We start from the raw sequence: 123,039 nt of genomic DNA, 5'->3' as shown, positions 1-123,039 counted from the left end.
TTTGTTAAAGTATTATTCAATAAATATATTTATGAAGGATTTTTGAATTGTTGTTATTGTTAGAATATATACAAAAAAAGAAATCTCACGTACCCCTTGGCATGACTTCAAGTACTCCCAGGGGTACTCGTACCCTCATTTGAGAACCACTGATGTGTCATGTGCGTTTCGAAATCAGTTGATTGTAACATTTAAATTAAATATCCATCAGTTGTTTATGTTTTCTAATTAAATGTCCAGCATTTATTTATGTTTTCTATCTGTAATTTATGCGCCGTATTTTTTTCAAAGTATTTTTTCTTTGGTGACTACTGTTGAACCACAGTTCCGCCACTAGATGTCGCCAAAGTTCATGGGGAAAATGAGTCAATTTGATTAGTAAGGTAACGTACGGATGAGGTGGCGACTTGTCAAGGGTGTACCCCTGCCTTCCGCCTGACTGTGGCTGAGATGGGCACCAGCGCCCCCAGCGACCCCAAAGGGAATAAGCGGTAGTAAATGGATGGATGGATCGTAAAGTACCAATGATTGTCACACACACACACACACGCCAGGTGTGGCGAAATTATTATTTATCCATTGACAGAAAGGACTAGAAGTGTCATTTTAAGTTAAAACTCCAAACCACACTCCTCTATCACACAAAACCACATAAAACGATAATTAGAAAAGATACACATATATGTACTCCACTTACAGTAGTGTCATGCAATGCAAAAGCACATTCAAAGTCCATCTGCACAATCTAAAAGCTAGCTAAAATAAATGTTGAACAATACGGTTGTTTGAATCACACTAGGAATGTGTTACACTACACCCCCTTCATTCCTCTAGCAGAAAACCCAGCATGGAACTCAACACAGATGTCATAACATCATCAAAGCTCACATTTATGCATTCACACACAGCTCCAACATGTGGGAACCTGGATAAGTAGATAGAAGAAAGGTAAATAAATAAGATATCAAATGTGGCAGATTCAGGCAAAGTTAGTTCTAAGTTTCACTTTTCATTGAACACAATTGCAATGCATTCAATGATTCCTAAAAAAATATATAAAATAATTGTTATTGTTTTCATTACTAAAATAATAACGTTATGTTATGATCATTTATAATAATCATGTATGATATGTAGGATTATCATAATAATCCCACATTTTATCCTTATCTCATCATGAACTAAAGGGAAATTTGACATATTTAAGTGAATAATGGCAGGTGTTACAGCAGTTTGTAGGATTATTAAAACTCACTTTATGCTAAATTTTTACATAATTGAACCAGCCCTGCATTTAATTATTGTGCTTGTATTTACGTTTGCAATGCTGTAGAACTGCAAAGCATCATATTCTGCCCCTCTAATATTGCTATGTAAGGTGTATAAACGATCATATCCCAGAAGTGAATTTTTGCACCGCTGCATTATATTTAGTGCATATATCAACAAATTAGGGCTGAGTCAGTCAAAAGTGGCATTTTTGATACAGCTTTTGTTAGAGATATTGGTGTATGACTAATAAATTACTACTGGTGAACCTATGTACAGTCATGGTCAAACGTCTACATACACTTGTAAAGAACATAATGTCATGGCTGTCTTGAGTTTCCAATCATTTCTAAAACAGTTTTTTTTTTTTTTGTGATAGAGTGATTGGAGCACACACTTGTTTGTCTCAAAAAACATTAATGAAGTTTGGGTCTTTTATGAATTTATTATGGGTCTACTGAAAATGTGACCAAATCTGCTGGGTCAGAAGTATACATACAGCAATATTAATATTGGGTTACATGTCCCTTGGCAAGTTTGACTGCAATAAGGCACTTTTGGTAGCCATCCACAAGCTTCTGGTTGAATTTTTGACCACTCCTCTTGACAAAATTTGTGCAGTTCAGCTAAACAGGTTGGTTTTCTGACATTGACTTGTTTCTTCAGCATTGTCCACACGATTAAATCAGGACTTTGGAAAGGCCATTCTAAAAGCTTAAGTCTAGCCTGATTAAGCCATTCCTTTACCACTTTTGACGTGTGTTTGGGGTCATTGTCCTGTTGAAACACCCACCTGCGCCCAAGACCCAACCCCTTGGGCTGATAATTTTATGTTGTCCTGAAGAATTTGGAGGTAATCCTGTTTTTTCATTGTCCCATTTACTCTCTGTAAAGCACCAGTTCCATTGGCAGCAAAACAGGCCCAGAGCATAAAAAGGCTTGGTGTTCCTGGGATTAAAGGCCTCACCTTTTCTCCTCCAAACATATTGCTGGGTATTGTGGCCAAACAGCTCAATTTTTGTTTCATCTGACCACATACTTTCCTCCAGAAGGTCTTATCTGTGTCCATGTGATGTCCATGTTCAGCTGAACTGCACCAATTTTTTTCAAGAGAAGTAGTCAAAAATTCAACCAGAAGCGTGTGGATGGCTACCAAAAGCGCTTTATTGCAGTGAAACTTGCCAAGGGACATGTAACCATATATCAACATTGGTGTATGTATACTTTTGACCCAGCAGATTGTTACATTTTCAGAAGACCCATAATAAATTCATAAAAGAACCAAACTTCATGAATGTTTTTTGTGACAAACAAGTATGTGCTCCAATCACTCCATCACAAAAATATAAGAGTTGTAGAAATTATTGGAAACTCAAGACAGCCATGACATTGTTGTTTACAAGTGTATATAAACTTTTGACCACAACTGTATACATGTATTACCCCTCAACAGTAGCAGCTCTTCCACTATGACGTTTCGGCTATTTTAACCCTGCACCGTTTTGCTTTAACACTCATTTCACTGCACCATGTCACAGTGAGTCACATCAATAAAACCGCTGCAGCTTAAGGCCGACCTTGCCATTGGGCTTGCAGGGAGTCCCGATAGACCATCCATCCCGAATGTCACAGTGCGTGGGTGTGGCTCTAGTTTGTGTCACTCTCTTTTCATTATTAGTCATCTGTCTGACTGCTTCTATCATTTTTTAAGACAATGACATGCACTGAAGGGGTAAAAAAGCAAAAAAGGCCGACACACTGCGGTTGGTATGACGTCAGGGAGGATAGAGGGATAGACTGGTGTGAAAGAAAAACATGGGAGGATGTGCAAGATCCTGTTTGTGTGCGAGGGTTGTTGTTAATGAGAACAATCAATGAAAAAACGGAGCAGCAGGTTTCGGAGAAACATCAAGTCAGAATGTGTTGCAAAGGTGCAGTTTTAGGAGGAGACAGAAGATAGTGCTGTTGCATTGCACGATGAGGACGTGTGCCTAGAAGCATAATGTACAGTTTCATCTGACATCACATAGACAAATGTAAGACCTTCTGGGGGTCAGATTAAACAAAAAAAAGGGCTGTTAGACCACAATATTCAGCAATGTGTTTAGAGGAGAAAAGGAGAGGCCTTTAATTTCAAGAACACCTTCCCTACCGTCAAGCATGGTGGTGGTAGTATTATGCTCTGGGCCCGTTTTGCTGCCAATGGAACTGGTGCTTTACAGAGAATAAATGGGACAATGAAAAAGGAGGATTACCTCCAAATTCTTTAGGACAAGCTAAAATCATCAGCCTGGAGGTTGGGTCTTGGGCGCAGTTGGGTGTTCAAACAGTACAATGATATGTCAGCACAGGTCAAAAGTGGTAAAGGAATGGCTAAATCAGGCTAAAATTAAGGTTATAGAATGGCCTTCCCAAAGTCCTGACTTAAACGGGTGGACAATGCTGAAGAAACAACTGCATGTCAGAAAACCAACACATTTAGCTGAACTGCACCCATTTTGTCAAGAGGAATGAGAATCAGCACCTCCAAGTCCGAGTCCATGGTTCTCGCCCGGAAAAGGGTGGAGTGCCATCTCCGGGTTGGGGAGGAGACCCTGCCCCAAGTGGAGGAGTTCAAGTACCTAGGAGTCTTGTTCACGAGTGAGGGAAGAGTGGATCGTGAGATCGACAGGCGGATCGGTGCGGCGTCTTCAGTAATGCGGACGTTGTACCGGTCCGTTGTGGTGAAGAAGGAGCTGAGCCGGAAGGTAAAGCTCTCAATTTACCGGTCGATCTACGTTCCCATCCTCACCTATGGTCATGAGCTTTGGGTCATGACCGAAAGGATAAGATCACGGGTACAAGCGGCCGAAATGAGTTTCCTCCGCCGTGTGGCGGGGCTCTCCTTAGAGATAGGGTGAGAAGCTCTGCCATCCGGGAGGAACTCAAAGTAAAGCCGCTGCTCCTTCACATCGAGAGGAGCCAGATGAGGTGGTTCGGGCATCTGGTCAGGATGCCACCCGAACGCCTCCCTAGGGAGGTGTTTAGGGCACGTCCAACCGGTAGGAGGCCACGGGGAAGACCCAGGACACGTTGGGAAGACTATGTCTCCCGGCTGGCCTGGGAACGCCTCGGGATCCCCCGGGAAGAGCTAGACGAAGTGGCTGGGGAGAGGGAAGTCTGGGCTTCCCTGCTTAGGCTGCTGCCCCCGCGACCCGACCTCGGATAAGCGGAAGATGATGGATGGATGGAATGGTTAAAAATTCAACCAGAAGCTTGCCAGAAGCTTGTGGATGGCTACCAAAAGCGCCTTATTGCAGTGAAACTTGCCAAGAGACATGCAACCAAATATTAACATTTTTGTATGTATACTTTTGACCCAGCAGATTTGGTCACATTTTCAGTAGACCCATAATAAATTCATTAAAGAACCAAACTTCATGAATGTTTTTTGTGATCAACAAGTATCATCATCGGCGGTCACTCGAACGAGTATGACAATCCTCCTGGTAGGGGGGTATCCCTTTATGGTGGATGCCTGTGCGTGACTTTGTTTTATGTGGGGAGACTGGTGCACGGACAGTCACCACACGATCCGTGACAGAATCGGGTCAGGGTCTCGTGGCATGAAGTCCTAGACGACTGGGGATCCTTTTCTGCTGCAGCCTTCTACTGCCATCACAGCTGTTGTGGTAATTCTTAAATCAACCGTCTTCCGCATGCTCCGCCGTTGAGGTCTTCACCGTATCCCTGGCTAGGGCGCAGTCAGGTACTAGACCTTTGCCAAGGGCCACCTGAGGTAACAGTAGTAAAGGGGTTAACCTCCTAGTGGCCCAAAACCTCATAGAGGAGCCTCCACTGCCGGATACACTTTAACGTCATGCCCAGGACTAACCAGGACCAAAAAGTATGTGCTCCATCACTCTATCAAAAAAAAATAAATAAGAGTTGTAGAAATAATTGGAAAATCAAGACATCCATGACATTATGTTATTTACAAGTGAATTTAAATTTTTGACCACGACTGCATGTAGGCTGCATGTAAAAGTGTGTGTGCTGTGCTGTTCAAAATGCATTAATCTCTTGAGTCCTCATTAAGGCTTCATTTTCATGAACATGTCTAAGCCGTGGAATGCTATATGTCCTGTCATGTCACAACTGCATCGGGCCCACAGGTTAATGTGACCTCAATGAATGCAGGCGCTTCCTTCGACGATCATTTGCATTATTCATAGGCAGAAAGTCAAGATAGGCCAAACCGGGCCTGGTCGCCTGGGTTGGATCACGGGGCTTTCACGCAGATGTTCCTCCAGTCTCGATGGTGCTCTCCTGTGATGAGAGGGAATGGAAGGTAAAGGGCATTGCTGGAAGGCGGGAGCTTTGTGATGGCAATGAGTTTCTCTTGGGTATGTGTGTGGGGGCGGCGGGACATGTTATTTGCATTTTAGCACCTTGCGCTCTCTCATGCGATATCTCCCTCACTAATACCTAACCTGAATTAAGGGTTAATCAACTCTTAAGTCGCCCTGCAAGTGTGTGTTAATGAAAGGTAATTGCCATTAATTTGTTTCATCATATAGAAGAAGGTTACCATACTTAACAGAGCGCACATGTCATTTACACACTTTGTTTTCCTCTTCTTTTCATTTTCTTTAAGGCTTATGTAGCGGGAAGTTAATTGCAAGATGACTATTTTAGTGTTTTCAATTATTTGATAAGTACAAGTTCCTGGAATTAATGAATGAGAAATCGAGTGAGAGAAAAGGGTTAATAATTCGGAGTGGGTATTGTTTTGTTTAGTTTTTTTAAATAAAGGACATGATCATCACCAGACCAGGTTGTCAATGAAATTAGATTGTTTAAAGCAGGGGTCACCAACGCGGTAGCCCGTAAGGACCAGATGAGTAGCCCGCTGGCCTGTTCTAAAAATAGCTCAAATAGCAGCACTTACCAGTGAGCTGCCTCTATTTTCTAAATTGTATTTATTTACTAGCAAGCTGGTCTCGCTTTGCTGCACATTTTTAATTCTAAGAGAGAAAAAACTCAAACAGAATTTCAAAATCCAAGAAAATATTTTAAAGACTTGGTCTTCACTTGTTTGAATAAATTCATTTATTTGTTTACTTTGCTTCTTATAACTTTCAGAAAGACAATTTTAGAGAAAAAATGCAACCTTAAGAAGGATTTTAGGATTTTAAACACATACACCTTTTTACCTTTTAAATTCCTTCCTCTTCTTTCCTGACAATTTAAATCAGTGTTCAAGTAAATTGATTTTTTTTTATTGGAAAGAATAATAGAACAATTTAAATTTAATTCTTCATTTTAGCTCCTGTTTTTTTGACGAAAAATATTTGTGAAATATTTCTTCAAACTTACTATGATTAAAATTCAAAAAAATTATTCTGGCAAATCTAGAAAATCTGTAGAATCAAATTTAAATTATTTCAAAGTCTTTTGAATTTAATTAGAAATTTTTTGCTCTGGAAAATCTAGAAGAAATAATGATTTGTCTTTGTTAGAAATATAGCTTGGCTCAATGTGTTATATATTATAACAAAGTGCAGATTGGATTTTAACCTATTTAAAACATGTCATCAAAATTCTAAAAGTAATCTTAATCAGGAAAAATTACTAATGATGTTTCATAAATTATTTTTTTTATTTTTTCAAATAGATTCGAATTAGCTAGTTTTTCCTCTGAATTTTTTTCGGTTGAATTTTGAATTTTAAAGAGTCGAAATTGAAGATAAACTATGTTTCAAAATTTAATCTTCATTTTTTTTGTGTTTTCTCCTCTTTTAAAAAGTTCAGTTGAGTGTTTTTTTCTTCATTTATTCCCTACAAAAAACCTTCCGTACAAGGAAAAAAAATGTACGACGCAATGACAGAAAGAAATACCAATTTTTTAAAATATGTATAGATTTATTTACTCCTCTCTGAGCTGCAACCTTATCGTGGTAGAGGAGTTTGCGTGTCCCAATGATCCTAGGAGCTATGTTGTCCGGGGGCATAAAGCCCCCTGGTAGGGTTTCCCAAGGCAAACAGGTTCTAGGTGAGGGATCAGACAAAGAGCAGCTCAAAGACCTTTATGAAGATGAAAAACCATGGACCCAGATTTCCCTCGCCCGGACGCGGGTCACCGGGGCCCCCCTCTGGAGCCAGGCCCGGAGGTGGGGCACGATGGCGAGCGCCTGGTGGCCGGGCCTGTTCCCATGGGGCCCGGCCGGGCACAGCCCGAAGAGGCAACGTGGGTCACCCCTCCAATGGGCTCACCACCCATAGCAGGGGCCATAGAGGTCGGGTGCATTGTGAGCTGGGCAACAGCCGAAGGCAGGGCACTTGGCAGTCCGATCCTCGGCTACAGAAGCTAGCTCTTGGGACGTGGAACGTCACGTCACTGGGGGGGAAAGAGCCTGAGCTAGTGCGCGAAGTCGAGAAATTCCGGCTGGATATAGTCGGACTCACTTCGACGCACAGCAAGGGCTCTGGAACCACTTCTCTCGAGAGGGATTGGACCCTCTTCCACTCTGGCGTTGCCGGCAGTGAGAGGCGACGGGCTGGGGTGGCAATTCTTGTTTCCCCCCGGCTCAAAGCCTGTACGTTGGAGTTCAACCCGGTGGACGAAAGGGTAGCCTCCCTCCGCCTTCGGGTGGGGGGACGGGTCCTGACTGTTGTTTGTGCTTATGCACCAAACAGCAGTTCAGAGTACCCACCCTTTTTGGGAACACTCGAGGGAGTACTGGAAAGTGCTCCCCCGGGTGATTCCCTTGTCCTACTGGGAGACTTCAACGCTCACGTTGACAACGACAGTGAAACCTGGAGAGGCGTGATTGGGAAGAATGGCCGCCCGGATCTGAACCCGAGTGGTGTTTTGTTATTGGACTTTTGTGCTCGTCACAGTTTGTCGATAACAAACACCATGTTCAAACATAAGGGTGTCCATATGTGCACTTGGCACCAGGACACCCTAGGCCGCAGTTCCATGATCGACTTTGTAGTTGTGTCATCGGATTTGCGGCCTCATGTTTTGGACACTCGGGTGAAGAGAGGGGCGGAGCTTTCTACCGATCACCACCTGGTGGTGAGTTGGCTGCGATGGTGGGGGAGGATGCCGGACAGACCTGGCAGGCCCAAGCGCATTGTGAGGGTCTGCTGGGAACGTCTGGCAGAGTCTCCTGTCAGACAAAGTTTCAATTCCCACCTCCGGAAGAACTTTGAACATGTCACGAGGGAGGTGCTGGACATTGAGTCCAAGTGGACCATGTTCCGCACCTCTATTGTCGAGGCGGCAGATCGGAGCTGTGGCCGCAAGGTAGTTGGTGCCTGTCGGGGCGGCAATCCTAAAACCCCTTGGTGGACACCAGCGGTGAGGGATGCCGTCAAGCTGAAGAAGGAGTCCTATCGGGTCCTTTTGGCTCATAGGACTCCGGAGGCAGTGGACAGTTACCGACAGGCCAAGCGGTGTGCAGCTTCAGCGGTCGCGGAGGGGAAGAGTTCGGGGAAGCCATGGAAAACGACTTCCGGACGGCTTCGAAGCGATTCTGGACCACCGTCCGCCGCCTCAGGAAGGGGAAGCAGTGCACTATCAACACCGTGTATGGTGCGGATGGTGTTCTGCTGACCTCGACTGCGGATGTTGTGGATAGGTGGAAGGAATACTTCGAAGACCTCCTCAATCCCACCAACACGTCTTCCTATGAGGAAGCAGTGCCTGGGGAATCTGTGGTGGACTCCTCTGTTTCTGGGGCTGAGGTCGCTGAGGTAGTTAAAAAGCTCCTCGGTGGCAAGGCCCCGGGGGTGGATGAGGTCCGCCCGGAGTTCCTTAAGGCTCTGGATGCTGTGGGGCTGTCTTGGTTGACAAGACTTTGCAGCATCGCGTGGACATCGGGGGCGGTACCTCTGGATTGGCAGACCGGGGTGGTGGTTCCTCTCTTTAAGAAGGGGGACCGGAGGGTGTGTTCCAACTATCGTGGGATCACACTCCTCAGCCTTCCCGGTAAGGTTTATTCAGGTGTACTGGAGAGGAGGCTACGTCGGATAGTCGAACCTCGGATTCAGGAGGAACAGTGTGGTTTTCGTCCTGGTCGTGGAACTGTGGACCAGCTCTATACTCTCGGCAGGGTTCTTGAGGGTGCATGGGAGTTTGCCCAACCAGTCTACATGTGCTTTGTGGACTTGGAGAAGGCATTCGACCGTGTCCCTCGGGAAGTCCTGTGGGGAGTGCTCAGAGAGTATGGGGTATCGGACTGTCTTATTGTGGCGGTCCGTTCCCTGTACGATCAGTGCCAGAGCTTGGTTCGCATTGCCGGCAGTAAGTCGAACACATTTCCAGTGAGGGTTGGACTCCGCCAAGGCTGTCCTTTGTCACCGATTCTGTTCATAACTTTTATGGACAGAATTTGTAGGCGCAGTCAAGGTGTTGAGGGTTTCCGGTTTGGTAACCGCAGGATTAGGTCTCTGCTTTTTGCAGATGATGTGGTCCTGATGGCTTCATCTGACCGGGATCTTCAGCTCTCGCTGGATCGGTTCGCAGCCGAGTGTGAAGCGACCGGAATGAGAATCAGCACCTCCAAGTCCAAGTCCATGGTTCTCGCCCGGAAAAGGGTGGAGTGCCATCTCCGGGTTGGGGAGGAGACCCTGCCCCAAGTGGAGGAGTTCAAATACCTAGGGGTCTTGTTCACGAGTGAGGGAAGAGTGGATCGTGAGATCGACAGGCGGATCGGTGCGGCGTCTTCAGTAATGCGGACGTTGTACCGATCCGTTGTGGTGAAGAAGGAGCTGAGCCGGAAGGCAAAGCTCTCAATTTACCGGTCGATCTACGTTCCCATCCTCACCTATGGTCATGAGCTTTGGGTCATGACCGAAACGATAAGATCACGGGTACAAGCGGCCAAAATGAGTTTCCTCCGCCGTGTGGCGGGTCTCTCCCTTAGAGATAGGGTGAGAAGCTCTGCCATCCGGGAGGGACTCAAAGTAAAGCCGCTGCTCCTCCACATCGAGAGGAGCCAGATGAGGTGGTTCGGGCATCTGGTCAGGACGCCACCCGAACGCCTCCCTAGGGAGGTGTTTAGGGCACGTCCAACCGGTAGGAGGCCACGGGGAAGACCCAGGACACGTTGGGAAGACTATGTCTCCCGGCTGGCCTGGGAACGCCTCGGGATCCCCCGGGAAGAGCTAGACGAAGTGGCTGGGGAGAGGGAAGTCTGGGTTTCCCTGCTTAGGCTGTTGCCCCCGCGACCCGACCTCGGATAAGCGGAAGATGATGGATGGATGGATGGATAGATTTATTTATTAAAGGTAAATTGAGCAAATTGGCTATTTCTGGCAATTCATCTAAATGTGTATCAAACTGGTAGCCCTTCGCAATAATCAGTACCCAAGAAGTAGCTCTTGGTTTCAAAAAGGTTGGTGACACCTGGTTTAAAGGATTCTTAAAACCAGGTCCAGTCAAGATTAAGTCCAGGTCAGGCTCAGCAAAACACACCTTCATTTATTTACCCTCGAATTAGGGAACACAAAATCAGAATGCATATAATCTATAAACAAAATTACATTTTCAAAATAAGCATTTGAGAACTTCCCATTTAATTTGATGTTTTTTGGCATCATAATCGGTTTCAACCATATAACCTTAAGTAAAAAAAAATGTTGAATGAATGTTTTAAAGAAAGTAGTACCAAGAGAATATCTATTTTTGGCCTTAAAAATAAACCTTTTACCGAGTACAATAATTATATTGATTAAAGTAACAGAAACCACATCAAGCTTCATAAACAAACCAATCCTTTAAACACATGTTTTCAACTTCCACCCAAAAGGAAGACACACTATGATAATACCAAAACAAATGCAGGGTGGATTCAGACTTCTGACAACAAAAGCAGCAATCATCTGACTCTGTCATATTTCATAGTTCTAAAATTTTTCCGGTGGGTAAGAAGTTTTAAATGATTTTAATTTAAAAATAACAATTTTGCAGATCGATAGTAGTTTTGTAGAATAATTTCAATATTGTATCCCACGACAAAGGGCAGTCAAAAAAGTCCTCCCATTTTCAATATGTGTTATATGGGGCAGCCTTCAGAGATTTCTTTATTATATAAAAAACATATACTTTTCTATTTATTTTAGTTCCTTTTTGCCATTAGAATTTCTTATTAGAGTTTAACAAACTAATTTAATTGAATTTGAATTGAATTGAAATATTTATTTCAAACCTGCACAGTACAACTAAACACAGTTTTTGTTTTTTTTACATGTTGGCAAAGATATTTATGCAAGGCTTGAAAAGGGGTTGGATGAAGCAGCTGCTTATAATAGCCCAACCCCTCTCACTAATTCCACATTTGACATAAACAATATAATACAAAAACAATACTCTATAAACAAAACAAGAAAAACTCCTGTACACTAACAATACCATGAGACGAGACAAAACACACACACACACACACACACACACACACGCACACACACACACACACACACACACACACACACACACACACACACGGGCCCAAACACTCTCCGACCATACACCTGTCTTCCATCGCTCGGTGCTGAGGGCATCACTCTCTTTCCTCATCGTACTTCTTCAGTACTTCTTTTTTAAACAGTGTTTTAAATTGAATCATGCTAGAACACGTTTTTAACTCGCCCCTTAAGTTGTTCCACAGACTGACTCCACGCACTGAAATGCACATTGATTTTAAAGTGGTTCTAAATTCAGGCAATTATAATTTGTTGTTTCCTCTTAAACTGTAACGATGGTGATCATCTCTGTCATGGAATAGGTTCTGTATATTGGATGGTAGAGAGTTTTGGGATGCCCTAAACATAATTTGAGCAGTTTTAAAATTGATCACATTGTTCAGTTTAAGTTGCTTTAAGTTCATAAATAGTGGATTTGAATGATGTCTGTAGTGAACATTGGAAACAATCCTGATGGCCTTTTTCTGTAGAGTGACTAAAGGTTGTAGATGTGATTTATAACAATTTCCCCAGACTTCAACACAATAGGTTAAATATGACATGATAAATGAATGATAAAATAACAGCAGAGCATTGGTGTTCAATAAATGACATGATCTCCTCATCATTCCAACATATTTAGCAACTTTTTTCCTCAGGTAACTTATGTGAGGCTTCCATGAGATATTTTCATCTATTACTACTCCTAAGAAATAATTTTGATGAACATATTCTATTGGTGTATCATCAATAACAATCCTGATCGGTATATTACTTTTGCGAATGCTAAAGAGCATTATTTTGGTCTTCTCTAAATTCAAAGACAATTTGTTCGCATTAAACTGAGTTTTTAACTTGATCATCTCAGTTACAGAAGTCAGAAGTTGCTTCATGTCGTCACCTGCACATGTAATTGTTGTATCATCAGCAAAAAGGATGAATTTCAGCAGCGTTGATACTTTACATATTTCATTAATGTATATTATAAAAAGTGTGGGTCCCAGTATCGAGCCCTGAGGAACTCCACAGGTTATGTTCATCAGTGTAGATTGATGTTGGTCCATCTGAACAATCTGCTGTCTCATTTAAGTAGCTCACTAGCCATTTCCCTGCCAATCCCCTTGTGCCATAGTTTTCCAGTTTATTTACCAAAATCTGGTGGTCAATGGTATCAAAAGCCTTTTGCAGGTCAATAAAAATTCCTATAACAAATGTATTCTTCTCGATACCATTAGTAATGTTCTCTAATAAATTAATTAAAGCTAATGAAGTTGATCTATTTTGTTGGAACCCATATTGACAATCAGATAATAAATTGTGCTTTTCAATGAAGCCGCGAAGTCTATTATCGAATATTTTTTCCAATATTTTTGATAACTGTGGCAGAAGGGAGATGGGCCAGTAATTAGTGAAGTGATGTTTGTCTCCAGATTAGAAGATGGGGATGACTTTCGATAGTTTCATTTGTGAAGGAAATTGTCCAAGTCGAAAAGATAAATTGCAGATGTGTGTGAAGTGTTTGATGATTTCTTCCGCTACGTTCCGGACTGTCCTCATGTCGAGGTCATAGATGTCACGTGATGTTTTGTTCTTGCTTTTCTGAATGACCTCCAAGACTTCCTTTTCGACAGTTGGAGTAAGGAACATCGAATAAGGATTTTTTTCAATAAATTCCATGGGCTGTTCATCATCAATTGGTATTTTTTTTGCCAGCTTAGGCCCAATATTAACAAAAAACATATTGAAGCCGTCAGCAATCATTTTCTTGTCAGTTATGATTAGGTCGTTCTCAACAAAAAACTCCGGATAACAAGGACTATTTGAACCACGCCCAATAATTGTATTTAATACCTTCCAAATTCCCTTTATATCATTTTTTCTTTTGGATGAATAGTTTGGTGGTGTATTCTTTCCTGCTTGCTCTTAATATGCTGGTTAATTTATTTTTATATGTTTTGTACTTTTGTTCTGTTTCTATGGTTTGTTGCTTAAAAAAAGTCCTATATAAATAATTTTTCTTTTTGCAAGCTTTCGCAAGCCCTTTGGTTATCCATGGAGTTTTTTTGGAGTTACTTATAGTGCATTTTTTGATGGGGCCGGGAGACAGTCTTCCCAACGTGTCCTGGGTCTTCCCCGTGGCCTCCTACAGGTTGGACGTGCCCTAAACACCTCCCTAGGGAGGCGTTCGGGTGGCATCCTGACCAGATGCCCGAACCACCTCATCTGGCTCCTCTCGATGTGAAGGAGCAGCGGCTTTACTTTGAGTTCTTCCCGGATGGCAGAGCTTCTCACCCTATCTCTAAGGGAGAGCCCCGCCACACGGCGGAGGAAACTCATTTCGGCCGCTTGTACCCGTGATCTTATCGTTTCGGTCATGACCCAAAGCTCATGACCATAGGTGAGGATGGGAACGTAGATCGACCGGTAAATTGAGAGCTTTGCCTTCCGGCTCAGCTCCTTCTTCACCACAAGGGATCGGTACAACGTCCGCATTACTGAAGACGCCGCACCGATCCGCCTGTCGATCTCACGATCCACTCTTCCCCCACTCGTGACCAAGACTCCTAGGTACTTGAACTCCTCCACTTGGGGCAGGGTCTCCTCCCCAACCCGGAGATGGCATTCCACCCTTTTCCGGGCAAGAACCATGGACTCGGACTTGGAGGTGCTGATTCTCATTCCGGTCGCTTCACACTCGGCTGCGAACCGATCCAGTGAGAGCTGAAGATCCCGGTCAAATGAAGCCATCAGGACCACATCATCTGCAAAAAGCAGAGACCTAATCCTGCGGTCACCAAACCGGAACCCCTCAACGCCTTGACTGCGCCTAGAAATTATGTCCATAAAAGTTATGAACAGAATCGGTGACAAAGGACAGCCTTGGTTTGAAAATCTGTTCGACTTACTGCCGGCATTGCGGACCAAGCTCTGGCACTGATCGTACAGGGAGCGGACCGCCACAATAAGACAGTCCGATACCCCATACTCTCTGAGCACTCCCCACAGGACTTCCCGAGGAACACGGTCGAATGCCTTCTCCAAATCCACGAAGCACATGTAAACTGGTTGGGCAAACTCCCATGCACCCTCAAGAACCCTGCGGAGAGTATAGAGCTGGTCCACAGTTCCACGACCAGGACGAAAACCACACTGTTCCTCCTGAATCCGAGGTTCGACTATCCGGCGTAGCCTCCTCTCCAGTACACCTGAATAAACCTTACCGGGATGGCTGAGGAGTGTGATCCCACGATAGTTGGAACACACCCTCCGGTCCCCCTTCTTAAAGAGAGGAACCACCACCCCGGTCTGCCAATCCAGAGGTACCGCCCCCGATGTCCACGCGATGCTGCAGAGTCTTGTCAACCAAGACAGCCCCACAGCATCCAGAGCCTTAAGGAACTCCGGGCGGACCTCATCCTCCCCTGGGGCCTTGCCACCGAGGAGCTTTTTAACTACCTCAGCGACCTCAGCCCCAGAAACAGAGGAGTCCACCACAGATTCCCCAGGCACTGCTTCCTCATAGGAAGACGTGTTGGTGGGATTGAGGAGGTCTTCGAAGTATTCCTTCCACCTATCCACAACATCTGCAGTCGAGGTCAGCAGAACACCATCCGCAACATACACGGTGTTGATAGTGCACTGCTTCCCCTTCCTGAGGCGGCGGACGGTGGTCCAGAATCGCTTCGAAGCCGTCCGGAAGTCGTTTTCCATGGCTTCCCCGAACTCCTCCCATGTCCGAGTTTTTGCCTCAGCGGCCGCTGAAGCTGCACACCGCTTGGCCCGTCGGTACCTGTCCACTGCCTCCGGAGTCCTATGAGCCAAAAGGACCCGATAGGACTCCTTCTTCAGCTTGACGGCATCCCTCACCGCTGGTGTCCACCAAGGGGTTTTAGGATTGCCGCCCCGACAAGCACAGACTACCTTGCGGCCACAGCTCCAATCAGCCGCCTCGACAATAGACCATTACCTCCGGATGAACATTGAACATGTCACGAGGGAGGTGCTGGACATTGAGTCCGAGTGGACCATGTTCTGCATTTATATCTGACGTTTGAAAAACAGAATCCCAGTTTTGTTTCGCTAAATCATTTTTAAGTGCTGTTAATGATTGTTCTGTTGTGGCTTTTTGATAATATTCACTATTTACAGGTTTGGATGTTTTGCAGTTATTATTGTACACCATGAACACCGGTAAATGATCACTGACGTCACTCACTAACAAGCCTCCAGTTACAGTCTGATCCACAATGTTACAGAATATGTTGTCAATAAGTGTGGTGCTGTGTGTTGTGATTCTTGTGGGTCGTGTAATCAGTGGGAATAAGCCCATGGAGAACATGGTGTCAACAAATTCTGCTGTGCATTTGTGTTTATTAGGATTCAAAAGGTTGATATTAAAGTCACCGCATACTATATATTTTTTGTTCCTCTTAAATAATTTTTCCATCCATTCAATAAATATTTTCAAGTCGGATCTTGGTGTTCTATAAATACAGGTTACAATAATGTGTTTCCTATTTGAAAATGATAATTCCACAGTGACGCATTCAAAGAGTTCCTCGACAGCTAAACACATATCATTTACAATACTACAGTTGATATTTTTGTCCACATACAGAGCCACACCTCCTCCTCTCTTGGTTTTACGGTTGGTGCAAAACATTTCATACCCATTTAATTCAAACTCATTGCATGTATTCTCATTCATCCATGTCTCTGAAATACCTATAATATTAAATGGAGATCTGAAATGACTCAAATAGTCCTGGATATCATCAAAATGAGAGTATAGACTCCTGCTATTAAAATGTACCAGTGATATATTATCATCTTGCATAAATGTTTTATCAAATGTAACATCAGTATAATATAAACCAGGGGTGGGCATTACGTCGATCGCGATCGACTGGTCGATCTCGGAGGGTGTGTCAGTCGATCTCAAGCCAGGCGTTAAAAAATATACATAAAAATGAGCAATCATCAATCATACCAAGACTTCACTTTCGTCAGTTGTTTGACATTCTCGGCACCCGAGGATCTTGTGAGATGACGCTGGCTGCTGCAAGCTCATATTTAAGAAAAAAATCACTAACAGGGCGGACGCAGAGAAACACATTTTATTTCTAGAGACTCCGTACCTACTGTCAAAACTCTAAAGACCGACTGCACAGTTCCTGTCTTCACCATAAAAGACTTGTTTCATCCTGCCTGTGCTAACAAAATAAGAGTCTCAGAAAGCTAGCGTGCACAAGCTAGCAAGCTACGGAGTTTGATGCCAATGTATTTCTCCCCCGCCCTCAGCGACCGCTTTCTCACTTGCTTGCCCACCCAGACACTCACTGACGTCACTCACCTGCTGCCAGACATTAAAGGGCCACACACATATGCTACTCTCATAACAAAGTGTTTAAAAACGAGTATGCAAGTTGGACAAATGAGATGCCAAATCCAACCACTTTCATGTGGTATTGGACAAAAAGGAGGACTTTTTTTTTGCTCCATTTGAAAATGCGGACGTTATCAGCACCACTGTCTGATTCCAATCAATGCAAGTCATCAGAATCAACTACACCAACTTATATTCTTGTCTTCATGAAAGAAAGGAATCTATCCATCCATCATCTTCCGCTTATCCGAGGTCGGGTCGCGGGGGCAACAGCCTAAGCAGGGAAACCCAGACTTCCCTCTCCCCAGCCACTTCGTCTAGCTCTTCCCGGGGGATCCCGAGGCGTTCCCAGGCCAGCCGGGAGACATAGTCTTCCCAACGTGTCCTTGGTCTTCCCCGTGGCCCCCTACCGGTTGGACGTGCCCTAAACACCTCCCTAGGGAGGCGTTCGGGTGGCATCCTGACCAGATGCCCGAACCACCTCATCTGGCTCCTCTCGATGTGAAGGAGCAGCGGCTTTACTTTTAGTTCCTCCCGGATGGAAGAGCTTCTCACCCTATCTCTAAGGGAGAGCCCACACATAGAAAAGGAATCTCTGCGTGTTAAACATGCTTGTATTATCATTAAACACCATTAACTTGTTAACAAAAATGTCTCTTTCATAAATAAATAAATATAAATTATAAATAGGAATGAGGTAGATCTCCTCGACTTGGTCAATTGAAAAGTAGCTCACCTGCAGAAAAAGTGTGAGCGCCCCTGATATGAACAATCATTGTTGGTGTTTTGAGGAGCATTTCTATCTGGATCCAATCCGCTCATAAATCTTTGTGATTTGTAGTTGCTGTGATCTGAGAAATAGATTGATTCGAAATTTTGGGAGTTTATCAAATCTTCATTTTCCTCTATTTCAGAGGAGAATTCACTATCAGAACTATGCATATCGAGTTATCTCAGGGACATGAAAAAAGGAAGAGGGTGTGTGATCATGGTCAGATAAATGATTACTTTGTTCATGAAACATGAACAAGAGCATATGTTCAAGGACTGTGGGCCACAGACACACAACACAAACATGCACACAACAACTCGACCATTTAAACAAACACATAAACAATAGCTCATCCACACACACAGAAACATACGCTCACAAATTGCAGGGAATAAAATAAACATGGAAAAACAAAAAGCTCCCCCCAAGAGCTTCTAAATATCCGATCACAAAAGTAAAAAACCAAAGAAGTAATATTAACAAAATATATACATATATATATATATATATACATATACATACACACACATATGTATATACACACATATGTATGAGGTGTGGCAAGTATCACATATTTAATATGGAACAACTTCAAAATTCAAAAATAATTTCCTAAATAATTCCCATTCATCACACCATTTTCTCAGTGAGGTTCGGAAAAGAAAACAGAAAAAAAGAAAAAACAGTCACGTGGCAACATGACGCGACAACGACTCAGGAAGTAAACAGGTCCATGCCTGTCTCCAGCACAGATGCACAACGACGAAAAAGTCATAGATGCACGACGAAAAAGACTCACTGAAGAAAAAATCAAACAAAAATAGTCTTACCAAGTGTCATATGTCCATGTCTCTGTGTGGGTACCCCAACGTTTAGCGGAGTTTACGAGGCTGCGGAGATAAACTTTGCAGCATCTGCTGGATTGTCAAAAAAGTGTTGTTGGGAGCCTTTGGAGAGTTTGATAGTTGCTGGATATATGAGAAAAGCATCAAAGCCAGCTTTTCGAGCGCTGTACATCGTGGAGTAGCAGGGTCGTCTCAGTTTGGCTGTCGCGTCACTGTAGTCCGAGGCAAAGCGAACGGAGTTCCCGGAGAGCTGAAGAGGATGTTTCCTAGCCTCGTTCAGGATGCGATCCTTATCCGTGTACCGCAGACACCTCACTATCATCGTCCTGGGACGGGCAGATTGGCGCGGGGGGCCGATGCGATGGGCCCGCATGAGCTCCGGTGGATTAGCAGCCAGGGCAGGGAACCACTTGGGGATGTTGGCGGACAGATAAAACAGCGCGTTATTTCCTTCTTCGCCTTCCTTGATGTTAATGATTCTGATATTGTCCCTCCTGCTTCTGTCCCCGAGATCTGTCATTTTTTTCTCAATCTGCGTGAGCGTTTTGGAGAAATTGAGCATAGTTTCCTCATTGCTATGGACTCGTGATTTAATTGAAGACACCTCATTGCGGACAGTTTCAATGTCGGCAGCGTGCATGGCTAAAGTGTCATGAATTGAGCCAAGTTGTTCCTCCAATCGCTCGAATCGCTTTTGGGATCTATCCTCAGCCTCATTAAAACATTTCCTGAGACAGCCCTCGCAAAAATGACTAATGATCTATTGCTAACGATGGATTCTGATGCGTCATCTATGTTGCTGCTCCTCGATCTTAGCGCTGCTTTCGATACCGTCAATGATAATATTTTATTAGAACGTATCAAAACACGAATTGGTATGTCAGACTTAGCCCTGTCTTGGTTTAACTCTTATCTTACTGATAGGATGCAGTGCGTCTCCCATAACAATGTGACCTCGGACTACGTTAAGGTAACGTGTGGAGTTCCCCAGGGTTCGGTCCTTGGCCCTGCACTCTTCAGCATCTACATGCTGCCGCTAGGTGACATCATACGCAAATACGGTGTTAGCTTTCACTGTTATGCTAATGACACCCAACTCTACATGCCCCTGAAGCTGACCAACACGCCGGACTGTAGTCAGCTGGAGGTGTGTCTTAATGAAATGAAACGATGGATGTCCGCTAACTTTTTGCAACTCAACGCCAAAAAAACGGAAATGCTGATTATCGGTCCTGCTGGACACCGACCTCTATTTAATGATACAACTCTAACATTTGACAACCAAACAATTAAACAAGGCGACACAGTAAAGAATCTGGGTGTTATCTTTGACCCAACTCTCTCCTTTGAGTCACACATTAAAAGCGTTACTAAAACGGCCTTCTTTCATCTCCGTAATATCGCTAAAATTCACTCCATTCTGTCCACTAAAGACGCTGAGATCATTATCCATGCGTTTGTTACGTCTCGTCTCGATTACTGTAACGTATTATTTTCGGGTCCCCCCATGTCTAGCAGTAAAAGATTACAGTTGGTACAAAATGCGGCTGCTAGACTTTTGACAAGAACAAGAAAGTTTGATCACATTACGCCTGTACTGGCTCACCTGCACTGGCTTCCTGTGCACTTAAGATGTGACTTTAAGGTTTTACTACTTACGTATAAAATACTACACGGTCTAGCTCCATCCTATCCTGCCGATTGTATTGTACCATATGTCCCGGCAAGAAATCTGCGTTTAAAGGACTCCGGCTTATTAGTGATTCCCAAAGCCCCAAAAAAGTCTGCGGGCTATAGAGCGTTTTCATTTTGGGCTCCAGTACTCTGGAATGCCCTCCCGGTAAAAGTTCGAGATGCCACCTCAGTAGAAGCATTTAAGTCTCACCTTAAAACTCATTTGTATACTCTAGCCTTTAAGTAGACTCCCTTTTTCGACCAGTTGATCCACCGTTTCTTTTCTTTTCTCCTATGTCCCACTCTCCCTTGTGGAGGGGGTCCGGTCCGATCCGGTGGCCATGTACTGCTTGCCTGTGTATCGGCTGGGGACATCTCTGCGCTGCTGATCCGCCTCCGCTTGGGATGTTTTCCTGCTGGCTCCGCTGTGAACGGGACTCTCGCTGCTGTGTTGGATCCGCTTTGGACCGGACTCTCGCGACTGTGTTGGATCCATTATGGATTGAACTTTCACAGTATCATGTTAGACCCGCTCGACATCCATTGCTTTCCTCCTCTCCAAGGTTCTCATAGTCATCATTGTCACCGACGTCCCACTGGGTGTGAGTTTTCCTTGCCCTTATGTGGGCCTACCGAGGATGTCGTAGTGGTTTGTGCAGCCCTTTGAGACACTAGTGATTTAGGGCTATATAAGTAAACATTGATTGATTGATTGATAAAGTCTCAAGATAGGCCTCAGTGACGACAGGTGTTTGAGACGAGGACAATCCCGATTCCATTGTTGCCTTTTTCATTGAACTTGAACTTTTGTAGCGGGTGTGCGAAAAATGACAAAGCGTTGTTAATGAAAGACAAAAAGTTATGGCAGAAATCAAAGGAGCTTAGAGATTATTTTAGTTTTTCAGAGCATGCAGGGGAGCTTCAGTTTTCCGACATGCTCTACTCCGCCATCTACTAATAATTTAGTAGTTCCATAATTATTTGTTTCCATGTTTTCCCAAATACTAGATGGTTGATTAAATGTGAAGCTTGAACAAGCATCACCATACATAGTTCTAAATTCATCATACTCCATAATCTTACCATTCTCATTGATAATGTCATTGAGGAAAATTATTCCTCTTTCAAACATATTTTTCCAAAAGAAAATTTGTATTACAATATTAGAAGTTATCCATATTATCTGCTACAACATGTTATCTCTTTTTTCTGGCACATAAAATTGAAAACACCACCATGAGTGGATTGTTTCCTTTATGAACCCCGCAATGTGGTATTTTCCAAATAAGTGTTTGATGAGCATTCCTCAACTTTATCAGTATTTATTGCCACCTTTCCCAACTTCTTTGTCACATGTTGCTGGCATCAAATTCTAAAGTTAATGATCATTTGCAAAAAAAAAACGTTTATCAGTTCGACCATCAAATATGTTGTCTTTGTAGTATATTCTGTGATGCTTGGCTGGCATCGTGGTGTGGTTTTGTTCTCTCAATAGAGGCAGTCGGAATGGACACAGCGTGAAGGTAAGAACTGAGGATTTATTTTCACTACAAAAACGGACAAGGAACAGAAAACACTTGCACAAAGGCACTAAAGACAACGAACAGAAAGTGCTAGCATGTGAGCTAGGGACAAGCAACAGAATAGCGTGCAAGCTAAATTCTTTACCACAAGCGGGAATAGCGACGTCAGCTGCAGAATCAAAAAGCAATTTAGACTGCGAGGTTGAATCAACAGAAAAGGCAGGCTTAAATAAGGAGAATAATTACGAGGCAGGTGCGCGTCAAAAACATAACACCAGGTGACACTAATGTGCAGCTATGGAAACAGAACAAACAGGAAGTGCCACCAGGAACTAAGACAAACACTAACAAGATGTAATACAAAACGGAACCAAAACCACAAAATACGATATAAAAAATAAACAACAAACCCACATGCCTCAGCTGTCAATGGTACATATTGAGGGAGTCCTGTCAGGCTGTTGTTGTTATGGCTGCTGGCGAATCTCTACAGCAACATTGGAGTTGTGAGGGATGCTGTATCGGCGTGTTCAGGAGGTTCACATCAAAGTTTTAAACATAGCGTCTGACTCTGTGTGCTTCTGTCAGGACGTTACATTTTTTACAAGACGTTTTTTTTTTTTTACAAAAAGCCAGGTGGCTGAGGCCACATTTATTTAGCACCGAAAATGACACACCCATAGCTACAAAGCTATGTTTTTTTTTCGGTGTGGTTACTACCATTTACGTCGGCACAGGTACTACTATGAAACAGGGTTTCGGTGCCCATCCCTACAGGTAATACACTCTAAACTGAATTTCTTAGAATAGAATTACTAAATATATACAAAACCCAAAACCAGCTAAGTTGGCACGTTGTGTTAATCGTAAATAAAAACAGAAATCATTGATTTGCAAATCATTTTCAACCTATATGAAATTGAATAGACTGCAAAGACAAGATACTTTAAAGTTCTAACTGGAATTTTTTTGAATTTTTTGCACATATTAGTTCATTTGGAATTTGATGCCTGCAACATGTTTCAAAACAGCTGGCACAAGTGGTAAAAAAAGACAATAAAGTTGAGGAATGCTCATCAAACACTTATTTGGATCATCCCACAGGTGAGCAGGCTAATTTGGAACAGGTGGGTGTCATGATTGGGTATTAAAAGGAGCTTCCATGAAATTCACAGTCATTCACAAAAAAAGATGGGGCGAGGGTCACCACTTTGTCAACAAATGCGTGAGCAAATTGTCCAGCAGTTCAAGAACAACATTTCTCAACGAACTATTGCAATGAATTTAGGGATTTCACCATCTACGGTCTGCAATACCATCAACAGGTTCAGAGAATCTGGAGAAATTACTGCACGTAAGCAATGATATTACAGACCTTCGATCCCTCAGGCGGTACTGCATCAAAAAGTGACATCAGTGTCCAAAGGATATCACCACATGGGCTCAGGAAAACTTCAGAAAACCACTGTTAGTAACTACAGTTCATTGCTACATCTGTAAGTGCAAGTTAAAACTCTACAATGCAAAGCGAAAGCCATTTATCAACAACACCCAGAAACGCCACCGGCTTTGCTGGGTCTGAGCTCATCTAAGATGGACTGATGCAAAGTGTTATGTTGTCTGACTAGTCCACATTTCAAATTGTTTTTGGAAACTGTGGATGTCGTGTCCTCCGGAACAAAGAGTAAAAGAACCATCCGGATTGTTATAGCGCACATTTTAAAATCAGAATCAGACATACTAAAAGCCAGCATCTGTGATTGTATGGGGGTGTATTAGTGCCAAAGGCATGGGTAACTTACACATCTGTGAAGGCACCATTCATGCTGAAAGGTACACACACGTTTTGGAGCAACATATGTTGCCATCCAACCAACGTTATCATGGACACCCCTGCTTATTTCAGCAAGACAATGCCAAGCCACGTTTTACAAAACACTGACTTGCCTGTTGTCCAAACCTGTCTCACATTAAAAATGTGTGGCGCATTATGAAGCCTAAAATACCATAACAGAGACCCCGGACTGTTGAACAACTTAAGCTGTACATCAAGCAAGAATGAGAAATAATTATACTTGAAAAGCTTCAAAAATGTTTCTCCTCAGTTCCCAAATGTTTACTGAGTGTTGTTTAAATGAAAGGCCATGTAACACAGTGGTAAAAATGCCCGTGTCAACTTTTTTGCAATGTTTTGCGGCCATTAAATTCTAAATTAATGATTTGCAAAAAAAAAACCATGTGTCTCAGTTGGAACTTTAAATATGTTGTCTTTGCAGTATATTCAATTGAATATAAGTTGAAAAGGATTTGCAAATCATTGAATTCTGTTATTTACAAATTACACAACGTGCCAACTAAACTGGTTTTGGGTTTTGTATTTACATGTAAGTAAAACATGGGATATGCATTTAACTCAATCACATAGCAACTGAATATACTATGTATGCATTACTCCACACTGGAGCATTTGCATGTTGAAACAAAGCAATCTGTCAACACAACTGACAGATACACCCTGGACTGGCCGCCAGCCAATTGCAGTGCAAATTTTGACAACCATTCCCACTCACATAGCAAGTGTGCATTTAGTTCAGTTTGTCCTATTAGCATCAAAGGACAGAGAGCATCCAGATGACTGAAATTTCACGAAAAAGTTATTTTTATGTGTTGTTTGCTCCTGAAAAAAAATATGGCAATCATTTCTCATAACATATTAATTTGTTTTTGACTAATCAGTAGATCGGGTTCAACAACCCGCGGGTCTAAAGCCACATGCGGCTCTTTAGCGGCAGCCTGATGGCTCCATGGAACTTTTAAAAAAATGTACGGAAATGGAAAACAATGGGGTGAAAAACATGTTTTTTGTTTTATCATAATTTTTGTAGAAGGACAAAGCATGACACAAACCTTCCCAAATGTTATAGAGTCCACTGCTTAATGTTTGTCTTCATGCTTCACTGATGAGAGTATTTGGCGAGCGCCGTTTTGTCCCACTAATTTCAGTGGCCCTTGAACTCACTTTTGTGAGGACTGTGACTCAAAAGTTTGTTTAGATGTACAACTTTCTCCGACGCTGCCACAGAAAGATGTGTTTTACGCTACTCCTTCTTTGTCCCATTTTGTCCACCAAACGTTTTATACTCTGCTTGGATGCACAAAGGTGAGCTTTGTTAATGTTATTGCATATTTGGTCACTGCATTACTGCAAGTTCCATCCATCCATTTTCTACCGCTTATTCCCTTTTGGGGTCACGGGGGGCGCTGGCGCCTATCTCAGCTACAATCGGGCGGAAGGCGGGGTACACCCTTGTTATTTATTTAGCCTTTATTCAACCAGCTAAAATCCCATTGAGATCAAATATCTCTTTTTCAAGGGAGACCTGGCCATGTTAACATGCTATTTGGGCTAGCTGTATGTACGTATCGCATCATCATGCCGTATTTGTAGGTATTATTGAGCTCTTTTAATTTCCTTTACTTATGTCCTCTGTGTATTTAATTTATTTTTCCTTGTCTCATGACACATTATCTGTATGTAATATTGGCTGCATTTCTGTTAATGTAGCATGATGTTCCAGACCACAGCAAATGTTACCCAGTTTGCGACAATTGTAATAAATCCATTAGAAGAAGACAGCCTGCTGTTTCTTTTAACTTGGACACACACATCGATACCTTTGGCCATTCTAATTCCAGGATTTATCTCACCTTCTGAGAAGTTTCACTAATGTTTTCCAATGTTGTAAAAATGTGTAGAATAAATATAAAATTTCAACATTTCTGTCTACAAAGATTTGCGTCAGCCTGCGACACATAGTCATTGTGATAGTAGGCTAGTGTAGCTAATTAGCCACTGACATCATGTGTTGCCATCATTATAATGCTTAATTTTTTTGTATTTGTGGTCCAATAAGGCTCTTTCAACATTTTGGGTTGGCAACCCCGGCCTACCAAAGTCACCAGTGCGGCCCGCAAGATGTCACAAGTTCAACAAGAAGACTGGCCCACAACGTTTCTTTGCCTGTATTAAGTTCTCAGAATGAGTTGAAGCGAAGTTGTCGCCCTCTAGTGCATGAATCGAAGGGCAATGACTATGCATTGCAACCAGGCATGGGAAATTATTTAGGCTATGTCTAAAGTAAGCCGGAAATCCCCTTAAATTAATAAATATTTAGCCTAAGCATCGTGTCAGCCACGGTAAACAATCGTCTAAGGCAGGGGTCGGGAACCTTTTTGGCTGAGAGAGCCAAAAAAGCCAAATATTGTAAAATGTATTTCTGTAAGAGCCATATAATATATATTTTTAACACTGAACACAACTAAACACGTGCATTTTTAAGTAAGACCAACATTTCTAGAGTATAATAAGTCTCTTATTCTTTGGAATAAAATTGTTATTCTGATGCTAACTGTGGAGGGGACGTGGCCTGCGGGCCTGCAGTGAAGCAGGGTGTGCCAGGACCGGCCTCGAAATCAGCGACAGGTACGTAGATGGCCCATTTGGGCCTTGTTATCTAATCACCTGTCGCTCTGTTATAAGCAGCAGCCAGGAGGAGAGACGGGGTTGAAACTGGAGCCGGAGCGCGAGCGAGAACGAAAGAGAAAAAGACAATTGCTGGAAAGCAGCTGAGAGACTTATTAAAACATTAAACAATATTGTAACCCTGAAACAGGCTTTCATGTCGGTGCTTGGTGGTCTGAAGAATGCCCAGGAGGGCAAGCCCCACACTAACCAATAATAAATAGATTACTTCTTACCATTAACGCAACTTATTGAACATAAAAAAGCATTAGAATGTTTTATATTTTGAACGTTATTTTTAACAAGTGGAATTATTCATTACTTATCGTGTCAAGCGATGTCAGCTCAGATTTATCTGAAAGCCAGATGCAGTCATCAAAAGAGCCACATCTGGCTTGCGAGCCATAGGTTCCCTACCCCTGGTTTAAGGTAACCCTCCTTGGATTATTTTTCACACGGGTAAGTGGGCCGTGTATTTCTTGAATCTCCAGCTCTTAGCGTTGTATGAAGAATGCGCCACAGCCAGCTTCATAAAAACTGGAGCTAACCGCTGGAAAGATGGAGGCAAGTCATATTTTATCAACAACTCCTTAAAACAGCCCACTACCTATAATATGGGCTTTCTAAACATCAGATCTTTGTCTCCCAAAACGTTATTAGTCAATGAGGTCATTAGAGACAACAGCCTTAACGTCATCGGTCTTAGCGAAACCTGGCTTAAACCAGACGACTTTTTGCGATAAATGAGGCATCCCCTCCTAACTATACGAATGCGCATATTGCCCGTCACCTCAAAAGGGGAGGGGGTGTCGCACTAATATACAACGAAAACTTTAACTTTAGTCCTAACTTAAATAATAAATATAAATCGTTTGAGGTGCTATCTATGAAGTCTGCCACACCTCTGCCTCTGTGCCTGGCCGTTATCTACCGCCCCCCAGGGCCCTATTCGGACTTTATTAGTGAATTCTCAGAGTTTGTTGCTGATCTAGTGACGCACGCCGATAATATAATTATAATGGGGGACTTTAATATCCATATGAATACCCCATTGGACCCACCGTGCGTGGCGCTCCAGACTATAATTGATAGCTGTGGTCTTACACAAATAATAAATGAACCGACGCATCGCAGCGGTAATACGATAGACCTAGTGCTTGTCAGAGGTATCACCGTTTCCAAAGTTACGATACTCCCGTATACTAAAGTATTGTCCGATGATTACCTCATAAAATTCGAAGTTCAGACGCATGTTCGTCAAACTAATAATAATAATAACTGCTATAGCAGCCGCAACATTAATGCTGCCACAACGACGACTCTTGCGGACCTACTGCCCTCGGTAATGGCACCGTTCCCAAAGTATGTGGGCTCTATTGATAACCTCACTAACAACTTTAACAACGCCCTGCGCGAAACCATTGATAGTATAGCACCGCTGAAGTTAAAAAAAGGCTCCAAAAAGGCGTACGCCATGGTTTACTGAAGAAACTAGAGCTCAGAAATTATTATGTAGAAAGCTGGAACGCAAATGGCGCACGACTAAACTTGAGGTGCACCATCAAGCATGGAGTGATAGTTTAATAACTTATAAACGCATGCTTACCTTAGCTAAAACTAATTATTACTCAAATCTCATCCGCATTAATAAAAACGATCCAAAATTTTTGTTTAGTACAGTAGCATTGCTAACCCAACAAGGGACTCCTTCCAGTAGCTCCACCCATTCGGCAGATGACTTTATGAAGTTCTTTAATAAGAAAATTGAACTTATTAGAAAGGAGATTAAAGACAATGCGTCCCAGCTACAACTGGGTTAGAGTAACACAGATACGATTGTATATACGGCGGATACTGCAAATATCCAAAATAGTTTCTCTCGTTTTGATGAAATAACATTAGAAGGATTGTTACAACGTGTAAATGGAATAAAACAAACAACATGTTTACTTGACCCACTTCCTGGGAAACTTATTAAGGAGCTTTTTATATTATTAGGTCCATCAGTGCTAAATATTATAAACTTATCACTTTCCTCGGGCACTGTTCCCCTTGCATTCAAAAAAGCGGTTATTCATCCTCTCCTTAAAAGACCTAACCTCGATCCTGACCTCATGGTAAACTACCTACCGGTGTCTCACCTTCCCTTTATTTCGAAAATCCTCGAAAAAATTGTTGCAGAGCAGCTAAATGAACACTTAGCGTTTAACAATCTATGTGAAACCTTTCAATCCGGTTTCAGGGCAAATCACTCGACTGAGACAGCCCTCGCAAAATTGACTAATGATCTATTGCTAACGATGGACTCTGATGCGTCATCTATGTTGCTGCTCCTCGATCTTAGCGCTGCTTTCAATACCGTCGATCATAATATTTTATTAGAGCGTATCAAAACACGAATTGGTATGTCAGACTCAGCCCTCTCATGGTTTAACTCTTATCTTACTGATAGGATGCAGTGCGTCTCCCATAACAGTGTGACCTCGGACTATGTTAAGGTAACGTGTGGAGTTCCCCAGGGTTCGGTCCTTGGCCCTGTACTCTTCAGCATCTACATGCTGCCGCTGGGTGACGTCATACGCAAATACGGTATTAGCTTTCACTGTTATGCTGATGACACCCAACTCTACATGCCCCTAAAGCTGACCAACACGCCGGACTGTAGTCAGTTGGAAGCGTGTCTTAATGAAATTAAACAATGGATGTCCGCTAACTTTTTGCAACTTAATGCCAAAAAAACGGAAATGCTGATTATCGGTCCTGCTAGACACCGACCTCTATTTAATAATACAACTTTAACATTTGACAACCAAATAATAAAACAAGGTGACTCTGTAAAAAATCTGGGTATTATCTTCGACCCAACTCTCTCCTTTGAGTCACAAATTAAAAGCGTTACTAAAACGGCCTTCTTTCATCTCCGTAATATCGCTAAAATTCGCTCCATTTTGTCCACTAAAGACGCCGAGATCATTATCCATGCGTTTGTTACGTCTCGTCTCGATTACTGTAACGTATTATTTTCGGGTCTCCCCATGTCTAGCATTAAAAGATTACAGTTGGTACAAAATGCGGCTGCTAGACTTTTGACAATAACAAGAAAGTTTGATCACATTACGCCTGTACTGGCTCACCTGCACTGGCTTCCTGTGCACTTAAGATGTGACTTTAAGGTTTTACTACTTACGTATAAAATACTACACGGTCTAGCTCCAGCCTATTTTGCCGATTGTATGGTACTGTATGTCCCGGCAAGAAATCTGCGTTCAAAAGACTCAGGCTTATTAGTGATTCCTAGAGCCCAAAAAAAGTCTGCGGGCTATAGAGCGTTTTCCGTTCGGGCTCCAGTACTCTGGAATGCCCTCCCGGTAACAGTTCGCGATGCTACCTCAGTAGAAGCATTTAAGTCTCACCTTAAAACTCATCTGTATACTCTAGCCTTTAAATAGACCTCCTTTTTAGACCAGTTGATCTGCCGCTTCTTTTCTTTCTCCTATGTTCCCCCCTCCCTTGTGGAGGGGGTCCGGTCCGATGACCATGGATGAAGTACTGGCTGTCCAGAGTCGAGACCCAGAATGGACCGCTCGTCGGGACCCAGGATGGACCGCTCAACTGTATCGGTTGGGGACATCTCTACGCTGCTGATCCGCTTGAGATGGTTTCCTGTGGACGGGACTCTCGCTGCTGTCTTGGATCCGCTTGAACTGAACTCTCGCGGCTGTGTTGGAGCCACTATGGATTGAACTTTCACAGTATCATGTTAGACCCGCTTGACATCCATTGCTTTCGGTCCCCTAGAGAGGGGGGGTTGCCCACATCTGAGGTCCTCTCCAAGGTTTCTCATAGTCAGCATTGTCACTGGCGTCCCACTGGGTGTGAGTTTTCCTTGCCCTTTTCTGGGTTCTTCCGAGGATGTTGTAGTCGTAATGATTTGTGCAGTCCTTTGAGACATTTGTGATTTGGGGCTATATAAATAAACATTGATTGATTGATTGATTGATTGAGACATACCCGTGTTTCTCATTCTTCTACATGTACAGACGCTTGTGGAAATCACACATGAATACCCTAAGCCAGTGGTTCTCAACCTTTTTTCAGTGATGTACCCCCTGTGAACATTTTTTTAATTCAAGTACCCCCTAATCAGAAAAAAGCATCTTTGGTTGAAAAATAGAGATAAAAAAGTAAAATACAGCACTATGTCATCAGTTTCTGATTTATTTAATTGTATTACTTGAACTATTTAGGAACAAAAGGTATAAAAATAACTAAAAACTTGTTGAAAAATAAACTAGTGATTCACTTATAAATAAAGATTTCTACACATAGAAGTAATCATAAACTTAAAGTGCCCTCTTTGGGGATTGTAATAGAGATCAATCTGGATTCATCAACTTAATTCTAAACATTTTTTCCACAAAAAAAGAAATCTTTAACATCAGTATTTATGGAACATGTCCACAAAAAAATCTAACTGTCAACACTGTATTTTGCACTGTTGCATTTATTTTCACAGTTTATGAACTTAAATTCATAAGTATTTTTAGATAAATATATTTATAAAGTATTTTTGAATTGTTGCTATTTTTAGAATATAAAAAAAAAAAAATCTCACGTACCCCTTGGCTTCAAGTAGCCCCAGGGGTACGTGTACCCCCATTTGAGAACCACTGCCCTAAGCTAAGGAAAGATTGCAGCTATTTCGGACACTACACATCGCAGACGGCAAGAGAACTTATCAGTTGTGATTCTACTTACCGAAAAACTTTATCCATTTGTCGAAGTAGAGACACCGAGAATGCGGGGTCCCGTGGATGTGATAAAAAAGGTAGCGTGTGTTTTGTATTCCCTGGCCGTCGAGGGAAGACTACAGAAAACATCAAATGCATTTGGACTGGCAAAGCAGACTGTATCAGTTATTGTCCGCCATGTGTGTCCCGGTCCAGAGTATATAGAGTCACCAAAAACGAATGGGTAATGAAGGTGAAGGAAAAAGAGTGAGAAGTGTCCTGACCAGATATCTAGATCCCTCGATTGATCGATGTAAAATGTTCTTTATCCCATTGTTTACTTTCATGTGTCCTTTAAAGGTTTGATTAATTTATGATGGCTCAGGTGTGATTCACTACAATAGGGCCCCACAGAGCACTGGATTCCAGTTAATTGAAATACCACGACACTGAATATTGTTCAGATAAGTTAACTTTTATTTAAGAACTTGCACACAAAGCAACACTGGAGGTGACTGACGTGCGCATTTTCTGCGGATGAGCACTAGGTCGCGTTGCGCCGGCGGACGAAGGGGGGAGGGTGTCTTTAACCACCATTGTGTGTGTGTGGACAAGGATAAGGATAGGTGGGATTTACCCTGGATAACTTTAGCCGACTTAGTGTAGAAGGGGGCCTTAGACTCGGAGGCCCCATTTGGTCAATCGTTACACCCCAGTAATTAGCTTTAAATAGTAATCTCATGTAAACCAATCAGAGGTTGAACTAGTGCATTTATTTAGTATTTTCCTGTGAGCTTGTGCAGACTTGCAGATGGTCCTTTTTCGGAACTAAAGGATTGCAGCTTAATGCCTCTCGGCCGATAACGACAGGTTCCTCGTGAAGCATGCCGTTTGCAAAGTGATGCATCAGCTCGCCTCAGACATTAGCACACTAAACAAGCCATCTTTCCTCCGAGAAACGTCTGTTCCGTGCAACATTGCCAGACTACTATGTCTGCTCGGTGAAGCCAGGTTTAACTGAGGCAACAATTCCAAAAAAGAACCATGATTAAAAAGTACTTACTCACATGCTTGCATAACATTAGTATTTATTTTTCATGCACAGTGATGTTGTTGTTTGTAAACCACCATTGCCTCGTCATTGTGTCCATCTGCTGTTGCCATTTGGTGGGTGGGAGGTCACTCGTGATTTGTCTAAGTGAAAGACACGGATGAATGGATGTTGTAAAAACATAAATCCCTCTAACCTCCTCCCTCCCGTTTTATGTATCGTGTGTAAGCCTTTACTAGCCCCTGGTTTACGCTGCACATGTGTTGTTGGTATGTGTGTGTGTCTTTTCAGATTATTTTACAGAAGAATGAGGCGCATAATCCACAAATACACACAATTTTTAATCAACTCGATGTAAAAAAATTCAGTTTTTCAGTTACTTGTGCATTTGTCAACAAAATTGGAAGCGGTGCAGTTTATTTGTGCAGTTGTAAAAAAAAAAAAATATATATGTATAGCAGTATAAAAATTACTATAAAAAACACTGTAGTGCAGGGGTGTCAAAATCTACTCCCAAGTGGGCCAGACTGTTAAAATCACAGCACAATAACTTAAAAATAAAAAAACCTCAGAATGTTTTCTTTGTTTAAAAATAGAACAAGCATATTCTGAAAATGTACAAATCAGAATGTTGTTTAACACTTACATGTTGCGGTTAATAGTATTCTATCTTTATTTGTTATTATTTATACTTTCTGAATACATTATGTGATAATGTTCACCAGTCAACTCATTGGTGTTAATTATCACTCGATCACAATAAAAAAAATTATATCAAAATCAAATTACAGGATGTTATTTATGTAAGTTTGCTCATTTTCCTCGACTGGTGCACTAACATCACGTGGTTTATGTTTTTTTTTTTTTAAATATGTAGCATAATCTATGTCCTGTATTATTACGTATTTTACAATGTACTTTTATATTTCCTGTATTTTATATTTTCACTTTGAACTGTTTTATATTTAATATTTTTATCCTGTAAAGCGTCGTTGAGTATTCATAAAAGCGCTATACCAAATTGAAATGTATTATTGTTATTATTATTATTATTATTATTATTAATCTACAAAGTTACAAACAATTGCTATTGTGACATCTAGGAGACATTTAGAGTAGCAGTTTCCTTCATTCAAAAATGTTGGCTCATTTTTATACTTAGCCAACTCATCCCGCGGACCGGCTAAAACCTGTCTGCGGGCCTGATCCGGCCCTCGGGCCTTACGTTTGACACCCCTGTTGTAGAATATAATATAAAGGAAATAAAGCCAAACTACACTCTTCGACGAGTAACACTGACACCTAGCGGGATTCTAGAGGTACTGCTGGAATAAGTACTGTGATTGGGAAATAGGGAATTAAAGTACGTATTTTTAGGATACAAATAAAGACAAATTTACAACAAAAATGAAATTGTATCAGTGATCCTTCTATCTGGCAAAGTCTCTGACCGAATCATTACTTTAATGTCACTTTTCAGAACGCTGTAGTAAAATAAAAGCTAGTTAAATCAAGTAGAAATAATACATTATGTAATAAAACTTAACAAATATAAATGTTTATCAATTAACCATTAATGTATTATGAAATAAAGACATTGGTCATGAGATAAATATCTTTTTTACAAAAATATTTTCATATTGTTTCACAATTGAATGTATTAATAATCAGGGGCGTCATGATACATTTTTTTAACTTCCGATACTGATGTTGCAGCTTTGAGTATCGGCCGATACGGATATTAATTGGATACAATACTACCACAAATCATAGTACATAACTTTATTATTTTGTAGTGTGGAATGTTAGAAAAAGGTTTTATCAAGTGAAATTACTCGAGAACAGTTGGATGTAGGAAAAAGTAGGGGTGGCGAAAGTAGCAGTAGTAGTTTTATTCAGCGCGGCCAAATGGGTGTCTTTCCAAATTAAATACATATTCATACTGACCTTTTTTAATCTCACACAATCATTAATGGCATGCCGGTGAAGCTAAGTAGTTGCCATTTATTGAACGTGTTGCCTACTTTATATATAGCAGTATGAAGCTGAACTCTTACTCATGTTGCTGCTGCATGTATGCTGAAAATTGCTGTTTTTGGTCGTTTTCCCTTTGGCACATTTTCACTTTTGCTCATGGAGGCAAAACGTGGCAAGACTTATATAAATGATAAATGGGTTGTACTTGTATAGCGCTTTTCTACCTTCAAGGTACTCAAAGCGCTTTGACACTACTTCCACATTTACCCATTCACACACACATTCACACACTGATGGAGGGAGCTGCCATGCAAGGCGCCAACCAGCACCCATCAGGAGCAAGGGTGAAGTGTCTTGCTCAGGACACAACGGACGTGACGAGGTTGGTACTAGGTGGGAATTGAACCAGGGACGCTCGGGTTGCGCACGGCCACTCTCCCACTGCGCCACACCGTCCCTTCAACATAACATGGTAATTATTTTTTGGTAACATTTAGAGGCCACATTAATTCATTAAGTTATGCTTGTGACTCAGAAAATATAAAATGCGGACACATGTGTTACTGCATACTCTGTAATACGCTTCTGATTGGAGACTTTGTATCTTTAAGTAATATGCAACTATAAGTATTTCATATTATTTTGACAAATGTGTTTTAGACTGCAACGTTATTAATTAAGGACTCCTATTACATACTGTATGTCGAGCTTGAGTGCTATCATGTGCTTAGCTGTGGTGTAGCTGCTGGCCCCTAGTAGCATGTACCTATTATGTTTACCTTTTGTAAATGACTTCACTAAAATACCAGAAAAGACCAACTTTGTGTGCTGATTGCGGGACATTTATATGTAAACTGGCTGCCAAGCTTTGCACAAGAAAACCCAATATCGGACTCTTGGTATCGGAGCATATACAGTAGCATATACTAGCTGGTATCATCTGGTACTTTTTTTTTGTGTTTTTTTTGATGCACAAATTTCTTTTCCTAATCATACAACTTTTGTTCCACACATAATTTTTCTGTACCTGATGCTCACTTCAATGTGCTACGTTGTTTAAAAAACAATATTGTCACGGCCCGGGCAGCTGCATTCAATCATCAGCAATCAACGCACCTGTCACTGATGAGAGGACCTGCCTGAGCCAGAGCAACCTGCTATCCTGTGCCAGAACGTATCGACCTGTCCTGTACAGTAAGCCAAACATATCTAGCTCCAATCGATCTTTTCTCTCTCTGTGTTTTCTCACCCTACTTGTTGCCTTCCAGCAGCATACCCCAGTTCCCGCGTCACAAGCTGTGTGTCTCGCTCCCCGTATTCCTTCTGCTGTCCTGGCTGACTCTTGGATCTCGACCTTCCGCCTGGACACGGACTTTGACGCCTCTCTCTTCCCCTCGACCTCACGTCTCCTCATGGACCTCCGAGCAAGCCTTGCCCCTCTTAGATTTCTCCTTCATGCACAACATTATGGGTAACACATTTAGTTCGTACACATAGTCGCACACCATGCACCTTTGGATTAGTCACACTCCATTCCCTTGTTTATTATTATTATTTCTTATTTATATATATTGTTTAGACATATAAACAGAGTTAAAACAACTTCCCTCCTGTCTGTTCATTCTTCTTCCCCTGTACAACCGTAACAAGTATAAGGGATTTAAATGCCCTTGTTTTACAAGATGAGTCATTACAAAATCACTCATCCTAAAATTCTCTTCATGTTTAACTGAGCAATTGACAATTATCCCGACGATTTTATGCATTCCCTTCAACAGCTCTACTATCTCTCTCAGCCACACACACGGCCCACAATGCTCATCCTATATCTAGCGTACGTAGTGAAGGCATCCGGCAGCATTGCACATGAGGCTTGTCTGCGCCAATTAAAGTCTAGTTACTTCTGCGTAACTTAATAATTACCTGCTGCATAACTGCACTTTTATTGCCTTCTGCTTTATATGAGGTGAATATTAGTTCACTGGGATGTAAATTTACCTTCAGGTCTGTGCTGACTTGCAGGGAGAAGGCCATGTTTTTTTTTTCGTATAATCACTTCTAGCCTTGCCTAATGTCTGAAGTGCAGTGGCTAAGCTTGTTTGGACCTAATTATGTTGTTTTGCATTATTCAGAAAGGACTGCAAAACACACATTGCTGAGTCATATTGCTAATGAAGAGATTTTTTTTTACTCGAACTGAAACCACAGGAAGTTTATTTGTGTTGAATAAGACAGTCCTTCGGTTCTGTATGCTTTCATCCACTGGCCACTAATGGAGCCTGGCCTCTTCCAACTCCTTGTTGTAGACAGCATAGCAACAAATAAATAGGGAATAATAGCAAAAATAGCATTCATCTGAAGGATTAGGGGTGTCAAAAAATAAATAAAATGGTAAATGGATTATACTTGTATAGCGCTTTTCTACCTTCAAGGTACTCAAAGCACTTTGACACTATTTCCACATTCACCCATTCACACACACATTCACACACTGATGGCGGGAGCTGCCGTGCAAGGCGCTAACCCCGACCCATCAGGAGCAAGGGTGAAGTGTCTTGCTCAAGGACACAACGGACAAGACTAGGTTGGTAGAAGCTGGGGATTGAACCAGGAACCCTCAACTTGCTGGCACGACCACTCTCCAAACTACGCCACACCGTCCCCAAATGAGTCTCAATTCTTATTTAATCAATTAAATTATTATTATTATTTTTAAATCTTTCCTGTCCAGCCACTCAGGCAAATCATATTGTTCATGAAGATTCCCATATCTGCACTACAGATTTACTTAAGAAAAAGGAAGTGTGTGATATCTCTTGTTCCCTTATTTGTATTCGACATGATTAAATGTTTGGATATAATTTTATCAAACAAAACCAGTTTCATTTTAAGTAATATAGAAATGTATCAAAACTTTAATCTATTTTATGGAGGAATGTAGTTATTCATAGAATTGGCAACCGATGTTATTAAAAAAGTATTGATTTTGAATCGAGAAACATTTTGAATCGAGAATCGATTCGGAATCGAAGCGTTACCTCCAAGAATTGAATCGAATCGTGTGGTGCCGAAAGATTCACAGTCTTGCTAAGGATGAACACTTAGCGTGAGAAACAGTAATCGCACACAGAAGGAGTGGAGAAGTAACAGTTAACACTACTCTGCAATGCCGGGAGTGAGAAGCGTGAGTGGAGGCAAAGCAAAGGAAATGTACACCACTGATATGAACCATCAGTAATTTAATGGCGCAGAGTGAAGGGACTGGAGAGCTTAAAGGGGAACTGCACTTTTAAAAAAAAAAATTGCCTATCGTTCACAATTATGAGAGACAAGAAGACAGAAGTTTGTTTTTTTTGCTTTCTAACATATAAAAATTGGCTCATTGTAGGTGGTTTGCAATGCAACTAATGGGAGCAATCAATTCTACTTCTAAATCACTATAGAAATGCATTAAAAAAAACATCAGCAATACTTTATTGACGTGTCATAACCCGTATAATAGCCAAATTGTAGCAACATTGTTCTTGTAATAGCAAACACTGAGGAACTTAATTTCTAGAGTACAAACACATATGCATGCTTCGGTATTAGGCGTAAAAGCTAGTTACGGCAAGAGATAAGCTAGCTTCTATGTCAACACGAAACACGTTTGGGTTTTTAATGCACAACAATGCGATAGGACACCAATCTGTACTAACTGAAAAACATGAACAATTATATTACAGCATCTGTTCAGTATTTTCTCAAATTTCATGTTTTTTTTGTACACAGCAGCGTATGTACTGTAGTTGTGCAAAGCTACATGTATCATGATCGATATTAAAGTGACTCACTCAATGGACAGTTGTTCGTCTGGTCCAGTTGGCCGGGGAAGTTGCCCGTTGATTTGAGGTAAGCAATCCATTTATGTCGAAATAGCTTGGTTCCATGTTCCATATTTATAGTGTTACTATCCTTTCGGCTTCCATCTGCTCAAACGTGTCACTCTTCCTTCGTGCTTGCTTCTATAGGCAGCAGTATACATTTAGCTTCAAAAGTATGATGTTGTAAATCCTCATTTGTCCAAAAATAGTCATCTCTGTTGTTTGTTACCAAGTCTGCCATGATTAGAAAACACACCCGTGTTTGATTCGGGAGGTAAGAACACTTTTTTATTGCCAAAAGTCAGACCTGCGCTGCTATGGAAACAAAAATCAATGTGTGGAATAAATCAGTCCTGGAAATGATTAAAAGGATCAAAATACGGTAAATATTGAACATATTACATATTGTTATGAACTTGTCTGTTACTACATTATATATACAATTATACTGTGTGTATAAAACATTGGTGAAGAGTTTTGAAGTTGCTTTCGAGGGCTTTGAAAGTTACAACGGTGACTCCCATTACCCACATCTTTGAAGCGTGTTTTATCATCTTTAAAATCGTAAACAAAAACATTTAAAAAAGACAAGTGCTCTTGTCCCATGAATGACAGTGAACGATAGGCAAAATACCAAAAAAAGATGCAGTTCCCCTTTAAATAGTCGGAAGGAAATGAGTATCAGATATCGGTAGGTCGTGAGTTCCAACCACGGCTGAGTCATAACGAAGACTAAAAATGGCATCCATTACCCCACTGATTGGCACTCAGCATCAATGGTTGGAATTGGGGGTTGAATCATCAAAATGATTCTTGAGCGTGGCCACCACTGCTGCTCACTGCTCCCTTCACCTACCAGGGGGTGAACAAGGGGATGGGTCAAATGCAGAGGGTAATTTCACCACACTTAGTGTGTGTGTGTGTGTGACTATCAGTGGAACTTTAACGTTAAATTGATATCATGATGTATGTCGGCATACCGTATGTGGCTTATTCCTGTCACTTATTACTATCTAAAAGTAAGAGGTTAGCACTTTATTGCGCAATTTTTTTACTTCTAAAGAGAATGTGTGCACATTAACAATGGTGTATGTTTGCAATAAGAGCCTGCAAGGTGATTATGAAAATGAGAGGCAGGTGCAGTCAGTCACTAAAATGTAATCGAGGCTAGATTACTAAATGTTTCTGCGAGGGAGGCAACAAAGATTCAATCAAAAAAACAACAGCGTTATTCTTAAATGGAGCATTAACCCGAAAAAGATCCATGCATTTATCGTAAAACATCCGGTAATCAAATAAATACAGAATGCTTGGCTGTGCCTGAATGTAATGTGTTCAGTCCTAAAAACAATATTTAATCCTGAATGATTAAAAAATACCAATTTTATAATATATTGCAATATGTAGGTGAGGCAGAATGAACAACACAAACAAATAATGTAATAACTGTTTGGTGTGTTTCCTTTTAACTGTACAATAAATGTATTATATGTATGAGTACCAGAGCTGTCTTCATTTTACCATGAATTGATTAAAGGTGGACCCCGACTTAAACAAGTTGAAAAACTTATTCGGGTGTTACCATTTAGTGGTCAATTGTACGGAATATGTACTGTACTGTGCAATCTACTAATAAAAGTCTTAATCATTCGATTCAACTAAAGATTTTGCCTATAGTCAACCGATCAGTCGAGTTTATGGCATTTTCTTTAAAAAGATAAGTAACAAATGATGATGTGTAGTAGTGTATATTACACAATTAACTGACATGTTAGTTGCCTTATAAGTACAAGACAAAAATACTGACTGAAACAAAATCCAAATACTGTATTTTCCAGACCATAGGGCACACCGGATTATAAGGCACACTGCCGACGAATGGTCTATTTTGATTTATTTTCATATATAAGGTGCACCGGATTACAGGGCGCATTAAAGGAGTCATATTATTATTATTATTTTCAAAATTGAAAACACTTCCTTGTAGACAATTTGCTCACTCATTTGTTCACAAAGTTGTGACCCTCACCCCATCCTTGTTTGTGAATGACTGAGCATTTCATGGAAGCTGCTTTTATACCCAATCATGGCACCCACCTGTTCCAAATTAGCCTGTTGACCTGTGGAATGTTTCAAATAAGTGTTTGATGAGCATTCCTCAATTTCTCATGCTTTTTTGCCACTTCTGCCAGCTTTTTTGAAAAATGTTGCTGGCATCAAATTCCAAATGAGCTAATATTTGTAAAAAACAACAAAGTTTTCCAGTTCGAACATTAAATATATTGTCTCTGCAGTCTATTCATTTAAATATAAGTTGAAAAGGATTTGCAAAACATTGTTTTCTTTTTTTATTTTTGTGATTTACACAACCTGCCAACTTCACTGGTTTTGGGTTCTGTAGAAAGACTCAACTTTTAAAATTTTAGCCGACACATTAGGTATATTTGCACAAAGTATCGGATCAGTATCGTCGATCCCAGCCTAGAAAAATCTGTGGTATCGCACAGCACTAATACAACATGGCAGATGGTGATCATTGAAGTGGATCAGCTAAGAAATACGATGACTGCAATAAGATTTCACTAACATTAAAACATACTGTATTTTGCGGACCATAGTGCGCACCGGATTATAAGGTGCACTGCCGGTCTATTTTTGATCTATTTTTATATAATAGGGTGCATTAGAGGAGTCATATTGTTGTTGTTTTTTTTCCCAAATATAAAACACTTCCTTGTGGTCTACATAACATGTAATGGTGGTTCTTTGGTCAACATGTTGCATAGATTATGTTTCACTGATCATCTTCAAGCCACTTTCTGACAGTCGCTTAAGGATGCGCCAATTTTTAGACGGGCTTATTTACGTGGCCCACCTTTGGCAGCGTCTTCTCCCCGTCATCTTTGTTGTAGCGATGTAGCGTGCAAGGACGGGCGGGGAAGAAGTGTCAAAAGATGGCGCTAACTGTTTTAATGACATTCAGACTTTACTTAAATCAATAACGGAGCAGCATCTCCTCTTCTGGAAACAACCCAAACAGGAAATGTGTCCTGTGAAAAACAGTCCGACCGTAACTCTAATAATTAAAGTTCCTTGGGTGAATAATGGAAACTCACTACACCAGTATGTTTTGGTGCTTTCGTGGCGAGTTTACTGACATCTAGATATAAATAAGAACTTTCCACTTCTTTATATTAAAAATGGCAACAGTGGAGGATGAATGTCACATAAGAAGATAGAGGAAAAATAGAAGCTTATTGTGGAAGTCTCTGAGTGTGGGAGGGTTCTCCTGGTGCCGAAAGATCATTCGTGAGCCCGGTAGACAGGTGGGAGCAAGTCTTTTATTGCTCATACACAAGTATGATGTGCTTTCCAGTAATATATATTTAACACTTTTCAGTCTGGCGTGTCTCTGTTCGTGCTCTCTTTCTCTGTCTCCAATTTCAACTACGAGTCTCGGCCCGGCTGCTGCTAATAAGGGTAACAGGTGACTAGATAACCAGTCCCAGCTGGGCATTTCACTCACCTGCCGCTGGCTTCGAGGCCGGTCCTTACAAACCCCGCTCCGCGGCAGGCCTCCAGACCACGCCCCCCTCCACACTTATTGACTCGCTTGAATTTTTTCAAGAATTCTACAGATCCCAAATACAGATCAGCAGGTACCAGAAGGTAAGAAAAGTTGATTTTGCATAATATTGCGAAACAAAACGCCAGATAATATGTCAGCCTGCTGACATACTGCATACCAGTGTGGTACGCCAGCTGCACTAAAGCAGACAAACAGGTGATCCAGAAAGTCATAAAATCATCGGCGGCCCTCTCCCCTCCCTGAAGGATTTACATAACTCCCGTTGCCTCAAGAAAGCAAAAACCCTCACCAAAGACAGCACACACCCTGGCTACCACCTGTTCCACCTGCTACCATCGGGCAGGCGCTACCAGTGCATCAGAGCCAGGACAAACAGGCTGAGAGACAGCTTTTTTCCCAGAGCTGTCACCATGTTGAACTCTAACTTATAATAATAATAATTCACCCCGATACAATATCATGCCCTAATACCCTACTGTGCAATACTACCCTTGGAGTGCAATATGTCCGACACTGATAGTTATTTATTACTTCGGTACTCTTGTCTTGTTCTGTATATTGTACAGTATTTTGTATTTCTACAGTGTTTTGTATATTGTACAGGATTGCTTATTATTTTTTTTGGATAGTAGTCTGTTTATTTCAATTGTTAGGGTTTCCTTTATTACCTCTTGTGTTATTTATTTCACCCCATATTTGTTCCCACAACCGCACCTTAAATTGGAGTCTTTAATCTCGTTATATGCAAATACAATGACAATAAAGTCTATTCTATTCTATTCTTACCTCATACACACACCATAATAATACTCATATGTTTAATACGCCGACAATCCATCAAGCGGTGTGGCTTCTTAGCTTACCAAAGTGGTATCAAAACATTTTGATTGATTTTTTTCGCGGCGTGTTTAATGTTCTATATTATCAATGGAGCATTTAAAAAGTTGGTGTTTACTTGAGTCATATTGCAATCACAGTGCTGTCTACACTTTTATGGTTGACTGCCACTGGTCACACTTATTATACAATGTACCAAATAAAATAGTTTCGAGGTGGGTAAGCTCAACCAAACTTATTCCTTACATCAGGCGCACCGGGTTATAAGGCGCACTGTCGAGTTTTGAGAAAAAAAAAGATTTTAAGCGCGCCTTAGAGTCTGGAAAATACGGTATACTTAAATTCAACTTGTCGATGGGTGGGACAAGTTTGGAATACATCCAAGCACAGCTCTTTAACGGTATACTTAAGCAAGAGGGGCGGGCGCAATTTATGAAGGAGAGCCAAAAAAATGCTTTTCCTTTTAAAATGAGGAAGTCAAAAACAAAATAAGTGGATTTAACACATAGTACTCTAACGAAATATGTGTGCACCTAGGAGAAAGTGAAAAGGACACTTTTATATTTTACTGCTATGATGCCATTAGCAGGCGAGTCGTCGATCGTGACAGCTAAACAATTGTAAAAATTACTGTAAATCTATTCTTCCCGCTGCTGCATGAGCATGTCCACTCGCCAAATCTACACTGCTGGGGCTTTGTCTGCTCAAAACTGATTTCTACATGTGAAAAAATATATATATTTATAGTTATTGTTAGAATATGCGTTTGACATTAGTTAAGCCTTTAATGCAGGGGTGTCAAAAGTATGGCCCGAGGGCTGGATCAGCCCCACAAACAGGTTTTATTCAGCCCGCAGGATGAGTTTGCTAAGTATAAAAATTAACATGAAATTTCAGAATGAGAGAAACAGATATCAAAATAGCAATGTTTTGTATCTTTGTAGATGATGGTACATATTTCCAAAATAAACTACATGATATTGGTACATCAGTCAAGGAAAAAGAGCAAACTACATTAATAACATCCTGTAATTTGATTTTGAAATCATTTTTTTATCTTGATTGATTGAAAATTAACACCAATGAGTTGACTGAACATTATCACATCATTTTTATTCAGAAAATATAAACAATGACAAAGATAGAATACTATTAACCACAACATGTATGTAATGATTTGTACAATTTCAGAATGTGCTTGTCTTTATTTTTAAGTTTTTGTGCCGTGATTTTACCAGTCCGGCTCACATGGGAGTAGATTTTTCTCCATGTGGCCCCCAATCTAAAATGGGTTTGACACTCATGCTTTAATGTGTTGGAAAAGTTAAAGACTTGGCCATTTCTATAGTATTTATGACGTTGTTTAAAAGACTGTTGATGCTATGTTGATGTGCTGAATCTCTTTCTTGTTTAGAAGCTACATACAATAATAACTGTTCTTTGTTCACGCACAATACATATTAATAAAGTTTATTTTTATTTTTTAAAATCAATGTATTCTTGGTTGTCAACAAGTGATTCAAATGTATCTTAAACGATCCTTCTGTCTGAAGGGTCGCCATCTACAATGAATGGCTTTTGGTAAAAAACAAGCCCTAATATCCAATTAACGTACATGAAGTAATGATAGATAACCCAAGTAGGACTAAGTGAGGAAATGTGGAGCCTGATGGATACCTTGTGTGTTGCTCCACAGATAAGAATCGGGAGGAAGCCGTGTTAATCAGTGGTGTGGCACTGATAGAGAGACTGCAGCGCACCTTCTGTCAACACAGCGCCGTTGATAAACGCAGTCGGGCTCTGGGTGTTGTTGAGAGAAGACTCTCCAATATGGAAATCAATCCAACCTCCGGACTCACCCTTGATCTCCCTTCTTCATTTAAATATCAGGAGAACATTACCAATCTGTTTCAGTTCAAAGCTGCAGCTCGTAAAGCCCAGATTGAATGAAACAATATCGGAAAAAGGAAAGGCAACATCACATAATGTGATATTCGGGGTGCAATTTGGATGCGTAAACCCGCCGAAATGTGACCTTTGAGGCTTCATTAGAACATGTTTGGAATAAACTCATCTCGTGTTAATCTGACATAAAAAAGCAAGTGCGCCTTAAAGAATTTACTCATTAGCTCTGCTGAAAAACATCAGTGCAGTGGACCATCTAAGGTTGAACATAAACTTAGTTTTAACACTTTGCCTATGATAAGAAATATGGAAAATTGTTGATACTGTAATCAATTCCAACACCAAACTGTCGCCATCACAATAAATGAACAAAAGCGTAAGAATAACAAAGTGTCCCAATGCAACTTTCTCCACTTCTGCTCCGATACCGATGCCATATCAACACAAATTACATCTCTGTGCCATGTCGGTCGTAGCACCGCCGGTCAAATGTGCAGACACTCCGGCACATCCAATGGGGGTCTGGCGGCAGATTTCTTGCCACTTTTGCATCTTCGGTGCAACTTGAATCCCTCCCTGTTAGTGTTCTAACACCCTCCGACAACACACCGACGAGGCATGATGTCTCCAAGGTTCCAAAAAATAGTCGAAAAAACGGAAAATAACAGAGCTGAGACCAATTGTTTGAAATGTGTTGAAAATGAAAATGTATTACCTCGGTGACGTCACGTTCTGACGTCATCGCCACCAGAGCGATAAACAGAAAGGCGTTTAATTCGCCAAAATTCACCCATTTAGAGTTCGGAAATCGGTTAAAAAATATATGGTCTTTTTTCTGCAACATCAAGGTATATATTGACGCTTACATAGGTCTGGTGATAATGTTCCCCTTTAAACATTCCCCTCAGTCCAAACAAGCAATTCTTTCCTTTGGTTTTCTCACCAGTTGCGTCTTCAGAGTCCACACAGGAACTGTCTTCCTTCCTCTTAGCAGCATGTCAAAAAGGGGTGACTGACTGAAGCTCAAACATTTTGAGCATGTGCTCTGAGCAGGTGAACAGGTGAACTCAATCAAGCCAATCTGGTGGAAGCAGGTGGAGATGTTCAGCCCTCAGCTCTCACTGTTGCCCTTTGAGGTCTGGAGTGTGCTCTGCAAATCAGTGGTGGTTTTTCTGCTCTGTCTTTGACTTGACACTAACCTTATGACAGACTTATGTTTTTAAAGTGGAGTTGCACGTTTTTTTTTGCCGACTCCTAGTGTACACAATAAATCAGTTATTTAAGATTATGACACAGTACATGGAATGATGCGGACACATTTGTTACTGGATCGTGTGTAATACACTTCTGTGTTCTATACTTTGTACCAGTAAGTGATATGCAAATAAAAAAAAAAAAAGATACCTTTTTTTTAAGCATTGTTCAATAAAGGTCACATATGGATATCTATCTTATGTGCTATTGTGTGCTTAGCTGTTGTGTAGCTGATATTTCCTAGCAGCCTTTAACCTAGCATGTTTACCTCTTTGTAAATGACTTTGATATGTACGGGGGGAAGGAGACTACACAACGGCAGGAATCAGATCATGATATTGAATCTGATGATATGCTAGGGTGTGTATAGCTCGCTTGGTAGAGCGGACGTGCCTGCAACATGAGGGTTGCAGGTTCAATTCCCGCTTGTGCCATCCTAGTTACTGCCGTTGTGTCCTTGGGCAAGGCACTTTACCAACCTGCTCCCAGTGCCACCCACACTGGTTTAAATGCAACTTAGATATTGGGTGTCTCTATGTAAAGCGCTTTGAGTCACTTGAGAAAAGCGCTATATAAATATAATTCACTTCACTTCACTTCACACTTCACTTCACTATGCTACTATAAGAAAATGATGCAAGACAATGTGTAGTATTCGCAATGTAAATGTTACCAGCGGGTGTTGTACGTGCATGTAGGATGAATCCTTCAGAAGTACAGAGGGGCAAAAGACAGTCCGTGGGCAAGCGAGAGGTCCGGATCTGGAGAGAGGCGACAATGTCCGTGTCCAAGCGAGGGTCGAGGATCGAAGGAAGCAGTCCAAAGTCCGGAGGGGAGTCAAGGCGCACAGCTCGATCACAGGATAAGGGAGGGATCACTGCGGGGAACACAGAGGACATAAGACACGGGCAGAGGGAAAACACAGAGAGAGCAGGTACGAGGAGGGAAGCCAGAGACTATATGCTTACTACGGGCAGTGAACTACGTTCCGGCACAGGATCTTTGGGTCCGCTGGTCTTTATGCCGTCTGCCCTCATCAGATCCAGGTGCGCTGATCGATGATTGCCTGGAGCCTTGCAGGCGTGTGGCCGCGATGCGGGAAGAGCGAGCAGGGGCGTGTCCCGGCGCACTCCTAGCAAAGCTGCCGGCTGCACTTGCTGCAGATGGCCTGAAGGATTGCGCATGCGCCATGACTGAAAATATGAGGAAAGATCAAACTTGTGTGTTTATTGGAAGACATTTGTTTGCTTGTATCGGAGCTTATATCGGGCATCTACGATGAAAGCCGATATCATTCGAAACTGTTTTTTTTTTTTTTGGTGCTAATATTGGACCGATATCTGACATCAATCTAGATTGGGACGCCACTAAAAATTACTTTATAACCATAATTGATAGAACATCTAAGACAAAAAAACAGTCTTAAAGAAAATCACCTTCCAAGATTTCTCGTTGTTCACATTGGGTTGAGTTTTTTCTTGCCCTGATGTGGGGTCTGAGCTGAGAATGTCGTTGTGGCTTGTGCAGCCCTTTGAGACATTTGTGACTGAGACCATGTCTACATTAAGCCGGATAAGTCATTAAACTAATAATTATTTAGCCTAAGCCCTGTTTCAGTCACCCTGAATCATCGTTTAAGGGTCCCATCCTTGGATATTTTTTTTGACACAGGTAAGTACGCCGTCTATTTCTTGAAACTCCGGCTCTTAGCTTTGTATGGACTCAGTGAATGTTTACAAAACTGAGTTTGGAAAGGAAGTGACGCCAGAAAGACCGCGCCACAGCTAACTTCATAATAAAGTGTTTTCGTAACTCGGAGCTAACCACTGGAAATATGGAGGCAAGTCATCCAAACATGCCCGTGTTTCTCCTTCCGTACGTACAGACGCTTGTGGAGATCATACATGAATACCTTAAGAGAAAGCGATTTCAGCTATTTGGGATACAACACTTTTCAGACGGTATGAGAACTTTCGAATGTCCAGGTCAGCTGTGATTCTACTTACCGAAAAACCTTGTCCATTTGTCCAAGGAGGGACAGCGAGAATGCGGGCTCCCGTGGATGTGATACATGGTAGCATGTGCTCTGTATTACCTGGCTGTCAAAGGAAGACTACGAAAATCAACGAATGCTTTTGGACTGGCAAAGCAGACTGTATCAGTTATTGTCAGAATAATTGTATCTATGTTATCACAAAACTTTGTGTTACATTGAGTTCAGCTCGCCCTGCGAGAGGAAAAAAAGTTGTCTTTGATCCTACAAAGCAAAAGGCTTGTAAAACTCCACCATATAGGATGGGAAGTGACATGAAGGTGTCAGTTTCTTTGATGTATAGTAATCCACAGGAAGCTTTTGTCTTGACCCGAGATCTACAAATCAGAGAGGAAGCAGGACCTGACTCCACTCCAGGAACCTTATTTTGAACTGTTTTGTGACCAAAAGCAGCGGCTGTTTACGACCCCCTTCCTTTAGAAACAGCTGTTGCCATGTAGTCAGGGAAAGTCCAAATAAAGAGGAGGCTTACAATCTTTCGTCAGAGTGTGGAACGACACTGTACAAGGGTACAGTGTCTGCGGATTTCTCCTCAATTGAGCTAAGTTGGATTCTGTCTCTGTTTAATCACTTGCTTCTTGTCTTGTTTAATAGATGTCACCAGTGTTTGAACCTGACAGTTATTGTCCGGCATGTGAACTCAACGTCGAGGTACAGAGTATATAAAGTCACCAAAAAAGAATGGACAATGAAGGGGAAGGCAAAAGAGTGAGGAGTGTCCTGAGCAGATATCTAAATCCCTAGATTGATTGATGTAAAATGTTCTTCATCACATTGTTTACGTGTCCATTAAAGATTTGATTAATGGCTCAGGTGTGATTCACTACAATAGGGCCCCACAGCACACTGGATTCCAGTTAATTGAAATACCACAACACTGGATATTGTTCAGATAAGTTCAATTTAATTTAAGAATTCCACACAAAGCAACACTGGAGGTGACTATGAGGTGCGCATTTTCTGCACATGCGTAGTAGTTCGTGTTGTGCGGGCGAACGGACGTGGGTGAGGGGGTCTTAAACGACCATTGTCTGTGTGTGGAGAATGATAAGTTTAGGTGGGATTTACCCTGGATAACCTTAGTGTAGAAGGGGCCTAAGGGCTTTATGAGTAAACTTTGATTGATCGAAGATCAGTGGTATAGCAGATTTGATGAAAAATTGTACCGTTTACAGCAGGGGCGCTCACACTTTTTCTGCAGGTGAGCTACTTTTCAATTGACCAAGTCGAGGAGATCTACCTCATTCCTATTTATAATTTATATTTATTTATTTATGAAAGAGACATTTTTGTTAACAAGTTAATGGTGTTTAATGATAATACAAGCATGTTTAACACACATAGATTCCTTTCTTTCATGAAGACAAGAACATAAGTTGGTGTATTTGATTCTGATGACTTGCATTGATTGGAATTAGACAGTGGTGCTGATAACGTCCGCATTTTCAAATGGAGGAAAAAAAAAGTCCTCCTTTCTGTCCAATACCACATGAAAGTGGTTGGATTTGGCATCTCATTTGTCCAACTTGCATACTCGTTTTTAAACACTTTGTTATGAGAGTAGCATATGTGTGTGGCCCTTTAATGTCTGGCAGCAGGTGAGTGACGTCAGTGAGTGTGCGGGTGGGCAAGCAAGTGAGAAAGCAGTCGCTGAGGGCGGGGGAGAAATACATTGGCATCAAACTCCGTAGCTTGCTAGCTTGTGCACGCTAGCTTTCTGAGACTCTTATTTTGTTAGCACAGGCAGGATGAAACAGGTCTTTTATGGTGAAGACAGGAACTGTGCAGTCGGTCTTTAGAGTTTTGACAGTAGGTACGGAGTCTCTAGAAATAAAATGTGTTTCTCTGCGTCCGCCCTGTTAGTGATTATTTTCTTAAATATGAGCTTGCAGCAGCCAGCATCATCTCACAAGATCCTCGGGTGCCGAGAATGTCAAACAACTGACGAAAGTGAAGTCTTGGTATGGTTAATATTGCTCATTTTTATGTATATTTTTTAATGCCTGGCTTGAGATCGACTGACACACCCTCCGAGATCGACCAGTCGATCGCGATCGACGTAATGCCCACCCCTGGTTTACAGTGACATGGAAAAAATATGACACATGTCATAATGTCAGGACTATAACTTGGATTTGTTTTGCTTCTTCGACGCAGAGAGAATTTGGGACGAGCCAGGCGTGAATTAAGGTATATGTTTATTGATTAATAAACAAACAGACTAAAACAAAAAGGCAAACAAATGCCGCGCTTAAGGGCAGAAAACTTGGCTATGAAACAAAGGACTAGAACCGAGGGTATAACTATAAACTAGAAATCAAAACACTTGCTCGATGGCATGAATAATAATGAACTATAAACAAAAACAGCACAATGGCATGGCTATGATCAACTAAAACAAAACACTTACTGTGACCAAAAACAAGGGGCATGAACAGCAAAGTGCATGGCAGGTGATCGAGGGCATGAAGGATGTGCAGTATAGGTAGGCAAGTAGGTCAGCATAAGCAAAGTTCCCAGGCCGAGGAACAGAAAACAAATGACTTAAATAGTTACTATGATGATGAGAAACAGGTTTGGGGCTGAGGACAGGAGCGTGACTTGGAGACCAGGTGGAAACTAATGAGTAACTATGGAAACAAACAAAACCCGGAAGTGCAAAACGGGAAACAAGAGTCCAAAAACAAAACATAAACATGATCAAACATAAAACTGATTTACAGGCATGACATATATGGGGGAGAAAATCTGAAATAATCTACAATTTGAATGTAGCCCTTTTTTCCCCAATGGCACAATTTACTATTTTTGGACCAGCTTCTGGGTATTTCTTTCTTTAGTTGGTGAATCCTGTTGTTTGCTTCTGAGCTGAATCCTAAAACACTTGGTTTATTCAGCTGAAATCCCCTTTTTATATTTTAAGATCCAGGCCCTGCTGGAACAATGGTTTGAAGTTCAGGCCTTCTTTGAGATATTTGGACAGCGATCAGCGTCATCTCCAAGTCAAGTGAGTTACCTGCATTTGATCAAATATTTAAGGCACTTTCCCCCTCACCCCGCTTTTCCACGAAGCCTTAGCGCAGGAAATCAAATATTGAACGTCTATGTTTTAATAAATAAGTTTGGCATGCTGCACATCCTTGTAATTAAGAGGACAGACACTTGTGTGCTCGCAGGCAGTCATGCGTGTGCGACCGCAGGTCTGTGTCTTGTTTTTCCTCAACAAAAAGGTCAGCGCTCCAATTTGGGACTACACTCCACTATCTTCCATACTTCTGATAGTCAAACACACAGTAGGTATGGTGAAATTACCCTCTGGATTTGACCCATCCCCTTGTTCCACCCCCTGAGGGGAGCAGTGAGCAGCAGTGGTGCCGGTGCCCGGGAATCATTTTGTTGATTCAAACCCCAATTCCAACCCTTAATGCTGAGTGCCAAGCAGGGAGGTAATGGGTCACTTTTATAGTCTTTGGTATGACTCGGTCGGGATTTAAACTCACGACCAACCCATCTCAAGGCGGACACTCTAACCACAAGGCCACTGAGAAGGTTAAGGTACTGGCTATCATTTAAGTTACGAGCATCCCCGCTATTGGCGCATCAAATATCACAGAGAAAATTCATAAGATCCAAAAAAAAAACTTCTGGCTTTAAACGTTAGCATTAGCTAATGGCTAGAAGTCGACATAACTTCCTTTTCCAATCATTGGAACAAATGAAGTAAGTGTAAAGGACAGTGCTACCATGAATTGATTAACGTGGACCCCGACTTAAACAAGTTGAAAAACTTATTTGGGTGTTACCATTCAGTGGTCGATTGTACGGAATGTGTACTGTACTGTGCAATCTACAAATAAAATTGTCAATCAATCAATCAATGCTGAGAAGAAGAAATGGATGAAATCGTCAAAACCGGACAGAGTGTGGAGTCGAATTGACCGTTTGTTGGAACGTCGCACTGCTAGTCTGTACCATGCTGAAGCAGAATGAGTACCGTATTTTTCGGAGTATAAGTCGATCCGGAGTATAAGTCTCACCAGCCGAAAATGCATAATAAAGAAGGAAAAAAAGCATATGTAAGTTGTACTGGAGTATAAGTCGCATTTTTGGGGAGAAATTTATTTGATAAAACCCAACACCAATAATAGACATTTGAAAGGCAATTTAAAATAAAGAATAATGAACAACAGGCTGAATAAGTGTACGTTATATGATGCATAAATAACCAACTGAGAAGGTTCCTGGTATGTTAACGTAACATATTATGGTAAGAGTCATTCAAATAACTATAACATATAGAACATGCTGTGCATTTACCAAACAATCTGTCACTCCTAATTGCTAAATCCCATGAAATCTTACACGTCTAGTCTCTTACGTGAATGAGCTAAATAATATTAATTGATATTTTATGGTAATGTGTTGATAATTTCACACATAAGTCGCTCCTAAGTATAAGTCGCACCCCCGGCCAAACTATGAAAAAAACTGCCGCTTATAGTCTGAAAAATACGGTAAATAGAAATATTAATAGCCAAGGACCCTGAAATATTGTACTATCAAAACAGTGGACATTTATCCATGAAAATATGTAGAAGGTGGGCAGCACGGTGGACCATGGGTTGGTACATGTGCCTTACGATACGAAGAGAAATGCTGTATAATATTACAGCACTTCATAAAATTACTGTAGTTTTTCATACAAAATGTCTTATCTAGAAGGTTGTTTTTTTTGCTTTAAATAGCTCGTTACATGTTAAGATTGTGCTGTTTTGGTAGGGCCAAGCACAGATCAAATTGATTTTACTTAATTTCAATGGACAATGCTAATTCGTTTCAAGTCGTTTGAGTTAAGAGATCTATCACAGAAGCTTGTAAATTGAGGTACTACTGTAGTTCTATTAGTGTCTGATAATAGATACAATTTTGGTGAGGATTGACAAAGATGAAAAGCAAGTTCCTATTGTTAAAAAAGTGTGTAAAAAATTACAACCCTCTATCTGATTTGAAAGAATTGTATTGACAATATTGTTGCTCGATATATTGATGTGCGGAAAGCAAAAGAAATGAGTCACAATATACAGTATAATTCATAGAGAGGTGTAGATCAGGGGTGTCAAACATACAGGCCGGCAAACAGGTTTAATCCGGTTCGTTGCCCGCAAAAATGACTTTGCAAAGTATACAAATTAGCTGCTATATTTTTTATGAAAGAAACTGCTGTTCCAACTGTGTCAACTGGATGTCGCAATAGCAATTCCAGTGTAACCCAAATCACACCTCACACTGTTTAAAGATGATGTGTCAGCTGACTATTAGCACCCTCTGAATTGGCTGCCGCTACTCCTGGCTGTGGAGGTGCAAGCAATCAGCTGCTCCTGTCGTGGCTGGCCGCAGATGGCGGCAGACTGATGCAGTAGTGACACATACTACATTATTTTATTGTAAATTATCCACTCAACAGATAAAATAACAAAAAGGTATGATGCAAAGATTTAAGTCAACACGACCATCATCTTTCTCGTTAGAATTTGTTGACGGCACGATGTGCACTCTGAACTCTATTGTAAAAACGTGCGTTCTACATGTATTGTTTGTTCTATTTTATTTTACGCTCAAATATGCCATGTTAACATTGGTAAGGTTTATAATTATGTTTCCCTTAATTCTGCTATTATGGTATGATAAATGAATGTGTTGTGGCATTTGCTGATGTCGCCAATTTGGCGGTTTGAAGAAACACTTGGTTGCTTTTCCAAACACGTCTTCAATGAACTGCCATCATAGAAATGCTAAATAGGAAGTGCTTAAATGGTTAAATGGTTTTGTAAATACACTGAAACAAAGTATAAGTTCTTCATGGTGTTATTAAAATTGCACCAATTTTTTTTCTTAGAATTTGCAACTAACTTGAAGTGTTTTGCTGAGAGGATTATTTGTAATGTTAACATATTCAGAATGTGCTTGTTCTATTTTTGGCCAAAGTACGACAAATAAAACAATTTTGAAGTTGTCTTTATTTTTTAATTATTATGCCATGATTTTGTTATGTGTACCATGAGCTAAAATGAATTCGACACCCCTGGTCTAAATGTTTGGAACAAGTTGGCTTCAAAGTGACGGAAGGTAAAACATGTTTCCATTGGTTGGTAAGGTCCATCCATCCATCTATCCATCCATTTCCTACCGCTTGTCCCTTGTTGAAATACCAAAATATATCTAAAAATAAATATTAAATGTTGATGTAATGATACAGTACCGTAATACTAAGAAAATGCCAAACTATATCACCATACAAGCATTTTGTACCAGATACAATCTTTATTCGTAGAGGTGCATGCATTTAAAAGGAGACTGAGGGCAGCGAGAAAATGGGCTGATGTCGCAAAGTGAAGACAACAGAGTATAATCGAGCTAGGGCACAGAAAACTAATGTTTCAATCTGTGTTTATTTCTATCCTGAAACTGCACTCCTATGTAGAACCAACATGGTCGTCATTGGAGGTTTTCGCTTCAGAATATTTTTTGTAAAGAATATCTTTGCGGTTCTATTCACGTTTCTCAACATCCCTGCTCACCTGTCCGTTTTCTCGGCACAATAATTTGCTTGCCGTATAATAAGGAGCAGGCCAATTCTGCGCTTCCGTGGTTTACCTTCCTGCTATACAGCTAGAATGTGAATAACATGCAAAGAAGGGTGCACAAGAGTGAACCAGACTATATTTACAACACAATGTGGCTGCCATTGTAGCAGGACCTATATGTACATTTAAGGCCAACATGGTCACAAGCAGAACTTGACTTAGATGCTCCCCCCTTTTTAATGATTCGAAAATGCTAGTCGGTCATTACGCAAATTACATGTTTAAATCACGGTGTCATAAAATGGCAAAAACACTATTACCATCACACAACGAACTTATCACACATCAGGTCGCTGACACGAATGAAGGCGTTTTAATACTGATATTGGAGCCCCGAGTATTGGCCGATACAATATCAGCACAAATCCATTGTCAAAAGTATTTGGCCACCTGCCTTGACTCACATATGACCTTGAAGTGCCATCCGATTCCTAACCCTTAGGGTTCAATATGATGTCGGTCCACCTTTTGCAGCTATTACAGCATCAACTCTTCTGCCAATTCCATCCACAAGGTTGCGGAGTGAATTTATGGGAATTTTCCACCATTCTTCCAAAAGTGCGTTGGTGAGGTCACACACTGATTTTGTTCGACAAGGCCTGGCTCTCAGTCTCCGTTCTAATTCATCCTAAAGGTGTTCTATCAGGTTAAGGTCAGGACTCTGTGCAGGCCAGTCAAGTTCATCCACACCAGACTCAGTTATCCATGTCTTTATGGACCTTGCTTTGTGCAATGGTGCACAGTCATGTTGGAAGAGGAAGGGACCCGCTCCAAACTGTTCCCAAAAGGTTGGGAGCATGGAATTGTCCAAAATGTTTTGATATCCTGGAGCAGTCAAAGTTCCTTTCACTGGAACTAAGGGGCCAAGGCCAAATCCTGGAAAAACAACCCCACACCATAATTCCTCCTCCACCAAATTTCGCACTCGGCACAATGAAGTCCAAAATGTACCGTTCTCCTCGCAACCTCCGAACCCAAACTCGTCCATCAGATTGCCAGATGGAAAAGCGTGACTCATCAGTCCAGAGAAGGCATCGCCACTGCTCTAGAGTCCAGTGGCGACGTGCTTTACACCACTGCATCCGATGCTTTGCATTGGACTTGGTGATGTATGGTTTAGATGCAGCTGAACGGCCATGGAATTAATTCCATGAAGCACTTTGCGTACTGTACATGGGCTAATTTGAAGGTCACATGAAGTTTGGAGCTCTGTAGCAACTGCCTGTGCAGAAAGTCGGCAAACTCTTTGCACTATGAGCTTCACTAGCCGCTGACCCATCGCTGTTTTTACGTGGCCAACCACTTTGTTGCTGAGTTGCTGTTGTTCCCAAAATATTAAATTTTCTTATAATAAAGCCGACAGTTGACTTTGGAATATTTAGGAGCGAGGAAATTTCAGGACTGGATTTGTTGCATAGGTGGCATCCTATGACAGTTCCATGCTGGAAATCACTGAGAGCGGCCCATTCTTTCACAAATGTTTGTAGAAACAGTCTCCATGTCTAAGTGCTTGATTGTATACACCTGTGGCCGGGCCAAGTGATTAGGACAACTGATTCTCATCATCTGGATGGGTGGCCAAATATTTATGCCAATATAGTGTATGTTCCTGGACACATGAGGACTTTGAATATATTGGTATCGGGACAAAACTAATTGCTTGTATCGGAGATTTTACAGGCAAGCCATTCTGATACTTGTTTTTTTTATGGCTAATATCAGGCCGATATATGATATGACTATGAGATGGGGACACCCATAGACAAAACAAGGTATCGCAAAGGTATCGTACACGACATGTTATTACTGTTTACACGAAGAGCAACGACAACACCCGGATTTCCCACGGAGGGGATTGATAAAAGTATTTCCGATTCTGATTAAAATTCAGAAGTCCTGATTCAGGAAGTTGTTTCAAGCATATGACACGTATCTTCAAATGCATGAACTGATCCATCATATCGTAGCCTTGGATTGAGCATGTGTGTGTGTGTGCGCGTGTGTGTGTGTTCTGTTTGGTTTTTGGATTTTGTCAGTTCCTGTTTTTTCACTCCCTTCTTTGTTTCCATGACAACCCATTAGTTTTCACCTGATTCATTTGGACTCATGCACCTGTTGTCAATCACCACATCACCATTTAAGCCTGCAGTTGCCAGGCAGTCAGCCTGTCGACATCACCCTCTATACACCTTTGTTATTCATGCTGATGATCCATGCTGCTCATGTCCATGCTCTTTTCTCGTTCCAAGTAAGTTTTCTTTATTCATGCCATAGTTTGCAAGTTTTGTTTTATGTCCACAGTTCTGCCTATGTGCGAGTTTTTGTTTAGACCCTTTGTTTTTATAGTACTTTTAAGTGTTAAAATTATAAGATGTCATTACCTTCACGCCATGTCCGATCCAGTCGCTTCGCACCACAGTCCTAGTGACAGTGTGTGTTTGTGTGTGTGTGTGTGTGTGTGTGTGTGTGTGTGTGTGTGTGTGTGTGTGAAGTGAAGTGAAGTGAATTATATTATATAGCGCTTTTCTCTAGCGACTCAAAGCGCTTTACATAGTGAAACCCAATATCTAAGTTACATTTAAACCAGTGTGGGTGGCACTGGGAGCAGGTGGGTAAAGTGTCTTGCCCAAGGACACAACGGCAGTGACTAAGATGGCGGAAGCGGGAATCGAACCTGCAACCCTCAAGTTGCTGGCACGGTTGGTATGTGTGTGTCTGTGTCTGTGTGTGTGAGGTTTCATCTTTCGTCAGCCTCCGTTCTACTTAAAAACCCGGACACTTTCACCTTTGATCATTACTATTTAAATAGCGGAATCAGCAAGTAGGAAAAAAGTTTTTCGCGTGTCTGTCTAAAAGAAAAAAAAATGAAAAAATACTTAAGAGCATGAATGTTTAATGCTCACAGTTGACTGCTTCTCCAGCCAAAAAGCAGTTTTTTTTGTAATTGTTCAATGTCATGAGTATGTGGTTTTAATCAACATTTCCAGGGAAGTAAACCTCCATAAAGCGACTGTGTATTAAATTATTGCCCCTCACACACACATACACACACACACACACACACACACACACACACACACACACACACACACACACACACATGTTGTGATTCATCTATTATTACCACAAGTCCAAGGAGATGTATGCACCTAACATCAAGTAAAACAATTTAAGAACTGACTTTTACCAGCTACCTTTACTTTTGCTAGAAGTGCTGAAGCAGCAAGATAATGGTGTGATATACACCACAATTCATGGCATTACTTTATTCCGGTTCCTGTGAAATGGTTTGCATGGATCTTGTTTGCTTGGTTGCCTTTGCGGCATTCCAATAAAACGCATGTCGGCAAGTTGGAGTTATTCTTAATCACCCCGGTGGTAAAATTATGTTGAATTCATACTCCTCTACCGCACTGAAGTAGAATATAAGACAAGCAGAAAGGATAGCATTAAAGTCGCATTTAAAAAAAAACAACACAGCGCCGTAATTTTATTCCACCCTGGAGAACCTAGTTTCCAAATTATATAACACTATGTGCAGGGAAAAAAAATAGCTTGAGGTGCAATCCCTTCCAAGGGCTGAAACTGCATGTACTCGGGAGATAAAGGCACATTATTGTAATGCTTGTGCAGCCATTCTCACCTATAAAAACATCTTAATAAACAAATAACCTATATTTGCTCTCATTTTTTTTGCGGGGCAAATATGGCATAATTACCAAAGTTAACATGGTGGCAGTGGCACAGGCTGTAGATCTTATCGTACAGAAACTGGAGGTTGGTGTTTTGAACCCTGCTCTCTCCATCCCACCTTGCCTCCAGCCCACACCGGTGTAGGAATAGGGCAGGAGCGTATTAAAATAGAACATTTTTATTTTTTTTGGAATGTTGCCTATTGTTTATAATACTTATGAGAGGCAAGAAGACACTTTTTTTTTATCTTTATTTTTTTGCATTTTAAAATGTAAAAATGGGCTTGTTCAAAATGGCTAAAGATATCAATCAATTCTGTCTCCAAATCAGTGGTTCTTAACCTTGTTGGAGGTACCGAAACCCACCAGTTTCATATGCGCATTCACCGAACCGTCCTTCTGTTTACAAATTCCGAGACAAAGTTATATGTTTTTGTTAACACTTTTGTATGGGGAACATGTTCTAAGTAAGAAAGACTTAATTTGGAGTTATTTGGTTAGGGTTAGGGTTCGGGTTCAGGTTAGAGGGTTAGGGCTAGGGTTGGAGAGTCACGGTTATAATAAGCCCATGCCGAATAAGGCGTTAAAAGGTACTTAATAATGACTAGTAAAGAGCCAATGTGTTACTAATTTGAAAAAAGGTTGAATAAAGCATTAATTGTCTGTCTTGGCTTGCGCATAATAACTCTAGTGTGCAACTTGCAGTATTAGCTTTTTTAATGTACTTTCTGACTCGATCAGAGATTCTGCAGGTGTGGCTATTGTTGTGACCGGGTGAATCTGTAAAATGTTTATAACGTTTTTTACTACCATATCTGGAAAAATTAGCGGTGATGACGTCATCATAAATCTTTAAACAGTTTACATTTTTTAAAATAAGAATACATTTACGTTTGAAAAGGGTGGAGCATGGTTTCATTTGGAATCTTGGGATGCCTCCACAAATTAACATTTTGCAGACAGAATACATATTTTTTTTTCTAAAAGTGGCTGTGAAGCAAAATTTACGCACATTTTTTCTCCAAAGCATAACTGTGGAGAGACGGAGCCGACGGGCCGACGGCAGGGCGGGACATGCTTTGGCCCAGCTCAAGATGGCGGCCAGGAGGCGTAGTATGCAGCGGAACAAAGAAGCGGGGCGTGCCTGGAGCGATGCCGCCACAATCAAGATCAGGTGCGTGACACACACACCGGTTCTCAATCTGCCGATCTCCTCGCAGCGTTTAAGAGGGGAGAAGGAGGAAGGAGCGAGAGGAAGAGGTGGAGTGTCCACAGGAGAGCAGAAACTACAAAAGACAGAGTGAAGAATGAGCCCCGAGGGAAGACGACGTCACCGTCAGTCGAAAAGCCAGCCGAGACGAGCACCAGAGGAGGAAGCACTGAAAAGCAGCCCGATCGACTTTGACGCTTCAATATTTGAAAAAATAAAAGAGTCAAATCTGCTCGATGCGATGTCCTTCCTAGATGGTCCATGCAATCCACGCTACGACGGTCAGAGTCGTTCACAATAACCAATACAAATGATCCATGTCAGGCTTGTCACTGACAAGTAGGTTATGTTTTAGTTTTCCTTCTGTGTTTGTGTTTTATTTCTGCTGTTATTTTGGTTCAGTTTCCTGCTTGTCTCCCTGAGCGCTGTTTCCCCTCACCTGCAGCTGATTGGCAGCCTGGCACACCTGGTGTCAATCAGCCAGCTGCTATTTATGCCTGCCTCGCCCTCCAGTCAGTGCTGGAGTATTGTCAGATGTTTCCTGTTTCCAGTTTGCCTGGTTCCTGGTTCCTGATTCCTGTTGTCCTGCATTTTATTTTTGACATTAGAAGTCATGTTTTCCTGCATCAAGCCTGCCATCTCTGCATATTGGGGTTCGTCACCAATCCCCCCAGACAATCTAGGCCACAAAACCTTCTTTTAAACATATATTAATATCATAGGTCCCATTAAAGAATGTTATTTGCTTTTAAAGAGCAGAAATTAAGGCGGAAATACATTTTAAAAATACTTGTTTTAAATAGAATACAACTGTATTAATTGTTTTTTTTTATGAGATGTTTGGGGCCCATGGAATTCTCAGTGATCCAGGCAACTGCCTGCGTTTGTCTCATGGTAAGTCCACCCATGAAACAGGGGTTTCGTTAATTGCAATTTATTAATTAAACTCACATTTAGCGCATTGCAATGTATGCATTATCCATCCATCCATTTTCTACCGCTTATTCCCTTTCGGGGTCGCGGGGGGCGCTGGCGCCTATCTCAGCTACAATCGGGCGGAAGGCGGTGTACACCCTGGACAAGTCGCCACCTCATCGCAGGGCCAACACAGATAGACAGACAACATTCACACTCACATTCACACACTAGGCCCATTTTAGTGTTGCCAATCAACCTATCCCCAGGTGCATGTCTTTGGAAGTGGGAGGAAGCCGGAGTACCCGGAGGGAACCCACGCATTCACGGGGAGAACATGCAAATTCCACACAGAAAGATCCTCAGCCTGGAATTGAACCCAGGACTGCAGGACCTTCGTATTGTGAGGCAGACGCACTAACCCCTCTGCCACCGTGAAGCCCTGTATGCATTATTTATTGCATTATTCACATTTTTGTGTCCTCCCTTTTCTTGTGCTTGACTGACAGCATCAACACAACCACCATGTGGCACAACATAATATGTCACCACGGCGGAAAATAGGTCTTACTCTGTCACAAGATTGGCCGGTGACATTAGCTGCTTTAAATAGTGGGAATAGGATGAATTATATCTAATAAATAGTGTAAAATGTTTATTATAAACTTAAGTTTGTATCAGAAGTGTGTGTATTCAATCAATCAATCAATCAATGTTTATTTCTTCAGCTCTAAATCACAAGTGTCTCAAAGGGCTGCACAAGCCACAACGACATCCTCGGTTCAGAGCCCACATTGGTTGTATGGGTTTAAATCGTATTTTGTTTTTACAGAGGCATAGAGTAAAAAACGACAATTTACCTTGGACAAACTGTAATTAATACATACTGTACTTGTAAGTTAGACTGACAAGCGTAGTAAAACTAAATATAACAACCGGACTGTAATGACTGATTGGCATAGTAATGCCGTGTTTGTCCCTCCGTGGATGCGTCGACAAGAACACAGCAATAGTAAGTTTAAATGATTTATTAAACTTAACAAAAGCAGGCTACGAACACAAATACTGGCGCTAACAGACAAAATAAACCAAGGGCGCTAGCATAAAAGCTAGGAATAGAAAACATAAAAACTAAGACTGGCACAAAGGCACATAAAAAAGGAAAAACAATTCATCAGCGTGAGAGCTGGAATAAAACAAAGGTTTAGCGTGAAAAGCTAGCGAGAATATACTTACATGAAGTCAGTCAATACTGTTGCTAGAAGGCAAATTTATGGACCCAGACTGAACAAAGAAAAGAGGAAAGCTTATATAGGGAGAAATCAAGGAGAACCAGGTGTGTGTAGAAAACGAGGAGCAGGTGAAATCAATGTGTAACCATGGTAACGGACTAAACAGGAAGTAAGTGGGTCAGAAGAGAATGAAACTAAGATGGAAAAATAAACATGTGAAGATCTGAGTCACGGATCGCAACAGTATTCCCCCCCCAAAAAAGACAGATTCCAGATGTCTCAAAGAAAACAAAAACAAATAAGAAAAACTTGAACCCCCTCCCCAAAAACAGAGTCCACAAACGAAGGGAGGGTGGAGGGAGGCCACGGTGGAGGGTCGCCAAGTCGTGTGTCCCCGAATCCACCGAGGACAAGTCATGTGGCGGCGGCGGATGGAACGCCGCTGCTGAAAAAGTCTTGGCGGGCGACCTCGAAAAACACACATCAGTGGCTGCCTTGCAGGATGACGCTTAAGCACCATTGTCATAGCAGGCTTGGATGTAGCAGATGAGGGTGCGGGTGCTGCAGCCGAAGAAGGCGGCGCTGTGGAGGCAGGCGTAGTCGTCGCCGTCGTCGTGGAGGCAGGCGTAGTCGTCGCCGTCGTGGAGGCAGGTGTAGTCGTCGCCGTCGTGGAGGCCGGCGTAGTTGTCGCCGTCGTGGAGGCCAGCGTAGTCATCGCCGTCATGGAGGCAGGCGTAGTCGTCGTCACCGTCGTCGTGGAGGCAGGCGTAGTCGTCGCCGTCGTGGAGGCAGGTGTAGTCGTCGCCGTCGTGGAGGCCGGCGTAGTTGTCGCCGTCGTGGAAGCCAGCGTAGTCATCGCCGTCATGGAGCCCGGCGTAGTTGTCGCCATCGTGGAGGCCGCAGGAGCCAGCGGCGGCGTGGAAGCCGCAGTGGTCGTCGGCGGTGTGAAAACCGCTGTCGTCATGGCCGTGGAAGAAGGCGTAGTAGTTGGCGTGGAAGCCATAGTCATAAGCGGCGTGGAAGCCGCAGTCGTCGACGCAGGTGTTGGAGTGGGTTCCAACTTAGGAGCTGGTGTGGGCTCCAGCTTTGGAGCTGGTGCTGTTGTGGGCTCCAGCTCTGGAGCTGGTGCTGGAGTGGGCTTCTGCTCTGGAGCTGGTGCTGGAGTGGGCTCCAGCTCTGGAGCTGGTGCTGAAGTGGTCTCCAGCTTTGGAGCTAATGCTGGAGTGGGTTCCAGCTTTAGGGCTGGTGCTGGAGTGGGTTCCAGCTTTGGCGCAGGTGCTGGAGAGGGTTCCAGCTTAAGGGCCAGTGCTGAAGTGGGCTCCAGCCTAGGAGCAGGTGCTGGTGCGAGGACCAGGCAAGAGTCTATTGCTGGTGTGAGAATCAGACAAGGATTCGGTGCTGGTGTGTGAACCAGGCGAGAGACAGAAGCTGGTGTGGGAACCAGGTTGGAGATGGATGCTGGTAATATTTGTGGCTTAGCAGGTTGCAACTGTGCTACCTCCATAGTACAGCTACCAACCTGAGCCCCCCCTTCAAACAGCGGATACCAGACGCATTCCTTAATGTGTGAAGAGGTCTTTAAGGGTGGGCGGCGGGAGGTTAGGAGGAGGGCAGACTCCTCCCCACTAGAATCACCAGAAGAACCCTCAGAAAAAGGAGAAAAACCCAAAGATTTGGGCTGGGCTTGAGGACTTAGTGAATCAATATTGTCCAGAAAATTAAAGTCAATATCTTTGGAAAAAGAATGGGAATTATAGTCCCCAAAAATATTTTCAGTGACGTCACCGGAAGGCGTTACCGACATGACGTCACCGCTGCCGTCAGGCTTGTGAGGAGAATCCTGGGAGTGTTGAAGCTTGCTGTGTTCGCTGAAAAAATGTCGTGGAGTGGAAGCGTCACTGCTGCGGGCAGCGCGAGCAGATTCGGAAGGCACATCACCGTAATGGCGCATCTCCGCCTCCCGTGCACGAAGCTTTCTCCACCCACCTATATCAAAGGCGTTCTTTTTCCAGCTAGACGCGAAGGAATCTTTTGCTGGGTCCATACTGTAATGACTGATTGGCATAGTAATGCCGTGTTTGTCCCTCCGTGGATGCGTCGACAAGAACACAGCAATAGTAAGTTTAAATGATTTATTAAACTTAACAAAAGCAGGCTACGAACACAAATACTGGCGCTAACAGACAAAATAAACCAAGGGCGCTAGCATAAAAGCTAGGAATAGAAAACATAAAAACTAAGACTGGCACAAAGGCACATAAAAAAGGAAAAACAATTCATCAGCGTGAGAGCTGGAATAAAACAAAGGTTTAGCGTGAAAAGCTAGCGAGAATATACTTACATGAAGTCAGTCAATACTGTTGCTAGAAGGCAAATTTATGGACCCAGACTGAACAAAGAAAAGAGGAAAGCTTATATAGGGAGAAATCAAGGAGAACCAGGTGTGTGTAGAAAACGAGGAGCAGGTGAAATCAATGTGTAACCATGGTAACGGACTAAACAGGAAGTAAGTGGGTCAGAAGAGAATGAAACTAAGATGGAAAAATAAACATGTGAAGATCTGAGTCACGGATCGCAACACGGACAGCACAGATATCATTAAAGATTTTACCAGGGCTGTCGAACATTCGATAATTTAATTCAGAGGAGTCTGATTTGACGACACGCATGAAACTCCCCTCCTTCCCCAGGAAGAAATATTTTACTTATGGTGATGGGAGGATGTTTCTACAGGTGGGACGTAGGGCTCTGTTAGACACGGAGCTCGCCGTGGCACAACTCGCCTTGAGCTGGCCGAATTCCGCCATCAGCCCTGGTTGGACTCCCTGGAAAACCCTTTGATTCAGGTAGGAAGCCTCCCTCACTGCAAATGTAAGGTTCTGTAGTTTCACAAGCAGAAATTTGTCACAATTTTACTTACTCTATTTAGTCAAGTTTGATGTCTTCCTTATGCTGCGTCAGACTGATTACATCACTAAACAATCCAATCTCTACTTAGTGTTTTTGTTTATCAGACTCTTATCCAGTTATTGCATCAACTTTGTCATGGTCCATGTCTTGGACCATGTCATATTCTGGGTTTTGTTCTGTTTTGTTATCACCCTGTGTTGTATTTGACGTCTTTGGTTTCCGGTGGCACTTCCTGTTTTGTTTCGGCTGTCATGGTGACTAGTTAGTGTCACCTGTCTCTTGTTTATCGTTGCAAACCTGATTTGTTGATTATGTCTTCTATTTAAGACCGCCTTTGTTTGACATTCTTTCTTGGACTCTTGTTTGCTTGTGTTGGATTGTGTTGTCTTTTTATTTTCTAGTCAGATTTTAGAACAGCTAAAGTGTGAGCCTTTTACATAGACCTTGAATTTGGAATGTAGGAATGAAGCCATAACAATCTGTTATATCAACTGTCCGAGGTAGGGAGGAGAAGAAGAGGGACGGGTGAGAGTGAGTGAGGAGAGAGAAACTGCCATTTCAGGTTAGATCAATTTGGACCGTCCCTTTGAAATGTTGTATCTAGATTGATCTCCCAAGGCGATTTGGATATAAAATATCAAAATGAGCAACCTCTGTCTCTGATTGATTTAAAACCAGCTTATGTGTCATAAAAGAAACTGGGGGCCTTGACCGAAGGGAGAACAGGTCCAAACGCAACACTTGCTACACGCAACAGTTGACGTCGCTCTTTGAGCATTGTGGTAATCTATTTTTTTATACTTGTTAGCTTCCACGCTATTCCTGTTTTGTTTATGTCCCTAGCTTCCACGCTAGCACTTTTTGTTCCCTCTAGCTCTAGTGTCTTTGTTTTTAGTTTGTTTAATTATATAAATACATTCGTGTTCCTACCTTTACGCTGTGTCCATCTTCGCTGCACCCACGGGAGAACTCAAACCACGCCACGATGCCAGCTAAGCGTCACAAACTTGGGAAGAATCACAATTCCGGCTATATCTACGTCCTTTTGAGATTTCATCAGTACCAAAAAACTAATAAAAATGGCATGATTCGACTGATCATCGACTATGCACAAAATCGAAGAATCAGATTTGATCATGATCATCCTTTGTTAAAGACGTCTCTAGATTTGATGAATAAATGAACATTTACGAACAGAAGTACTAAAAATTGGTACTGTCGAGTATTGATGCCAATTCCCAAGTCTTGCTCAGTGGCACATTGTTACTTCTTACAGATCAGCCCAGGAACTACGTCAGACCATCGGCAACATTTGTGGTCATCTGTCATATTTATAGTTAGTTAGCTTCAGTTTATTTCGAATATGCAAACAATACAATTACAATGTATTGCGTCATATATTTCCAAGTCTTTCATTACAGCACGTCCAAAAAGAAGTAGGAAGAAGCAGATCTTATATTATCCTTCCCCTTTTCATATCATAGCAGTTTTATAAATGATAAATGGGTTGTACTTGTATAGCGCTTTTCTACCTTCAAGGTACTCAAAGCGCTTTGACACTACTTCCACATTTACCCATTCACACACACATTCACACACTGATGGAGGGAGCTGCCATGCAAGGCGCCAACTAGCACCCATCAGGAGCAAGGGTGAAGTGTCTTGCTCAGGACACAACGGACGTGACGAGGTTGGTACTAGGTGGGATTTGAACCAGGGACCCTCAGGTTGCGCACGGCCACTCTCCCACTGCGCCACGCCATTGTCTTCGATTTGTAACAAGACAGTGAATAAATAAAATATAAATAAATGAATACATAATAAGTAAACAAATATTAAACACATAAATAAATATTATGTTACGGTTCAAACCCCTGCCACCTCTCACTCTGCTATGCGCTCCGCTGACCGCGCCTCAGGACACACCCATGGGCGTTCCTCTTCTGCAATTAACACACCTGACGCTGATAAGACTCCTGCCTTCATAAGCTAGCGCATCCTGCGTTCCAGTGCCAGAACATAGCTACTTGTACCTGTACAGTCTTAGCCTTACACGTCTCTAGCTTCCTTGCTCTTTGTGTTTCCCCTCAGTTGTGCTCATTGTGTCGTCATCCAGCAGCCTTTCGTCATCCCCTGGTTTAAAACGGTGTGTCTCGTCTCCCTGGATCCCCTCTGGACTCCCTGATGCGTTCCTGGATCTCGACCTCACGCCTGCCCTCGGACAACGATGCCTCGCTCCAGCCGCTGACCTCCTGCCTGTCCCTGGACCTTCGAGCCTGCCTTGCCCTTTCTGGACTTCCGCACTGATCTCAACACGCACCTTCAACAACACCCGGTAACACTCCACATATATTTATTTATTTACTTTTTTTTTTTTTTTGTCCTCTCGAGCTTCTCAGGCAAATCATATTGTTGATGTAGATGTCCATATTGAGTGTACACATTTACTTTGCAAAAGATAAGTGTGGGATACTTCTCTCCTTGCCTTACTTGTATTTGACTTTATGAAATGTATTTATATTATTATTTGGTGTAGCCGGGTCGGAGCAGGAGGGGATAGAAATAGAAAAAAAGGAAGACCGAGGGGGACATTGTGGGGACAAGACGGGGATAAGACAGAGAGACAAAAACAACAACAGCAAACACAACAACAACAAAAACAACAATAGAACAACATTATCAAATACGATATGTGATGGTAATACGAAATATGATAATAAAACTGATAGCAAAGAAGCAGTTAGTGAAAAAAATAATAATACAGAAAATGACAATGAACATTATTACACTGCAAATAGAGCAACACAAATACCAACAGAAATAGCTATATTGATAATGAATAATAACAATAATCACCTCTATTTTCAACAATATGATTGTTCAAATGCAACAATACATATATGTAATGATGACTAGAAATACAAATGAAAGTAGATAAATGGTGGGGAAGATAGAGAAGCCAGCTTTAGTAACCTTGTAGATTGTTATCGTAACAATAGGTTAAGCTTTGTCAGTGTGCCATGTGTTACCCAGTTTCCCCTAGGGCAACAACGTTAATATATGTTTGATGAAACGTGATTATTTGTATGAGTGTTTATGTATCTATATGTACTTGTATATGTACAGTATGTGTATATGTATGTTTGTACAGTGAATGTATATGTACATGTATGTGTATATGTATGTTTGTACGGTGAATGCATATGTACAGAATGTGTATATGTATGTTTGTACAGTGAATGTGTGTGTAAAGTAACACTCCACATATAATCGCTACACATAGTCACACCTTATACATTTGGATAAGTCACACACTTCATTTATATATTTTAATAAACACGCTGCAAGCTAACGATCTCCCTGCCTCCATGCCGTCTCCTTCTCCCACTGTACCGTTACATATTAGACATGTAAAAATATACACAATAATTAAAGTTCCCAGAAATCAGGGATCTCAAACTCACTTCACCTGGGGGCCACTGGATGCAGAGTCTGGGTGAGGCTGGGCTGCAAGGAATTTCCTAAAAATATTTCCTAAAAAAATGTTGCAAACTCCACAGCATGTCTAGTTGTATAATGACGTTTCAAATTGTATTCCTTGTGCACCGCAACTTTCTCCGTGCAAATAAGACACGTCGGGGTGCCCCTGTGCTCGACAAAGAAATATTGCTTCTCCAACTTTTCCTGGAATTGTCTTTTTTCTTCACAAACCTTTCTCTTCAGTGCAGGCTTTGAAAAACACATGTTTGGAGTTGTGGAATATATTTGTATTTAGCCGACGCATGGAAGATAATGGTATTTCCGTAATGTGTGTCGTTCCTTTTTTCCTCCCAGGAAAGTTATAGCAAGCGCAAAAAAGTGACGGCTCCCGGAGTGTTATCCAGCGTCATATAGAAAGTCATCGTGTGAGGCAATGCAAATTAAACAATAATTAAAAAAAAATAACGGTTTGAATTGGTCTAGGTCAGGGGCGCTCACACTTTTTCTGCAGGCGAGCTACTTTTCAATTGACCAAGTCGAGGAGATCTACCTCATTCCTATTTATAATTTATATTTATTGATTTATTTATGAAAGAGACATTTTTGTTAACAAGTTAATGGTGTTTAATGATAATACAAGCATGTTTAACACACATAGATTCCTTTCTTTCATGAAGACAAGAATATAAGTTGGTGTATTTGATTCTGATGACTTGCATTGATTGGAATCAGACAGTGGTGATGATAACGTCCGCATTTTCAAATGGAGGAAAAAAAAAGTCCTCCTTTCTGTCCAATACCACATGAAAGTGGTTGGATATGGCATCTCATTTGTCCAACTTGCATACTCGTTTTCAAACACTTTGTTATGAGAGTAGCATATGTGTGTGGCCCTTTAATGTCTGGCAGCAGGTGAGTGACGTCAGTGAGTGTGCGGGTGGGCAAGCAAGTGAGAAAGCGGTCGCTGAGGGCGGGGGAGAAATACATTGGCATCAAACTCCGTAGCTTGCTAGCTTGTGCACGCTAGCTTTCTGAGACTCTTATTTTGTTAGCACAGGCAGGATGAAACAGGTCTTTTATGGTGAAGACAGGAACTGTGCAGTCGGTCTTTAGAGTTTTGACAGTAGGTACGGAGTCTCTAGAAATAAAATGTGTTTCTCTCCGTCCGCCCTGTTAGTGATTTTTTTCTTAAATATGAGCTCGCAGCAGCCAGCGTCATCTCACAAGATCCTCGGGTGCCGAGAATGTCAAACAACTGACGAAAGTGAAGTCTTGGTATGATTGATGATTGCTCATTTTTATGTCTATTTTTTAATACCTGGCTTGAGATCGACTGACACACCCTCCGAGATCGACCAGTCGATCGCGATCGACGTAATGGGCACCCCTGGTCTAGGTTATCGGGGACTGTGTCGCGGTGTGACAGCAGCCAGGCACTTAAGAAAAGCCTTGTCTCCATGGCAACGTCTCGGTCGGTATCACTCATTTGCCGCTTTTTCACTAACGCAGGGGTAGGCAACCTAGAACGTTAAAAGAGCCATTTTGGACCCAAATAACACAACGCTGTCAAGCGGCATTCATATAAAACTTGCGGGCCGCGCTAACAATAAACTTTCATATTAAAGGCCTACTGAAACCCACTACTACCGACCACGCAGTCTGATAGTTTATAAATCAATGATGAAATATTAACATTGCAACACATGCCAATACGGCCGGTTTAGTTTACTAAATTACAATTTTAAATTTCCCGCGGAGTTTCCCGTTGAAAACGTCGCGGAATGATGACGCGTGTGATGACGCGTGTTTGTGACGTTATTGTTTGGAGTGGACATATTAGCCCAGCACCACTTACGGCTAAAAGTCGTCTCTTTTCATCGCGCAATTACACAGTATTTTGGACATCTGTGTTGCTGAATCATTTGCGATTCGTTCAATTAATAATGGAGAAGTCAAAGTAGAAAGATGGAGGTGGGAAGCTTTTAGCCTTTAGCCACACAAACACACAGTGTTTCCTTGTTTAAAATTCCCGGAAGTGAAGCTTTACTATGGATCAGAGCGGTCAAGCGAACATGTCAACTGGCAGTTTTCGGTGATAAAATGGTGGTAATAAGTCGCCTCTTACCAGAGATCAGCGGAGCTTCTGTCCTGCTGCAGCTTCGTGACTTCCCTCAGAGACTGGCGTCAACACACCCTTGGCCACACCCCTCCGGCTATCAGGTACTATTTAACTCACTAAAACACTAGCAACACGATAGAAAGATAAGGGATTTCCCAGAATTATCCTAGTAAATGTGTCTAAAAACATCTGAATCGCTACCAATGCAATCGCCTTTTTTTTTAACTTGTTTTTTTTTCTAGTCCTTCACTCTAAATTTCCTTATCCACGAATCTTTCATCCTCGCTTAAATTAATGGGGAAATTGTCGCTCTCTCGGTCCGAATGGCTCTTGCTGCTGGAGGCTCACATTATAAACAATCCTAGGATGTGAGGAGCGTCACGCGCACATTGTCTGCTACCTCCGGTAAAGGCAACGCTTTTTTATTAGCGACCAAAAGTTGCGAACCTTATCGTCGATGTTCTCTACTACATCCTTTCAGCAAAAATATGGCAATATCGCGAAATGATCAAGTATGACACATAGAATGGACCTGCTATCCCTGTTTAAATAAGAAAATCTAATTTCTGTAGGCCTTTAAGTAATTTATAGTTTCACCTAAGAGATGAATTCAAGTATATATTTTTTTAAGTTTCTAGATGCGTAGTGTGTGTGTGTTGCCCATCAGCTAAAACACATATATTGAACTTTGTCACAATGTCCAACTTATGTGTTGTTTTATTTCAAAATCATACACAGCAGTTTATTGCAGGAACTCCAACAAGAAGCAGAAGTCAAGCATTCCTGAAAACATCCCCCACAGCTAGATCAAAATAACAATTATACTGCAAATTGATGTACTGTGCATGGCTCTGAGCCAATCCCCATGTGCTCGTATCTTTATTCAAACTATTTTGATATCCCAGAGGGGGCATTTTAGAGGTCAAGACCTGAACTCGCTTCCTTTGCTGGATTGTTGTGGTTCGTGTGGTGAATACCTGTGGCACTTCTGCAGTCTGATGAAAATACTCATACCTATAGATTTCTGGCCAGGTGTCAGCGGTTGTCACTGTTATGTAGCGACGCGTTATATAACCAGGAGACTGCCGGGCGTTTTACTTTGAAGACCTCGATATTACGTCAGCTGAGCCGAGCTGATGGTGCCTTCTACAGATTGATGCGGCTTCCAGCGCAAATGGACTCGGCGCACATTTGAAGCGGAGCATAACGAAGGAACCGCCTGCGGGACACTTCTGCTGTACAGTACTTTGTTGCAGGTGGACAAGGTGCGAGTCCGAGTCACACCTTGTAACAGAGGTTTGAAATACGGCATGCCTGCTGGATAACAAATAATTCAGAAATCTGTCGTTGTTGGAGATGTAAGAGAAGCAGAACATCTGTAGAGCAGATCCTATTATATTTGACATGAGTGACACCCAGCACTAATGGGATTGGTCCAACAAGCACTACACAGTCCGACACTGCCAAAGGAGGACTTGAACACAGACATAACACAAATCCATATGTGAGTTCAAAATTTGGACCGTTCAGGAACCAGTGGCCTGATGTTGCATCTGATTGCAGGGCACTCAGACCTTGAAGATTCTAACCGATTGTGACAATTCGGCCCCGCTTCTGATGATGAATGCAAGCGTGAAGATGTTTCAGAAAAAAAATCAAACGCTGACAGGATGACTGCGCTTGGGTGCTGCTTCTCATTCCGAAAAGGAGGGTCGGTGGCTTGCAGCGGTCGGCCGCGTAAGGGCTCGATGCTGATAACAAGCACCCTCGGGTGCTGTTGTGAGTCAGGTTTTCTGTCGCAACGCATTCGTTCCAACACAGACACGCTCCAGGGAGTACATGGCTGAGCCGCTCCTTTCAGAAATGTGGCCTTTTCTGGAAATTTTGTGGACCGCCCGATGAGGGTTTGTGAGATTTTCCCCTAACCTCCTAGAACAGAAAAGTGACATGTTAAATGTATTTTGTGTTATGGCTTTTGTTGAAAATTCTACCTGGTAAAAAAAAGTGTTTTTTTCTGCCATTTTTGAATGCACCTTCGATTAAGAGGTTGTGAGGTTTGGTCCAACTCCCAGACCAAGAAAGATTTTGCATGAGCACCAAGTAAAATTCCTAGTTTGTGAACCCGTTTTCAAACAATGGCAATAAAAATTATTCTGATTCTAATTCTTATTCTGATACTGGTAAGGATTGTTAGAATAATTATGTATAAGTTATCCCACAACGGTTATGCTTAAAGGCCTACTGAATCCCACTACTACCCACCACGCAGTCTGATAGTTTATATATCAATGATGAAATATTAACATTGCAACACATGCCAATACGGCCTTTTTAGTTTACTAAATTGCAATTTTAAATTTCCCGGGACTTTTTTCTTGAAAACATCGCGTAATGATGACGTGTACGCGTGACGTCACGGGCTGTTATGAATATGAGCGCTGCGTACACACACAGCTAAAAGTCGTCTGCTTTAACGGCATAATTACACAGTATTTTGGAGATCTGTGTTGCTGAATCTTTTGCAATTTGTTCAATTATTTTTGGAGAAGTCACAGTAGAAAGACGGAGTTGGGAAGCTTTAGCCTTTAGCCACACAAACACATGGTGATTCCTTGTTTAAAATTCACAGAGGTGAAACTTTAGTATGGATCACAGCGGACATGGATCCCGACTACATGTCAACCAGCAGGTTTCGGTGAGAAAATTGTGGTTAAAAAGTCACCTCTTACCGGGTATCAGCTGAGCTTGTGCCGCCCATAAAGCTGCCGTCGACTTCCCCGAGACACTGCGCGTCAACACACGGCCGTGGACGTACACTTCCGACTATCAGGTAATATTAAACTCACTAAAACACTAGCAACACAATAGAAAGATAAGGGATTTCCCAAAATTATCCTAGGAAATGTTTCTAAAAACACATGAATCCGTCTCAATGCAACACGATTGCAATCGCGTTTAGTTTTTTTTTTAACTTTATATTTATTTTTTTCTAGTCTGTCGCTATCAATATCATCAAACACAAATCTTTCATCCTCGCTCAAATTAATGGGGAACTTGTTGTTTTCTCGGTCTGAATAGCTGTTTTTGTTGGAGGCTCCCATTAAAATCAATCTGAAAATATGAGGAGCCCTCAACATGTGACGTCATCGTCTGCAACTTCCGGTAGAGGCAGGGCTTTTTTCCAGTTGCGAACTTTATCGTGGATGTTCTCTACTAAATCCTTTCAGCAAAAATATGGCAATATCGCGAAATGATCAAGTATGACACATAAAATGGACCTGCTATCCCCGTTTGAATTAGAAAATCTCATTTCAGTAGGCCTTGAAAGGCCGTTGTTATAGGTATTATTAATTGTGCTGAAGTTGTGCTTTTCTATTTGTGCAAAGGGACAACTTGCAATCTTGAATTGCGAGTCGTCTCGTATCAGTGTTTTTGTCCATGTAGTCGGGATCCATGTCCATGCTGACTGCCAAGGGTGAACTTGGAGTACCTTGACACGGACAAAGCAGATACAGGGCGATATCACAAGTGTCTGCACATTTTCTATTTCTGAATAATCATATATTGTGTCTAACCGCGGCTGCTGAAATGACCCCCCTTCCTTCAGAAGCAGCCTCAGTGATGTAACCAGGGACCTCCCAAATAAATAAGGGAGCATGTGGGCTGTGCCTTAGTGCGTGGGTAGGAACTGTAACTGAGTGTACAGCCCAATACATCTCTCCTCATTGAGCAAAATTTAACTCTGTCTCTGCATGATTCCTTGCTTCTTGTCTGTTTAATAGATGTCATCAGTGTCTGCCCATTGTGTGTTTGTCTCGGTAAGTGTAACGTTGAAGTTAAAGTACCACTGATAGTCACATACACACTAGGTGTGGTGATATTACCCTCTGCATTTGACCTATCCCCTTCTTTCACCCTCTAAGAGGTGAGGGGAGCAGTGAGCAGCAGCGGTGGCTGTTCTCGGGAATCATTTTGGTGATTTAACCCACAATTCCAATTCTTGATGCTGGGTGCCAAACAGGGAGGTAATGGGTCCCATTTTTATCGTCTTTGGTATGAAGTCAAAACATACCAATCTCAGGTTGGACACTCTAACCACAAGGCCACTGAGCAGTCTTGTGCCTTGTAAAACAACAATCTATCGAAATAAAGATGTAAAAATACAAATATTTTTTTAGGAAAATAGTTGTTCTCAAGGCTATCTCACATCTTTTCAGTCATACTGGATTTAAAAAAAAACATTCATCCATTCCTCCGTCTATGATTCATCCATTTGCATAACAGTTTATCCACCCATTTTATCCATCCAAGTATTTATCATTCATCTTCCGTCAGGCACAAACACCCTGTCTACAATGAGCCGGATAACTCATGAAACAAATCATTATTTAGCCTAAGCCCCGTATCAGCTACTCTAACCCATCGTTTAAGGTTCTCCTCTTAGGATAATATAGTACACGGGTAAGTGCGGCGTGTATTTCTTGAACTTCTGGCTCTTAGCTTTGTATGGACTCATCGATCGTTTACAAAGTGAGTTCGGAGAGGAAGTGACGTCAGAAAGAACGCGCCACAGCCAGCTTCATGACAAGCGGTTTCGTAACTCGGAGCTAACCACTGGAAATATGGAGGAGAGTCATACAGACATGCCCGTGTTTCTCCTTCAGTCTGTACAGACGTTTGTGGAAATCACACATGAATACCTTAAGAGAAAGCGATTGCAGCTATTTCGGATAAAACACTTCTTAGATGGCAAAGAAAATCTTTCGAATGTCCAGGTTAGCTGTGATTCTAATTACCGAAAAACTTTGTCCATTTGTCGAAGGAGAGACAACGAGAATGCGGGCTCCCGTGGATGTGATAAAAAAGGTAGCTTGTGCTTTGTATTACTTGGCCAATGAGGGGAGACTACGGAAAACAGGCAATGCTTTTGGACTGGCAAAGCAGACTGTATCAGTTATTTTCCACCATGTATGTCACATACTCAACGTCTAGGTTTAGAGTATATAAAGTCACCAAAAACCAATGGACAATGACGGTAAAGGCAAAAGAGTGAAGAGTGTCCAGACCACATAATTAGATCCCTAGATTGATTGATGTAAAATGTTCTTTATCACACTGTTTACTTTCACATGTCCTTTAAAGATTTGATTCATTTATGATGTCTCAGGTGTAATTCACCACAATAGGGCCCCACAGCACACTGGATTCCAGTTAATTGAAATACCACAACACTGGATATGGTTCAGATAAGTTAAATTGAATTCAACAACTTGCACACAAAGCAACACTGGAGGTGACTATGACATGCGCATTTTCCTCGCATGCGACAATTGTGTGTGTGTGTGGACAAGGATAAGGTTCGGTGGGATTTACCCTGGATAACCTTAGAAGGGGCCTAAAACAATGTGTCAGGTTCAAATATTGATACAACCTATTAATCAGACAAGAAGCAAGGAATCATGCAGGAACAGAGTTCAATTTGGCACATGTGGCCGACAAGTGTTTTGGCTGTACTCTAGTTACAGATCCAAACTACATTCAAAAAATCAAGCCCGCGGACCTCCTCTATTTATAAGGAAAGCCCTGATACATCACTGAAGCTGTCGCTGAGGGAAGCGGGCAATCTCGACAACTCCAGTTAGACACAATATATGATTATAGAATAAATAAAAAGTAGGTGACGCAGGTCATATCGCCTTGTATCTGCTCTGTCTGCGTTACGGCGGTGTTCGGCCTTAGCCATCAGCAGGCCGAATCTGGACACAACACCTATAAAAACAACAGGCAATCTTTTGGATTACCATCTTGCATGGATACAAAAATACCACCGCAGCACAATTGACAATAATTTATATCAACAGCCCTCAAGCATAAAGTTATGATGATAATATACAGTGGGGCAAAATAGTATTTAGTCAGCCACCAATCGTGCAAGTTCTCCTACTTAAAATGATGACAGAGGTCTGTAATTTTCATCATAGGTACACCTCAACCGTGAGAGACAGAATGTGAAAAAAAATCCAGGAATTCACATTGTAGGAATTTAAAAAAATATATATTTGTAAATTACGGTGGAAAATAAGTATTTGGTCAACCATTCAAAGCTCTCACTGATGGAAGGAGGTTTTGGCTCAAAATCTCACGATATATGGCCCCATTCATTCTTTCCTTAACACGGATCAATCGTCCTGTCCCCTTAGCAGAAAAACAGCCCCAAAGCATGATGTTTCCACCCCCATGCTTCACAGTAGGTATGGTGTTCTTGGGATGCAACTCAGTATTCTTCTTCCTCCAAACACAACGAAGTAGAGTTTATACATAAATGGATACATGGATGATACAGCAGAGGATTGGGAGAATGTCATGTGGTCAAATGAAACCAAAATATAACTTTTTGGTATAAACTCAACTCGTCGTGTTTGGAAAAAGAAGAATACTGAGTTGCATCCCAAGAACACCATACCGACTGTGAAGCATGGGTGTGGAAACATCCTGCTTTGGGGCTGTTTTTCTGCTAAGGGGACAGGACGATGGATCTGTGTTAAGGAAAGAATGAATGGGGCCATGTATCGTGAGATTTTGAGCCAAAACCTCCTTCCATCAGTGAGAGCTTTGAATGGTTGACCAAATACTTATTTTCCACCATAATTTACAAATAAATTCTTTAAAATTCATACAATGTGAATTCCTGGATTTTTTTTAACATTCTGTCTCTCACAGTTGAAGTGTACCTATGATGAAAATTACAGACCTCTGTCATCATTTTAAGTGGGAGAACTTGCACAATCGGTGGCTGACTAAATACTTTTTTGCCCCACTGTATACATAATTACTCTAACACAATGTTAACAACTTGTTTAATTAGGTCCTTATGTTGAGCAACTCAAACCTGCCTTTTGACAACTTTCAATTAATGTTGAGTTCTGACGTTGATTTGACCATTGAATTTAATTTTGGTCATTTTCCATCCAATATTTTCCAACACAAGTTGAAACAACATTCTTTTTGACGACGTTTATTCAATGTTAAGTTGTGACGTTGATTTGACCATTGAAATTTGGTCTATTCCCCAACCAACATGGATCCAATGTAAGACGCCTACGTTGTCTCAGTTTACAAATACAACTACTTTGCAACATTGTTTCCAAAGTCAGTTTTAAAAGACATGTATGTATAACCAACGTTGTATCAATGTCTTGTGCCTGCTGGGCTACCAAGTAAGTTCATCCATTCTTATCCGACAATTGTTCATCGATTAGTCAGTCCAGCCAATGAGCCAATCAATGAACGGTTTATCCATCAATTCGCCCATTCATCCGTCCATGCGCACGTCAAGGCACTCATCCAGATCATCCACCTGCCATCCATCAGTTCCGTCCGTCTATCTATTTAATAATTATTCTGAAAACTGTCCATTTATTTATCCAGACAATTACTCATGCTATACTAGTGATCTATACACCCCTTATTCAGTTCCCTCATCTGTTCATCCAGGCATCTGCCCATCTATGGAACCAACCATGCATCCATTTGCATGCCTATCCAATAACTTAGTCATTCATTAATCCATCCACCCGGATACACATCCCTTCCCCCTTTTTCTTTAGTCATTTTTCCAGGTAATCTTCCATCCACTTGTTCATTTATTGACCCATCCATTCGGCAGTCCACCGATCATTGGGACAATTGGCCATCTATCGGGCTGTCCATGGATCCAAGCATTCATTCATCCATCTTTCAATATATCCATACAATGATTGATTTGTTCATTCATCTACTGCAGGGGTGTCAAACTAATTTTCAATGTGAGCCTCTTGGAACTGCGAAACCATGAAAATGTATAATGGCCACATCATTTTATTACACAATTGTCCCTTTCATTATGATCATATTGTATGCCGAAAAACTGATGAAAAATGTATTGATCTGTCTTGGTTTTTTGTGTGTATGATGTAACTTGGTGCTTATAATAATAATAATAATAATGGATTAGATTTATATCGCGCTTTTCTATTATTAGATACTCAAAGCGCTCATATAGAAGTGGGAACCCATCATTCATTCACACCTGGTGGTGGTAAGCTACATCTGTAGCCACAGCTGCCCTGGGGTAGACTGACGGAAGTGTGGCTGCCAGTTTGCGCCTACGGCCCCTCCGACCACCACCTATCATTCATTCATCATTCATTCACCAGTGTGAGCGGCACCGGGGGAAAGGGTGAAGTGTCCTGCCCAAGGACACAACGGCAGCGATTTGGATGTCAATAGGCGGGGAGCGAACCTGCAACCCTCAGGTCTCTGGCACGGCCGCTCTACCCACTACACTATGCCGCCCGCTTACCTGTTGCTTTATACTCTATGAAATTTTTCCTAAAATAAGGGTCAGAGGGGCTCTTTGTAACATTTATACAGATACCTAGAGGGCGCTAACTTTCCAATGTATCCCACACTGCATAGGCGCCAATCCCATGGGTGCTTCAGGGCCCGAGCACCCACGGAAAATGCCGAGCATCCATGTAGGATTGATGGCAACTTTCAGTCTTTAAAACAATTTTTGAAAAATCAATCTTGCTGTTGTTAATTTTGTGGCGAGTTTAGTCCGTTTTACATTATGAAAAAGTCTTAAATCACATTGTCTATAATAAACAAAGCCTGACTAACATTTAATTGTGCCTGAAAATGAACAAATGACGCATGTACTTTGATTTTGAGCATATTGCACACGAGTGAATGAAGCACATACTTACTCAATAGACAACAGACATACATGTCACACTAAGGGTGGCCGTATGAACGACAACACTGTCATAAACAGGTGCAATATAGTGAAACCCCTCTGAAAAACAACAACAAACACATTTGGCAGATTATTAGCACCGCAACAAGACATAAACACAACAGAACAAATGCCCAGAGTTCTCTGCAGCACCAACTCTTCCGGGACGCTACCATAAAAACAAACTCCATTGGTATATCTACACCTAACATCCGCTGTAATGATACCGCGTACAATAGCGTATCTAGCTGATACTACTCTGATTACATCGATATTTTTTAACATCAGACAATCTTCTTTTGTTTTTTTAAAATATATATTATGTTTATAAAGGGCTAAGAGTGAGGGACACAAACAGACTGGACAAGTTGGTAGAGAAGGCCAGTAACGTGGTGGGAGTGGAACTGGACTCTCTGGCGGTGGTGTCAGAGAGGAGAAGTCTAGCAAAACTCTGAGCCATTATGGACAACACCTCCCACCCACTACACTAGGACCTTGCGGAGAGAATGAGCACGTTCAGTGGACGGCTCAGACTCCCTAAATGCAACACGGAACGGCACAGGAGGTCCTTCATACCGACAGCCATCAGACTGTATAATGCATATGTTCCTTGACTGCACTTAAATGTAGAATGTATGTAGAATATATTTATACTATTCATATATTATATATTATATATATAATATATGTTATAAATAATGTATTACTATTATTTTCTATTGTGAGCGAACTGTGGTGCTGGATTTCCCCCAGGGATCAATAAAGTACTTTCTATTCTATTCTATTCTATTCTATTCTAAACTCAGGAAATATGTCCATTGACACATGAAGACTTTGAATATGACCAATGTATGATCCTGTAACCACTTAGTATCGGATTGATACTCAAATTTATGGTATCACCCAAAACTAATGTAAAGTATCAAACAACAGAAGAATAAGTGATTATTGCATTTTAACAGTAGAGTAGATAGAACATGTTAAAGGAGAAAGTAAGCAGATATTAAGAGTAAATTAATAAGTAGATTAATAATTAATTTTCTACCAATTGTACTTAATAATTTTGACCAAATAATAGAATGATGAATGACACAATAAGTTACTGTATACGCCAGAAGATAAATTACCAGCCTTTGTTTGTTTACTTACTTACTTTAGTTGTCTAGTATGCTCACTATTTTATTTAAGGACAAAATTGCAATAAGAAACATATATTTAATGTACCCTAAGATTTTTTTGTTAAAATAAAGCCAATAATGCCATTTTTTGTGATCCCTTCCATTTAGAAAAGTACCAAAAAGTGCTGAAAAGTACCAAAATAATTTTGGTACCGGAACCGGTATCGGGACAACACTAATACACACACACACCAAGAACTCACTGGCAGAAATGTAGATCGGGGCCTATGCTACACAGTACATCGCGCCTTCTTACAGCTTATGAGATGTAATGACGTAACTACGTACGTATGTAACACGTGGCTGCATATTAGCTTTGAGTGTTAGCTGATGATAGCAATTTGGATAGTTAGCATTAGCTGTCATTAGAGGCCTACTGAAATGAGATTTTCTTATTTAAACTGGGATAGCAGGTCCATTCTATGTGTCATACTTGATCATTTCGTGATATTGCCATATTTTTGCTGGAAGGATTTAATAGAGAACATCAACGATAAATTTCGCAACTTTTGGTCGCTAGTAAAAAAGCCTTGCCTTTACCGGAAGTAGCAGACTATGTGCGCGTGACATCACGGGTTGTAGGGCTCCTCACATCCTCACATTGTTTATAATGTGAGCCTCCAGCAGCAAGAGAAATTCGGACCGAGAAAGCGACAATTTCCCCATTAATTTGAGCGAGGATGAAAGATTCGTGGATGAAGAAATTTAGAATGAAAAACTAGAAGAAAAAAAAAAAAAGTTAAAGAAAAAAAAGTCGATTGCATTGGGAGCAATTCAGATGTTTTTAGACACATTTACTAGGATAATTCTGGGAAATCCCTTATCTTTCTATCGTGTTGCTAGTGTTTTAGTGAGTTAAATAATACATGATAGTCGGAGGGGTGTGTCTACGGGTGTGTTGACGCCAGTCCCTGAGGGAAGTCACGGAGCTGCAGCAGGACAGAAGCTCCGCTGATCTCCGGTAAGAGGTGACTTTTTACCACAATTTCTCACCGAAAACTGCTGGTTGACATGTAGTCGGGATCCATGTTCGCTTGACCACTCTGATCCATAGTAAAGCTTCACCTCTGGGAATTTTAAACAAGGAAACACCGTGTGTTTGTGTGGCTAAAGGCTAAAAGCTTCCCACCTCCATCTTTCTACTTTGACTTCTCCATTATTAATTGAACAAATTGCAAAAGATTCAGCAACACAGATGTCCAGAATACTGTGTAATTGCGCGATGAAAAAAGACGACTTTTACCGTAAGTGCTGCTGGGCTAGTATGTCCCCTCCAACCAATAACGTCACAAACACGCGTCATCATACGCAAAGTTTTCAACAGGAAACTCCGCGGGAAATTTGAAATTGTAATTTAGTAAACTAAAAAGGCCGTATTGGCATGTGTTGCAATGTTAATATTTCATCATTGATATATAAACTATCAGACTGTGTGGTCGGTAGTAGTGGGTTTCAGTAGGCCTTTAAATTTATATTCAATCATAAAAACAACATTTTGTTCCTCTTGGTGAGTAACCGCCGTAAACACCAAATATTTTATTCGAACCAATAAAAATCAATAATTGTAAAAAAATAGGGACAATTGTAACACCAATTGTAACACAACCTGCTCAGTGGCCATGTAGTTAGAGTGTCCGCCCAGGATCGGTAGATCGTGAGTTCAAACTCCGGCCGAGTCATACTAAAGACTACAAAAATGGGACCCATTACGTCCCTGCTTGGCACTCAGCATCAACGGTTGGAATTGAGTGTTAATCAGCAAAATGATCCTTGAGCGTGGCCACTGCTGGCGCTCACTACTCCCCTCACCTCCCCTTTATTTTGTGTTCCCACTTCCTGTTCTGTTTTCGTTGTCTTGCAGCGACTTGCATCCCTTTTTCTGAGCTCTGTTTCACCACCTGCCAGTGATTTGTGATCAGTATTCTCACCTGCGGCCCATCACTAATCAGAGCACCTTTATATGTGGGTCTCGCCATCCAGTCAAAACAGGACCATTGTTCGCTTTAGGCGACTGTTTACTATTCATGTTTTTTGCAATACTATGCTAAGAGATTTAAGGCTTTGCCTTGGGCTTCATGTGTGCTTCCTAGAGGCACGACGCCTTGTCCTTTTCATCTTGTTTTATGGAATTGAATACTTTTCTTGCCTGCACGCCGCCACCTGCTCCCGCCTTTTGGGATTATGAACACCAACATCATGCCGGTTCAAGTCAAGGAGAGCTGAAAGTTAACTAACGCCCTATACCACTCATATTTGACACACGCAGCTACGGTATATTAATAAAACATAGCTGCTTACTGTTCTTCTTAGCATACCGGTATTCAATAGCTTGGACCTTGAATCCTACTGAATAGCTCTTACTGTTCTCTCCTTTATTCAATTTCAAATTACCGGTATTGAAATCAGCCTCCTCCATTTTGAAAATGATGACAGGGGAAGTGTCACTCGTGACGTCACGAGTTTGACCAGGCAGTAATTCAAGGAGGGGCAAACTATATATCCGGCGGCAATTCAAGGAAATACGGTATTTTCTATTTTTTTTTACTGAATGAGACACCCTGAATGTACATGAAAATAAAGAATGTGGCATTTACAATATAACTATGAATGATTAAACACTGAATATTGACAACATATGAAGCAAGCAACAAAAATGCAACAAACACAGCGGAATATGAATATGAAAAGTAAATTAAAAAAACAAAACTATCCACAAGGGGCTTCATGGTGGCAGAACGGTTAGTGCGTCTGCCTCACAATACGAAGTTCCTGCAGTCCTGGGTTCAAATCCAGGCTCGGGATCTTTCTGTGTGGAGTTTGCATGTTCTCCCCGTGAATGCGTGGGTTCCCTCCGGGTACTCCGGCTTCCTCCCACTTCTAAAAACATGCACCTGGGGATAGGTTGATTGGCAACACTAAATTGGCCCTAGTGTGTGAATGTGAGTGTGAATGTTGTCTGTCTATCTGTGTTGGCCCTGCGATGAGGTGGCGACTTGTCCAGGGTGTACCCCGCCTTCCGCCCGATTGTAGCTGAGATAGGCGCCAGCGCCCCCCGCGACCCCAAAAGGGAATAAGCGGTAGAAAATGGATGGATGGAAAACTATCCACAACCTGATGAATCTGATACATCACTAAGCTTTAGAACTTTGTTGTAAACAACTCCTTCCACATCAGTTCCTGACAGCCACATTTCAGGGTGGTAGCTCTGGAGTTACTCTGTGGAAACGCTTCCCACCCACACTGCTTGGTGCCTCGTCTGAGCTGCTGTGACTTGGATTACCACTGTAACTAATTAGATTACCATAGTAACTGGTTGTAGAGAGCCGACGGCGGGGCGGGACACGCTTTGGCCCTGCTCAAGATGGCGGCCAGGAGGCAGAGAATGCAGCGGAACGGAGAGGCGGGGCGTGCCTGGAGCGACGCTGCAGCAATCAAAATCAGGTGCGTGACAAACACACTGGCTCACAATCTGGCTATCTCCTCTCAGTGTATGAAAGGGGAGAAGGAGGAGAGATCAGAAGGAAGAGGTGGAGTGTTTGCAGGACAGCAGAAGCAACCGAACGAGACCAAACAGAGAATGAGACCCAGAGGAAGACGACGTCACCGGCAGACGAGCAGTGGAGGAGATGGAGCTGAAATGCGGCCCGACCGATGCAGACACTTGCATATTTGAAAAAAGAGTCAAACCTGCTCGACGCGATGTCCTTCCTAAATGGTCCATGCAACCCACACGGTAACGGCTGGAGTCCTTCACACTCCACACACTAGTATTCCAAGATGGCGGGGTGCGACATCGCGGGGATCCTGCTAAAGATGGAACATTTGGCAGAAATACCGGACAATTCTGCAAACTTTATGGCTGGCTCACATCGTGGTCACTCCGTGATCACGTACGACCGCCAGACACTTCTGGATGTGGACATATCGGGCCGTTTTGGACTGATAGACGCGTGCTTGCTAGACCTGCTAACTAGCACGGGACTACTTCGGCGGCTACATCCAGCGGCCTGTGAAGCAGGGGAGTATAGTAGCAGCGGGGGCCGTCTACGGAGCAGACGCCAGCGGTGTGATCGGAAACGCGGATGCCGAGCGGGGCTAAAAACAAAGCAGAAGGCTAATCCCCACAGAACACCACTTTTCTCCATCCTGAAGCCGGATTTAAATAGAAGATGCGAGACTACTGGTCTGGGTAAGGAGTCAGTTAAATTAGAACAAGTTTTTTCTGCTTTGATTGTTTCAGAGTTGGACATGTGTTCTACTGAGGTGGCAAACTATGATTCGTGCAGTTTATCAAAACAAACAGACAAACAATCGGAACATGCGTTCTACTGAGTTGGCAAACTATGATGCGTGCAGTTTATCAAAGCAACAAACAAACAATCGGAAAATTCCCGTCGTATCAATTCCTAGATATGGTCGTAACTATACTAAATGCACTGGGCATAATAAACACAACATTATTAATATTGCTACTACGGATAATCTGATCAAAAATTCCCTAAAATAGCCCACTACCTATAATATAGGTTTTTTAAACATAAGATCATTGTCTCCCAAAACGTTGTTAGTTAATGATATAATCAGAGACAACAATCTTAACGTCATCGGTCTCAGCGAAACCTGGCTTAAACCAAACAACTTTTTTGCGCTAAATGAGGCATGTCCTCCTAACTTTACACATGCGCATTTTGCCCGTCCCCTTAAAAGGGGTGGGGGGGTCGCACTAATATACAACGAAAACTTTAACCTTAGTCCTAACATAAATAATACATTTAAATCGTTTGAGGTGCTTACTATGAGGGCTGTCACACCGCTGCCTCTACAACTGGCTGTTATCTACCGGCCCCCAGGGCCCTATTCGGACTTTATCAATGAATTCTCAGAGTTTGTTGCTGATTTAGTGACACACGCCGATAATATAATCATAATGGGGGACTTTAATATCCATATGAATACCCCATCGGACCCACCGTGCGTAGCGCTCCGGACTATAATTGATAGCTGTGGTCTTACACAAATAATAAATGAACCCACGCATCGCAACGGTAATACGATAGACCTAGTGCTTGTCAGGGGTATCACCGTTTCCAAAGTTACGATACTCCCGTATACTAAAGTATTGTCCGATCATTACCTTATAACATTTGATGTTCATGTTCGTCAAACTAATAATAATATTAATAACTGCTATAGCAGCCGCAACATTAATACGGCCACAACGACAACTCTTGCTGACCTACTGCCCTCGGTAATGGCACCTTTCCCAAAGTATGTGGGCTCTATTGATAACCTCACTAACAACTTTAACGACGTTCTGCGCGAAACCATTGATAACATAGCACCGCTAAAGTTAAAAAAGGCTCCAAAAAAGCGTACCCCGTGGTTTACAGAAGAAACTAGAGCTCAGAAATTATTATGTAGAAAGCTGGAACGCAAATGGCGCACGACTAAACTTGCGGTGCCCCATCAAGCACGGAGTGATAGTTTAATAACTCATAAACGCATGCTTACCTTAGCTAAAGCTAAATATTACTCAAATCTCATCCACCGTAATAAAAACGATCCTAAATTTTTGTTTAGTACGGTAGCATCGCTAACCGAACAAGGGACCCCTTCCAGTAGCTCCACCCATTCAGCTGATGACTTTATGCAATTCTTTAATAAGAAAATTGAAGTCATTAGAAAGGAGATTAAAGACAATGCGTCCCAGCTACAACTGGGTTCTATTAACACAGATACGATTGTATATAAGGCGGATACTGCCCTCCAAAATAGTTTCTCTCGTTTTGAGGAAATAACATTAGAGGAATTGTTACAACTTGTAAATGGAATAAAACAAACAACGTGTTTACTTGACCCTCTTCCTGGGAAACTTATCAAAGAGCTCTTTGTATTATTAGGTCCAACAGTGCTAAATATTATAAACTTATCACTTTCCTCGGGCACTGTTGCCCTAGCATTCAAAAAAGCGGTTATTCATCCTCTTCTTAAAAGACCTAACCTCGATCCTGACCTCATGGTAAACTACCAACCGGTGTGTCACCTTCCCTTTATTTAAAAAATCCTCGAAAAAATTGTTGCGGAGCAGTTAAATGAACACTTAGCGTCTAACAATCTATGTGAAACCTTTCAATCCGGTTTCAGGGCAAATCACTCCACGGAGACAGCCCTCGCAAAAATGACTAATGATCTATTGCTAACGATGGATTCTGATGCGTCATCTATGTCGCTGCTCCTCGATCTTAGCGCTGCTTTCGATACCGTCGATCATAATATTTTATTAGAACGTATCAAAACACGAATTGGTATGTCAGACTTAGCCCTGTCTTGGTTTAACTCTTATCTTACCGATAGGATGCAGTGCGTCTCCCACAATAATGTGACCTCGGACTACGTTAAGGTAACGTGTGGAGTTCCCCAGGGTTCGGTCCTTGGCCCTGCACTCTTCAGCATCTACATGCTGCCGCTAGGTGACATCATACGCAAATACGGTGTTAGCTTTCACTGTTATGCTGATGACACCCAACTCTACATGCCCCTAAAGCTGACCAACACGCCGGATTGTAGTCAGCTGGAGGCGTGTCTTAATGAAATTAAACAATGGATGTCCGCTCACTTTTTGCAACTCAACGCCAAAAAAACGGAAATGCTGATTATCGGTCCTGCTATACACCGACCTCTATTTAATAATACAACGCTAACATTTGACAACCAAACAATTAAACAAGGCGACACGGTAAAGAATCTGGGTATTATCTTCGACCCAACTCTCTCCTTTGAGGCACACATTAAAAGCGTTACTAAAACGGCCTTCTTTCATCTCCATAATATCGCTAAAATTCGCTCCATTCTGTCCACTAAAGACGCTGAGATCATTATCCATGCGTTTGTTACGTCTCGTCTCGATTACTGTAACGTATTATTTTCGGATCTCCCCATGTCTAGCATTAAAAGATTACAGTTGGTACAAAATGCGGCTGCTAGACTTTTGACAAGAACAAGAAAGTTTGATCACATTACGCCTGTACTGGCTCACCTGCACTGGCTTCCTGTGCACTTAAGATGTGACCTTAAGGTTTTACCACTTACGTATAAAATACTACACGGTCTAGCTCCATCCTATCTTGCCGATTGTATTGTACCATATGTCCCGGCAAGAAATCTGCGTTCAAAAGAGTCCGGCTTATTAGTGATTCCCAAAGCCCAAAAAACGTCTGCGGGCTATAGAGCGTTTTCCGTTCGGGCTCCAGTACTCTGGAATGCCCTCCTGGTAACAGTTCGAGATGCTACCTCAGTAGAAGCATTTAAGTCTCACCTTAAAACTCATTTGTATACTCTAGCCTTTAAATAGACTCCCTTTTTAGACCAGTTGATCTACCGTTTCTTTTCTTTTTCTCCTATGTCCCACTCTCCCTTGTGGAGGGGGTCCGGTCCGATCCGGTGGCCATGTACTGCTCGCCTGTGTATCGGCTGGGGACATCTCTGCGCTGCTGATCCGCCTCCGCTTGGGATGTTTTCCTGATGGCTCCGCTGTGAACGGGACTCTCGCTGCTGTGTTGGATCCGCTTTGGACTGGACTCTCGCGACTGTGTTGGATCCATTATGGATTTAACTTTCACAGCATCATGTTAGACCCGCTTGGTATCCATTGCTTTCGTCCTCTCCAAGGTTCTCATAGTCATCATTGTTACCGACGTCCCACTGGGTGTGAGTTTTCCTTGCCCCTATGTGGGCCTACCGAGGATGTGGTAGTGGTTTGTGTTGTGGTTTGTGCAGCCCTTTGAGACACTAGTGATTCAGGGCTATATAAGTAAACATTGATTGATGATTGATAGTATATCATGCAAAAGCACGGATTCTAACCATTAAAATATTTTGTATAATTCAAGACTTACGGTCATTTGAAAACATCAATGCACATCATAATGACAGCTACAGTTTCCATCTTAAAGATCGAAAATATTTATATATTTGGGTTTGAAAAGCTTAATGGGCCTTAATTTGCCCAGGACTGAGTTTGACACTTGTGATCTACTGTATTTCTCAAGGTAATAATCCATCTATTAAGGCCATCATGCGTCCATCAGCTCAATCAATCAGACAAGAGTCTTTTAAAAACACCTGCAAACTTGATAGCAAATTTGATGGCGCACGTAAAACTGAGCTACTAGAACAGGGGTGTCAAACTCATTTCAGATCGGGGGCCACGTTGACAAAAATCTACTCTGAAGTGGGCTGGACTGGTAAAATCACGGCACGATAACTTAAAAAAAAAAGACAACTTCATATTGTTTTCTTTGTTTAAAAATAGAGCAAACACATTCTGAGAATGTATAAATCATAATGTTGTTTTTTTTTACACTTACATGTTACGGTTAATAGTATTCCATCTTTGTGGTTATTTATGTTCTCTGAATGAATATGTGATAATGTTCATCAGTCAACCCATTGGTGTTAATTTTCAATCTATCAAGATAAAAAAATTGCATCAAAATCAAATTACAGGATGTTATTTATGTAGCTTGCTCATTTTGCTTGACTGATGTACAAACTTCATAAATAAATAAATGGGTTGTACTTGTATAGCGCTTTTCTACCTTCAAGGTACTCAAAGCGCTTTGACACTATTTCCACATTTACCCATTCACACACACATTTACACACTGATGGAGGGAGCTGCCATGCAAGGCGCCAACCAGCACCCATCAGGAGCAAGGGCGAAGTGTCTTGCTCAGGACACAACGGATGTGACGAAGTTGGTACTAGGTGGGATTTGAACCAGGGACCCTCGGGTTGCGCACGGCCACTCTTCCACTGCGCCACGCCGTCCCTCATGTGGTTTATTTTGTACATATGTAGCATCATCTACAAAGGTACAAATAATTGCTATTGCAACATCCAGTGGACGCATTTAGAACAGCTGTTTCTTCCTTTAAAAAATTTCAGGTACATTTTTATACTTAGCAAACTCTTCCCGCGGGCCGGATAAAACCTGTTCGCGGGCTTGATGTGGCCCTCGGGCCGTACGTTCACACCCCTGTGCTAGAAGGTCATTGTACGAGTACAACATTGTCATTTTCAGCAGAAACTCGTTCGAGAGCAGACACACATTGTGCAGGGTAAAAAAATAGGAACACTGATGGGTCGCCACTTACGGCACCCTGTGCAAGGTGGAAAAAAGGTATAGACACGGGGGAATGAGAAGTCCAAAAAAAGTCAACCTCAGGTTGGGTTTCTATGGGCAGCGAAGGGTAGATCAGACAGGGGCCAAGAAAAAAAAAAAACCTGATAGCCGAAAAGCATATACACATGTTGATATAGAAACTACAAGACTTGCAACAGAAGGGGAGGTGCCAGCTGCCAGCCAATAAGGCCCTGCTTTGTTTTCCATCATACCTAGTTGGGTGAAGCATTGAAGGCCTGGAATGGGGGAGAAGGTAAGTGTGTGTGTGGCGTTTATTTTTCGTGGATCTAAGCCTGCAGTGTGTCTCTGTTCCACAGCCTTGGTGATCTCGCAAACGCAATAGTATGGCCAGTCAGTCCAACAAACGTTAAAAACACCAGGTGTATGTTCATCAAAGACAGGAAAGGAGTTTGTTGCGTCTTTGCCGCACTGTGCTCTAGGGAGAGTCTCAAAGTATTGACCTTGCCACGTTGCTTGCAGCCAGGGAACACCATCAACATTAGAATGTTTGTGTTTGAGCGAGCAAAAAGAAATTGAAACTTTTCACTTTAATTGTCCACAAATTCATCATACTTCGCTATGCAGAGCAGACGACGTCTCCAAGATGTTGTCAAGCTTGCAATTTAGTCCAAAATGGCAAAAGTTTGAGTGCTTGGAGCTCTGCCCGCATCATTCAATAATTTCTGGCAGCTTTAAAGTACTTTAAACGGCTGCCAGCATCTTGTAATTTGTCCACGCCTCAAGGAATTGCTTTCTCCAATCAGATGTCCTGTCATCATGGTTCCCAATAGGCAGACATCTTCAACTGAAAGGGTCGCCAGGCACGCGGCACTCCGCTTCTCCCAAGAGTTGGACAAGTGTCCAGGAACAACAAACACATCGTGCCACAAAGACAGATGATAAATACGTTTTTAGACAATCCAGCATCCTATGTGTGAGTGTCAACATATTTGGACTGTCAGAAATAAATCATAATAGTCATACAGCAATATCATGGTGCCTATGACCTAATGGGCTGGTTCATATAAATTCAACGGATTTGTATTAGTGTCTGCTTTAGTTTTTAATGACTTATAAAAAAACACTTATAAGAGATATATTAATACATATTTTCTATATGTAAAACGTTCTTGCAACATGAATTTTCCTGCAATTGGATTAATCCAGATGCACCATGAAAATATCTCAGCGTCTCCCAGAGTGCATCTTTGGTATGCTGAAAATATTTTTTGATGTCACCCAGAAAAAGTTGTTGATAATACTGTATATTTTGTCTGCTGCATGTCCTACATCATGTCGAATCAGCACGGGTTGGATCGTAGGAGCATATCGTGTCATGAATGTGGAGTATCTCCATGGCCACAGCCGGTGTAGTACATGCAATAACTTCATTTAAATAGGGCGGTCTGCACCACTTTTGCACTTGTTATCAATAGATCACCCCCAATACACTCACTGATAGTTCTCCATCCATCCATCCATTTTCTATCGCTTATTCCCTTTTGGAGTCGCGGGGGGCGCTGGCGCCTATCTCAGCTACAATCGGGCGGAAGGCGGGGTACACCCTGGACAAGTCGCCACCTCATCGCGGGGCCAACACAGATAGACAGACAACATTCACACTCTCATTCACACACTAGGGCCTATTTAGTGTTGCCAATCAACCTATCCCCAGGTGCATATCTTTGGAAGTGGGAGGAAGCCGGAGTACCCGGAGGGAACCCATGCAGTCACGGGGAGAACATGCAAACTCCACACAGAAAGATCCCAAGCCTGGATTTGAACCCAGGACTGCAGGACCTTCGTATTGTGTTCTCACATTTTTTATTTTTACTTTGCACACAGTATTTAGCACTTTTTATTTGGGATCTTAGTAAACCCTCAGTGTAAGAACAAAAGTGCACAAAAGAGAAATATGGTATAAATCAGTGATTATCAAACACTCTATCTTGTCAGGCTTGTTTTTAGTTCCTGTCAGCGCTCTGTCTGTTTCCTGTGTGCTGTTTCCCCTCAGCTGTTGCCTATTGGCACCTGGCCACACCTGGTGTCAATCAGCCTGTTCATTTTTGTACCTGCTTTTGTCCTCCAGTCAGTGCTGGATTATTGTCTTGTCGATGTCGCTCTTGTTGCTCCTGTCGTGCCGTGCCGTGTCTTGTATTTGCAGTGTAGCGGTAAGCTATATCCGTTAGATGTTTGTAGCTTACTGTTCTTTGTTCCCTGCTTCCAGTTTGTTTTGTACTACATGTTACGACATCTGGCTGCCTGCTCGTTACCCACTAGCTTCCATGCTAGACCCTTTTTTCCCCCCCGCTAGCTTCCATGTTAAGCTCTTTTTATTTTCTAGCTCCCATGCTAGCTCCCTTAGTTTGTTATCCGCCTCGTGCGCGCTTTTGGTTGTACCCCTTTGGTTTTTTCTTGTTCTAATATTTTTATTAAATCATGTTTTCTCACTCCATGCCTGCCTCTATCTCTGCATTTCGGGGTTTTTCACCAACTAACTCTGACACATCTAGTGGTATGTCAAGTAATCACTTATTTGCATTTTCAATCACAGCATGTTCAAACTGTGTGCAATGTTACAGTGGACAAAACAATTCATACACTTGTTAAATAAAACATCTGCCTTGTTTTAATAACTACTTGGGCCTATTACGCTACTGTATTTGGATGTTGGTCATTATGGTGGTACTTCAAGAACCAAGTGTTTTCTGAGGTGATACTTGGTGAAAAAGTTTGAGAACCACTCGTATAAATTAAAGTAAAAGTACAGCTTGATTTTCCAGTTGAACTACCCTTAATTCTTCCTATCATCGTCTCCATCATACTTACTGGTCATTTCTACACTTTGATCTTAATGGAATAAGAATTATGAATCGTTATCGTGCTAAATAGGTCATGTCCAGTCTTGTAATATTTTACCCAACAAAATGTGGGAATGTGGCCGTGACATTATCTCTCTATCCTCTGACCGCTCCTCATTGTGAACCACTCATGCACCAAATTGCCTCTCAAGAAATGTAAAAGATGCAGAAGAGACTCTAGAAGAAGTGTTAATATTCCATTCGAACCCCGGTGTCCTTTAATGTCTTTTTTTTCTCCCTTTGCACAACTTCCACACACATCCCACTTTAGAGTTCAATCTACTGTATATTTGTCCTTAAAGCTCAGCTTTGCTGATTTTTATCAAGTTTGCATGTGTTTTAGTGCACACAAACCTTGAGTAGATCATTCCGCAAGTGTAGTATCAGTATATGGTTAATACTATAGTGGTTAGATCAATATTTTTACAATCACAAAATATATTTTTTGTCGTTAGGAAATAAGTCTTTACACACAGGCAAAAAAAAAAAAACACGGAAAAAAAAACTATCCGTTTTGTTTACATATGTTGTTTTGTTTCAGGAGGGAGTTGACGCACAGAACCCCAAGGGGAAAACATTGTTCTATGTAATTATTATATACATTAACGGCGTGACGAAGTTGGTAGAGTGGCTGTGCCAGTAATCTGAGGGTTACTGGTTCAATCCCCACCTTCTACCATCCTAGTCACGTCCGTTGTGTCCTTGGGCAAGACACTTCACCCTTTCTCCTGATGGGTCCTTGTGAGCGCCTTGCATGGCAGCTCCTGCCGTCAGTGTGTGAATGAGTGTGTGAATGGGCGAATGTGGAAATACTGTCAAAGCGCTTTGGGGTCCTTAAAATGGGGTAGAAAAGCGCTATACAAGTACAACCCATTTACCATTAACATTAAGAAATACATATAATAACCAACAAAACGATGAATATAAACTAAACAATATAATGGAGTGTGACTAATCCAAAAGGGGTGTGTGGTGTGAGACTGTGTGGAAATTACTAGTTGAGTGTTTACCCTGAGTGTTGAGTGAGGAGGCGGATAAGTCCAAAGGGGCTGGATAGAAGAAAGTCCGTGAGACAGGCGGGTGGTCCGTGGGGCTGAGAGAGGCGCCAAGAGGTCCGTGTCCAAAGCGGCGGTCGAGGATCGATATAGGCAGTCCAAAGTCCAAAGGGGAGTCGAGGCACACAGCTCGATTACGGAAGACACGAGAAGTACTGCGGGAAGACGAAAGGGAGATCTGACACGGGAACTGGGAAGACACTGAGAGAGATCAAGTATGCGGGAGGGAAGCCAGGCACGGGATGCTTAATCCGATAAGAGATGATTATGTTCTTGCGCCTAATAGCAGGTTGAGTAGGCTTTTGAGGGCAGGACCTCTCATTAGCGACAGGTGCGTAGATTGCCGGTGAATGATTGCAGCTGCCGCCTGCCGCAGGGCAGACCCGCTTCCAGCGCACCCCTGGAAATGCGCGGCCGTGGCCACGTCCCAAAACACGCTCACGGAGGCGCAACCAGCAGAGCGCAAAGACGAGGGCGAATTGAAATGTGCCCTATGTCATAAAAGGGAAAACGGAAATGCTTTGAATACTTAATGTGTATTGTTACAGTGCCATTGTTGAGCTGAATCTTAGGACACTGATCTGTGTACTACATTTCCCAGGGTGCAGCAGGGACAGCAAACAGGTGCTTGCCGGCCTAATCCGTCATCATCTCTGATGTAGAGCACTTGAAAAGGACTGGGAGAAGCTCAGTCATTCAACCAGAGACACTCCAGAGGAAAGAAGCGCTAAGTCTCCTCCAAGCTTCAATCCAAAGACACTAATGGTTGGTGTAGTGGCTTGTCTAGGGGGTGCCACCCCTAGAATCTGACAGGCCAGCCCAGGTGCCACCCCACTCAAAGGCGAAACGATATAAAGCAGTTTTCTTGTATCACTCGAGCTCCATTGAGTGCTACGCCAACACATTGCTTAATTTGCGGCTCCCCAAAACTACCGTCCGCAGATTGTCCCAAGTTCATTTTTCAAACATGAAATGAAAAATATTGAAATTTGGTACTCCGCCCAAACCTTGTAGGACACATCAATTTGTCCAAGTTAGTTTGTGACGAACCCCAAGATGCAGAGATGGAGGCAGGCATAAAATAGGAAAACATGATTTAGTTAAAACAATAGAAAAAGAACAAACACAAGGGTACTAACAAAGGACGCGCATGAGGCGGATAACAAACTAAAAGAGCTAGCATGTGAGCTAGAAGATAACGAGCCTAATGTGGAAGCTAGCAGGTATCGAGCAGGAAACAGAAGTCGTACTTGTAATATGAAAGCAAACTGGAAACGTGGAACAAAAAACAGTAAGCTACAAACATCTGCGGCATGGCGTAGTGGGTAGAGCGGCCGTGCCAGAAACCTGAGGGTTGCAGGTTCGCTTCCCACCTATTGACATCCAAATCGCTTCCGTTGTGTCCTTGGGCAGGACACTTCACCCTTGCCCCCCTTGCCGCTCACACTGGTGAATGAATGATGAATGAATGATTGGTTGTGGTCGAAGGGGCCGTTGGCGCAAACTGGCAGCCACGCTTCCGTCAGTCTACCCCAGGGCAGCTGTGGCTACATGTGTAGCTTACCACCACCAGGTGTGAATGAATGATGGGTTCCCACTTCTCAGTGAGTGCTTTGAGTATCTAACAATAGAAAAGCGAGATAAAAAATCTAATCCATTATTATTATTATTATTATTATTATTATCTAACGAATATAGCTTACCGCTATGCTGCAATGACAAGCCCAGTAGGAACGACAAGTAGAACTGATATTGACACAACACGGCACGGCACGACAGGAGCAACAATACAGAAGAGACATCGACAATAATCCAGCACTCGACTGGAGGACAAAACAGGTTCAAATAGGATCGGGCTGATTGACGCCAGGTGTGGCCAGGTGCCAGTCAGCCACAACTGAGGGGAAACAGCCCACAGGGGAAAAGAAACAGGAAACAGACAAAATAAGACCGCTGACAGGAACTAAAGACAGGAAATACTACACACACACAGAGGAGCACAAACCGGAACTGAATGAGTCCAAAACAAAAAGAAAACACTAAAAGACTCAAAAATCTAAATCAAAACATGATCCGGGCAGCGGATCACAACACAATTATTATTGACCACACACAAATTGGTACTGAATCAAGCAAAGACTCATTATACAGGTACACATTTTGACAACCTTTCCAACTCATGATCTAATTCTAACACAGAACCTTAAAACGAGTGAAAAAAAAGCACACAACCCACCCACTGAACGGTATGAGCATTATAAATGTCTAATAGCACCATAGACAAGTCAAAAATACACCCGTTTACTAATTGCCTGACGGGTAATATGCAAAACACGTTTTAGTTGCTTAAGATACATAGGTGGAAAATGGATGGCGAGATATTTTTAATGGTTTGCAAAACTTTAGAGGTTGTCAGGGAAGAAAACAAGGTAGGAATGGTTCACAAACACCTAATATTCAATGTGTAATTGTTTATACTTCATGTTGTAGTGGCGGCCAATCTTCTCCGGACCCACATATTGGGGTGGCAGACAATCTTAACCGGCGCGCAGTGTGCGCAGATATCGGTAGGCAATGTTAACCGCCGTGCACAAATCCGGTTTAATGGGCATTCTTTTTTGATTGATGATGACCAGCAAAGAGCGACCAGTTCCAGGCGTCCGTGGGCCTTCACTAAGCATACGTCATTTTCCCAAAAGGTACAAGCGGTAGGAAATGGATGGATAGATTTTAGGAAAGTTATTTTTACACAAGCGTGTTGAAAGTGTCTGCCTGCCAACACAAAAACAGGCCCATTCATTTGTGTTGAATGTTACTTCAGTCCCACCAGCTTTTTGTTGATCCACCGTGATTCTAGTATTGTCCAGTTAATCTATTTGTTGTGCAAATACTATGATTATCTGTTGCCTGGATCATGTTTTGTTTAGTTTTTGACTCCTTCAGTTCTGTTTTTTAGCATCACTGGGTTTGTGTTTTAGTTGTCATGGGTGCTGATTAGTTTCACCTGCCTGTTCGGGATGCTTACTTGCTCCTGGGCACTAATCAGAGCTACTTATTCCTTTTTTTCGCCACACACTGTCTGGCTGTCTTGTTTGCTTTGTGAAACATTACGTTTGTTACCCGTGCTTTTGATTCCTGTGTTTGTTGGTACGTTGATTGATTTATGGACAATAAATCACTGTCTTACCTGCACGATGCCTCCGGAGTTCCTGCTGCATCTTGGGAGAACGATCTGCTCAGTAAAATGCGATCCAGACGTAACAAATATTCCTTAGGGCATACTGTGTAATATTTTAAATTAGTCTGTTGCCAGCAATGTAAAGAGTGGATTTGAATGAGAATTTTAAATTTGAATAAAGGTTTATGAATGTTACAATTTACCTTTATTAGAGGAAATTTGACATACTGTATTTGTATTTTGCACTAACTGTTGCAAGTTGTCTGACACACACACACACACACCCACACACACACAAACACACTTACACACACACACACACACACACACACACACACACACACACACACACACACACACACACACACACAGCAGGCCTAGACAGAAGGAGGACAGAGTATAGGTACATAAAACATCAGAGGGTCAAATGTGCGAGAAAATGAGAGCAGACAAAGTTGACAAACCATGCTGCAACCTTGTGTGGGAACCGCAGGTGCAGAAACACAAAAGAAGAATCCCTGTGGCATGCATAAAACTGGCAGAGAAATTTTCCGTGCAACATTCATATTGTTGTTACTCAGCCAGCAACAATATAAACATTACACAGGTAATGTCAGCAATTGTCATACACACATGTTGGTGGTATCCTATCCGTGGTAAACTACCATAATAGCTACAGCTGCTCCTGGGGTAGAATGACTGTTATATGGGTGCCAGCCCTGGAAAAAATAGTCTAGACACCCCACCGGGTTGGTAAAATGTTTTCTTTCCTTTCGTGGTATTTAAATATTGCTTACTATAGTTAAGTTTATCTACTGTGTAATTTGTCAATGACTTCACTGCAACACTTACTTTATTGATTTTGTGTTAAATGAGTTTTCATTAAGATATTATTAAACTTTGGAGTTTGGTAAATTAAAAGTATAATATAAAGATGTTACAATTTTGTTAAAAGTTAAAACTTTTTCTAAAAGTTTATTTTTTGTCTTCATTCAATTCAAAATGCTTAAAATGTGAACACTCTTTGATGTCAGATTATTCTTTATTCCATTTGAACCTATTGAAATGAAGCACCCAACCAACGAAAAAGGAAAAAAGAAAAGTTTGAGTTGGAACTTGAATAGAGTTGTCCTTGCGTCTCTTGGAGGAAGATAATAGGTGGATTGTCTGATTGTAATCGTGATCAAAAAATTGATCATTCAATGATCTTCTCAGGGCATTCAATCGGTTGCAACTGGACTGTTTGGTTTGTCTTAGAAGACGTTTCGCCTCATCCAAGTAGGCTGCATCAGTTCATGCTTGTAGACTTAGATTGCTCAAATCTAGTCTCATACTAAACAAAATATGAACACAACACTTTTGTTTTTGCACCCATTTTTATGAGTTGAACTCAAAGATGTACAACTTTTACTATACACACAAAACACCTAATCCTCTCAAATATTGTTCACAAATCTGTCTAAATCTAAGCACTTCTTTTTTGCTAAAACATCCCATCCCACCTCACAGGTGTGGCATATCAAGATGTTAATTAAACCGCATGATTATTGAAAACTATAGACAAGCAGTATCTGGTGTGACCACCATTTTGACTTACGCAGTGCAACACATCTTCTTCGCATAGAGTTGATCAGGTTGTTGACTGTGGCCTGTGAAATGTTGGTCCACTCCTCTTCAATGGCTGTGCAAAATTACTGGATATTGGCAGGAACTTGAACACTCTGTCGTATACGCCGATCCACAGCATCCATAACATGCTCAAAGGGCGACATGTCCGATGAGTATGCTGGCCATGCAAGAACTGGGATGTTTTCAGCTTTCATGAATTGTGTAGAGATCTTTGCAACATGGGGCTGTGCATTATAATGCTGCAACATAAGGTGATAGTGTTGGGTGAATGGCACAACAATGGGCCTCAGGATCTCGTCAAGGTAACTCTGTGCATTCAAAATAACATACGCCTGGCCTTACCATAATGCCACCCCAACCATGGGCCACACAGGAAGCCAAACACGCTTTCTGCCATCTGCCCTGAAAAGTGAAACCGAGATTCATCCGTGAGGAGAACACCTCTCCAACGTGCCAGAGGCCATCCAATTGCCCACTCAAGTCGGTTATGACGACGAACTGCAGTCAGGTCAAGACTAGGTGAGGACGACATGCATGCAGATGAGCTTCCCAGGGACGGTTTCTCACAGTTTGTGCAGAAACTCTTTGGTTATGCAAACCAATTGTTGCAGCAGTTCAGACGATCAAGGAGGTGCACCTGCTGGATCCCGAGGTCCAGGGCTGGTGTGGATACATGCGTGAAGCCGGTTTGATGTACTGCCAAAATCTCCGAAACGCCTTTGGAGACAGCTTATAGTAAAGAAATGAACGTTCAATTTACAGGCAACAGCTCTGGTGGGAATTCCTGCAGTCAGCATTCCAACTGCACGCTCCCTCAAAACTTGCGATATCTATGGCATTGTGCTGTGTTATAAAACTGCACATTTCAGAGTGGCCTTTAATTGTGGCCAGCCTAAAGCGCAACTGTACAATAATCATGTTGTATAATCAACATCTTGATATGCCACACCTGTGAGGTGGGATGGATTATCTTGGCAAAGAAGAAACGCTCACTAACAGATTTAGACAGATTTGTGAACAATATTTGAGAGGAATAGGTTTTTTTGTGTTTATATTAAACGTTTTAGATCTTTGAGTTCAATTCATTAAAAGTGGGAGCAAAAACAAAAGTGTTGCGTTTATATTTTTGTCAGATCTCGTGTAGCAGCTGGTCCCAGAACCTCAAATATTTAAACTCCCAACACCACGTGGGAGTGCCTGGGAAAGGTTATTGTTGTGAGAAAAACAAATTTGAGATGCAAAAGAGCAATCCTACTGTCATTGCCAATGACAGTCATTGAAATAGAATTTCCCCTCGTTAGCATTTGGGTATTGTGTGGCAGAACGAAGAGTTTGAATATCCATGATGTGTCATACGTGATCTTGAACATTCTCATTCCAATGTTCTTACATCGGTATAAGCATCGGTATGATCAGTATGTGGTTTTGGCTCAAAGCTAATGTTAAGTATCCAAACAACAGAAGAATAAGTGCTCATTACATTTTAACACAAGTGTGGATAATGTAATTTGTTTCCACACATCAGCAACCCATTCCGGAGCCTTTGTAACCCGTTTTAAAATGGTGTTACTGTCATTTACATGCCAATTGTGATATATGTCGTTAATGCAAGAGGCTACAATATATACAGTATATTGCCAAAAGTATTTGGCCACCCATCCAAATGATTAATCAATCAATCAATCAATGATTATTACATAGTCCTAAATCACTAGTATCTCAAAGGGCTGCACAAACCACAACGACATCCTCGGTAGAGCCCACATAAGGGCAAGGAAAACTCACACCCAGTGGGACTTCGGTGACAATGATGACTATGAGAAACTTTGGAGAGGACCTCCCCCCCCCCCCCCCCCCCTCTAGGGGAACGAAAGCAATGGATGTCGAGCAGGTCTAACAAGACACTGTGAAAGTTTAATCCATAGTGGATCCAACACAACCGTGAGAGTCCAGTCCAAAGTGGATCCATCACAGTAGAGAGAGTCCCGTCCATAGTGGAGCCAAGAGGAAATCATCCCAAGCGGAGGCGGATCAGCAGCGCAGAGATGTCCCCAGCCGATACACAGGCGAGCGGTCCATCTTGGGTCCCGATTCTGGGCGGTCCAGCGTAGAACTGTCATAGGATGCCACCTGTGCAACAAATCCAGTCGTGAAATCTCCTTGCTCCTAAATATTCCAAGTCAACTTTACTATAAGACAATGGAAGAGTTTGGGAACAACAGCAACTCAGCCACAAAGTGGTAGGCCACGTAAACTGACAGAGAGGGCTCAGTGGATGCTGAAGCGCATAGTGCAAATCCTTTCTGCACAGTCAGTTGCTACAGAGCTCCAAACTTTTTGTGACTTTCCAGTTAGCCCACGAACAGTACGCAGAGCTTAATGGAATGGGTTTCCATGGCCGAGTGTTTTGTCTAAGCCATACATCACCAAGTCCAATGCAAAGCGTGAAATGCAGTGGTGTAAAGCACATCGCCACTGGACTCTAGAGCAGTGGAGACGCGTTCTCTAGACTGATGAGTCACGCTTTTCCATCAGGCAATCTGATGGACGAGTTTGGGTTTGGAGGTTGCCAGGAGAACGCTATATTTTGGACTGCATTGTGCCAAGTGTGAAATTTGGTGAAGGAGGAATTATGTTGTGGGGTTATTTTTCTATGAGTTGGACTTGGCCCCTTATTTCCAGTGAAAGGAATTTTAAATGCTCCAGGATACCAAAAACATTTTGGACAATTCCTTGGGATGGCACTTGAAGTTCAAATGTGAGTAAAGGCAGGTGGCCAAATACTTTTGGGCAATATAGTGTAGATTTGAGGGCATATCACCCATCCTTAGTACAGGCTAGTTGTCACGGCGGGGTGGGTTTGGGGGGATGTGAGGGGAGTCGCAGCTTACTGCCGGGTTTGTTCCCCCCGGATGCAGACGGACCACTCCGGACAATGCGTGCAGGTAGGAATATGATTTAATCATCAAAAATAACGCTTAGTACCAAAAACAGAAAACAAGCAAATGGTATGTGTGCTAAGCTAAGGAAAAAACTTAGAGCAGGAATCATGAGCTAAGAAACACGAAGACCAAATGAAACAGCTTGCATATAGCAAACAATGAAGCCAGGCCGACTGATCGGCAAAGGCAGGATTAAATAGTCCCTCTGATTAGTGCTCGGGAAACTGGTGAGCGTCCTGAGCACCAATCAGAGACAGGTTGAAACAATAAGCACCCATGGTAACTAAAAACAAACAAGGGTGCACAAAAACAGGAACTAAGGGAGTCCAAAACTAACAGAATATAACAACACATAATCTGGGCCACGGATCATGGCACTAATTTAACTTTCACCGTCAACAAATAAATATTATTCCTAAAAGTCTATTCACAGCCTTCCATGTGACAATTTAAATTCACTGCTTTAAATTGACCATAATCACACAAATAAGGTCAATCCATTTTGAAAACCGGTGGAAGACGACATTTCCTTTCAAAGCCTAACCCTAGTTTTCCATCTCGCCTCAAAGGCGTCTGCAATATTGTTTTTGCGAGTGGGTGCACGTGTGTTGCCAAATATACACACTTCCCTCTAATCACCACGAATAGGAGCCGAAACCTTTACGACGCCCCTTTGACAGTCCAAATGATCATAATTAGCTTTTTCTGAGTTATCTGATATTTATTTCCCCCCCGTTTCTGCCATTTCTTCACAATGTGTGTCTTTTCAGAAGCAGGGTAATTACAGACTGCACACACACACACATGCATACACACGTGAATGCCCTCTCTCCCTGGCACACACACCAGAAAGGCCTTCATGAAGGACTAGAGCACATTTCAAATTTATAAGGGTACTCAGAGAGGTTATGCCTCCCTGAAATTTTAATGTTCTGTATCTTTGCAGCTGCAACCTATGGCCATACATCATGCACGGTCTAGTAGCAAAGGCGGGTGGAGGGTGCCTTGCTATTATGGGATATATATGTCATCTACCCTGTCATGAGCATCTGAGTCAGCTTAGAGATATTCGGGTGATAGATAGAAAAGCTGCAGGGATACTCACTTACTAACGAAATCTAGTCATTTGTAACATGTTGTTATTCAAAGTTTCAAATACCAGGAGACATTTTAGCAGTTACCACCTTGTTGCTGCACCGAGTAGACAACAAGGTCGTGGTGCTGTCAGCTGGGGTTCATAGCGTGATGAGCTACAAGTGGAGCATGGCAGGCCTGGCGGTGGACAGACCTCCAGGGGAGGTCAGATCTCCAGGTTAGGGGTAGAGAGGTAAAGGTTAGTCACGATGAAACATGCAGGAGCCAAGAGGATTGACTTTCTGTTTTATTGCTATGGATGGCTTGCAATGAAGTCATTGGGTTGTTCTGGGGAATTAGAAAAGAGTTACATATCGCAACTGAGGTGCCTTTGCACATATAGTCTGGTTGTCTGGTCTGAATTCAAATTTTTCCGTGATTGCAAAAATGGATAGATTTTGTATTATTATTATTTATCACATTTTTTTAATGTATTATTTTTCTATTTTACTATGATTTTTTGAAAAACATTTCTCTTTAAGGCAGGGGACCTTTTTGACTGAGAGAGCCATGAAAGCCAACTATTTTTAAAATGCATTTCCGTGAGAGCCATTAAGTATTTCTTAACACTGAATACAACTACTGTATTTTTCGGAGTATAAGTCGCTCTGGAGTATAAGTGGCACATGCCGAAAATGCATAATAAAGAAGGAAAAAAATATATGTAAGTCGCATTTTTGGGGAAATTTATTTTGATAAAACCCAACACCAAGAATAGACATTTGAAAGGCAATTTAAAATAAATAAAGAATAGTGAACAACAGGCTGAATAAGTATACGTTATATGACGCATAAATAACCAACTGAAAACGTGCCTGGTATGTTAACGTAACATATTATGGTAAAAGTCATTCAAATAACTTATAGAACATGCTATAAGTTTACCAAGTAATCTGTCACTCCTGATCGATAAATCTGATGAAAATAATATTATTTGATATTTTACGGTAATGCGTTAATAATTTCACACATAAGTCGCTACTGAGTATAAGTCGCACCCCCGGCAAAACTATGAAAAAAACTGTGCCTTATTGTCCGAAAAATATGGTAAACGTGTGCATTTTTAAGTGAGACCAACATTTTTAGAGTACAATAAATCTCTTATTCTTTTTGATAATATTATTATTGTGAAGCTAACCAATAATACATAAAATCCGTATTTCCATTAATACGACTTTTTGAACAGGTGCGGTAGAAAACGGATAAATAGATTAAAATGCAAGAGGAGGTTTTATATTTTGAACGTTATTTTTAACACTGTGATTACCAGCGGAATTACTTATTACTTACCGTGTTAAGCAATGTCACCTAAGATTTATCTGAGAGCCAGGTGCAGTCATGGAAAGAGACACATTTGGCTCGAGAGCCTTAGGTTCCCTACCCCTGATGTATAGGAATACAGTTTTTGAAATAGTTTTTTATATGCCATCTACTCGTTTACTCGCACTTACGTCATTATCCAAGAGGAGCTTTTGTAACCTGTTTTGAAAAGCTTTTAGCAACATTTTTAATCCAATCATTGAGTGATTGAAACTTGTTTTAGTAGATTTCACAGTTCAGCACATATTCCGTACAATTGACCACTAAATAGTAACACTGGAATAAGTTTTTCAACTTGTTTAAGTCGGAGTCCATGTAAATCAATTCATGGTAATCAATACAAATATTTTGCGAGAATCGGTTTGAATCGAGATTCGTGTTGATTCAGGAAGTGATTCTGAATAGAAACGTCACCCCAAGAATGGAAATCGAATACAATCCTGAGTTTTTGTATGTTTGCTTTTCTATTCCGGCTCCAGTAGTCTGGAAGGAGTTAGAGATGCTACCTCAGTAAAAGCATTTAAGTCCCATCTTAAAACTTGTATACGCTAGCCTTTTAAACCAGTTGATCTGCCGTCTCTTTTCTGCTCTACCCCCCTTTCCAGTGTGGAGAGTTTTATTAGGTGAACACAGATGCCGCGCTAGCTGTTCATTGTTCAAAGTTGGGACTCGGGATGGACCACTCATCTGTGCATCAGTTGGGGACGTCTCTGCGCTGCTGACTTGTCTCCACTGAAGATGATTCCCTACTGGCCCCACTATGGACTGGACTCTCACACTATTAACTAGAGCCACTTAGACTTCTATTGTACTGGATCGCACGGGGGATCTCATTGTATCCAATTTTTTCCTGCCCTGATGTGGGATCTGGGATGTCGTTCTGGCTTGTGCAGCACTTTGAGACACTTGTGTGATCAAGGGCTATATAAATAAACTTTGATTGATTGAATGTTGACTAAGAACATAGCCAGAGTCCACATGTAACACAGAAATGCTCAATAATGCACGTTGTTATTTCCTGTCGTTTAGACCATTGTAATGCCCTGCTCTCTGGTCTTCCTAAAAAGAATACTAGAAATCTACAATTATTACAAAATACTGTAACTATTTTATGTTTTAATTCAGTAGTACAATTAGTAAATATACAGGGACTAATATGGACCCATTCGTTGCAGATAACCTGAGACATGAAACGTGACAAATTTGGGGCATGCAGTATCCACTTTAGCTGCCAGATGGCAGTGGAGTGTGGAATATCTTAAAATGTGTTTTGTGGGAATTCCAAATTTGACCACAGCGGCAGTTGCTATCGGGAGTGTGCAGAATACTCATGACATAAAATACATATCCTAGTTTATCCAGAACATCTAAGTTTTCGGATTGGACAAGAAGTCTCGCACCACAAACCTCCGACAAAATTTGGTTATGTTTACACTCGACAGAACTCCCCTGCAAAAAATCTACTGTGAACAAAAAGGGAATTTGGAATTAATTGTAAAGTAAAAGTGTGGAGAGGCGGAGCCGACGAGCCGACAGCGGGCCAGGGCAAATGGTGGTTCTGCCCAAGATGGCGGCCAGGAGGCGGAGCATGCTGTAGAGCGGAGAGGCGGGGCATGGCTGGAGCTACACTACAGCCATCAGAGTCAGGTGCGTACACAACACACCTGAGCTCAATCCCTGCATCTTCTGCAGAGGGCGCCTCCTCTGCATTGCTGTTCTCCTCAACCAGAAGGTCACCCTCTTCCACCCTGGTGGTCGGCGGATGCCACTGCCTCCTGTTCAGTTTCGCCTTCCCAGAGGACGGTGTTGGCGCCGGCTTCCCTGGTGTCTTCCTCGTCTTTTTCCACAGGGGTGCTTCCTCTCCTACTTCTGCTACGATTGCTCCTCCCTCTCCCCTTTTATGCTGCATCAGAAGATGCAGGGATTGAGCAGAGGTGTGTTGTGTACTGACTTTGCAAAAACCTTGAAAAATAATTGCATTTGTAAATTGAGACAACTTTGATGTCCAATGTTGGATCCATGTTGTTGGTTGAGAAATCATCAAATCATCAATGGTCAATTCAATGACACAACCTAACATTGAATAAACGTTTCAACATTGTATTTGTGTTGTAGAATATTGGATGGAAAATGACCAAAATGTAATGGTCAAATAAACGTCAGAACACAACATTAATTAAACATTGTCAAAAAGCATGTTGTTTCAACATTGTATTTGTGTTGTAGAATAATAGTTGCAAAATGACCAAAATTCAATGGTCAAATCAACGTCAGAACACTACATTGTTTAAACGTTGTCAAAAATCATGTTGTTTCAATGTTAGGTTGTAGCCACTCAACATTAGGACTTAATTAAATGACTTCTCAACGTTGTTTTAATGTCTTGTGCTTGCTGGACTCACCGACTTCCTCTTACTGGTTGCTGTGATGTGACGGACGTTACAAGACGACTCAGACCAATCTTGTTTCCTCAGATTTTCCGTCACTTCTTAAGTTGATGTCATGAATTTCATCGATACAAAAAAATATACAACAACTATAAAACCTATTTTCAATCAATCGATCATAGTTTACTTATATAGCCCTGTGGAGAGACGGAGCCGATTAGCCGACAGCAGGCTAAGATAAACAGTGGTCCTGCCCAAGATGGCGGCCAGTAGGCGGAGCATACAGCAGAGCAGAAAGGCGGGGCACGCCTGGAGCGACACTGCAGCCATCAGAGTCAGGTGCGTGGATTACACACCTGCTCCCAATCCCTGCATCTTCTCCTGCAGCATAAAAGGGGAGAAGGAGGAACAATCGGGGCAGAAGTAGGAGAGGAACCACCCGAGAAGGAAGAACACGAACGCGACGAGAGAGACCTGGAGCCCCCGCGGACGACGCAGCCACTAGCCACCGGAAGATGCGCCGCGGCAAACAGGCAGAAACGGGGCGCTCGAAATTGGTGTGACTGACTGGCAAGAAACTATGGTTATTGAAACAATAAACCAGAGTCAAACCTGCTACGATGCATCCTGTATCGATTGTCACTGCAACCCACGCGATGACGACTGGAGACCTGTCACAAGCCCATCAATCACAAATGTCTCAAATCGCTGCACAAGCCACAGCGATATCCCAAGAAAAAACTCCACCCAATGGGAACTACGAGAAACTTTGGAAAGGACCACCGCAGATCCCCCTTTGGGTGACCGGTGCAATCGATGCCGAGTGGCAACGGTTATTTTTCTGTTTCTTTGTTTAACAAACTTTCCAACGACATCAACTTTTTTAGAAGGGGTCAACATTAAGAAAGTTATGACATTTTTAACAAAAAGGTCACACCTAAAATCTGGAGCCCCTCTGACTTTGTATTGAAGAGGTGGACCATAAACTGGTGTATTTTCACCGGGTTAAATAATTCATAACTTTCTTAATATTTATCACAGAAAAATGATACTTACATCACTGAAAACATTTTAACAAGACCTATCTGGTAATACTGGTTTCATTTTAAAGACATATGTTTTGTAAATTTTACACACATACCTAAAATGTGAACTGCACCAATCCCTATCCATAGTACAGTGTTTGGACTTTGTTTGTTTTCTTTACCGTGTTTGGTATTGTTTCCTTTCCAGTGCTCATATTTTTAGTGGTACTTCCTTTTTGCCTCATTACTTTGGCCGCAGCGCTGTCGCTAACGTCTGTCCCTTACTTGCAATTTTAGCACACCTGTTCCAGGTTGCCAATCAGACTTCTTTATAAACCAGCCTGCCCTGCACACAGAGCTCGATCATTGTTTCCTGTTTTCAGTTGCACGTTCCCTGCATGTTCACTTTCCAGTTGCACTATTTCCTTTTGACATTAAAGTCATGTTTACCTGCACCACGCCCTTCATCTCTGCATTTCGGGGTTCAAGGCCAACAGAACCTAACAGTACAGTGCAGTTACTGCTCTTACAATTTCTGTTTATAAGGAGAAAAGTCAAGATGACTAAAAATATTCAGTTAACTTTTATTTTCACCTTCATCATCCATCAGTTTTTCTCTTGAAAATCCTGACACTGGCTTCGCTTGGACTAATTAGGTGCTCATTTGCCTGTATTCCCTGAGCCCATCCGCCCATGTGACTGTCACTTGGCATATTTGATGATATACCATGAAAGCAAAGGACTGCTCTCTCCTTGGTGAAGTCGCAATAAGAGAAAAAGGTTACAAATCACTCCCTTTGGGAATTATTCAACTCTTGTATCCTGGTGTAATTGAGCTAGTTCTTGTTTAAGAGAGTGCAAGGAAACTCAATTATAAGAAACTTCTGTTAGGATCCATTGCTTGGATCATAGTTTGCTTACATTGTATGTCTCGTGTTGTTTTAGTTATGTTTCTGCAACCCTGTTGTGTGTCTCTTTGGTTGCCATGGTTATTTCTTGTTTTCACCTGCCTCTGATTAGTGTTCGGGGCGCTCAACTGTTCCCGGGCTCTAATCAGAGAGCTATATAATCCTGCCTTTTCGCCTCACTCATGCTGGTGCTTTTGTTTGCTTAATGCAACAGTCATGTTGGTTCCCTATGTCCCGTTTTAGTCTTCTTTGTTAGCTATTCTGTTAGCTGCCCATTCTATAGGCATTCCCTGTGCAATCGGCACACTCTCCTTGTGTTTGCTTGGTTTTAGGAGGGGGATAATGTTATTATCCGTTCCCCGGATCATACTATGTTTACGTTTTATGTCTCTTGTTGGCTTGATTCTGTTTCAGCACCCCTGTTTTGTGTCTCCTTGGTTGCCATGGTTATTTCTTGTTTTCACCTGCCTCTGATTAGTGTTCGGGACGCTCAACTTTTCCAGGCACTAATCAGAGAGATATTTAATCCTGCTTTTTCGCCTCACTCTTGCTGGTGCTTTTGTTTGCTTAATGCAACTGTCACGTTGGTTCCCTATGTTTTTTTTTTAATTGGGCTAAGTCCCGTCTTAGTGTTCTTTGTTAGCTATTTTGTTAGCTCCCCATGCTATAGGCATTCCTTGTACAATCGTCACACTTTCCTTGTGTTTGCTTGTTTTAGGAGGGGGGTATTGTTATTATCCGTTGCCCGGATCGTACTATGTTTACGTTTTATGGCTCTTGTTGGCTTAGTTATGTTTCAGCACCCCTGTTATGTGTCTCCTTGGTTGCCATGGTTATTTATTGTCCTCACCTGCCTCTGATTAGTGTTCGGGACGCTCAACTGTCCCCAGGCACTAATCAGAGAGCTATTTAATCCTGCCTTTTTGCCCCACTAATGCTGGTGCTTTTGTTCGCTTAAGGCAACTGTCACGTTGGTTCCCTATGTTTTTTTCTTGGGCTAAGTCCCGTCTTAGTGTTCTTTGTTAACTATTCTGTTAGCTCCGCATGCTATAGGCAATCCCTGTGCAATCGGCACGCTGTCCTTGTGTTTGCTTGTTTGAGGATGGGGGTACTGTTATGATCCGTTGCCCAGATCATAGTTTGTTTACGTTTTATGTCTCCTGTTGGCTTAGTTCTGTTTCAGCACCCTGTTTTGTGTCTCCTGGGTTGCCATGGTTATTTCTTGTTTTCACCTGCCTCTGATTAGTGTTCGGGACGCTCAACTGTTCCCAGGCACTAATCAGAGAGCTATTCAATCCTGCCTTTTTGCCTCACTAATGCTGGTGCTTTTGTTTGCTTAAGGCAAATGTCACGTTCGTTACTTATGTTTTTTTCTTGCGCTAAGTCCCGTCTTAGTGTTCTTTGTTAGCTATTCTGTTAGCTCCCCATGCCATAGGCAATCCCTGTGTAATCGGCACGCTCTCCTTGTGTTTGCTTGTTTGAGGATGGGGGGTACTGTTATGATCCGTTGCCCAGATCATAGTTTGTTTATGTTTTATGTGTCCTGTTGGGTTAGTTCTGTTTCAGCACCCCTGTTTCAGCACCCCTATTTTGTGTCTCCTTGGTTGCCAGGGTTATTTATTGTTTTCACCTGGCTCTGATTAGTGTTCCGGATGCTCACCTGTTCCCAGGCACTAATCAGAGAGCTATTTGGTCCAGGCTTTTTGCCTCACTTATGCTCTCCTTGTGTTTGCTTGTTTTGTTGTTTTTTTTTATTTTTTTTAATCATTTATTGAAATAAATAATTTCCTACCTACACGTTGTCTCCGGAGTTCCTGCTGCATCGTTTTGAAGAACAATCCACGCATCACCATACGTCGTCCCCATTACAACCTCAAGCATAACAGATTATTTGAAATAATATTGAATAATAGGGCAGCTTTTCATATTACTCCAAGTGCATATCAGCATTGAAAACTTATTTTCACAAAATTATGTGTAAATAATGGAGAGAGTTGACAGCAGCGGGGGAAAAATAATGAATTTCTAAAGTAATACGACCGAGCCTGCTTGGGCAGCATGACTCATGCTCACAGGTATGAGAGGTGATCACCCACACTACAGGGAAGCAATGCAATAAATTGGGGGGTTGCAAAACAAAACTATTCAACACGCTCTCGTATGCTCTACAAAGCTGGTATGAAATCAAAAAATGAAACATTCCACGCCGCCCTGCAGTGAACAGCTACATAACACACTTCTTTGTGTTGGACATTCATATTCCCCGGATGCATCTCGAAAAAAGCCTGGAGAGGTGATCCATAGTCCGCAACCTCATTCTCAATGCTCGTCACACATGAATGATCAGAGCCTTTTCCGGGAGAGAATTGGGTTCCATATTGTGTCGTACACAATAAACTGTCGACACGGCACACAAGCATATTCTTGCAAAGCGCTAAGTGATTGCGGCTATGGAGAGATAAAGGAAGGCAGTGTAGGAGAATCAAATATGAATAATAAACAGTGAGACACAAATAGGAGCCTTGATGAGGAGGAGGCGTCATAAAATGCTAATTTATGTTGAACTCATGCGGTGTGTTTTAATGCAAAAGATGATGTTAATGATCTCTGAACATTGATTGCCTTGTTTTGAATTAGTAATGCGATATGGTAATGTAATGGATTTATTTCTTACATACGTGCCAGACAAATCACATTGATAGTTTTGTTGACGTCCTGTGTTTTAATAGAATAGGAAATGATGCTTTGTCATTTTGGTATTGTTGGTGGCGTGACCACAGGATGCAGAGACAGCAGGCAACACACAGGTGGCCCACGGCGGTTGGGTCAAAAACGAGGCCGAACTAAACATATGGGAAAGTAACAAATATTCAATCTGTCATGATCAATGTTCCCACTAACTTGTCATGTGTCTGAGTAAACACAAAGGCTCTGTGCACCGGCTTGGTGCCTTTGCAAACAGCTCAAATGATCTATAAAGCAAAATACAACCTGCTACCTAAGAATATACAACAATTCTTCTCAACAAAAGAGGAGAAATATAACCTTAGAGAAAAGTCTAACTTGAAAAGTGTGTATGCACGTACAACACTTAAAACCTTTAGCATATCAGTATGTGGAATTAATTTATGAATGGACTAAGCAAATAAGTCAAACAATGTACAAATATGATCCAGTTTAAGAAACTAGTCAAACTCCAAGTGTTTACAAAGTACAAGGAAGAAGAATGAGGAAAAATGAACTTAATGAAAATAAGATACTATTCATCTCATTAAGTGAATCATAACTGACTTAACTATGTAAGAAGAGAACTGTTTTATTTAGAATTAATTGATGTATATTGTGTATGAATTGAGAACAATATTCAAGGATATAATAAATATCAAACAACAATATTCAAGGACAACTTTAAAACAAATGTGTACATCAGTGGTGGGGGTAAAATTGTGGAATTCTCTTTACAACGAGATAAAAAACTGTAAAAATATATTCCAATTGAAAAAAATATATAAAGATAGAACAATAAGATCATATGGACAGCCATAAGTGTTTACATTTTGTTTTTTATTTATTAATTTACTTATTTTTTGTCTGGTTTTGTATTTGCTCTGTATCATTCCGTGAGGTGTATATTATATTATTACTATTATTTTCTTGGTTTGGTGTATACTTTATGAAGTTTTGCACTTGTTGTGTTTTTCTTGTGTTTTTTTGTTTTTGATTGTTTCATTACATTTGGATATATGTGTCTGCTTAAATGATATTCATGAAGTAAGATAATGTACTTTGTCAAAGGGGGCAGGAAATTATAAGATTTTCTTCATCCTGCTCCATCTCAGGAATTGTGTGAATTTAAATTGTATAATTGTGATATAATTATTTATCGTTCTAAATGCACATCAATGAATGAGATAAATAAAATTGAATGAATGAAACAGGAAGTGAACATATGTGTTAGTAATTGCTGTGAAGTAAAAAGGGGGTCAAATAAATACGCTTTGCTTCTTCCATCCATCCATCCATCATCTTCCGCTTATCCGAGGTCGGGTCGCGGGGGCAGCAGCCTAAGTAGGGAAGCCCAGACTTCCCTCTCTCCAGCCACTTCGTCTAGCTCTTCCCGGGGGATCCCGAGGCGTTCCCAGGCCAGCCGGGAGACATAGTCTTCTCAACGTGTCCTGGGTCTTCCCCGTGGCCTCCTACCAGCTGGACGTGCCCTAAACACCTCCCTAGGGAGGCGTTCGGGTGGCATCCTGACCAGATGCCCGAACCACCTCATCTGGCTCCTCTCGATGTGGAGGAGCAGCGGCTTTACATTGAGCTCCTCCCGGATGGCAGAGCTTCTCACCTTATCTCCAAGGGAGAGCCCCGCCACCCGGCGGAGGAAACTCATTTCGGCCGCTTGTACCCGTGATCTTATCCTTTCGGTCATGACCCAAAGCTCATGACCATAGGTGAGGATGGGAACGTAGATCGACCGGTAAATTGAGAGCTTTGCCTTCCGGCTCAGCTCCTTCTTCACCACAACGGATCGATACAACGTCCGCATTACTGATCCGCTTTGCTTCTTCCTATTCCTTTATGGACACGTTGTAAGGAGAGAGAATAAATAGAATATATACAATATTTATACCAACCCTATTTCCATATGAGTTGGGAAATTGTGTGAGAGGTAAATATAAATGGAATACAATGATTTGCAAATAATTTTCAACCCATATTCAGTTGAATATGCTACAAAGACAACATAGTTGATGTTCAAACTGATAAACATTTTTTTTTTTGTAAATAATCATTAACTTTAGAATTTGATGCCAGCAACACATGACAAAAAAGTTGGGAAAGGTGGCAATAAATACTGATAAAGTTGAGGAATGCTCATCAAACTCTTATTTGGAACATCCCACGGGTGTGCAGGCTAATTGCGAACAGGTGGGTGCCGTGATTGGGTATGAAAACAACTTCCCAAAAAATGCTCAGTCTTTCACAAGAAAGGATGGGGCGAGGTTTACCCCGTTGTCCACAACTGTGTGAGCAAATAGTCAAACAGTTTAAGAATAACGTTTCTCAAAGTGCAATTGCAAGAAATTTAGGGATTTCAACACCTACGATCCATAATATCATCAAAAGGTTCAGAGAATCTGGAAAAATCACTCCACGTAAGCAGCATGGCCGGAAACCAGTATTGAACGACCGTGACCTTAGATCCCTCAGACTGCACTGTATCCAAAACCAACATCAATCTCTAAAGGATATCACCACATGGACTCAGGAACACTTCAGAAAACCACTGTCAGTAAATACAGTTTGTCACTACATCTGTAAGTGCAAGTTAAAGCTCTACTATGCAAAGCGAAAGCCATTTATCAACAACATCCAGAAACGCAGCCGGCTTCTCTGGGCCCGAGATCATCTAAGATAGACTGATGCAAAGTGAAAAAGTGTTCTGTTGTCTGACGAATCCACATTTCAAATTTTTGGGGGAAATATTCGACATTGTGTCATCTGGATCAAAGGGGAAGCGAACCATCCAGACTGTTATCGACGCAAAGTTCAAAAGCCAGCATCTGTGATGGTATGGTGGCGCATTAGTGCCCAAAGCATGGGTAACTTACACATCTGTGAAGGCACCATTAATGCTGAAAGGTACATAAAGGTTTGGGAACAACATATGCTGCCATCTAAGCGCCATCTTTTTCATGGACGCCCCTGCTTATTTCAGCAAGACAATGCCAGGCCACATTCAGCCCGAGTTACAACAGCATGGCTTCGTAAAAAAAAAGTGTGGGTACTTTCCTGGCACGCCTGCAGTCCAGACCTGTCTCCCATTGAAAATGTGTGGTGCATTATGAAGCGTAAAATACGACAGCGGAGACCCCGGACTGTTGAACGACTGAAGCTCTACATAAAACAAGAATGGGAAAGAATTCCACTTTCAAAGCTTCAACAATTAGTTTCCTCAGTTCCCAAAAGTTTATTGAGTGTTGTTAAAAGAAAAGGTGATGTAACACAGTGGTGAACATGCCCTTTCTCAACTACTTTGGCACGTGTTGCAGCCATGAAATTCTAAGTTAACTATTATTTGCAAAAAAAAATAAAGTTTACAAGTTTGAACATCAAATATCTTGTCTTTGTAGTGCATTCAACTGAATATGGGTTGAAAAAGATTTGCAAATCATTGTATTCCATTTATATTTAAATCTAACACAATTTCCCAACTCATATGGAAATGGGGTTTGTAGATGTTTGAAATAAACTTAAAGTCCAAACGTCAAACCTTACTTGTCTAAAAGCTGACATCATAACAAGTTCAATTGGTTATTAAAGGAATCACATTACAGCAGTCATTTCCATTAAATTAGTTTCTAATCAAGGTGATTTGGCCCACTTACAAATATTGTATTTCATGAGTGATGTACGAATATTGTGTTTCTTGGTGCGGCGCCTGCTTGAGAAGAATTTGAGACATTTGTGTTCACCTTAAAATGTTCACATTTAGCATAATGCAACATGTGCTGTACCTCAAGCACGGAATACAGCGTACATTTTTATATCTTTTTTTTCCTTTAAAACACAATGGCACAGTTTTTCTTAGCATTTTTTGTAATCCAGTAACAGTATTTCATGATTAATATTTATATTTAACATTGTCAGTAAATGACTCTAGATTCTAGAATGTGCACACATGTAATTGAGGAGTGGGGCTGTATAGTTGTCATTTGTTTTGCCGCGAGAGATCATCAGCATTTACCTCTCAGCCATCCGCGTCAAACTCAAGGCCCAATAGCCTGATCTGGCACACATACTTGCCAACTTTGAGACCTCCGATATCAGGAGGTAGGGTGTGGGGGGCGTGGTCAGGGGTTGGATGAGGGGCGTGGTTAAGAGGGGAGGAGTATATTTACAGTTATCCAGTCATCCATTTCTACCGCTTATTTCCTTTGGGGTCGCGGGGGGCGCAGGTGCTTATCTCAGCTACAATCGGGCGGAAGGCAGTGTACACCCTGGACAAGTCACCACCTCATCGCAGTATGTGTAGAAATCTTTATTTATAATTGAATCACTTGTTTATTTTTCAACAAGTTTTTAGTTATTTTTATATATTTTTTTCCAAATAGTTCAAGAAAGACCACTACAAATGAGCAATATTTCGCACTGTCATACAAGTTAACAAATCAGAAGCTGATGACATAGTGTTGTATATTAATTCTGTATCTTTTTTTTTTTCAACTAAAAATGCTTTGGTCTGATTAGGGGGTAATTGAATTAAAAAAATGTTCACAGGGGGAACATTTCTGAAAAAAAGGTTGAGAACCACTGCTCTAAAAGCCACAGATGTTATTGTCACATATGCATGCACAGTAGATGGCAGTATTGTCCTGTTTAAGAGTGTCACAACATTGCTGTTTATGGCAGACAAACTGCTTTATGGTAGACGAAAAGTAACTGCTGTTGTTGTGTGATGTTGCCGCGCTGGGAGGACGTTAATGAGACTGCCTAACAATAAACCCACATAAGAAACCAAGAACTTGCCCTCGATCATTCTACAGTTATAACGTCATTGGGCAGGCACTCTGTTTATATTGTGGGAAAACAGACGTAAAAACAGGCTGTCCTCACTCAGGTCTGCATGGAAATGGAGGGGGCGTGGCCTCCAGCTCCGCCTGAATTTCGGGAGAAAGTTTGTCCCGGGAGTTTTTCGGGAGAGATGCTGAATTTCGGGAGTCTCCCGGAAAATCCGGGAGAGTTGGCAAGTGTACTGGCACACCACATTAAATGCTTGAACTGTATAGTGGCCATTAATACTGTTTCTTTTGAGTGGTCGCTATAGAAATTATTGACTGTACTCTAACGCCTGAGCGGAAAATGTATATGTATCCAACCATCCACCTTCTTCCGCTTATTACAGGTAGGGTCAGCCTAAACAGGCGAGGATAGAAATGTAGCGCGACTGTTCAATTGCTGTGTCCTTCTTCACCAATACGGATTGATACAGGGTGCGCATCACTGCAGATGACACACCGAGCCGCCTGTCGGTTTCACAATCCACTCTTACTTTTAGCATAATACTAACACCACTATGTTTGATGGTAGGATGGTGTTCCTGGGATTAAAAGACTCACTTTTTCTTCTCCAAAGGAGGAATATTGCTGGGTATTGTGACCAAACAGCTCAATTTTCGTTTCATCTGACCACAGAACTTAGATAGATAGTACTTTATTGATTCCTTCAGGAGAGTTCTTTCAGGAAAATTAAGATTCCAACAACAGTGTACTGAGTTGAGATCAATTTAAAAAGTAAAAAGTAAATAATGGTGGTATACATGGAAACAAAACAGAAAAGTATTACAATAAGATTAAAAATAAAAAGCAACTATGGGAATAAAAATATAACAGTAAAATAAAATATAATAAGAGAAAATTGGCAGTAGTGACCATGTTATGAAATCAAACCTTTCCTCCAGAGAGTCTTATATTTGTCCATGTGATCTCAGATGAAACAAAAATTTAGCTGTTTGGCCACAATACCCAGCAATATGTTTGGAGGAGAAAAGGTGAGGCCTTCAATCCCAGGAACACCACACCTACCGTCAAGCATGGTGGTGGTAGTATTATGCTCTGGGCCTGGTGCTTTACAGAGAGTAAATGGAGCAATGAAAAAGGATGTTTACCTCCAAATTCTTCAGGACAACCTAAACTCATCTGTCATGTCTTGTGATCATGATTTGTTTAGTTATGTTCTGTTTTGTTTAAGACTCCATTGTTTCCTGTTTTTGCACTTCCTTGTTTGCTTTGTTTCCATGTCAACCCATTAGTTTTCACCTTGTCCCCATGTCACGCACCTGTTTTCAGTAAATCACCACAGTATTATTTAAGCCACAGTTGCAAGGTAGTCGACTAGTGTCAAAGCGCTTTGAGTACCTTGAAGATAGAAAAGCGCTATACAAGTACAACCGATGTACCCTTTACCTTGCAACTGTGGCTTAAATAATACTGTGGTGATTAGTGAAAACAGGTGCGTGACATGGGGACAAGATGAAAACTAATGGGTTGACATGGAAACAAAACAAAGAAGGAAGTGCAAAGACAGGAAACAATGGAGTCTTAAACAAAACAACATAACTAAACAAAACATGATCACAAAACACAACATCATCAAGGTTGGGTCTTGGGCGCAATTGGGTGTTTCAACAGGACAATGAGCCCAACCACATGTCAAAAGTGGTAAAGGAATGGCTAAACCAGGCTAGAATTAAGGTTTTAGAATGGCCTTCCCAAAAAGTCCTGACTTAAACGTGTGGACAATGCTGAAGAAACAATTCCATGTCAGCAAACCAACAAAGTTAGCTGAACTGCACAAATATTTGTGAAGAAGAGTGGTCAAAAATTCAAGCAGAAGCTTGTGGATGGCTACCGAAAGCCCCTTTTAGCAGTGAAACTTGCCAAGGGACATGTAACCAAATATCAACATTGCTGTATGTATACTTTTTGTCACACCTGTAAGATTATATTTTGGATTTTTGCCATGTTTGGTCAGGTTATGTTTAGTTTTTTGGACATTTAGTTGTCTTGGAACTTCCTGGTTTGTTTTCATCTCCATGCCAACCCATTAGTTTTCACCTGTCATGTCACATCCCTGTTCTCAGCCTCACACTGTTTTCACTAATGATCATAGCTACTGTTTAAGTCACTGTTTTTCTTGTCTTCGTCCTGGGATCTTCATACACACTACCCATGCTGCACCTCGTTCATGCCCTCGTCCATAGTTCCTTGTCTTGTAAGTTTTTGTATTCATGCCTTTGTGCTAGTTTTGTTTATAGTTCATTATTATTCATTCCAATCGAGCAAGTCTTTTTGTTTCATGTTTGTAGTTTGCAGCATTTATGCTAGTCTTTTGTTTCACAGCCTAGTTTTGTACTTCCGCCCTCGTGCGTGCCTTTTGTTTGTTTTATTAGTTACAGTGTTAAATAAATAAACATGTACTGACAGTCACGTCTCGCCCGTGCAAATTATTCTCTGCGTCGGAGAAACAGCCCAAATCCATGTCACGGCTTGACACTTTTGACCCAGCAGATTTGGTCACATTTTCAGTAGACCCATAATAAATAAATAAAATACCAAACTTCATGAATGTTTTTTTTGGTGACAAACACGTATGTGCCCCAATCACTCTATCACAAACAAATAATAGTTGTGGAAATTATTGGAAACTCAAGACAGCCATGACATTATGTTCTTTACAAATGCATGACAACTTTTCCCCACGACTGTATTCTTTGAATAAGCAAAACAACATTAAAAGAATATGTCGACTATTAACATCAGCCACAAATAGCTTCGCCACCGACCAGCTCGCTACTGTACGTGCTGTCCCTGGTAATGAATTGTGCATGCTGTGCTTTATTTAGCGTTGTTCCTGTGTGGGTGGTGTGTACATGCATAGGTGTGTCATATTAATACACTTTTCCTTGCTGTAGTATTCCTCACATCAATTCCAAGGTTGGATATTTACAATTTCAATGGCTGGCTGCTCCCCCGGTGGAAAGGAGACTAATGATCTGATGATTACTTAACTCTCACGGCTGAAATTAGTTTTGACGTGCGTTATTATGACTGACAGATTGCTCGAGGGTCTGATATGAAAGACTCCCCGGCGAGTATCAAAGCAGTGATTTGTGTAATTTGAGCTTTACTCGTTATTGTACCGCCGATGCACGTGTTGCGTATCGATTTACTGCTTTATTGGTCAATGCGTGGATTCTGGTGAGGTGGAATCGTTTTACTGGTACAATTACAGTGCACGCTAATGGCCATTGTGTGCAGAGTTGTGACAAGAACAGCTGCTCGTGGCTAAATGTGCAAAAAAAAAAGCTTGGAGTAAAGCTCCTGGGCATGTTAATGCTCATGAGCAGCAGGCTTGTTTGGAGGGTCTGACATTAGCACGCTCGAGTTAACAGCCGTGCATCCCAGACACATGTTTGGAGAAGTGTGATTTGTGCCGCACGTGCCGGGTGTTGTTGATAGACTACTGGTGACTGTGTTGGCATCGTCGACAGCCAGGTCACAAATTAGATGCAGCGAGAGGAAATGTGACAATGATACATTCACACGCACGTTACCATCAGTGAGGCACATACGTCTAAAGAAAACAACAACAAAAAAACATTTAATATGTATTATCATCTACCATTTATATTTGAGCACAATGAATAAATCATCTGACAGAATTCTGAATCATCATTCCACATTAAAAATGAAGAAGATGCTTCCTACGGGTTTTAATGAGCCTGAAAGGTTGGAGGGGAAGGACGTGATGTATGTCTTGTTGTCGAGACAAGTCACCTTTACTTACTTAAGAGTCTAACGTCTTCCTGTACTGCTGAATAATAGCAGCTCATTATCGAGAAAATGCATCTGAAGTCTTTTTCTAAATATTAATCAAGAGATAAAATCTTGGGGGGAATTTTGGCCAATTCTTATGAGACAAGAACGCATATGTACTGTAAATATATTTCCTATGCGTTCTATGTAGTGTTATCCCGATACCCATATTTTGGTACCCGTACCCAAATTATTTTGATGCTTTTCTAAATAAAGGGGATCTCAAAAAATTGCATTATTGGCTTTTTTTTTTAAACAAAAACTCTTACGGTACATTAAACATGTTTTTTTATTGCAAGTTTGTCCTCATATTAAATAAAATAGTGACCGTCCGTACAAGACAATTTGTCTTTTAGTAGTAAGCAAACAAACAAAGGCTCCTAACATAGTCTGCTGACATATGCAGTAACATATTGTGTCATTTATCATTTTATTATTTTGTCAAAATTATTAAAGACAAGCGGTAGCAAATTAATGATTAACCCACTTGTTCATTTACTATTAATATCTGCTTACTTTCTATTTTAATATGTTCTATCTACACTTCTGTTAAAATCTAATAATCAATGTATTCTTCTGTTGTTTGATACTTAATATTAGTTTTGGATGATACCACAAATATGGGTATCAATCCGATACCAAGTAGTTACAGGATCAAAAATTATTCAAAGTGCTCATGTGAAGTGAAGTGAAGTGAATTATATTTATATTGCGCTTTTCTCTAGTGACTCAAAACACTTTTACATAGTGAAACCCAGAATCTAAGTTACATTTAAACCAGTGTGGGTGCCACGGGGAGCAGGTGGGTAAAAAGTCTTGTCTAAGGACACTACGGCAGTGGCTACGATGGCGGAAGCGGGGATCGAACCTGGAACCCTCAAGTTGCTGGCACGGCCCCTCTACCAACTTGTGTCCAGGGACATATTTCCTGAGTTTATAAACATTATTATTCATTGAAAAAAAAACAAAAGAAGATGTTGTGAAGCCAAAATATATCAATGTAATCATAGTAGTATCGACTAGATTTGCTGTTGTAGTTGGTATCGTTACAGTGGATGTTAGGTGTAGATCCACCAATGGCATTTGTTTAGATGTTGACGCCGGTGAGCTACGGTGTGTCGTGTGTATCGATTACTCAACATCTAGTTTTGTACTCCATAACTATTGTGCAGCCATGAAGTGTTCGCGGCCGTCAAGTATGACCGCCAATGTCAGTCCACGAACAAAATGTCCAGTCGTTGTAACATTTTCTTTTGGAAGGGGGCAGAACGGAGTGCGCCAGGACCGGCCTCGAAGTCAGCGACAGGTGCATAGATGGCCCAGCTGGGCCTTGTTATCTAATCACCTGTCGCTCTGCATAAGCAGCAACCGGGAGGAGAGACGTTGTTGGAGCTGGCCTGAGAGCGAGAGCGTGCCTGTCACAGCCACAAAAGTCAATTGCTGGAAAGCAACCCACAGACTTTATTGAAAAATAAAACTGGATTGAACCTGAACCGGGTTATCATGTCGGTGCTTAGTGGTCCAAAGAACGCCCTGCAGGGCAACTTCCACAGTTCTTTATCACATTGTTTACTTCCACGCGTCCATTAGAAGATATTAATCATGGATGATGGCTCAGGTGTGATTCACTACAATAGTCTAACAGTTGCTGACGGTGAGGCAAGCAAGGTTTGCTGTTAAGAGAAATGTGGCTGTAGTCTACATTGAAACATAGGGTAAGAATACACTTCCATTTTTTTCACGCATGTGTATTACACTAGGTTGCGTTGCGTCGGCAGACGGAGGGAGCCGAGAGGCTCTTAAACGACCATTGTGTGTGTGTGGACAAGGAAAAGGTTAAGTGGGATTTTCCCTGGATAACCATAGGTTTAGCGTTTTTTTTTTTCCGGTTTTGCCGTTTCTTCCAGTTGAGCGGTCTTATTTTCGTTCCAACTTCCTGTTTTGGTTTGCTCTGCAGTGCCTTTACCCCTGGTTCTCCTCACCTGTTGCTGGTTGGCATTTAGGAGGCTCACCTGCCAATGAGGAATGTTTATCGAGCGGCCTCTGGATGCTGGTTCACTGCATTTATGTTTATGTCTCGCGTGGCCGTTTTCCTTCTGCCTGGTACCTAATTAAATGACCTTCTTATGCCTGCTGTCTCTGCATCTCGGGGTCGCGCGACTGTGACAATGGGACCCGGTGGGGCACGACTTCCACCAAGACTGATATGTTTAATTATTCCGCAAATGATGAAAAAAAAAAAAAAGCACAAACTTTGTCTCATTAGTCATTGAATACATACATATTTAACACAGTAGCCTTTTCCCATTTTCTGGAGGTAATGAAGTAATGAATAATGTTGTAAGGCAGGGATTCTCACACTGTGGTTCTCCATCGAGTGCAGTCCTTCTCAAATAGTGGGGTGGGCGACCCCTAGGAGGGCGGTGGTGCGATGCCAGAGGGGTGCGATATGGCCTTTTTTTTAATATCTTGATATTTTCAAGCCATAATGCGATACTTGATATACATCTCGATATTTTGCCTTAGCCTTGAATTAACATTTGATTCATAAAACCACAGCAGTATGATGATTCTATGCGTCTACATCAAAACATTCTTGTTCGTACTGCATTAATACATGCTCATTTTAAACTTTCATGCAGAGAGGGAAATCACAACTAAGTCAATTGACCAAAAGTTTATTTATTAAACAGTTATCAAGCAGTGACACAAACATTCTTGTCATTTCAAAACAGAAATTGCAAGATTGTCAGAGACATTTTAAAACAAGCTGTGAGTGCACTTTTGTGCATGATGTCACTAAGATGACATATCAAAACAACACTAAATCATAGTGTACTTTTTGGACAGAATGACACTACAATAGTTTAAAACAAATAAAGTGCACTTTTGTGCATGATGTCACACAGGATATTTCAATAAGTGTCACATAAAAAAAGGCTGCATATCAAATAGTATATTTTCTACGGTGTTGATCTGGAAATAATTGCTTTGGCATTTTGTGGGTGTGGCAGCGAACTGAGATGTTGACATGCACAGTTTGAAGCGTTCTTCATTCTCTTGTGAGTGACTTTTCAAAAGAAGCCTGCCTACCACCCGAATGCAGCTGAGATAGGCTCCAGCAACCCCCTGCCGCCTCATAAGGGACAAGCGGTAGAAAATGGATGGATTGATGGGCTACAAATTAGCAATGCTACTACTTTTTGTAGCAACGCTTCTGCCGCATTAATGTTGAAGATATTCCCGCTTGAAACCAAACCACTGCCCGTGCTGTTTTTCTTGAGAAATGCATTCTGTGTAATGCCCGCAGCTAAAAGCAACTGCGTGAAAACATATACTCGATAATCACGATATAGTCATTTTCTATATCGCACAGAGACAAACCCGCGATATATCAAGCATATTTCGAAATATTGCCCAGCCCTACTTTGGTGAACATGCTTTTTTTTGCTGTCCCAAAATATGACAAAGTGAATGGAGCACTCGGTTTCACTGTAACCACAGTGGGAGACGAGGGCAGATCAGAGTTTTGTTTCCTTTAATGTTAATAAGCTACAATGTTATGCAGAGGTTCACTTATAACAATTTTTTAGACAAACTAGATGAGGCAATTCCTGGAGGAATTGTGTGTGAATGCTCCAATGCTGGAGTTGAACTAAAATGCTGACAAAAGGTAGTACGAATGTAAGAACAGTTTAAATCAGGGGTCACCAACGCGGTGCCCGCGGGCACCAGGTAGCTCGTAAGAACCAGATGAGTAGCCTGCTGGCCTGTTCTAAAAATAGCTCAAATAGCAGCACTTACAAGTGAGCTGCCTCTATTTTTTTAATTGTATTTATTTACTAAGCAAGCTGGTATCGCTTTGCTCAACATTTTTAATTCTAAGAGAGACAAAACTCAAATAGAATTTGAAAATCCCCAAAAAATATTTTAAAGACTTGGTCTTCACTTGTTTAAAAAAAGTATTTATTTTTTTACTTTGCTTCTTATAACTTTCCGAAAGTCAATTTTAATAGAACAATACAACCTTAAAAATGATCTTAGGATTTTTAGACACATAAGCCTTTTTACTTTTTAATTTCCTTCCTCTTCTTTCTTGACAATTTATATCAGGGGTAGGGAACCTATGGCTCTAGAGCCAGATGTGGCTCTTTTGATGACTGCACCTGGCTCTCGGATA

General features: G+C 41.7%; 1 long non-coding RNA gene across 1 annotated transcript; it reads right to left on the bottom strand.

Moving 5' to 3' along the window:
• Positions 1-5,233: 5,233 nt before the first annotated feature.
• LOC133541475 (uncharacterized) lies at positions 5,234-93,102 on the bottom strand. The gene is made up of 4 exons (XR_009803888.1): positions 92,914-93,102; positions 46,618-46,842; positions 45,339-46,526; positions 5,234-5,577 (listed from the first exon to the last, which is right to left on the bottom strand). It is a non-coding gene; the product is annotated as an uncharacterized LOC133541475 (long non-coding RNA).
• Between the last annotated feature and the right edge of the window lie 29,937 nt (positions 93,103-123,039).

This window comes from Nerophis ophidion, linkage group LG23 (assembly GCF_033978795.1).
Source record: "Nerophis ophidion isolate RoL-2023_Sa linkage group LG23, RoL_Noph_v1.0, whole genome shotgun sequence".
Lineage (NCBI taxonomy): Eukaryota > Metazoa > Chordata > Actinopteri > Syngnathiformes > Syngnathidae > Nerophis > Nerophis ophidion.
This window is presented reverse-complemented; position numbering and strand designations above follow the sequence as displayed.